Source organism: Medicago sativa, chromosome 4, assembly GCF_051527215.1.
Source record: "Medicago sativa cultivar Bolivia chromosome 4, Bolivia_mono, whole genome shotgun sequence".
NCBI classification, from domain to species: Eukaryota; Viridiplantae; Streptophyta; class Magnoliopsida; order Fabales; family Fabaceae; genus Medicago; species Medicago sativa.
Window position 1 is genome coordinate 8,173,230 of NC_140752.1, and position 131,909 is coordinate 8,305,138.

General features: G+C 33.8%; 10 protein-coding genes, 1 long non-coding RNA gene and 2 pseudogenes across 15 annotated transcripts; 3 read left to right on the plus strand and 10 right to left on the minus strand.

The window, feature by feature from the left end:
- Positions 1 to 1,077: 1,077 nt before the first annotated feature.
- On the minus strand, positions 1,078 to 1,389 carry LOC146925988 (casein kinase 1-like protein HD16 pseudogene; annotated as a pseudogene).
- A 331-nt stretch (positions 1,390 to 1,720) lies between these two features.
- Positions 1,721 to 3,964, plus strand: LOC146925989 (uncharacterized). The gene is made up of 2 exons (XM_085758421.1): positions 1,721 to 1,987; positions 2,189 to 3,964. Exons 1-2 carry the CDS (start codon positions 1,738 to 1,740, stop codon positions 3,199 to 3,201), a joined length of 1,263 nt encoding a protein of 420 aa, XP_085614547.1. The 5' UTR covers positions 1,721 to 1,737; the 3' UTR covers positions 3,202 to 3,964.
- Positions 3,965 to 3,995: 31 nt separating this feature from the next.
- Positions 3,996 to 5,713, minus strand: LOC146925990 (uncharacterized). The gene is made up of 2 exons (XM_085706844.1): positions 4,592 to 5,713; positions 3,996 to 4,390 (listed from the first exon to the last, which is right to left on the minus strand). The coding sequence occupies exons 1-2, from the start codon at positions 5,034 to 5,036 to the stop codon at positions 3,996 to 3,998; spliced, it is 840 nt and encodes a 279-aa protein (XP_085562970.1). The 5' UTR covers positions 5,037 to 5,713.
- A 4,395-nt stretch (positions 5,714 to 10,108) lies between these two features.
- Positions 10,109 to 11,083, minus strand: LOC146925991 (uncharacterized; annotated as a pseudogene).
- A 22,041-nt stretch (positions 11,084 to 33,124) lies between these two features.
- On the plus strand, positions 33,125 to 36,322 carry LOC146925992 (histone-lysine N-methyltransferase, H3 lysine-9 specific SUVH6-like). The gene has a single exon (XM_085758427.1). The coding sequence runs from the start codon at positions 33,312 to 33,314 to the stop codon at positions 36,117 to 36,119; it is 2,808 nt and encodes a 935-aa protein (XP_085614553.1). The 5' UTR covers positions 33,125 to 33,311; the 3' UTR covers positions 36,120 to 36,322.
- A 3,456-nt stretch (positions 36,323 to 39,778) lies between these two features.
- LOC146925993 (uncharacterized) lies at positions 39,779 to 44,221 on the minus strand. Its single transcript, XM_085706845.1, has 2 exons — positions 44,133 to 44,221; positions 39,779 to 40,313 (listed from the first exon to the last, which is right to left on the minus strand). The coding sequence occupies exons 1-2, from the start codon at positions 44,219 to 44,221 to the stop codon at positions 39,779 to 39,781; spliced, it is 624 nt and encodes a 207-aa protein (XP_085562971.1).
- Positions 43,952 to 50,028, plus strand: LOC146925994 (uncharacterized). Of its 2 annotated transcripts, none has more exons than XM_085758422.1 (2): positions 43,952 to 44,243; positions 45,713 to 50,028. In XM_085758422.1, exon 2 carries the CDS (start codon positions 45,777 to 45,779, stop codon positions 49,761 to 49,763), a length of 3,987 nt encoding a protein of 1,328 aa, XP_085614548.1. In that variant the 5' UTR covers positions 43,952 to 44,243; positions 45,713 to 45,776; the 3' UTR covers positions 49,764 to 50,028. The 2 variants fall into 2 exon arrangements, with proteins under 2 accessions (XP_085614548.1, XP_085614549.1); XM_085758423.1 differs by lacking the exon at positions 43,952 to 44,243 and adding an exon at positions 45,046 to 45,220.
- Positions 50,029 to 53,177: 3,149 nt separating this feature from the next.
- LOC146925995 (uncharacterized) lies at positions 53,178 to 54,060 on the minus strand. Its single transcript, XM_085708064.1, has one exon. It carries the CDS (start codon positions 54,026 to 54,028, stop codon positions 53,210 to 53,212), a length of 819 nt encoding a protein of 272 aa, XP_085564190.1. The 5' UTR covers positions 54,029 to 54,060; the 3' UTR covers positions 53,178 to 53,209.
- A 2,793-nt stretch (positions 54,061 to 56,853) lies between these two features.
- On the minus strand, positions 56,854 to 66,778 carry LOC146925996 (uncharacterized). 4 transcript variants are annotated; one of them, XR_015034001.1, is made up of 2 exons: positions 66,037 to 66,778; positions 56,854 to 57,420 (listed from the first exon to the last, which is right to left on the minus strand). XR_015034001.1 is itself a non-coding variant. In XM_085758425.1 (2 exons), exon 2 carries the CDS (start codon positions 64,707 to 64,709, stop codon positions 63,693 to 63,695), a length of 1,017 nt encoding a protein of 338 aa, XP_085614551.1. In that variant the 5' UTR covers positions 64,710 to 64,727; positions 66,037 to 66,778; the 3' UTR covers positions 62,963 to 63,692. The 4 variants fall into 4 exon arrangements, 1 of the variants encoding a protein (XP_085614551.1); XR_015034000.1 differs by having other exon boundaries at positions 56,854 to 57,435; XR_015034002.1 differs by lacking the exon at positions 56,854 to 57,420 and adding an exon at positions 57,450 to 58,781.
- A 9,190-nt stretch (positions 66,779 to 75,968) lies between these two features.
- On the minus strand, positions 75,969 to 76,969 carry LOC146925997 (uncharacterized). The gene has a single exon (XM_085708065.1). The coding sequence runs from the start codon at positions 76,944 to 76,946 to the stop codon at positions 76,101 to 76,103; it is 846 nt and encodes a 281-aa protein (XP_085564191.1). The 5' UTR covers positions 76,947 to 76,969; the 3' UTR covers positions 75,969 to 76,100.
- An 8,992-nt stretch (positions 76,970 to 85,961) lies between these two features.
- LOC146925998 (uncharacterized) lies at positions 85,962 to 87,103 on the minus strand. Its single transcript, XM_085708066.1, has one exon. The coding sequence runs from the start codon at positions 87,012 to 87,014 to the stop codon at positions 86,139 to 86,141; it is 876 nt and encodes a 291-aa protein (XP_085564192.1). The 5' UTR covers positions 87,015 to 87,103; the 3' UTR covers positions 85,962 to 86,138.
- A 13,958-nt stretch (positions 87,104 to 101,061) lies between these two features.
- Positions 101,062 to 101,696, minus strand: LOC146925999 (uncharacterized). The gene is made up of 2 exons (XR_015008101.1): positions 101,614 to 101,696; positions 101,062 to 101,343 (listed from the first exon to the last, which is right to left on the minus strand). It is a non-coding gene; the product is annotated as an uncharacterized LOC146925999 (long non-coding RNA).
- An 18,381-nt stretch (positions 101,697 to 120,077) lies between these two features.
- On the minus strand, positions 120,078 to 121,270 carry LOC146926000 (uncharacterized). The gene has a single exon (XM_085758426.1). It carries the CDS (start codon positions 121,192 to 121,194, stop codon positions 120,307 to 120,309), a length of 888 nt encoding a protein of 295 aa, XP_085614552.1. The 5' UTR covers positions 121,195 to 121,270; the 3' UTR covers positions 120,078 to 120,306.
- Between the last annotated feature and the right edge of the window lie 10,639 nt (positions 121,271 to 131,909).

The following is a 131,909-nucleotide window of genomic DNA, read 5'->3' on the forward strand; positions in this document are numbered from 1 at the left end:
TATGATCGTCACGCATTATACGATGGTTATGTCAATACTTGCTTTTTTGTGAAAGATGTGATTGAAATCAAGTTGGCACCTCTACCAGTCAATGAATTCAATGATGGAGAAGAAGTATTCAAGCTACTTGGACTTTCACTCACAAAGGAACCATTCAAGGATAAAACAAATTCATGTCTACTTCGTCCGGTTCCTAAGCCACCCTGGGAAAATGTTATAGTTGTTGCCGTAAGGATGAAGAAGAAACTCTTGACTCGAGGACGAGTCTCTTCCAACCCGGGGAGAATGATAAAGAATTATGGAGAATGATAGAGAATGATGAAGAATAATATGGAAGACTCTAGAATACTAGAGAATAATGTGGAAGTCTCTAGAAGACTAAAGAATAATATAGAAGTCTCTAGAATATTAGGGAATAATAAGGAAGCTACTAGACACTACTAAATAAGCACTAGGGAAGTCTTAACTTTTCTAGATCATTCTAGTCTTATGTACTAGAGTATCCATATCTCTAGACTTTTCTTTGTTTCTAGATATTTCTAGTTTGTAATGGAGAGTCTACCTAGAGTAGTATAAATAAGGCTCACCACCTAGTGTGTTGGCATCATCAAGCATTGAAGAATTCCAATAATAACAACTTTCTTTGAGAATATTAGAGAGTTTCTCTATTTTCTCTACATTTCCTTTTGTCCCTGAGCCAGATTTTTTTTTTTTTTTTTTTTTTTTTTTTTTTTTTCATTATTTAATGTTCATGTTAAAAATTTATATCAATACATACAAAATCGTAAATTTTTTAAAGCACGGCCAAGAAACATGGCCAAAATAGCCAGCCCCTTTAACATGTTACACTACTCAACAAATAATTTCTCCCATTGAACACGAGCCCTCACACAGCATAGCTCTCTTCTGTTTCTCCTTTATCTTTCTTTTTTATACAATTATGACGCAATTTTAATATGGGAAGACTTTTTCGCTAGTGACTGGGCTTGGGGGTAAAAATAACCCTACCCATTCCAACTTTAATCGTCAAGTCCTCCCATCTTTCCAGAAGGATATACCAAATGTTCACTGCAGAAGCTAGCAAACAGTTCGCCCATAACATATCGAGGCAATATAGAGATTCTTGGACCATTTCTCCTTTACATGGGTGCTAGGGAAAGCAGATGTCCGCAAAGTCTCTTGAGTCTCATCAAGTAATTTGCGTTTTGGTATGCTAAGTATGAAGGCTGCCTGATCATTAGTAGCAGCCATAGAAGTAATCCTGTAATTATTTTCCCATCTTCGATGGATTCCCTCACTTGGATACAAAAAGTCCAGCTCCACAACCTGATCAGAATACCCAGCATTCCTGGACATAACTACGCCCCAACGACTGCCAGCAGTAGTCATGGAGGTAACATGGAACCCTTCTTTCCACTTCTTGTTTATCCATTTGGCACAAACTGTTGACTTCTCTAGAAGACTAAAGAATAATATAGAAGTCTCTAGAATACTAGGGAGTAATAAGGAAGCTACTAGACACTACTAAATAAGCACTAGGGAAGTCTTAACTTTTCTAGATCCTTCTAGGCTTATGTACTAGAGTATCCATATCTCTAAACTTTTCTTTATTTCTAGATATTTCTAGTTTGTTATGGAGAGCCTTCCTAGAGTAGTATAAATAAGGCTCACCACCTAGTGTTTTGTAGTGACTCTTCATTATCTAGAAGCAGCCGCTCGCACAGATGTCAACCTCGGATGAATGATATTAAGGTCGACATTCCAGATTTCGAAGGAGAACTGCAACCAGACGAGTTTGTTGATTGGCTCCAGGTTATTGAACGTGTATTTGAGTACAAGGAGATACCAGAGGAGCACAAGGTAAAGATTGTTGCAGTAAAGCTAAAGAAACATGCTTTAATTTGGTGGGAAAATCTTAAAAGGAGACGTAAGTGTGAAGGAAAAAGCAAGATCATGACGTGGGACAAAATGCGTCGGAAATTAATCCGTAAGTATTTACCTCCTCATTATTATCAAGCCAATTTTACTCAAAAACAATTATCAAAAAATTCTTCATACAAACCTTTTTCCTACACAAAAAATCAAATTGACTCTCCTATACCACTAACCCATCAACCTATATTTAAACCCCATCATAGCACAATAAAAGATAAAATTACCAAGATACCTAAATGTTTCGTGTGTCAAGGGTATGGACACATAGCCTTGGATTGTGTGAATCATAAATTAGTCACCATCGTCAATGGGGAGATAAGCAATATCTTTGAAGAAGAAAAAGAAGACACTCATGAATCGTTTGAAGATGAGACGATGGGAGAACCAATCTACGATGAAGAATATGTTGGTACTGACATTTGTGGAGTGTTTGAAGAAGAGGGAAACATAGATCCAATATATGACATTGAATATGGTTCTGATGACATTCACGAAGTTTTTGAAAAGGAGGATAAGGATGAACGAATATATGATGAAGAATACGTTCTTGGTGAATATGGTGAATCTTTGGAGGTTAAAAGAAGCTTGCAAACAACAACAACCAAAGAAGAACTATGGCTAGGACATGATATCTTCAACACTCATTTCACCCCGCAAGACATGGCTTGTAATGACATCATCAATATCAGAAGAAGTGAAAACGTTCCGTCACACTACATAGCAGAAAAGTTAAAGTCCCAACCGATTGAGCACCAAGATCCATGCAAGCTACAGTGGCTAAACAAGAACAATGAGGATGTGATTAAAATCAAGCTGACACATCTACCACTCAATGAAGTCAATGAAGGAAAAGAGGAATTTAAGCCACTTGAAATTTTAGTCCCAAAGGAACCATTCAAGGAGAAAACAAAGTTATACATGTCTCGTCCAGTTCCTAAGCCACCTTGGGAAGATGTAACTATTGATTTTTCCCTTGGATTACTTTGGTCTCGACAACTGAAAGATTCTAAAATAGCAGTCGAAGAAAAGTTTTCAAGAATGACTCATTTCATCCTCTGTCGGAAGTTTACGAATGTTGTCTTGAGGACGAAGAAGAAGGGCTTGACTCGAGGACGAGTCTTCTCCAACCCGGGGAGAATGATGAAGAATAATATGGAAGACTCTAGAATTCTAGAGAATAATGTGGAAATCTCTAGAAGACTAAAGAATAATATAGAAGTCTCTAGAATACTAGGGAGTAATAAGGAAGCTACTAGACACTACTAAATAAGCACTAGGGAAGTCTTAACTTTTCTAGATCCTTCTAGGCTTATGTACTAGAGTATCCATATCTCTAAACTTTTCTTTATTTCTAGATATTTCTAGTTTGTTATGGAGAGCCTTCCTAGAGTAGTATAAATAAGGCTCACCACCTAGTGTTTTGGCATCATCAAGCATTCAACCATTCAAGTAATATAACTTTCTTTGAGAATATTAGAGAATTTCTCTATTTTCTCTACTTTCCTTTTGTCCCTGAGCCAGATTTGGCATCAGAGCTGGTTACGATACCTAGGAGTTGAGTTTGTGCGAAAAAATCAACGGAAAGTGAGTTTTCAAGTGAGCAAGGAGTTCCTTTGAAAAACTTCACTTTGCGGCCATTTTGTTCGCGAAACTAACACCTTCATTTTGTTCGAGCGAAGAAATCAACGGAAAGTGAGTTTTCAAGTGAGAGCAAGGAGTTGCTTTCTCAAAACTTCACTTTGCGGCCATTTTGTTCGCGAAACTAACACCGTCATTTTGTTTGAGTTTGAGCGAAGAAATCAACGGAAAGTGAGTTTTCAAGGGAGAGCAAGGAGTTGCTTTCGAAAAACTTCACTTTGCGGCCATTTGTTCGCGAAGCTAACACCACAAACAAAACAACCACGCACCGCCACGTTCTTTTCATAAAATTGAAATGGAAGAAATGAGGCGACAAATTCAACTACTACAGGAGACTGTCAAAGTCCAACAAGCCTTATTGGAAGCACACCAAAGAAGATTTGATGATGATAATGGCTCCGGTAGTAGTTGAATTTGTCGCCTCATTTCTTCCATTTCAATTTTATGAAAAGAACGTGGCGGTGCGTGGTTGTTGTTGTTTGCAAGCTTCTTTTAACCTCCAAAGATTCACCATATTCACCAAGAACGTATTCTTCATCATATATTCGTTCATCCTTATCCTCCTTTTCAAAAACTTCGTGAATGTCATCAGAACCATATTCAATGTCATATATTGGATCTATGTTTCCCTCTTCTTCAAACACTCCACAAATGTCAGTACCAACATATTCTTCATCGTAGATTGGTTCTCCCATCGTCTCATCTTCAAACGATTCATGAGTGTCTTCTTTTTCTTCTTCAAAGATATTGCTTATCTCCCCATTGACGATGGTGACTAATTTATGATTCACACAATCCAAGGCTATGTGTCCATACCCTTGACACACGAAACATTTAGGTATCTTGGTAATTTTATCTTTTATTGTGCTATGATGGGGTTTAAATATAGGTTGATGGGTTAGTGGTATAGGAGAGTCAATTTGATTTTTTGTGTAGGAAAAAGGTTTGTATGAAGAATTTTTTGATAATTGTTTTTGAGTAAAATTGGCTTGATAATAATGAGGAGGTAAATACTTACGGATTAATTTCCGACGCATTTTGTCCCACGTCATGATCTTGCTTTTTCCTTCACACTTACGTCTCCTTTTAAGATTTTCCCACCAAATTAAAGCATGTTTCTTTAGCTTTACTGCAACAATCTTTACCTTGTGCTCCTCTGGTATCTCCTTGTACTCAAATACACGTTCAATAACCTGGAGCCAATCAACAAACTCGTCTGGTTGCAGTTCTCCTTCGAAATCTGGAATGTCGATCTTGATATCATTCATCCGAGGTTGACATCTGTGTGAGCGACTGCTTCTAGATAATGAAGAGTCACTACCGGAGATATCATCTTCGAATCTCCTTTGTTGTGCTTCCAAAAGGGCTTGTTGGGCATTGACGGTCTCTTGTAGTTGTTGAATTTGTTGCCTCATTTCTTCCATCTCTTGCAAACTTCTTTCATTTTGTCTTCGAGGTGCCATTTTGATAATGGTGGTTGGTGATCTTTTTTGCTGAAGATTGTGGTCGTGAGTGGCGGTTTTGTTGGCGGTGAAGACTCGTTAACCAAGGATTTTCTTCACTTCCCAAACAAAATGACGGTGTAAGTTTCGCGAACAAAATGGCCGCAAAGTGAAGTTTCACAAAGGCAACTCCTTGCTCAATTGAAAACTCACTTTCCGTTGATTTTTTCGCACAAACTCAACTCCGTGGTATCGTAACCAGCTCTGATACCAAATCTGGCTCAGGGACAAAAGGAAATGTAGAGAAAATAGAGAAACTCTCTAATATTCTCAAAGAAAGTTGTTATTATTGGAATTCTTCAATGCTTGATGATGCCAACACACTAGGTGGTGAGCCTTATTTATACTACTCTAGGTAGACTCTCCATTACAAACTAGAAATATCTAGAAACAAAGAAAAGTCTAGAGATATGGATACTCTAGTACATAAGACTAGAATGATCTAGAAAAGTTAAGACTTCCCTAGTGCTTATTTAGTAGTGTCTAGTAGCTTCCTTATTATTCCCTAATATTCTAGAGACTTCTATATTATTCTTTAGTCTTCTAGAGACTTCCACATTATTCTCTAGTATTCTAGAGTCTTCCATATTATTCTTCATCATTCTCTATCATTCTCCATAATTCTTTATCAAATCACGTCTTTCCTAATTTAATATAATTTAACCAATTATTCTATTTCAAAGTCCTATTTATTTTTTTAATGACACACACCTTGAAAATGTTCTATCTATTCGTCTTTTTGACTCTTTATTTGACTTCCTTTTTTCCTCTATATTTATTTATTTGTTTGAATATTCATATATGAGACATATGAGAATGTTATCTTTATGTGAGAACGACATCAGTAAATGGTAGCCCTCAATATAAAAGGAATGTGAGAGTAAAACATGACTTAAGTGAGTCATGTGTTAGTTCTCACTTCATTCTTTATTCACCAGTGCATTAATACTTCAGTTTCGTCTTCTTTGTGCGTTCAAACCCTACTTCGTTTTCCTGCTTCAACATTTCTTCTTCCCCTCCAATTATTTATCTCAATTAAAAGATAAATCAATCTCTTCATCTCCTGTAGAAGCTAAATTAGTCTCATCATCTTCTCCAATAGATTTAAAACAAAATTCAAGTAAGGATCAATATTTTATATCTGGTACTCTCAAGAATAACAAGTTTAGAGAACAGAATACCAAAAAAAAAAACATTGCGAAACAAATTAAAAAAATTACAGTATGAACAAATAAATAAGGTTACGAAATAACCATGTAGAAAGCAGAACCAGAAGATGGGAATAAGCGTTACCGCATTGGTGCTGGTGCATAAACGAAGGAATATTGGCACACGATTTGCAGATATCTCACTTAAATCATATTTTAATCTCAACTATTCCTTTTAATATGAAGGCTACCCATTTATTCATATTGTCCCTCAATTATATATATATATATATATATATATATATATATATATATATATATATATATATATATATATATATATATAGACACACACACTTCTAAATGACAAACCGATATTCATCACTTTCTTGAGTTGATCAACACAATCACACGTCTTTTGCAGCAATTCCCAATCTTCTTTTTCAAATTATGTATCAAGCACATATAGTTTCTAACATGTTCTACACTTGATCCCATACATCTTGGAAACACGCATTGATGAATGATGAACAAGGCTTTCTTCTCATTTTCTTTGTACGCATTTCACTGTAGCACGAGCACCTATGGTTTCTAACTAGGGGTGGCAATATGATCCACCATATCCATAACCATTAAATCCATCTACTATAAAATTCATCCAATCCATCACAAACAATTTTTTTTAACAGAGTGGATTCAATCTCTTCACTTATTTTAAAATTCCAATGGATCACCATCTCTTCACTTATATCCAAAAAAAAAAAAAAAAACAGGTGGACTAAACGGCTGTCGGAGCTCCGCCCGTTACACTGCTGGGCACTCGCGGGGCCACCGTGCTCCGCCACCAGACTTTCGCCAGTGCTCCATTGTGAATTGCTGGAGAGCCGCCACGGTCAATGCCGGCGCCGACGGTTAACCACCCTCTGCCAACCATCACTTTTATTGTTTTTTAATCAATAATTAATAATATTAAATATTTCTAATTTATTGAATTAATTGGGCTTTGCTTGACAAAAAAATATAGTTGGGCTTTGTAACCATTAAAACATTAATTGGGTTTCTGCAAAAAAAAAAATATTGGGCTAAAACAAGATTTAAATATTGCGCTTCTTACATAAATTTAGTTTAAATTAAATTCATTAAAAAAAATAATACACTTTGATATTTGGATCGTATGGACATTCATCCATTAAAATCTAATAATGGATGGATCAGATGAATTTTATTTTTACAGGATTGGATTGGATGGATCTTTTTTCAAAAAAATTAATCGATTTAAATGGACCAATAGATTTTTTTGATGCATCCATTAGGATCCAAATCCATATTCATCCAATTCATCTATTTTGTCACCCCTATTTCTAACCCGTTCTGCACTAGATTACCTACATCTTGGAAACCAAAGACTACTTTCATTTGCTTACACCTGTTATCATAGTTCTTCCCCAATCAGGAATTGGAAGATTTGCAAGAAAGTTTCCATTTGTGTGTCGCCGTTGATGAATCTTCTGTGATCTTTAACCAAGCTCTTGATGCCAGATGTTAGAGAAAATTCAGTTTTACACATTCAGTGATAATGGCGCAATTCACTTGTGCACATTCACTCACTTGTGTATCTTTTATTAGAGAAGAAGGAGAAGAAAATAGAAAAGAGAGAAAAAGGAAAAAAAACTTGAGAGTTTTTAAGAGAGATCAAAGAGAATTCAATTAACACTTCACATGTTATTTCTCATTCACTGATTTCTAATTATACATCTACAATGAAGCTAACTTGCTTAACAAGCAGAGTAAAAAAAAATACAGTTTAAACTAACTAACAGAATTAGTTACAAAATCTAACTTCCTTTTACTATTTGCACATCAAGTAATCAGAAAGAAGCTTATGATTGGCAAGGAGAGTAGATACATGTGCATTGGCATTAGGTTGAGTGGCGAAAATGTAGGAACAAGAGCTTAAGGTCATTGAACTTGCTTGCTCCTTGGTTAGAGAAAGAATAGAAGAAGTGGCATCAGGCTGAGTTGATTAAGTTTTGTTGATAGATTTCTTTTGGATAGATTTCCAAGTAGAAATTAACCTTGACGAAAGAATTATTTGTCAATTGTATAATTTGGGGATTGAAGGTTTTCCATCTTTTAGTTTAAAATTGGGTTTTGATTTTCCTAAATAGGTTTAGAAGAAGAAACATAAGAATCAACAGCTAAGAAAATGGGATCAGGGAAAAGACAATTTTGTAACCAAACATATTTATTCTTTGCAAAAGATCGTGCATTCTAATATTCATGTTGTGCTTGTAGAAACTGTGACTTGCAGAATGAAAACAAGATAGTGTTTGAACATTAGTGTGAAGAAAATAAGAGAACTGAACCAAGCATTATTCCAATATTAGGTTACAGATATGAAAGTTTTGATTGCAACAACCATTGGGAGCATATGTACAAAAAGGAAAAGAACAAATAATGTGGTAACATAGGAATCCCCTTGCTTTAGGGAAGAAAGATATCATAGGTAATTTTGGAAATTTGAACGATAACACCTTGTGAAAAATAATGTTTGATTTACGGAGAAATTGAATCGTAGGTTCATGAGATGATCAGCGTGTTTATACAAAACTAAAAAAATAGAATCATCGAAGGCTGGTTTCTTGATTGTGCCATACTGCCATCAATAAATCACCATATTATAATGAATAAAATCTAAATCTCATTAATTAAAAACATAGCCAGGGCTGTTTATACAAGACGAGTTTAACAGTTAATCCTTATTGTAAGTCTCATTGAACAAACAAGCTACAAACAAAGGGTAGTTACAAATTAATGTTCATGCCAGTTCTGCCTGAACTTTATAACCATTGGTAAGCTAATTCAATGTTGCACCGATATGCAAGGTTGCACCCAAATCCGTACTTGACTACCTCTGTTTGTCCTAAAATAAAATATATGATTTATCTCTTCAATCTGCTTCACAGAATCAGTTCTTTTAAAACAAGCTTGATAGACCTGTTGTGTGCCCTGCAAATCAGCATCTAATTTGTGCAATTTCGTTTTTGTAGCAGGTTTTAATCGAAATTCTGCATTCAACGAGGAATGTTCAGATCTTTCTTATTCTTCATTATATTCCCTGCAACTAATGCCTCATTTTCACTAGTGAGGAATGTTCAGATCTTTCTTATCAAAATTTCGCAGCTGAAGTATTATTCATGTTGTTAAGATCCAAGAGGAAAACCATGCTACTTCAAACAAAATGATAAGAATCGTTTCAAATATAAATCTAATGTGTTCACGTTTGTTATCGACTTAACTTGAATTTTTTTTGCATATAAGGAATACGATTTAAAGACTAACTTGATGCATAATTAATGAAAATATGGAAAACTATAATTGTGAAATTTAATGAATATTGATGAAAAAACCATAACAAACAATGCTCAAAAGTCAGAAGCCAATAAATCAGTGGAACTTGTGGAAGTTCATATGTAGTGTTCAAAAATGTGGTAACATATTTTGAATTTCATGTTTCCTGCTGGACAAAAAGAATATGGAAAGAGGAGTCATACAACTTTCTTCTATAAGCTTTCAAATGAAACTTTACGTCTCTTATAATACAATATAGCTTACTAATTTGAGCCCCTATTGTTTTAAAGAGCTCTGAGCCATTATGCTTTAAATAATAGACTGAAAGAGAAGCAAAAATCATTCGGTATAAATATATAAAAAGAAAACGTTGCAGCAAATAAAAGAAAAAACTCAATGATGGATAAATAATATCTAACTCAATATTTATGTATGTTTTCTTTGACGGAACAACCAAGCCAAGAAACAAATTCTAATTCAAACTATATCACTATGGAGAGTATCATCAAAATAATCATGATAAAATCTTGAAGCTCAACGACGACATCTTGAAGCTCCACAACAACATCCTGAAGCTCCATGATATCGTGAACAAAAGCATCCTGAGACTAGACCATATCGTGGACGAGAGCATCCTGAAGCTCCACGATATCGTGGACGACAACATCTTGAAGCTCCACAACATCGAGGACCACCAACTTTCACTTTTGCATATCGAGGATAATCAATCACTTTGACCTCTTGAAGAAGGTCACATTTCTTGCAAAGTTTCTTAATTGCGTGGTTACCGATGAAATTACGAGATAAAGCAATCTTGCGGAGTTTGAAAAGCCTTAAGAATTGATCATTACCACCAAGAACTAAGCGACAGGGATAACTTATGTCTGTAACGATGAGTTCTTCGAGTAAGGGGAAACAATCAGCAATGAAAGAGAGATCATTCTTGTGGATCCTCGAAGAAGGAATTCTGTAACAAGTGAGAGATGTCAAATTTGTCATTTTTGTGACAAAGCTCGCAGCCCATTTGCCGGAAACGTGATGGGGTCGAAAATAGAGAGCGATTTGAGGTCAACAGGAAAAGTGGAGATTTGAGTAAGAAGCGCATCAATGTCGCTTCCTTGGAGAGTTGTTTTGAGGGATGTGATGTTAGGGAACCTTTCAAAGAGAGGATGAAGGAAAGGTATTGTTTGATCGGAGATTGTGACAGAGTCGAAGACGGTTGGTGATGGACAGAAACTGTTTTGAGACAACGGAGAGAGACTTCAATGTGTAGCGGAAACCTAAATTGGAGGAGTTAGAAACTAGCGTCCCATCTTTTTCGATATTGCTGTAGTGGCTGTTGTCACCGTCGTTGAAGAATTTGAAGATGTGCTCCCATAACTCCTCCGGTAAATATGAACATGTTGTTGTTGTTGCTGGTGCTATTTTTCGCTTCTTAAGGTTTTTCGCTACTGCTGCTGCCAATTTTGTTCTTTTTCGTTTCCTAGGGTTTTTCACTGCTGCTGCCATTTTTGTTCTTTTTGGATTCTTAAGGTTTTTCGATGATGCTGCCTCTGCCACAAATTTTCTTTTTGTTGTGTTTCGTATTGTTTTTAAAACATTGGATTTGGATGATGCTGCCATCTCCTCCATTATTTTTAAACACGAAGAGAAGAACGAGATGCTACTGTATGTGTTGTTTATGTGTAGGCGGCATTGATGGAATGGTACTTGGAAGGAATAGAGATGACTTGGGTTAACACTTTCTTAAATCTCATTATCATGGGTAATGATTTAGGCCCATTGTGGCCATTTAACCAAAGCAATAAAAAAAAAAAAAAATATGGGGATCTATTGTCCCCGTGAGCATAGCTCAGTTGTTAGGGACATGCATTATTACATGTAGGGGTCGGGGTTCGAACCCCGGACACCCCACTTATTCACCTTGAAAAAGGTGAATTCTAGCCACTAGGCTACTTGACCAAAAAAAAAAAATGGGAATCTATTTTTCCCACCCTATGCTATTCTCGCGCGTCCTATAAAATTTCCGAAAATACCATCTATCCGGATTCTAGAATCCGAACCAGATTGTTAGATATTTTTGGATCCTAAAATCCCAAATTAAACGAACCTTCATTTTCTATGTTGTATTTAATGCCAAAGGTCTCTGCTGTCCGTCATAGAATCCCCGCATAAACTGCAAAAAGTAACAGCAGAGATTCTGCGAACGATCAACAATGACCATGACATCATAAACACTCATAAAAACTAAAAAATATTTGAGAAAAACTTAAGAAAAATGGGAAGTGAAGAACGAATGAAACTATTGAGTCATGCAAAGCTATTTATAGCATGTGCATTAACTTTAGTACTGGATACATTAAAATTTACAACTTAAATTCTTCGAATGAATATCGTATACAACAATTCACGTTCGTACATCTAAAAAATACAACACAATCTATCTGATACATAGAAATACACTCTTAAATCCATATGAACATCCTGCAGCGGGTACGAACGATTCCTTGCTGATTATCCATTCGGCCACAAGCTTGCTAAATCCTGCTAAACCAACCTGCTGATCTGAAACAAATAAGGATTGGGATGAGACATAATGTCTCAGTGAGTTCTACCTAATCCTAGGCTATATGTAACCTCGGGGAAAACCTAAGGTTACCACATGTCTACAATACAACCTGTCGGTTGATTATACGTGTGTGGAGCTTGCTTACCTGGACGGTCGTGCATACTAGATCCGTCATAGGTTCTTCATGTCATAAGTTATAAGTCTTGCCTTGTACTCTACACGTCATGGCGGTCAAGGGAGCCTAAGACCTCTATGTCGAGATACGATAAATGTATCAAGACCTAAACATAAGCTAATCATGACATGTTCCTATACTGGACGATCGGGGAGTTGCTAAGATCGTCGACAGTATATCTTCATAACTTGTTCCATTGCATAAGGTTACTCTTGTCTCAAAACATATCGTAATCATATACATATTCATTCTTTATGTTAGAAGTTAGCGTGTAACAAACAACATTATCTTGGTTCATTTTACAGAGTGTATCGGGTGGAGTGACCCCGAGTACAATCCCTTACTTGACCGATGAAAACCTAGCTAAGGTACATCGGACTCCCTTAGTGCCGTGCAGGCCTACCTTGCAGAACGTTTCCCATCCCCCTGGCGTGAACCTCTTGTATCCCCCTGGCATGGATAGCAAGAGACACGACACCTACATCTTGCTTAAAGTCTTGTTCATACAAGATAACATATACTATTACTTGCTTACTTATTTACCACGGGTCCGTCATCTACCCAATTAGCGGTAATAATGCTTACATGGTCATTCTTGTTCATGTGTGAAGAGATTTTATTTATCAATTCACGGCTTAACATACTTAGGGTTCTTGATAACATTCTAGTTCTCGACGGTCTACGTCGAGGCTCTATGATTCATCCCCATTCTTAGTTTATTGCTACCCGAATAAACATACTCAACTCTCTTGTGCCATTCTTGATGTACATGTTAATATTGTCCATGATTTTTGTTTCAAGAATCGTTTAATGTAATGTGCATTGATTCGATAATGTTTAGGGGTTTTAACTTTGAAAAACATTTTGCTATAAAAGCATCAGACGACATTACAGACCCCCATACGAGCTAACAAGCCAATTAACAAAATGGGAGGTAAGCCCCATTTCGCTAATGGCGAAATTTCTCTGGAAAGATTTCGCTATTAGCGATATATTACACTAATAGCGAATTTCTTCGGGTCTGTAGTGCAGATTTTGCATTTTTGGCCCCAAACTCATCCAATACAATCCTGCATTGCATCATACACATCCAGCAACTTATATAAACATTAGAAATCATCTTGCATGGCAATTTTAACATGTAAACAACGAGTTTGGCATTTGGGTACTAAAATCATATCATACTAAACATAGCCTAAAATCATGTTTTCTTACTAGAATTTCACAAACCCAAAGGTGGTAAACTAATCTAAGAACTCACTTGATGATTAACAGCATTCTTCAAGCTTCAATCCCAACTTTAAACTCTAACCAAGAAACCCTAGCTCCTTGACCTTGATGCATCCATGATCCTTAGCTCATCAAACCAAACCAAGCTTCAATCCATTATCTTAGTTGTTTCTTACTTGTTAAGTTACTAACATTCATGCTTGATTTACCAATTGTATGAACCATGGAAGCTTGAGGGAAGAAGATTGAGGGGAGGGGGCGCCACTCCTAGAGAGAAGGAGGAGAAAATTCCAATCTTGAAACCTAGAGACAGAAACAACATGAGTTTATGAAGATTTTAGCTCCCAACACCTTTATATACCCTCTTGGTGTAGTTACCAAAATTCCCTTCGTCTTATTCGTGTTTATACTGACACTGCTGATTAAACCCGTGCTTAAATGATACTATATCATAATGCATTCCTCATCGTAGTGAATTTCATGAACATTGTTCTCTGGCACACCTTCGACTGATATAACTCCAATACTGACAAGTGGGATGTTACATAAACCATAACTACAGTCAAAGGAAATGTTTTTCATGGTCCAACCAACAAAAAATGCATTAAACACACCACAAACCGTTCAAACCTTGGGTGAAACGCCACGGTCCACCTAGTCTGAGAGGTTTCAGATTATACAATCTGAAACCCTATAAATATTTTCGGATTATACAATTGACATCTTTCGAATGGAAGGTCAATTGGATCAAGTTCACAAGAACCTCTTTGAAATCATGTACATTGTGGCGTTGAAGATAGAGAGCCATTTGAGGTCAACAAGAAAAGTGGAGATTTGAGTAAGAAGCGCATAAATGTCGCTTCCTCGGAGAGTTGTTTTGAGGGATGTGATGGTAGGGAACCATTCAAAGAGACGATGAAGGAAAAGGATTGCTTGATCGGAGATTGTGACAGAGAATCGAAGACGGATGGTGATGGGCAAAAACTGTTTTGAGACGACGGAGAGAGACTTAAATCTGTAGTGGTTGTTGTCACCGTAGTTGAAGAATTTGAAGATGTGCTCCCATAACTCCTCAGGTAAATCTAAACATGTTGTTGTTATTGTTGCTACTTCTGCTATTTTTGTTCTTTTTCGCTTCTTAGGGTTTTTAGCTGCAACTGCTGCCATTTTTGTTCTTTTTTGTTTCCTAGGGTTTTTCGCTGTTGCAACCATTTTCGTTCCTTTTGGTTTCTTAAGGTTTTTCATTGTTGTTGCCTCTGCCATAAATTTTCTTTTTGTTTCAGTTCTAAATGTTTTTGAAACATTGGATTCGGAAGATACTGCCCTCTCTGCCATTATTTTTAAACACGAAGAGAAAAACAAGATGTTGATGTGTGTGTTGATGTGTAGGTGGCGTTGATGTAATCGAACTTGGAAGAGAAATAACTAGGGTTATCACTTTCTCAAAGCAATAAGTAAAATAAAAAAAATATGTCCGCTATTATTCTTTGTCAAACAAAAAAAAAGTCTGCTATTATTCATTTTTTTTAACAAATTAAAATAGAATATAGTAATTACGAAAGAAGTATTCTGAATAGCATAAGGAGTGCAAAAACGGAACACAACAAGGTCAAAAATAATTAGAAGACTCCAACCACAATAAGGGGAAGGAGAAAACTACATGCCAAAACTCAAACAAACTAACATATTAAGCCACTAAGTGTTGAAATCAAAGGCAAAAATGACATTATTTGTCTTCAACCACCAAAAAGAAAGGAGCTTAATTCTTTCCAGGGGCGGTGTCACCATCCGGCGACCCCAGGCACTCGCCCGGGCTCAATCGGTACTTTCTTTATATTTGGTCCAACTCAATAGCCCATTAGCCCACTTAGAAAAGAAATTTTTTGGGGAAACTCTAATACTTTTCACACACGCGCACAACAAAAAGCCAGAAACACAATTTCTTCTTCAGCTCTGCCTCTCTATCGTCTCTTTTCTTCAGCTCTATGTCTCTTTTCTTCTTCAATCTCTCTTGTTATTTGGTTGCTAATCTCTCAATTCTCACTCACTCTAAAGGTAAGTTAATTTCTCATTCGAATTGTACTTTTGTTGACAAAATGACGAACCTCTTTTATTTTGATTTATGACTATTTATATATATTATGTCACATGTGAATTTGCGATAATTTTTTTTGCCCAGAGGCTCTATAAAATTTCTGGCTCCGCCACTGATTCTTTCCAAAAATATGTTGTAGAAAGTCCTCATTTATTATTAAAAATCCTATTATTTGTTTCTTTTCATATGCCCAAACATAAGCAAACCAAATTAAATATAAAGCTGGTCTAAGAGATTTTGGGTTACCATCCATCTACCCAGACCGAATAAGGTGATCCAACATCTAATGTAGATCAGCCACACAAATACCAAACCATTGCTTGATAAGGTGCCAAATCGAACCAAATAGAGGATAAATACAACGACATGATCCACACTCTCCAGCACACTGCACCCAACTACACATAATTGAGAATTTGGTTGAAGAATAATGCCACGTTTAAATAAATTGTCCTTTTTTTTTGAAAGAAAATAAATTGTCCTTTGTTGGGATCCTGTTTCGAAGAAGACACCATGCAAACAATTTAACTTTCTAAGAAACTTTTTTGTGTCACATTAAATATGATAATGTTGAATGAACAGGTCGGTTCACTATAGTCAGCAAATGATAGCCCCATAAGTAGTATAACTTTTAAGAGACGGAAATAAAAAATCCGTCCCAATTTTACGACAAAAACAACAATCCGTCTCAAATTGGGGACAAAATTTCAATTCCGTCCCAAAACAATATAGATTTATTTAATCAAATATTTTTTACAAAATAGTGTCGCAAATTCCGTCCCAATTTAATTATTTTGGGACGGAAAATAATTTCGTCCCGAAATTCCGTCTCAATTTGGTGTTTTTCTTGTAGTATAAATACCATTTCCACAAATCCATCGCGGCGACCTGCAAAACAACATCAAGAAGCAAAGCACAACACTTCCCTATCACATTTCCTTTCTCCCACGCAAACAATATTCGTTGTCAATTCCAAGCCTCTCCCCCTCACCCCAACCAAACACAAATATATCAACAACTGACATCAAAAGATTGTTATTTAACTCAAACGACCTACCAAATTTAACACTGAAACGAATACAACATAACCAAGGATATGTCCAAAAAATATATTGATACCTTGTGGCGGAGCCACATATAACTGTGGGGATGCAGTTGCATCCCCTAGACTTTCAAAATTTGCACATGCTGATCTATATCATGCTGATCTATATTATAGCCCATGTTTCTCTCATCCCATATGAATGATACACGGCCCACTTTTACGACAGCACAATAGTTTTTGGCACAATTCATGTTTTTTTTTTGTCAGGTAGTCTAGTGGTTAGAATTCATCTTTTTCAAGGTTCATGTTTTTTTTTTGTCAGGTAGTCTAGTGGTTAGAATTCATCTTTTTCAAGGTGAATGTTAGAATTCATCTTTTTCAAGGTGAATAAGTGGGGTGTACGGGGTTTGAACCCCGACCCCTGCATATAACAATGCATGTCTCTGCCAACTGAGCTACACTCACGGGGACCAATTCTTTATGTTTTGAATGGAGATAAATGACTTTTATGTCTTGAATGCTGTTTCAAAAATATATCATTTGTAATATTTATTTACAAAATTCAATTAAAAACAAATTATACTCAATTGGCTCTCCCTCCCGTTTTTTTCCATAACCAATTAAAATTGTTTGTACTTCTTAGCGTGAAATTATTCTAAGGAGAACTTAAAAAGTTATTCCCCGAATTACTATGATTTAGTTAAATACAAATTATACTCAATTGGCTCTCCCTCCCGTTTTTTCCGTAACCAATTAAAATTGTTTTTACTTCTTAGCGTGAAATTATTCTAAGGAGAACTTAAAAAGTTATTCCCCGAATTACTATGATTTAGTTATTCCCTCCCATTTGTCTTCTTCTACTTTCGTCTCCAGAAACTATAACTATGATCACTTTGACTAAAAAATGTGATCACTAATTGCTTATTATTTTTTATATCCATCTTCCAAATTCTAACTTTTATATGATAGATATTGAAATTTATAATTTATCAAAAACATGGAAGATATAAAAAAAAGTTAAACGCTTATTGAAAAATTAGTTATTTAATTGTAAAAGAATTTACAAACTTAGTAGTTAAAATAAATGATAAAATTAATAGAAAAAATAACTACGTAAAACTTTGATATCAATTAGCCGCGAGTTGTAATGATACTATTTCCTAGAGACTTCCTTAAGTTATCATCAAACTAATTAGCTACTTCTGAACCAATCCCTCTCCGAACTCCCATCATATCCTTCCACCATGAAGAATTTTGACTCCCATCTTCATTCAACCGACCTCTCACCTCACCGTAACACGCCACCAAAACTTTACTCCCTCCGGTCCTTTTTATAAGAAAAGAAATCAAAAATCATCAAAACCAAGACAATCATTAGTGGTTTTAATTTTTTGAATGGTAGTATTTAATACAAACACTACATTACTTTGATATTTTGAGAATAGTCTTGAGTTTTCAAATTTTATCTTATGGACTTTCACATATCGTTACATAAAAAATTGATTCCGGAAATATAAGCAAATAAATTTCACTACGTGACTTTTATTATTAGGAAATTGCTCTTCTCCCAACAGAAATTGCTCGCGCACACCTGAATTTTTCAAAATGCACCCACGTGACATAAGTCACGCATGTGTTATACTCAGCGCACCATAAGCCACGTTGGAATACAACCTACGTGATTTTTATTATTAGGACATTGCTCTTCCCAATAAAAATTGCTCGCACCCACCCGAACTTCCTAAAATGCTCCCACGTGACTTAAGTCACGCAAGTGTTACTCAGTGTGACTTAAGTCATGTTGGAATACAACCTACATGACTAAAGTCGTGTTCGGTTCTGATTAATTTTCACGGCAATAATTGTATACGTGAGAGAGCCATTCTAATTTTTTTTTTTATTTTCATGAAAAGAAAAAAATAATAATACACTTTGATATTTGAATCGGATGGACATCCGTCGATTAAAATCTAATAATGATAGATCGAATGAATTTTATTTTTAATGAATTGGATTGGATGGATGCTTTTTTTAAAAAAAAAATTAATGGATTTAAATGGACTAATGGATTATTTTGATCCATCCATTATGATCCAAATCCATATTCATCCAATCCATCCATTTTGCCACCCCTATTTCTAACCCATTCATCTTGGAAACCAAACACTACTTTTCATTTGCTTACACCTGTTATCATAGTTCTTCCCCAATCAATAGTTGGAAGATTTGCAAGAAAGTTTCCATTCGTGTGTCGCCATTGATGAATCTTCTGTGAACTTTAACCAAGCTCTGTGAACTTTAACCAAGCTCTTGATGCCAGATGTTAGAGAAAATTCAGTTTTACACATTCAGTGATAATGGTGCAATTCACTTGTACACAATAACTTACTTGTGTATCTATTTTAGAGAAGAAGGGGAAGAAAATAGAAAAGAGATAAAAGGAGAAAAACTTGAGTTTTTGAGAGAGATCAAAGAGAATTCAATTAACACTTCACATGTTATTTCTCATTCACAGATTTCTATTTATACATCATACAATGAAGCTAGCTTGCTTAACAAACTGAGTAAAAAAAACAGTTTAAACTAACTAACTGAAATAGTTACAAAATAACTTCCTTTTACTATTTGCACATCAAGTAATCAGAAAGAAGCTTATGATTGGCAAGGAGAGTAGATACATTTAAAGTGGCATCAGGTTGAGTGGAGAAAATGTAGGAACAAGAGCTTAAGGTCATTGAACTTGCTTGCTCCTTGGTTAGAGAAAGAATAGAAGAAGTGGCATCCTCAGGCTGAGTTGATTAAGCGTTGTTGATAGATTTCTTTAGGTTAGATTTCCAAGTAGAAATTAACCTTATTTGTCATTTGTATAATTTAGGGATTGAAGGTTTCCATCTATTAGTTTAAAATTGGGTTTTGATTTTCCTAGAATAGGTTTAGAAGAAGAAACATAAGAATCAACAGCTAAGACAATGGGATCAGGGAAAAGACCATTTTGTAACTAAACATTTATTCTTTGGAAAAGATCGTGCATTCTAATATTCATGTTGTGCTTGTAGAAATTGCGACTTGCAGAATGAAAACAAGATAGTGTTTGAACATTAGAGTGAACAAAATAAGAGAACTGAACCAAGCATTATTCCAATATTTAGTTACAGATATGAAAGTTTTGATTGCAACAACCATTGGGAGCATATGTACAAAAAGGAAAAGGACAAATAATGTGGTAACATAGAAATCCCCTTGCTTTAGGGAAGAAAGATATAATAGGTAATTTTGGAAATTTGAACAATAATACCTTGTGAAAAATAATGTTTGATTTACGGAGAAATTGAGTCGTAGGTTCATGAGATGATCAGCGTGTTTATACAAAACTGAAAAAAATAGAATCACCATTGGCTGGCTTCTTGATTGTGCCGTACTGCCATCAATAAATCACCATATTATAATGAATAAAAACTAAATCTCATTAATTAAAAAGATAGCCAGGGTTGTTTATATCTTAAAAGAGGGAGTTCAACAGTTAATCCTTATTGTAAGTCTAATTGAACATCAATCTACAAACAGAAAGTTGTTACAAATCGATATCTTAAAAGAGGGAGTTTTGTAATCCTTCATCTCTCAATATTACAAATACAAAACATGAAAGTAGTTACAGTAAGTAGCTAATGGAAAATAGATACCAAAGAAATGTTCATAGATGAATTGGGGAGGGGGGTCTCTAAAGTCAATAACCTGTATTGCAGCTGCAACACACCAAATTAGCTAGCAACAGCAGCAGCATTAGAAGGTATAAGAAGACGAGTGAGTGCAAAGAAATGAAGTGTTGAGTCATGAACAATGACAATTTCACCATGCATGGTTGGAGAAGTTTCTAAATTAATATCAAAACGAACGAAATGGATATTGAAGATTCAACCAAATTAAAAAGTTTTGTTGAGTCTAAAAGACTTTGAATAATTATTGACATTCTAAGCACATAAATGGAGATTTGTGTAACAAACAAAAGTCTAAAGACACAAGGTTGATATTAAAATAAGGTAAGAATTGAACACAAGCTTGATAGACCTGTTGTGTGCCTTGCAAATCAGCATCTAACTTGTGCAAGTTCGTTTTTGTAGCAGGTTATAATCGAAATCCTGCATTCATCACTAGTGAGGAATGTTCAGATCTTTCTTATTCTCCGTTATATTCCCTGCAACTGATACCTCTTTTTCACAAAATGATTTCTATTTTCTACCATCCATTTTCTTATCAAAATCTTCGCAGCTGAAGTATTATTCATTTGGCTAAGATCCAAGACGAAAACTGAGCTACGTCAAACAAAATGCTAAGAATCGTTTAAAATATAAATCTAACGTGTTCGTGTTTGTTACAGACTTAACTTGAATTCCAATTACATATAAGGAGCATGATTTAAAGACTAACTTGAATTCATAAATAAAGTAATTATGGAAAACTAATTGTCAAATTTAATGAATATTGATGAAAAAACCATAACAAACAATGCTCAAAAGTCACAAGCCAATAAATCAATGGAAGTTCATATGGTACCATATTTTGAATTTCATGTTTCCTGCTGGACAAAAAGAATGTGGACAGAGGAGTCATATAACTTTCTTGTATAAGATTTCAAATTAATGAAACTTATAATACAATATAGCTTACTAATTTGAGCCCCTCTTGTTTTAAAGAGCTCTGAACCAGTATACTTTTAATAATAGACTAAAAGAGAAGCAAAAATTGATTCGATAGAAAAAGAAAAATGTGTTTTCAACATGGAAATGAGTCACTTTAGTTCACATGGGAACAGACATACAAAAGAAAACATTGCAGCAAATAAAAGAAAAAACTCAATGTTGGATTAATAATATCTAACTCCATATATATGAATGTTTTCTTTGAGGGAACAACCAAACTGAGAAAAAATTCTAATTCAAACTATATCACTATGGAGAGTATCATCAAAATAATCATGATAAAATCTTGAAGCTCAACGAGGACATATTGAAGCTCCACAATACCATGGATGACAGCATCCTGAAGCTCCGTGATTTTGTGAACGAGAGCATCCTGAGGCTCCACCATATCGTGAACGAGAGCATCCTGAGACTCCACCATATCGTGCATGAGAGCATCCTGAGACTCCTCTATATCGTGAATGAAAGCATCCTGAAACTCCACGATATAGTGGACGACAACAGCTTGAAGCTCCACAACATCGGGGAGCACCACCAATCACTTTTGCATATTGAGGATAATCAATCACTTTGACCTCTTGAAGAAGGTCACAGTTCTTGCAGAGATCATCAGTTGAGTTGTTACCGATGAAATTACGAGATAAAGCAATTTTGCGGAGTTTAAAAAGCCTCAATGATTGATCATTACCATCTGGCACAAAGCTACAAGGATAACCTATGTCCGTAACAATGAGTTCTTCGAGTAAGGGGAAACAATCAGCAATGAAGAAGAGATATTTTTTGTGGATCCTCGACGAATCAATTTTGTAACAAGTGAGAGATGTCAAATTTGTCATCTTTTTTGACAAAGCTAGCAGCCCATCTTCTGGAAACATCGTGGGGTAGAAGATAGAGAGCGATTTGAGGTCAACAGGAAAAGTGGAGATTTGGGTAAGAAGCGCATCAAGGTCACTTCCTCGGAGAGTTGTTTTGAGGGATGTGATGTTAGGGAACCTTTCAAAGAGACGGTGAAGGAAAGGGATTGTTTGATCCGAGATTGTGGCAGAGAATCGAAGACGGTTGGTGATGGACAGAAACTGTTTTGAGACGAGGGAGAGAGACTTCAATCTGTACCGGGAAAGAATAACGGAGGAGTTAGAAACTAGCATCCCATATTTTTCAATATAGCTGTAGTGGCTATTGTCTACGTCGATGAAGAATTTGAAGATGTGCTCCCATAACTCCTCCGGTAAATATGAGCATGTTGTTGTTGCTGCTGTTGCTATTTTTGTTCTTTTTTGCTTCTTAGGGTGTTTCGCTAAAGCTGTTGCCATTTTTGTTCTTTTCCGTTTCCTAGGGTTTTTCGCTGCTGCTGCCGTTTTTGTTCTTTTTGGTTTCTTAAGGTTTTTCGATGATGCTGCCTCTGCCACAAATTTTCTTTTTCTTTCAGTTCTTATTGTTTTTGAAACATTTGATCTGGATGATGCTGCCCTCTCTGCCATTATTTTTAAACACAAAGAGAAGAACAAGATGCTACTGTGTGTGTGGTTTCTTGTAGGCGGCGATAATGGAGTAGAACTTGGAAGAGAGATAAGTAGGTTTATCACTTTCTTAAATCTCATTATTATGCCAAATGATTTAGGCCCATTGTGGCCATTTAACCAAAGTAATAAGAAAAATAAAAAATATGGGGATTTACTTTTACCACCCTATGTTATTCTCACGCGGCCTATAAATTTTTCGAAAATACTCTCTTTCCTGATTCTAAAATCCGAACCAGATTGCTAGGTATTTTTGGATTATAAAATCTGAAATTAAACCAACCTCCATTTTCTGTGTTGTATTTAATGTCCAAGGTCTCTGTTGACCGTCGTATAATACCCACATAAACTGAATAGTAATTGTAGAGATTATGAACGGTCAGCAATGATCATGTCATCATAAAAACTCCTAAAGAACTAAAATGTGTAAGGAAAAGTAAAAAAATATGGGAAGTGAAGAATGAATGAAATTGTTGATGCATGTAAGGCTATTTTTAACATTAAACTAGTCATAAACCGTAACTACAGTCAACGGAAACGTTTTACATGGTACAACCGACCAAAAATGCATTAAACACACCACAAATCGTCCAAATCTTGGGTGAAACGCCACAGTCTACGTAGTCTAAGAGGTTTTAGATTATACAATTTGAAACCCTATATTTTCATAAGAACCTCTTCGGAATCAGATCTGCAACATAATGATGAAAGACAAGGTGTTTCAAGAGGATTATTTTGAGTTAGATCATGCCGCCTTGCCAACTGACATAGGTATATTGCCAAGGTAGCAAGATCTAGCTCATAGTAACCTCTTGGTGTTCATATCTTTCGGAAGATTTTTCAGAATTTTTTGTTCTGTATTACAGGAAATGAACCAAGCACACTTATTTATAGAAGTTTCTGTACGTCATCGACCACAAAAACTTTTTGTACAATATGGACCAACGAAGCATAAAACTAGATCAGTCCTTTAGTACGGTACTAACCAAAGATCGAGAACATGGTTCTCATGTCGTCATTGTTTCCGAGCTTCAAATAGCTAAACCACACAATTGCGGCTGAGTCGGTCAATGGACGTCGATGGTCAACACCATCAACCCTCCCGGTGTCTCTGTGGTTGAGTTGACGATTGATTTGATCTAGTTGATCCTTCAATCCAGAGAGCGTGACATTAGTGCGAATCTTGAACAGATGGGGTGGTTTTCCACTATTGCAGTAAATTGCAGCTAGTTAGCTTGGTCTTCGGATCAATGACGGAAATTTCCATGCTTTTTTTTGTGTGGTTTACCGGTTATGAAAACAAGCAAACTTATTTATAGAAGTTTTTGTGCGTCGTGCACCACAAAACTATCGGTGCAATGTGGACCACAAAAAAAATCCATGTCCATAATATTTTAGGATTGTATAATCCGAAATATCCTTCATCCTACAGAGTAAGAAGTTTCTCTCATTTTCACTCATTTTGATAATTTCTGGATTATAGATTCTGAAACACGTCAGAATTTTGGAAAGTTTGTGTAACTCGGAACATATTTTTTGTAACACCCCATTTTTGCTACGATTATTTATTTATTTATTATGTGTTTAATTGTTTGTTTGTGTGTTTGATTTGGGATGAGTAGATTTTTAGACGGGAATGGTATTTTAGTCATTTTAGAACTAAGGGCATTTTAGTCATTTGATGATTGAGGGTATTTTAGTAATCTTATAATTGAAGTGTATTTTAATAATGTCGTGTGGAGAGTTATTTTTTTATAGTTAGTTGTAACCATGGGAATTATAAAGATAGTGGTGTAATGAGTAATTAGTGGAAGGTGGGATGAAGTAATTTTGTAACAACATTTTAATGAGTGGAGAAAAGTTACTAGGTCCATTAAGGATGAGGGAAACCTAACTCATTTAGTGAGACTATATAAGGATAACTCTAGTAAGAAATTAGGGTTGAGCATTCATTTCACAAACTTCACAAAAGGTGGCGAGAGAGAGAGAGAGCGAGAGAGAGAGAGAGAGAGAGAGAGAGAGAGAGAGATAGAGAGAGAGACGGGAAAGAAAGAAGAAGGAGATTCAAGAAGAGGAAGCAGAGGAGCAAAGCTAGTAGACAAGATAGAAGAGGAGATTGAAGCTCTAGCTTAAGCTTTTAGGAGAATGAGGTAAGAGGGATAGGTTCGATTCTCATAGTAAGCTATAATCACTTTTCTAGTGTTAGTGTCAGGTTTGTTTATGTTAATTTGAGAAATTGATAGTTATTTAAGTTGATTTTCGTGCTCTAAATAAGGTGATAATTTTGGGTATGTAAAAAGTTGTAGAATCATGTTGTTGTTGCATGAAATTCTATGTTTGATTATATTAAGTTGATAACTATGGGTTTTTAGCTTAATTGGATGAAAATCATGATGATGTTGTTGTTGAATGTTGTTGAATTCATAATGTATGTTCTTGATAAGTGATTGGGTATATGAAAATGATAAGTTTAAGTTGTTGTTGTTGCTTAAAGTTGTATTTGGATGAATCAAGTTGTTGTTGTTGTTGGAACTTTGATGATTTAAGTGGAAACTAAGTGAATTGATGTATAAGTTGGATTGTGTTGTTGTGTTAGCTTTCTTTGGGCTTTGATTTGACTCCATTTTTATTTGTAGAACTTGATTTATGGTCAATATACTACACACATAGGTCAAGTTGCATTTTTATGAAACTTTATCATAACTTTTTCAATCAACCATGAAACATCGTCAAAATTAACATTGAGTTTAAGGACGTCTTTAGAGTGAATAAATGAGTATGTAATCAAGAAGTTGTGATATCTAATGGTGTGTATATAATGATGTGAAGATAATGTGTAAATTAAAGATGTGAGTACTTGATTTAGGCATGATGTTAAACACTTGCATTTTATTTTGGGTGCTTTGGGGATGGTGTAGTTAGTTCCTATGTGATCTTGTGATGATAAGAACTTGTTGTTTTGATAAATATAAGTGTTGGAACATCATTTACTTGAATTTGAAATGATTATGTTGATTTTGAGACGAATTTTGACTAGGAATTGAATATGAACATAAGCATGTAGGATTGATAAAGAAGTATAATAGCAAGTAACTTGGTTTTGACAAAAATGTGAAAATAGACGAACTTTGGTGAAACGATGAAATATGACTTTTTAGCTTATAAATGACTTTATGATTATGATAATATGTTGAATTATGATTGAGTTGATGATTAATATGTATGATATATGTTGAATTGTGTGAAAATGAAAAATAGACGAACTTTGGAGAAAAATAGACAGACTTTGACAAATGATGAGATATAACTTGGTAACTTGTAAATGACATTGTATTCATGATGAAATAAGAATGAATCAATGATTAATGGATGTATAATATGTTGGTTATCATGATATGAGTAATTAATTGTCTATTATGCAAATTGTGCTTTATGAAGTGATGTTATTTCTTTGTTATGATAATTGTTGGATGATGGTTTACTATGATGTGAATGTTCATGGTGATTATGACTTATTGATGTATGGATGTAAATACTTGATAATGCAAATGATGAGTTATTGATGAGATAGATTATATAATGATGTAAATTATATAATAATGGGTTGTGAGTTATGCATTGTCGAGCGTTTACTTGAAGTTCATGCATTCATTGAGTATTGTAATCACGAAGATGGGAATCACGATGATGGATGGATTGCCCAGTAATAGTTATCTCTGATATCCAAATGGTACCACATACATGTAGAGTCGTGCTAGAGCATTACATGCATATGAGCTATGTGAAATGTTTCATACTTGATGATGTGGATTATGTGCTTATGTGAATATATGTGGAGATGTGTACATGATTATGTTTATTCTTTGGTGATACTTGTACACTTATGATAATGGTGATGAAATGAAAATGAGAACATAGCTTGGTGATGGTGATATGGTGTAAATCTTATGAACTCAACTTGGTGACTTCTTTGATGATGATGACTTTCTTGTCTATACTATTGATGTTATACTTCTTTATGATAATATTTACTTGAATAAGATTTTGACCTCTTTTTAATAAATGATTGATTTGCACTAAATATTGCTTGTGGGCTTCAAGGGTGTTACATTTTTCAAAGGGTTTTACCAGCTTTAATGGAAGGTAAAACTCTTTAAGCACGTTTTTTGACACACCAAGAGTCGTTACATTCTATGAACCGAAATCTTCACAAATTTCCCCTATAAATACTCTTCAAACCTTATCACCATATGGCAAAACAGTTTTAGGTTTATTTTTAGGTTTTTAATAAATTAGCTTTAGGTGTTTGAATATTTTACGTAATAAACTTGAAGCTTAAGCTTCAACTTTATTCTAAATGTATCGATATATTAATAAAATCAGATTTTGTTTGTATCAGTTTGTCCTTTTCATTTTGTTTATATTTGCATTAACTTTATGGTTTTGTCATTTATATTTATGCCATCAAAATAATATAAACCACAATCTCTTTAAAAATCCGGGCAAAACTTATTTCGGATTATATAATCCGAAAAACCTAACAATTTATTTCGCATTGTATAATCCGAACAAGGTCAAAAATAGGGCGCCATTGTGGCCATTTAACCAAAGCCAAAAATAGGGCGCATAAGAAACTGAGAATGTGGAGAAAGTAATAGCCAAAAATATGTCCTCGATTAATATTTTTTATTATGGGTAATGATCTAGGGCCGCCATTGTGGCCATTTAACCAAAGCAATACGAAAAATAAAAAATATGTCCTTGATTATTCATTTTTTAGCAAAATAAAATAGAATATATTATAAAATAAAATAGTATATGGAGTGCAAAAACGGAACACAACAAGGTCAAAAATAATTACAAGACTCCAACTGTAAGAGCTTTTTTAGCTAGAATTATTTTAATTATTTATTGTATGTGTTTATATGTGCTTATTTGCTTATATGTGTGTATTTAGATTGAGATTTGTGGATTTGTAGCCAAAAAGGGTATTTTAGTCATTTTAAGACAAAGGGTATTTTGGTCTTTTGGTGAGTAAGGATAAAATTAGTAATTTTATTGTGAAGGTTATTTTTTATGCTTTAGTGAGAATAGTTATTTTTACTAAGTTACAAGCGAAATGAGTTCGAGATGGTAATTATTCGATATTTTAGCAAGTTAGTGAGTAGTAAGTTTTTTAGAATTTTTTAGTAAGAGTTTTAGGCCCACTGTGAATATTAGAAACCTAGCCCAATGGAGAGTAGTATATACTAGAACATCGACCCGTGCGACGCACGGGTCCAACCAACGAAGAAAAGCGATGAATCCGTTATATCGTCTAATTGGGTTGTAATTTAATAGTTCCATAAGGAATATGATGTATTACATAATTAGTATTAAGTTGACATTGTTAGAGTATGACATCATTAAAGTACAAATAAGAGACATGAACAATTTATGCAAACACGTTCTTGGATTTACATGGACAATTTACAAAGCAAATTTTTACTACATTAGAATATATAACTATATCTTTGATTTTTATAAACTCTAAATGGGAATGAAGATAGTGGAGGTCAGATGTTTGAGACATGCTAACCTCTAAGGCTTAAGAGAGGTTACACGTTCATTCAACATTATGTTACTTAAAATATAAATGGTTTCAAACATATACATTCAATCATAGTCAGATTTGCTTTACCTTATGACCAACTAACTTACATTAAAAAAGGATAACTAATGATAGAAAAGTATCTTGGCCATTTTCGGATTGAAATTCCATATGGATGCATGTTAAAATCATAAAATAAGTTGAACTTTTTAAAACTTGATCGTATTATTAATGTATCCAAACTGAGTTGAACTTGTTCAAATTTGAGTATTTTAGATCCTCTAAATTTATATGTAGGTGACCTGCTTAAACTATATATTATATGATGTCCGATAATTGTTAACTTGTAGCTTTGCTTCTATCTCAGCCTGTTTGATGTCTTATAACTTTGATTCTATCTCTTAAAATCATAAAATAAGTTGAACTTATTTAAATTTGAGTATTAACGATGTATCCAAACTTTGTTTAACTTATTTAAATATTGTTTACGCTATGTCAGCGCATAATTTTTTTTGTCTTTTATATTTTCTTCTAACACTATCAGATGGAATAATTTGCAAATACACTATATTATACTGAATCAAAATAAAGGTGGACATATAACTTAACGCAAAAAAGACATATTCATTAAATTTTCTGAGGATAAGGAAACATCTTACACGTTACTGCAAACATAAAACAAAAATAAGAGATAAACGTGAGAGGGTGAAGATGATTTCTGTTGAGGGGGTTAAGCTTTAATAATAAGAGATAAACGTGAGCATATGAATGACATTCATTGCGAGACTAAGGGTTAGAAGGTCAAATGTTAGAATTTATTGTGTGGTAAAAGAGTATTTAAAAGATTGATCTTAAAGAAGAAGGTCAAACAATTGCATTTAAATGAGAAATTTTTTGCATTTGATGCGAATGAAATTCATTGCGTGACAAAGGGGTGAGAAGGTCAAATGTTAGAATTTATTGTGTGGTAAAGGAGCATTTAAAAGATTGAGCTTAAAGAAGAATGTCAAACAATTGCATTTAAATGAGGAGAGAATTTTCAGATTTGATATGAATGGTAAAAGTGCATTTAATGAATGGCAAAGGAGTGAGAAGGTCAAATGTGAGAAATCGAAATGCTTTAAGGACATTTAAATGAGAAATTCAAACAATTGAATTTGAAATGAATGGCATTTATTGCATGACAAAGGGGTGAGGAGGTCAAATCTGCGAATTTATTGCGTTGAGATGGGAGGGAAAAAGCTAGGTAAAAATTAGGGTAAGGGATTTCTTGACCAGACAATCTTTAGAAACAAAGATAATTTGACTTGAACCATATTATTTTAATTTGCAATATCGTTTATTTTAAAAAAAAAAATTATTTAATGCATTTCTTTTATTTGAACCGTGTTTATTTTTTTGAAACCAAATTATTGAAAATTTGCAACCATATTATCTTATTTTCCAACCGTGTTCTATTATTGAAATGTTGCAACCATATTATTTTATTTTCCAAACAATTGTGTCCTTAAATGAAATGAATTGTCAAATAACCTGAATTTAAATGAATTTATGGCGTGTATTAAGGGTTTAAATGAAATGAATTGCCAAACAACCTGAATTTAAATGTATTAATGGCGTGTATTAAGGGTGAGGAGGTCAAACCTGGAATTAATGTGTTAGAAATGGGAGGTAAAATGCTAGGTTAATTTTAGGGTTAGGGTTAGCTTGACTTGATAAACTTTAGTAAGTAAGATTTGACTTGAACCATATTGTTTTAATTTGCAATATCGTTTATTTTTAAAAAAAAATTATTTAATGCATTTCTTTTATTTGAACCGTGTTTATTTTTTTGAAACCATATTATTGAAAATTTGCAACCATATTATCTTATTTTCCAACCGTGTTCTATTATTGAAATGTTGCAACCATATTATTTTATTTTCGAAACAACTGTGTCCTTAAATGAAATGAATTGCCAAACAACCTGAATTTAAATGAATTTATGGCGTGTATTAAGGGTTTAAATGAAATGAATTTCCAAACAACCTGAATTTAAATGTATTTATGGCGTGTATTAAGGATCAGGAGGTCAAACCTGGAATTAATGCGTTAGAAATGGGAGGGAAAATGCTAGGTTAATTTTAGGGTTAGGGTTAGCTTGACCTAACAAGCTTTAGTAAGTAAGATACTTAACTCATGAAGAAAAATTAGGGTTAGAAACATTTCATTCTCATAACAAAAGTTAGAGAGGCTAGAGAGAGAAAGTGGGAAGATAGAGAAAAGAATAGAAGAATAAAAGAGGAAGAACTTGGAGAAGAGGAAAGCTAGAGCTAAGGAGCTAGAAGAGGAGAGTGAAGCTGTAGCTAGAAGTTTTTGATGGTTTGAGGTAAGGGGGATAGTTCTATTTCATCAAATAAGCTATGATCTTCTTTTTCTACTTATGGGTCATAAGTGCTTTTGTGTGAATTATGATTTTTATGATTTTTTATGTTGATTTTCGTGCTCCTAATTGATGTGTAATTATGGGTATTTTAAATTTTATGGAATTGATGTGTTTATATGTTCAAGTTCATAGTTGATGTTTGAAATAAGTTGTTTTGGTGATTTTTGCTCAATTAAGTGTAAACCATGAATTTGCAAGTGATTACTCCCTCCGTTCCTTTTTAAGTGTCGTTTTAGAAAATTTCCACGAAAATAGCAAAGTGAATTTTTGCACGTTTTCTTCCTATTATACCCTCTATTTAATCCACCAATATATCTCTATTTTTTGGCACACACTTTATCTTTCCAATAAATTTAATATGTTATATTTTCTCGTAACAAACATTTTTTTTTAAGATCGTAACAAACATTTGTTACTTACTATCTTTTTCTCCAACAATTTTTTTTTTGTTCGCACACTCTCTCTCATAACAAACAATTGTCGATTTTCTAAATATTGTGCCCATCTCTTTAATTAATTTAAGTCAATATCCATTAGTACTCTTGATGAAACTTCTTCTTCATTGTCATCTTGTTTTTGTTCTTGTATCTTGTCAAACGAGTCTTCAACTACTTCTCCCTCTTCACCTTTCATCAACAGTTCCAATGAGTCTTCCACTCTTTATTCTTTTTGAACATTCATGGAGTTTTTATTTGTTTTTCTCTCAAATTGTTCTTTTACTTTGCACTTAAAATTTCTAACAATGAGTATTCATCTTAGTTATAGAATTTTAACTCTTAATAAAATCATTATTATATGTGACAAAATTTTGTTTAAATCTGAAGATAACAAGAAACAAATTTTGTTTTTAAAAAAATAATCTTTGTTTAAAAAAATAAACTTTACTTTTTCAAATATATAGCATTAATTAGTTTTATTAAAAAAAGATAAGAGTAACCAAACAAAGAAAAAGATATAAATAATTAACAAAGAGTATAATTGACAAATTGTACCCTTAAAATACCAAAACGACAGTTAAATAGGAACAAAAAATTCACCCTAAAACGACACTTAAAAAGGAACGGGGGGAGTATTGTTTAGAGTCTGTTTGTTATAGCTTTTTTAAGAGAAAAAAATCACTTTAAGAAAAAATCACTTTTTAAAAAAATCAGACTCTAAAAAAAATCTAAAAACATAAGCTGTTAAGAGAAACTTCTCAAAAAATAGATTTTTGTCAGAGGAAAGAGAAAATATGATTTAAAGTATTGAACTAATTTTGTAACAAAAAATCCCTTTCATATAGTTGTATCCAAACAAACTAGATTATTTGTTTAAAAAAGGTGATCTTTTTTACGGCAAACAAAACGTAAAATAGATTTTGATTTTTCATAAAATCACTATTATTTTAATCCGTAACAAACGGGCCCTCAAATCACTGGAATTAATCACTTTAAGCTGCTACATTTGGATTGAGCTTATAAAAAATAGCTTATCCAAATCAAACATTTATGTTAATTTATAAACTCACACTGACGAAAATTGTATCTTCATAACCTATTTTTTTTCATAAACCACCTTTACAAGCTTATAAATAATATGTAAAAGCTTATTTATTTACGTAAGTTGTTTTGTATAAACTTTAAAATAAGGCAATCCAAACGGACCCTAGTAGCTTCTCAAAAAATATATTTTTTTAGAGGAAAGAGAAAATAAAGGTCATTTTTAGAGGAAAGAGAAAATAAAGGTCGTAAGGGTTCAAACCCCGGACCTTGCATATTTTATGCATTGTCCATACCAACTGAGTTAAGCTCACGAGGACAAACAAACTATATTATTTTAAAAAAATATATAATTTTTAAACTGTAAACAAAAGTAAAATATATTCTAATTTTTGTATAAAATCTCTAAAATCTCTAAAATATAATATCTAAATTATTTAATATCAAAATTACTTTTATTTTAATCTAGATCCCTTTCGTCTCCCTGATAGAATTGAAGCACAGGTGAAGAACTAAATCATCTGCCGCTCAGATTACTGTCGGAGAAACTTACCTTTTCATCATGATCCAGGTATTCCTAATAACTTTAATCTACATCAATTCCTAATAACTTTAATCTACATCAAATCAAACATGTTATAGATCCGATCATAATCATGCTTAACGTTTTATAAGATATTTATTTAGACCTAATTCCAACGTTTTGGTTTGGAAGATGGAAAAGGGAGACTCAACTATTGTTGCATCCGTTTCTGCTGATGGTACGAGTGTTGAGGATAAGAGTGGCAAAGATTCAGGTGAAGCTGATAGTCCCAACGAAGAAAAGTATCCTCAAAATTTTGAGTTGAACGAGGATTTGTTTGTTACAAACACTGTGGAACAAACAAGTGACTGTACTTTGAAGGAGGATCCCATGGTCTTATCTGATCAAGTAGATGGGGATAGTTTGGCTAACGATGAACCTGCAAAAGTGGAATTGGTTGGCATGGAAACTATGGATACGGAATTCGCAACTGAAGACTGTACCTTGAAAAAGGAATATACCATGGTCTCATCTCATCAATTTGATGTGATTATTTTAGAGACTTTCGATGTGGAATTTGCAACTGAAAGCTGTAGTTTGAAGAACGAAGACGATGTGCCTATTTTGGAGACTTTTGACGTGGAATTTGCAACTGAAGGCTGTAGTCTGAAGGACGAAAATGCAGTGATTTCATCTCATCAAATGGATGAGTCTACTTTGGCAAACGATGAACCTGCAAAACTGGCATTGGCGGGTGTGGTAACTTTGGATACGGAATTTGCGACAGAAGGCTCCGTAAAACAAGATTTATCCTATATATCAAAGGCATCGTATCCAGCTGGCGAGGCAGCTATGTCTGCTGACTCAAAATCCTCGTTGTCCAATATCAATATTGGTGGTTCCGGTGCTTGTATGAAGGAGGCTTTAACTAAAAGGTATGCTCCTCGTAAAAAAGTTGCAGTGTTCAGAGATTTTCCAAGTTTATGTGGAGGCAATGCTCCCCGTCTCAGTCAGGATGAGTGCCGAAAGGAGCTTTCTTCTTTGAAAAAAGTTGCTGCCACTGACGTAAAAGAAGCAGAAAATAACAAGAGAAAGTTTGATAACACTGTTCAAGATGATTCTGAAGGGAACACTAAACTTCCTGAAAAACATAATCATCATCATCATGAGGTTAACATAAATTCTAAGGAAGTGGTTAAAGCGGAAAACATGAACACTGTAAAACTTAAAAGTAGTTCCAAGGTCTCATCAGGCAGGAAAGTAGTTCAAGGTTTGATGGCAGTGGTTAAAGAGGAAAACATGAACACTGTAAAACTCAAAAGTAGTTCCAAGGTCTCATCGGGCAGGAAAGTAGGTTTGATGTCTAAATCAGGACGGAACGAAAAGGAAAGAAAGGGAAAGAAAATTGATAATGTCCAGCTGGACAGGTCTAAAACTGCTACCAAGTCGAAAGGTGTACTGAATCATTCTGGGCAGCAGCCGTTGAAAAAGAAAAGAGAAAATTGTAGTTCTGATGACATGGGTCAATTAGTAACGTTAGAGAAGAGTTCTCAAGACCCTAATGAAAATAACAAACACTTTAAAAGTGTCCCAAAATCACATAGTTCGAGCGTAAATGTTTTTCCTCTTGGTCGTAGTAATTTGAGTGGTCATGAGAATGACTCAGTGGCCAGGAATAAAGTGAGGAAAACATTGCGCCTGTTCCATGCTTTTCATAGAAAGATTTTGCAGGAAGCCGAAGCAAAACCAAAGTCAAATATGAAAGAAGTAAAGAGGTTTGATTTACAAGCTGCGAAAAAGCTTAAGGAGGAAGGGAGCTGTGTTAATGAAGGGGAGAATATCTTGGGATCTGTTCCAGGGGTTGAAGTTGGTGATGAATTTCAGTTCAGAATAGAGCTTAATATAATTGGCCTTCATCGCCAGATTCAGGGTGGTATAGATTATGTGAAACAAAAAGACAAGATCCTTGCAACTAGTATTGTTTCTTCGGGGGGCTATGCTGATGACTTAGATAACTCAGATGTTTTGATATATACAGGGCAGGGTGGAAATGTGATGAGCAGTGATAAAGAGCCAGAAGATCAAAAGCTTGAAAGGGGAAATCTTGCTTTGAAGAACAGTAGTGAGGTAAAGAATTCTGTTAGAGTGATACGGGGCTATGAATCAATGGATGGTAAAAGAAAGATATATGTTTATGATGGACTTTATGTAGTTGAGTCATGTTGGCAGGATATAGGGCCACGTGGGAAGCTGGTTTATAAGTTTAGCTTGCGAAGAATCCCGGGTCAACCAGAGCTTGGCTTGAAGGAAGTGAAGAAATTGAAAAAGTTCAAAACAAGAGAAGGTCTATGTGTCGAAGATATTTCCTATGGGAAAGAGAAAATTCCGATATGTGCTGTGAACACCATAGATAACGAGAAACCCCCTACATTTAAATACATAACCGAGATGATATATCCTGAATGTTGCAATCTTATCCCTCCAAAAGGATGTAATTGTACTAATGGATGCTCTGACCATAAGAAATGTTGTTGCGTACTCAAAAATGGAGGGGAGATTCCATTTAATCATAATGGGGATATTGTAGAAGTAAAGCCTCTAGTCTATGAGTGTGGTCCTAAATGCAAGTGCCCTTCAACCTGCCATAATAGAGTTAGCCAACTTGGAATAAATATTCAACTCGAAATTTTTAAAACCAATTCAATGGGATGGGGTGTAAGATCCTTAAATTCCATCCCTTCAGGAAGTTTTATCTGTGAATATATTGGCGAGGTTCTTGAAGAAAAGGAAGCTGAACAAAGAACCGGTAATGATGAGTATCTTTTCGATATCGGAAATAACAAAAACAACAATAATCTTTGTGATGGACTTTCAACCCTTTTTCCAGATTCTGACTCAAGTTCAAGTGAAGTAGTGGAGGATTCTGACTTCACTATCGATGCCGCTCAGTTTGGTAATGTGGGGAGATTTGTTAACCATAGTTGCTCCCCTAATCTTTATGCTCAGAATGTCCTTTATGATCATCAAGACAGCAGGGTTCCTCACATCATGTTATTTGCTGCTGAGAACATTCCTCCCTTGCAAGAGCTGACATACGATTACAATTACACGATAGATACAGTTCGTGATTCCGATGGCAATATCAAAAAGAAGTACTGCTTTTGTGGTTCTGTGGAATGTACTGGTAGGTTGTATTGAGGTTTTACGATGTTAGTTGTTGGAACAGTTTTTCTTACAAGTCTTTCAAACTATAATAGCTCAAAAACTGGAGCTTAATATTCTTGCTTACGTGAAAGCATAAACTAATTTTTAGTTGGAAAGCAAAATATTCTTGCTTACGTGACCTAGTATTTTCATTTTATATGAAGCAAAATTTTGTCAAAATGACAAATATGTTGCCATTTGAATGTGTAAAAGCGATGTTTGTGGTAAATTTTACCATAAACTATTTTATTTTATAATGAAGTTTCAAAAAAATTTCAAAGATTTAAAAAAAAAAATCAGAATAGCATTCATCAATTTCTTTCTACATACGGCTTGCATCAAATGACATGTCAAAATCCTTAGAAAAGAATAAGTTTGGAAATATCAAATTGCAATGGCTATGCAAACTCCTTTGCAAGGCAGCAACCCCGTAAACGCTATGTTCAGTGAAATAAGAGAGCCAAAAGGATAATAGTCCTAAGGTTGATATTAAAATCAGGTAAGAATAGAACATCCCTAAGGTTTAGACCGTCTGAAATATTAACATTTCCTATAGGAATAGGTAGTAAGTATCTTATTCTTATGATAAGAATCAAATCAATTCAATGAATTAATTAAAACATGATCGGTCGCACAAGAATCTATTATCCATGCTTTAGTTGACAGACTACACTACTGATGTTCTTCACTTCCTCGTTAAATTACATAAAGAACTTCATAATAGACTTAGTCTACATAACCTAGGAAAAATACTCGACAAAATTGTCTGATCTTAGCTTCTTAATGTGCTTTCCTGTTTGATTCTTCGTCATGGGCTTCAAATTCAGAAACGCAGCAAAGACTTCCGGCTTTTGCTTTAAAAAGAACACCCATGTCCTTCTGGAAAAATCATCAATAAATATTAGGAAGTATTTGTTTCCATTTAGAGTTGGTATGTTCATAGGACCACAAATATCAGTGTGTATTAGCTTCAATTTTTTCACGAGTCCTCCAGGTCTGTCCAGCAGGAAATGACATCATACTTTGTTTTCCAAACTGAAATGCTTCACAAACAGCATCCAAATCTAAAGTAGAAGGCATATTTTGAACTACTAATTGCTTTGAACTCATGGATTTCAAAGAAAAACAGTTAACATGGCCAAATCATTTATGCCATAATGCAGTAGCGTCATTTGCAGTCACATATGCAACCCATCCTAGACGACTATACTTAGTACCAAACAATTCTTATAAGCATTGCTTCAACCATGAAGTCCCATACCTGCACGGTCTTAGAGTCCCTCTCATTCCAACGTGGACTCAGTTTGCCTAGAAGCTGCCAGGAACCGATCATTGTCATGCCTTGTACACCGGCCACCACTCCCCGTCCTCGTTAGCACCGAGTGTTATAATCTGCAATTCCAATCATCACATTTGATGTGTAGCTTTCATCCAACTCAACAAACATCTCAGCATTCTAAGACTTGTGATTTGTGTATCCACAATCAATCAGCCGTGAATCCATGCTACTGTTCGCTGCATAGCAAGTAGCAACAAATATATGCTTCTCACTGTGTTGCGTGACAACAACTTTTGCCTGCTGCCCCTGCTGCTCTCTTTTTACCTTGCACACTATTTCTTTGTGACCAAATTCATTTCAAAACTTGCATCGTATTCTAGGCTTAAACCCAACAGAATTTTTATGTTGTAATTATGACAGCACACTTCTTAAAACAAAAAAGATAATCCTACTTAAACAAGCAGTCTATCTAATGATGTTATGCACTTCATCATTATATTATATAAAATACTTCATAATAGACTTAGTCTACATAACCTAGGGAGAATACTCAACACCAATAGAAACCAATATATCTCTTGTGGAAGTGTAGAAGCACTATGTCTATAATTTTATGAAAAGATGAATTGAACCACGGTAACAACATTCATGAAATGACACTGACTAGTTTTACAACACAAATTGAAAGGGCAATGCGCACAACAAAATACAAAAGACAGAAAGTCAGTATTACCTCAAACTTAGAAAGACCATTGACAGAGATTTCTGTACAAACTGAGTTGTCTCTGTTGACAATCATGAACATTTGCACCAAAATTTGTAATTGACTACCTCTATTTGTTCTAGAATAAAATACTTGATAAACATGTTGCCCTGCAAATCAGCATCTAACTCTTGCAAATTAGTATTCTGTAGCAGATTGATCAAAATCCTGCATTTGCCACTAGCTATGAAGCACGGATACTTCAAAATAGCTATTGTATCGTATCGGATACACAGATACGCCCCGATAGCTTGTTCAACTCTTTCTTCTTCTGGATTCCCTGCAACTGGTACCACTTTTCAGAATCACCATCTATTTTCCCATTGGATTAGATAAAGGAGTGAAACTCAAGCAAACTGCAATGAATCATTTGACAAAAATAAACTAATCTTCCTCAAATTCATTTAGATGAAAAAGTATACGTCCAACGTGTTCTTGTTTGTTATAGACTTGAACTCTTGCATCAACAAATAATAAATGGTATTATGCTGGCTAATGTCTGATTGTATTGAAAAAGAAGCAAACTTGGCTAGCTGGCTTCATCACCACAATTCATTCACTGTGAATGCATAAAAACCAAAACAAAACGTCGCAACATAGTAAAGAAAAAACAGAAAGTTGGATAAATACGATAATATCAAACTGAATACATATGTTTGCTTTAAATGAACAACAAAATGTGAATCAAATTTTAATTCAACTATAAATCTATTATCATAAATCCCCCTCCTCCATGAAAGACAGTTGATCACTCTGCGTCTTGAAGGTCGCAATTCGTTGAGAGATCGATAATAGATTGGTGATCCACCAAATTACCAAATAAAGAATTCTTGAGGAGTTTGGGAAGTTCCAACAATTGATCATCAAAATCATTGTTCCTTTGTAACCTGGGGATAACGGATGCAGGATTCCGTGAGGGTAAGTTCTTCGAGTAAAGGAAAACAATCAGTGATTATGAAATGATGGTTCTTGTGGAACAATTGAGAGATGTCAATTTTTTCATCTTCTTGGACAGAGCTCGAAATCCATCTTCAGGAATATCGGTGTCACGGTTGGAGAGATGGAACGATTTGATGTCTCATAAATTAGGGAAAGTGGAGATTTCAGCAAGAAGCGCAAAGAGGTCAAATCTTTTGGAGGAGAGAAAGATAGATGTCGAGAGAAGTGAGGTTAGGAAACCTTTGGAAGATGCCATGAAGGAAAGGTAATGTTTTACCACGGATTTTGATAGAGAATCGGAGAAAATTGGCGATAGAGATTAACTATTTGGAGACCACGGAGAGAGATTTGAAAGTGTGGAAAAAAAGAATGCCAACAGAAGTTCTTTCAGGATTCATACAATTTTCATTGATAACCTTTCAAATGATACCTTTACATCTCTTATAATTAAAGGGCTATGAGCCACTGCAATTTTAATATAATAATAGACTAAACAGAATCAAACTTGAGTAGATTCATTACAAATATTCATTCCGTATGAATGCATAAAAATAAGGAATGTGTTTTCAACTTTAGCTACAGAAGGAACTGGAAGTTGGATGAATAATTATGTCTAACTCAATACAGGAACAAACAAAATGTGAATCAAATCCTAATTGAACTATTATTTTATCATAAAACTCCAACTATATCACTATGGTGTATCATCTTCATGAAACTGAAACCCACACTCACAATACTTGTGATATCTTCTTCAAGTGACAATTCTTGGACCTCAATGACTTGGACCTCTTGTATAAGGTTATAGTTCTTGCAGAGACCATTAATGGATTGACGACCCATGAAATTAGAAGATAAAGCAATCTTGTGGAGTTTGGGAAGTGCCAACAATTGATCATCTTCTTTATCATGATACAAAATAAACAGGACATAACCGGTGTCTGTAAGGATGAGTTCTTCAAGTAAAGGGAAACAATCAGCAATGAAGAAGAGATCACTCTTGTCGATCTTTGAGGCAATTTTGTAACAAGTGAGAGATGTCAAATTTTCCATCTTTTTTGACAAAGCTAGAAGCCCATTTGCTGGAACCGTGATGGGGTGGTAGAGAGCGAGCGATTTGAGGTCTACAGGAAGAGTGGAGATTTGGGAAAGATCATTGAGTTCACTTTCTCGAAGAGTGATGTTGAGGGATGTGACGTTAGGGAACCTTTCAAAGAGACGAAGAATGAAAGGGATTGTTTGATCGAAGTTTGTGACCGAGAATCAAAGATGGTTGGTGATTGACAGAAACTTTTTTGAGACGACCTAGAGAGACTTGAAACTGTCACACAGAGAGACAGTGGAGCAGTTAGAAGCTAGCATTCCAAATTCATCAATATTGTTGTAGAAGTTATTGTCGCAGTCGTCATTGAGACATTTGAAGATGCGCTCCCATAATTCCTTTGGTATATAAAAACATGTTGCCACTGCAATTGTTCTTCTTGTTTGTTTTAGAAAATGGTGTTGTTCTTCTATTAAACATATGGTATAACCGCTCCACTGCATGTGACAATCAGTGATAGGTGTCACACTCATACAGAGTCTGCATTTGCAAAACTATCTGTGCATCATTGTACATTGTATGCGAAATATTTATTTTGATGTCATTTACCATGCTTGTATGCTATGCACATTGTATTTGTGTAGTTATATTGTTTTTAGATTGTGACCCTTTACTTTAATCTGTGGATCAGGCTTTGCCCCACATCCAAATAGGGAGTGTTTATTGCGAGAATAGCAAAGGCTTTGGAGGTCTAGCAGTTTGACTGTCAGGCTTGATTCCATTGGTGGGTTCTTGTACCCTGTCATCCCAGTTCAGGGTTAAAGATCAACTAAGATGTTTACTTGTATGGGTGGCAAAATGGATGGATTGGATGAATATGGACTTGGATCTTAATGGATGGATCAAAACAGGTCCATTAGTCCATTAGAATCCACTATTTTTTTTTTGTTAAAAAAAAACCATCTACTCCATCCATTAAGTATTATGTCCATCCAATCCATCCATTATTAGATTTTATTGGATGGGTAATCCATCTGATCCATAAATCAAAGTGTATTATTTTGTTTTAAGATGTGTATTATTTATTAGAGTGTTTTTTCTAGTAAATTCGATCTAAATAAATTGAATATAACCAAGCCCAATACTTTTTTTTTTGGAATAATGTTTTTAAAATAAGCCAAATAATCTAATAATTTAGAAAGATTAAATATTTTTTTTGAAGAAACAGAAATATTAAATATTATTAATTAAATAAATTAAAATAATATGGTGGACAATGGTGGTAGTCAACTGTTCGCCGCCGACGTTGACCACGGTGGACCGACGGCGGCGCACGAAGGCGGCCAGTCGCTTTTTCATTGATCGACGGTGGTCGGCCGGCTGGTCACAATGGTCCACGACGAATCTTCGGTGTTGACCACCACCTATAATAAAATAATATTAAATAATATATTAATAATATATAACCCACTTGGGTTGGTCTGGTGGTATTGGCTTGGGTCTTGGGAGTGTGCTCCTCCGCAAGGTCTCAGGTTCGATTCTCTCCGGTGCCATTAAAGGCTATTTAGCTTATTCAAAAAAAAATATTAATAATATATTTTAATAATATATTAAATAGCTTATTCAAAAAAAAATATTAATAATATATTAAATTAATAATATTTAAATATTAAAAAAATTTAAATATTAAAAAATTAATTTTTTATTAAATTAATTTTTAATTAAATTATTTTTATTTTATCAACTATATATTTATTTAAATTCGATTCTCTCCGGTGCCATTAAAGGCTATTTAGCTTATTCAAAAAAAAATATTAATAATATATTTTAATAATATATTAAAAAGCTTATTCAAAAAAAAATATTAATAATATATTAAATTAATAATATTTAAATATTAAAAAAATTTAAATATTAAAAAATTAATTTTTTATTAAATTAATTTTTAATTAAATTATTTTTATTTTATCAACTATATATTTATTTAAATAAAAAAGATTAAATATTATTTGAAAATATGCATTGGATTTCGTTTTTGTTAAAGAGGTGATCCATTGGATTTTTAAAATAAGGTGGATGGACTCAATACATCCATAATTTTTAATGGATGGATTCAAACCAATTCATTAACAAATTTTTTGTTTGGTGGATAGATTGGATGAATTTTCTTGTGGATGGATTGGATGGATATGGATCCCATGGATCACATTGCCACCGCTATTTACTTGTAGAGTCTTGTGTGTATTTTCTCTACTTTTGTTGGGAATCGATGTAAATGATACTACATGAGAAATTACGAGTCTTGTGTGTATTTTCTCTACTTTTGTTGGGAATCGATGTAAATGATACTACATGAGAAATTACCCATGTCTATTTTATGTAGTGTATGATTTGAAATTGAAAACTCGATACTTATAAATGTTTTATAAAATGTGGCATTTGATTCTAATCGTTATAGTAAAAAATGCTTCGAAATGATTACATACTCTGATTTTAAATTAAAAACGATTGTGAAATCATTTACCACAATGTTTTGAGTTGTTTAAAAAAAAAACACCCTTTGCTTTGAGCATAAGTAACATTCATCCTCAGAGTATGCCTTTAAACTTCAATGTCAATCTATACCATTCATCATATCATCACATCATATACACTTAATTTCTTAATCCTATGCTACCTCCGTCCCTAAATATAAGAGCCTTTTGCAAAAATTATGGAGATTAAGAAAGTTGGTTGTAGTATTAAATTTGTATATAATTACTATTGTTTTTACAATTTTATCCTTATGAGAGAAAGTTAATTTATGTTTTCAACATACTCCCTCCGTCTCACAATATTAGTCGTTTAAAGTTTGTGCACGATTATTAAGGAAATGATTAATTGTGTTGATTTCAATTGTAAAATTAGTAGCATTTACTAAAATATCCTTATTAATTGTAGTTAGTGGAGTAGTTAAGTTGGATGAAATTCAATAAATAAGGGTATAATAGTGGAAAAAAGTAATAAATGCTACATTGATATTGTAAAGTGACAATTATTTTGAGAAAAAGAAAAAATGTTAAAGTGACAATTATTGTGAGACGGAGGGAGTAATATTTATTGTTGATTGAAAAAAAAAAGATGCAAAATAAATAAGGGTATGTTGGTAAAAAAATAATTAATGTACTTGGAAATACAAAAGGGATCTTATAAAAAGGGACAACTTTTTTCTCTCAAAAGAGTCTTATAATTAAGGATGGAGGTAATACTAAATATAAGTCTTTTAACTTTTTATTTATTTGTATCAGAAAGCCAACTCTAAGAAACAAGGTACATAAACTGCACAGTGATTTCAAAAAGTTCAATAATTAAAATGATATATTCACTAGTACAAAAAACACTTATTGACAAGGGATTTTAAATGGGCAGCTATCCACCTTACTTAAAAATGTGGACGGAGGTTATTGACACATGAATTCTAAGTGAGAAGTTATCCACCTGACTTAGAAACCTGAACGATTGAAAAGTTTTTATGTTCAATAGATATTAAGTTGGTTTACCCAATTTAAAAATTAGGTCAAATACTACTTTTGATTTTTTTAGTTTGACAGAATTCACAAGTTAGTCTTTTAAACTTCAAAAGTTTCAAATATGTCATCAAGGACCGACATCAAGGATAACACTGAAATAATTTATCAACTAAAAAAACATATTTAAAACTTTTAAAATTGAAAAAACGTAATTGGAAATTCTGTCAAACTAAAAGGACTAAAAAGATATTTGATCTAAAAATTATTTATAAAAATTAAACTCAATTCAAAGTGAAAAAAAACAAATTCAGCGCCAAACAAAATTTGAGACCCAAATTTTGGTGAAAACTTCTATCCCGCTCAAGTGCCAAAAGCCAAACCCAGATTTCACACCAAATCAGTTTAACCCAAGATTTTACTAACCTGAGTGATTCGAAGTAAATTAACTGGGTTTGGATTCTCTTTGAAAACTCACAGATTTGTATCTGCTGTCGTTGTTTCGATTTCACCACAGTGCTTTTTCTCCAGCGTTGGGATACCCCTTCTCAGCTCCTTTCTTCTCATTGTCGCCGTGAACAAATATCAGGTTCACTCTTTATCCTTCCCTTTACATCCCTTGTTGCCTCTATCTGTTAGATTTATTTGGTGATGAAATTGGATAAATTTTGAATTAAGTTAATAAGCTGTAATAAGCTTTTAATAAGCGACTTAGTAATTGTTAGATTTATTTGGCGATGAAATTGAATAAATTTTGAATTAAGCTAACTTAGTTTCTCAGTGGTTCAAAATAGATCTCTATTAGCATTATTGGAAGTTCAATTCATGTTTGTTGTTGTTGTTACTGATTTATTTAATCTATCTATACCTCCATTAGTTTTTATGTTGTTTAAATTAAAGTAGATCAGAGGTTTAAATTTAAATGATGTGGTAGCTAGAAGCTTTTCACTTTCAAAGATAAATTATTAAAGTAACACTCTGAACTGTTTTAAATATCACAAGACTAGCCAATTAATATCATTTTCATTTCGCTAAGATTATTTATTTAATTATTATGTGTGTTTAATTGCTTGTTGGTGTGGTTGAATTGGAATTAGTGGATTTTTAGACGAGAAGGGTACTTTAGTCATTTTTATGACTAAGGTATTTTAGTCATTTGATGAGTGAAAACATTTTGGTAATTTTAGAATTGAAGGATATTTTAGTAACTTTGGTGTGAATAGTTATTTTAGTGAGATTAATAGTAACATAAGGTAATTATTTTGAGATGGTAATTAATGAGATGTTTTAATGAGTTAAGTGAGTAATAACTTTTTAATTAAGTGGTAAAAGGCATGTGAGTTAAACCAACCCATTAGTGGGAGTATATAAGGATAACACTAGTGGAAATTAGGGTTGAGCTATTCATTTTATACATTCACACATAAAGTGGCTAGAGTGAAAAATAGAGAGAATTGAGAGAAAAGGGAAGATAGAAGAAAATGGAAGAACAAGTGAAAAATGAGTTTTGTGAAGTGATGTTTTGATAAGTTGATTTTCGCGCTCTTTTTCATGTGATAATTTTGGGTATGTGAAAATGTTGAAAATTTATTATTGATGCATGAAATTCATTGTTGATATATGTTAAGTTGTTTGCTTTGAGATCTTAGCTTAACTTGATGAAAATTGTGAAGTTGTTGTTGATTGTTGGTGATTCCATAACCTATGTGATCTAAATGTTATTGGGTATATGTTTATGTTGAGAATCCATGATAATGATTGTGGTAAATGTGATGTTTGGTTAAGTTGTTTTGTTCCGAGAGATTTTGTGAAAATGAGTCAAAAGAGTAGAATTGTGATTTTGATGATTTTGAGTTGATTAATGAAGTTGTTGTATTGAGTAGAAAACCTGTTTTGGGTTGATAAGTTTAGGTGTGGAATTGATTGGGTGGAAGTTGGGTTTTTAAGCTAAAAGTCGTTTTAAGTGCTTTTGTGGAATAAGTGTTTTTAGGAAAATTGAACTTGAGGTGTTTTATTTGATCTTTATTTAGACCTAATTCCAACTTTTTGGTTTGTAAGATGGAAAAGGGGGACTCAACTATTGTTGATCGGCCTAAGTTTAAGCGCTGGAAATTTTCTGCTGATGGTACGTGTTGAGGATAAGAGTGGCAAAGATTCAGGTGAAGCTGATAGTCCCAACGAAGAAACGTATCCTCAAAATTTTGAGTTGAACGAGGATTTGTTGGTTACAAACACTGTTGAACAAAGAAGTGACTGTACTTTGAAGGAGGATCCCATGGTCTTATCTGATCAAGTAGATGGGGATAGTTTGGCTAACGATGAACCTGCAAAAGTGGAATTGGTTGGCATGGAAACTATGGATACGGAATTTGCAACTGAAGACTGTGCCTTGAATAAGGAAGATCCCGTGGTCCCATCTCAACAATTGGATGTGCCTATTTTGGAGACGTTCGATGTGGAATTTGCAACTGAAAGCTTTAGTTTGAAGAACGAAAACGATGTGCCTATTTTGGAGACTTTCGATGTGGAATTTGCATCTGAAGGCTGTAGTTTGAAGAAAGAAAATGCAGTGATTTCATCTCATCAAATGGATGAGTCTAATTTGGTGAAAGATGAACCTGCAAAACTGGAATTGGTGGGTATGGAAACTTTGGATACAGAATTTGCAACTGAAGACTGTACCTTGAATAAGGAAGATCCCGTGGTCCCATCTCAACAATTGGATGTGCCTATTTTGGAGACGTTTGATGTGGAATTTGCAACTGAAAGCTGTAGTTTGAAGAACGAAAACGATGTGCCTATTTTGGAGACTTTCGACGTGGAATTTGAAACTGAAGGCTGTAGTTTGAAGAACGAAAATGCAGTGATTTCATCTCATCAAATGGATGAGTCTAATTTGGCGAAAGATGAATCTACAAAACTGGAATTGGTGGGTATGGAAACTTTGGATACGGAATTTGCAATTGAAGACTGTACCTTGAATAAGGAAGCTATGTCTGACGACTCAAAACCCTCGTTGTCCAATATCAATAATGGTGGTTCCGGTCCTTGTATGAAGGAGGCTTTAACTAAAAGGTATGCTCTTCGTAAAAAAGTTGCAGAGTTCAGAAATTTGGTTAACATAAATTCTAAGGTCTCATCAGGCAGGAAAGTAGTGCAAGGTTTGATGGCTACATCAGAATGGAAAGCAGGAAAGAAAGTTGATTTTTATGCCCAGCTGGACAAGTCTAAAATTGCTACCAAGTCAAAAGGTGTACTGAATCTTTCTGGGCACCAGCCGTTGAAAAAGAAAAGAGAAAATTCTAGTTCTGATGACATGGGTCAATTAGTAACAGTGGAGAAGAGTGGGGAAGATTTAGACCTAATTCCTCAAAATTATGAGTTGAACGAGGATTTGTTTGTTACAAACACTGTTGAACAAACAAGTGACTGTAGTTTGAAGAAGGAAGATCCCATGGTCTTATATGATCAAGTGGATGGGGATAGTTTTGCTAACGATGAACCTGCAGAAGTGCAATTGATTGGCATTAGAACTATGGATACGGAATTTGCAACTGAAGACTGTACCTTCAAAAAGGAAGATCCCATGGTCTCATCTCATCAATTGGATGTGCGTATTTTGGAGACTTTCGATGTGAAATTTTCAACTGAAAGCTGTGGTGTGAAGAACGAAAATGCAGTGATTTCTTCTCATCAAATGGATGAGTCTACTTTGGCAAACGATGAACATGCAAAACTGACATTGGTGGGTATGGAAACTTTGGATACGGAATTTGTCACAGAATGCTTCGTAAAACAAGATTTGTCCTATATATCAAAGGCATTGTATCCAGTTGGCGAGGCAGCTATGTCTGATGACTCAAAATCCTCGTTGTCCAATATCAATATTGGTGGTTCTGGTCCTTTTATGAAGGAGGCTTTAACTGAAAGGTATGCTCTTCGTAAAAAAGTTTCAGAGTTCAGAGATTTTCCACGTTTATGTGAAGGCAATGCTCCCCATCTCAGTCAGGATGAGTGTCGAAGCGAGCTTTCTTCTTTGAAAGAAGTTGCAGTCACTGACGTAAGAGAAGCAGAAAATAACAAGAGAAAGTTTGATAACATTGTTCAAGATGATTCTGCAGGGAACCCTAAACTTCCTGAAAAACATAATTGTCGTCATCATCAGGTTAACATAAATTCTAAGGCAGTGGTTAAAGCGGAAAACATGAACACTGTAAAACTCGAAAGTAGTTCAAAGGTCTCATCAGGAAGGAAAGTAGTGCGAGGTTTGGCATCTATATCAGAATGGAAAGAAATGAAAAGAAAGGGAAAGAAAGTAGATTTTATTGCCCAGCTGGACAGGTCTAAACCTGCTACCAAGTTGAGAGGTGGACTGAATCATTCTGAGAACCAGCCGTTGAAAAAGAAAAGAGAAAATTCTAGTTCTGCTGACATGGGTCAATTAGTAATGTTGGAGAGGAATTCTCTAGACCCTAATGAAAATAACGAACACTTAAAAAGTGTCACAAAATCACCTGGTTCAAGTGTAAATGTTTTTCCTCTTGGTCGTAGCAATTTGAGTGGTCATGAGAATGACTCAGTGGCCAGGAATAAAGTGAGGAAAGCCTTGCAACTGTTCCGAGCTTTTTATAAAAAGATTTTGCAGGAAGCCGAAGCAAAACCAAAGTCAAATGAGAAAGAAATAAAGAGGTTTGATTTACAAGCTGCGAAAAAGCTTAAGGAGGAAGGGATCTATGTTAATGAAGAGGAGAATATCTTAGGATCTGTTCCTGGGGTTGAAGTGGGTGATGAATTTCAATACAGAATAGAGCTTAATATAATTGGCCTTCATCGCGAGATTCAGGGTGGTATAGATTATGTGAACCAAAAAGATAAGATTCTTGCAACTAGTATTGTTGCTTCGGGGGGCTATGCTGACGACTTAGATAACTCAGATGTTTTGATATATACAGGGCAGGGTGGAAATGTGACGAGCAGTGATAAAGAGCCAGAAGATCAGAAGCTTGAACGGGGAAATCTTGCTTTGAAGAACAGTAGGGAGGTAAAGAATTCCGTTAGGGTGATACGGGGCTCTGAATCGATAGATGGAAAAAGCAAGATATATGTTTATGATGGACTTTATGTAGTTGAGTCATGTTGGCAGGATATAGGGCCACATGGGAAGCTGGTTCATAAGTTTCGCTTGCGAAGAATCCCGGGTCAACCCGAGCTTGCCTTGAAGGAAGTGAAGAAATCTAAGTTCAAAACAAGAGAAGGTCTATGTGTCGAAGATATTTCCTACGGGAAAGAGAAAATTCCTATATGTGCTGTGAACACCATAGATAACGAGAAACCCCCTACATTTAAATACATAACTGGGATGATATATCCTGAATGTTGCAATCTTGTCCCTCCAAAAGGATGTAATTGTACTAATGGATGCTCTGACCATAAGAAATGTTCTTGTGTACTCAAAAATGGAGGGGAGATTCCATTTAATCATAATGGGGATATTATAGAAGTAAAGCCTCTAGTGTATGAGTGTGGTCCTAAATGCAAGTGCTCTTCAACCTGCCATAACAGAGTTAGCCAACTTGGCATAAATATTCAACTCGAAATATTTAAAACCAATTCAATGGGATGGGGTGTAAGATCCTTAAATTCCATCCCTTCAGGAAGTTTTATCTGTGAATATATTGGAGAGGTTCTTGAAGAAAAGGAAGCTGAACAAAGAACAGGTAATGATGAGTATCTTTTCGATATCGGAAATAACAAAAACAACAATAATCTTTGGGATGGACTTTCAAACCTTTTTCCAGATTCTGACTCAAGTTCAAGTGAAGTAGTGGAGGATTCTGACTTCACTATCGATGCCGCTCAGTTTGGTAATGTTGGGAGATTTGTTAACCATAGCTGCTCCCCTAATCTTTATGCTCAGGATGTCCTTTATGATCATCAAGACAGCAGGGTTCCTCACATCATGTTATTTGCTGCTGAGAACATTCCTCCCTTGCAAGAGCTGACATACGATTACAATTACATGATAGATACAGTTCGTGATTCTGATGGCAATATCAAAAAGAAGTACTGCTTTTGTGGTTCTGAGGAATGTACTGGTAGGTTGTATTGAGGTTTTGCGATGTTTATTGTTGGAACAAATTTTCTTATACGTCTTGCAAGCTAAAATCTCAAAAACTGGAGAATAATTTAAAGCCATGTTCTTGTCAATAGTTGCTTCTGGATTATCCTGAGTTGGTCAGGATGCTAGGAAAAAGTTGGAAAGAAAAATATTCTTGCGTGACCTACTATTTTCATTTTATATGACGCAAATTTTTTATGTAAGGACAAATATGTTGCCATTTGAATGTGTGAAAACTCATGTTTGAGGTTAATTTTACCATAGCCTATTTTATTTTATAAGAAAGTTTCACAATTTAAAAAAAAATAAAAAATCATAGTAGCATTCATCCATTTCTTTCAACATAGGGCTTGCATCAACTTTGTGAGGTAAATTCTGCAAATCCTTTTCTACTCATGTCATATAGTACTTAGATGCAATCAATAAACATAAAAAATCAGTTTGAAGAGGCGCTAATTAATAACAAAGACCATCATGAATTAACTACAAAAGAGGTGCTAATTAAGGTGCTACTTAAGACATGAAGGCTGGCACATAAATGAATAATTTCTGATTTGGACTTGAACAAAACTAGATTCAGACCCGTTTTCAGAACATTTTTGTCCCTATAATACAAAACATTTCACTTTTTTACGAGGACTAAAAACGAAATTAACTATATTTATAGAGACTAAAAACATATTTAACATAAATTTATTAAATTTTTTTAAATTGTGATATTAAACAAATAAAATATGAGAACGGTGGGTATTGGTGTGATACATACCAAAAATTGCTTGTTAGAAAATGAGTTTTTTTTTAATTGCATGTTTGGTCCTTATATCTATTTTAGGCTTTAAGCCGGTCCCTTATGTTTTAAAAGTTTTAAGTTGGTCCTTTATGTTTTAACAATTTCATGTTGGTTCAAAACGTTACTCATAGTAGAATAAGTCAGTACCTTCCATCAATTGACCGTTTAAAGATTCAGGTTGACAATATGGGTGATGGAATTTAACTTATTTAGAAAATTAGTTTTAAAACATTTTTTTTTATCTTTTTTGTTTTATTAAACTCAATATCATGTCGCGGAAGGGTTGTGGTTGCGCCTAACACAACCTCACAAAACCAGATTTGTGGAGTTGTGTTAGGCCCAACCACGATTTCTAAGATCGTATCAGAGCCTCCTCCAAGATAAGTTGGGTCACCTGCTATCAGGTTTCCGTTATCCGAGCCACCTGCTATTTATGTCCATGCTTTAGATGTCCAATCTTGAGCGTGAGGGGGTGTGTTAAGAGTCCCACATCGGTTAGGAGAGATGACCTGACAATGTGTTTATAAGTGGAAGCAATCTCACCTCACAAGCCGGTTTTATGGGGTTGTGTTAGGCCTAACCACGATTTCTAAGATGACCAAAATCGCTAATGAAAGACACGAAAAATAGAACTGAATCAAAGGAATTGGATGAAAATCAAGAAAAAAAACCGATCCAAAACGACGAAGAAGAAAAACATATCAACATCTAAATCAATCCATAACTTGCTCAATTTTAGCAGAAAGAACACGAATATATGAACAATCCATACTCATCACAACTTATTCCAACATGAGTCACATTTTGGACCAACATATCAAAGGAATTGGATGAAAATCAAGAAAAAAAAAACCGATCCAAAACGACGAAGAAGAAAAACATATCAACATCTAAATCAATCCATAACTTGCTCAATTTTAGCAGAAAGAACACCAATATATGAACAATCCATACTCATCACAACTTATTCCAACGTGAGTCACATTTTGGACCAACATGAAACCATTAAAACGTAAGGGACCAATTTAACTTTTAAAACATAAGAGACCACCTTAAAACCTAGAATAAAAATAAGGGATCAAACATGCAATTAAGCCAACAATATATTAATGACCATCTCTGCATCTCATGAAGACCATTGCAAGTTGATGCACTACTAATCATCGTCAATTTGCACATGAAGTAAACTTAGTCAGTTTACTCACATAAATAAACGGTAATGGTAATGGATTTTGTTGAAATAACAGTGCCACTAAATTAGTTGCAGACAGTAGCTAATTTAAGAAGAATAACACAAATTTCAATTACTAAACCAAATGTTAATATGTGGAAAGAGTAAAGTCAATAAACTATACTACAGCAGCTACACAGAATTTTCGAGCAGTAGCATTAGAAGGTAAAAGAAGATGAGTGCAAAGAAATGAAGCTTTGAGTCATGAACAAGAACTATTTAACCATGCTTGGAGAAGTTTCTAATTTAATATCAAAATGATGAATGGAATAGATATTTGGAGATTCAACCAAAATTAAAAAGCTTTGTTGAATGGTAAACATAAAACCGGTAAAAGACTTTGAATAATTTTTGACATTCTAAGCACATAAAGGCAGATTGTGAGTAAGAAACCAAAGTCTACTAGACACAAGGTTGATATTAACATCAGGTAAGGTTTAGGTCATCTAAAGTAGTAACTTTTCCGGCCAGTACTGCCATCAATTTATTACCATTTGGTAAGCTGATTCAATGTTGTGCACAAATCCTTACTTGAATCTGCTTCACAGAATTAATTCTTTTAGCGCAGTGTGAGGTAAGTGATCAGCTTTTATTCCCCTTTCCCTGCAACTGGTACCTCTTTTTTCACAATGATTTCTACTATCCATTTTCTCATCACAATCGTCGCGGTTAAAGTATTTTCCTTTTGGCTGAGATCCAAGAGGCAAACCGTTCTTCTTTAAACAAGTTTCTATAGTTTGGCGAAGACAAATTTGCCACAACAAAACTCAAACAAAATGCTAAGAATCGTCTAACCAAAATACACCAATCCTCGCCAAATGCATTCGAGTTTGTTTTAAACCTGTTCTCACATTCTGTTTTGCATATAAAGAGCATGATTTAAAGACTAACTTGAATGTTGATGAATATTAATGAAAAAACTATAACAAACAATATTCAAAAGTCATAAGCCAATAAATCAGTGAAATTTTATATGTTTTGTTAAAAAAAATTTGTAAGATTTTTTCCTGCTGGACAATAAAGAATGTGGACAGATGAGTCATACAACTTTTATTTATAAGCTTTCAAATGAAACCTTTATATCTCTTATAATGCTATATAGCTCACAAATCTAAACCCCTCTTGATATAATGTTACAGGACTATGAACCATTATGCTTTAAATACTAGACTAAAGCGAAGCAAAAATTCATTCAGTATGAACAAACAGAAGTAATGTGTTTTCAACAGGGAAATGAGAAACTTCATAATCAAATCGAGAAAGGAGTAAAAGAAATAACTCAAACTTGGATAAATAATATCCAACTCAATACTAATGTCTTCTTTGAAGGAACAACCAAATTGAGAATCAAATTCTAATTCAAACTATATTGCTATGGAGAGTATCATCATAATAATCATGATGACATCTTGAAGCTCACAGTACTAGACGACAACATCTAGATGTTCGCCGCCGCCGGTTATATAGACGACGACCTAAAAGAGGATATAGTGGACGACCACCAATCGCTCTTGTATATCGTGGATAATCAATCAATTTGACCTCTTGAAGATGGTGACAGTTCTTGCAGAAATCTATAATTGAGTGGTGACCGATAAAATTACAAGATAAAGCAATCTTGCGGAGTTTAGGAAGCGCCAAGAATTGAAAATCAATATCTATCATCACCAAATCATTGGTATAAATGGTATCGGTAAGAATGAGTTCTTCGAGTAAAGGGAAACAATCAGCAATGAAGAAGAGATCATTCTTGTGGATATATTTCATTTGATAACAAGTTAGATATGTCAAATTTTTCATCTTTTGAGACAAAGCTTGCAACCCTTCTGTAGGAAGGGTGATAGGATGGTAGAGAGTGAGGGATATGAGGTCTAAAGGGAAAGTGGAGATTTGAGTTAGAAGCTCGCTGAGTTCGCCTCCACGGGCCCTGTTTTGGGAAGAGAGAGTGATGTTGAGTGATGTAACGTTGGGGAACCTATCAAAGAGACGATGAAGGAAAGGGACTGTTTGATCCGAGATTGTGACTGAGGATCGAAAACGGTTGGTGATGGATAGAAACTGTTTTGAGACAACAGATAGAAACCTTAAAATACCGTGGTGACGGTTAAAACCTAGCATCCCATTATCATCAATATTGCTGTAGTGGTTGTAGTCTCCCTCATCGTTGAGGAACTTGACGATGCGCTCCCATAACTCCTCCGGTAAATATGAACATGATGTTGCTGCTGCTGCCATTTTTGTTCTTTTTGGTTTCTTAGGGTTTTTTGCTGCTGCTGCCTCTGCCACCAATTGTCTTTTTGTTAATTTTAAACACGAACAGAATAACAAAGATTCTACTGTGTGTTTTTTATGGAATGGAAGAAAGAATAATTAGGGTTACCACTTTCTTAAGGTGAGCCCTAGGCTGCCTTTGAAAACAAGTGGGTAATTTACCCATGTGACTCTGGACCAATGAAATACAACCACCTGTATTCCACTAACCATTTTATATTTATGATTCATTTTATGGATTTTAACACATACATTTTGTTATTTGCACATTCACCCCATTTACGATTATTGTCGTTTATTATTTTCAACCATCTCATCACTTTCCTCAACACATACAATACAATCACATTCACGGTGGTAATGGCAAGCATCTTCATCCTCAAACTTGGAGTAATCATGAAAAACGACAGTTAGATCTTTGCACTATATATGAAATATTATAATACATTAATCTTCCAAAAATAGTTTCAATAACATTCCCTCAAATTTGGTGTGGGACTGTTGAGAAGAAGAAATATAGAGATGGCATCAAGAACTTTTTTCTCTGGAAAATCCAAAAGTGATTTTTTATGGTCCAAGATAAAATAACCCATTTTTAAATTGTGGTAAAGAACCATCATGTGTGTTTGGCTTGTTCCCGTGTTTTTCTAATACTTGGTTTCAATAGCTACCATGGTATTCTTCTCCAACCATCCACCATCTTAAAAAAAAAAAAATATTATAATTAAAACATCATCAGTAACTACTCAAATTTGCACTCAATTTCTTTTTCACAAAACACCACAACTTAGCCCTTAATCCACTCTAAAGCAGATCCATTCAGACCTAGATATGTCAAATTATAAGCACCACAACATCCCCTATAACTAGGTGTCACAGTGTTTCCATGGCATTATCCTTTCATTCTTGCCGAGGGACACAGCTGACCCACCACACGCTGCCTTCTACATCGTGAACACCCATATCCCTATCCACATTGGCTTCTTTGTATGTGTTCTGACTGCTCAAAACCTCGTCACAACCACCTAATTGCATCTCTCTCTCTCTCCCTCTCTCCCCCTCTCCCTCCCTCCCTCCCTCCCTCTCTCTCTCCCTCTCTCTCCCTCTCTCCCTCCCTCCCTCTCTCTCTCTCTCCCTCTCCCTCTCTCTCTACCCCTCTCTCCCTCTCTCTCCCTCCCTCTCCCTCTCCCTCTCTCTCTCTCTCGTTACTTTTATCTTCATCTACAAAAGCATAATGTTTAAGTGGTTCATCGAGAAATAATTATACTGATTCATTACTTAAATTGAATTATATATATCTCCAGTGATTTTTCACAACATTGTCTCACTTTTCTACCCTTCATCTTTTATAGGATACGTAACTGTGAAGTATTTTATAAGTATTCGTGTGTATATGTGGAGTATCCTATAAGTATCCGACAAAATATATTTTTTAAATTAAAATAATTAATTGTGATACTATAATCGGTGAGTATCGACGAAGTATCGGTATATGATAGGTACGTCTCTATCTATGGAGTATCCGAGCATCATAGGTGTATGTTTAACTTTTCTAATAATAAAAATAAAAAATTGAGAACTTCTATGGTAAACTTGCAAATCGAGGTGTATTTGTACTCTTGTTTCCTAGATCTATAAATTAACGATCATTTCTTGAAGTATATTCTCCTCTTCTTCTTTTTTTTTTTCCTAATTATGATACTTTTATTTTTTTATTTTTACGATTACTTTTTTCTGATTATTGTAGATTAAAAAATTTCGAGGTTTCTGGTTCACCTCCAAGACAAATCATTTTTTCTGTTTGACAGGGGATTGTTCAAGGCTCAAAACTGTTGTTAATGTTTGTTGTTGATACTGCAGGGAGTTGATGGTATGTGATCCATTTATGTTGATGGTCGGTGATGAAAGACTTTTACGTGGGTTTATTATCTTGTTTGTACATGTCATCTCATATAACTATTTTATACGTGAGTATAATATAGGATCATTTCCACAGGGAGTTACGTTTAATCATGAGTATTTTCACAATAATTCATATTAAGAGTTCGGGTATAATTTGTTTGTTTAATTAATTCTAGTTGACAATAAAATAAATATGATAAGAGATAGAGTAATTCCACTTGAGGTCAGAGACATCAACCAAGTGTAATAACTTACCATCTCTAAATCAATTAACAATTAATAAAATAAATATGATAAGAGATAGAGTAATTTCACTTGAGGTCAGAGACATCAACCAAGTGTAATAACTTACCATCTCTAAATCAAATAACAGAATAATAAAATAAATATGAGAAGAGATAGAGTAATTCCGCTTGAGGTCAGAGACATCAACCAAGCGTAACAACTGTAATCTCTCGATCAATTAACAGATTCTAGCTTTATAACCAATATTATCACAATCATTTCTACAACCTCCTTCGTGTCCAAAGTGATATTGTTATTTCCAAGTTATCGTTTAAACATTCGTGTCCTAATCATTTAAAAGATAACATAATCGATCGTGTCATAAAACGATATGTATTTTTATAACCTATAATTTAAACAGTTGTGACCAAATCATTTAAAAGATAACAAAGTCGATCGGATAACTTAATCGACCGTGTCCAGCCTGACTAAATGTCCGAAAGCATTAAGTTCTTGATTAAAAGTGATTATCAAAGATTTACAAACTTGTCAAGAGTGATATAATTTAAGATAGATTGTTATTCTAGTTATAAATTCAAGAGTTTGTGTCCAAATCATCTTGAATCTTATTGAAAATATTATGAACAAGAATAACAACAATATTGAATTATTAAGCTAGAACCTTATGTATTAAAAGATCAAAAGATTACATAATAGCTTGTTTGATTACCTCAATACTACAAGAGTAGATGATAGTTACACATAGACATGTAAACTATGCAAAGGATGAAGGAAAGATGAAGATTCCATGCAAAGATCCTTGATGTCTCAATGAATCTAAGATTGAATCTACTCCTAAACCAATTTCTTTGTGTTTCTCTCAAGAAATATCTCTAACCTCTCTCTTAAAATGTAAACTAGCTTAAGAAAATAAATATGTATGTAATTGTGTTTTTCCTCTTCCAACGTGTGTTTTGTAATGGGTGAAGCATGTCTATTTATAGCCACCTCTTAAGGTCTTTTTCTTCAAGTTGCAATACATATCACTTGTTGCCACCTATGTTACATAAAGATATTTTTCTCCAATCCTTTTTTTTTTCTTTTGTGTTGCCATTGCTTTCTTTGAATGAAGAAGAAAAATTCCATTTGGCTAGCTTCTTTCTATCTTGTTGTTGCCGTGCTCCTTTTCTTCATTATGCTAGCACATTAATTTCTTTTGATTCCTTGGCCTTCAAAACATGTCACTAATAGACAAATAATAATAATAATAATAATAATAATAATAATAATAATAATAATAATAATAATAATAATAATAATAATAATAATAATAATAATAATAATAATAATAAAAATAATAATAATAATAATAATAATAATAATAATAATAATAATAATCTCTTATTTGACTCAATTAATAAATAAAACCACAATCTATTTAAAAAGACTCTAAATGAAATACTAAACTAATAAAATAGTCTAAAAACTTAATTAAAAAGACTCTAAAAATGTGATATGACGGACTGTCATCACAACCCCAAACTTGAATCATTCCTTGTCCTCAAGGAATCTACTTGCAAAATTGACAATCGACAGTAAAATAACAATTACCTAATCAAGCAATAGTACCCAAAAGTTCAACTCCTGACTAGCTAAAGATGAGCTAGTTTGACTTGTTTGCATCCACCATTCACAACTCCACACAATAATTTGATAAGGGTTCACACAGTCGACGTGCATGTCTACATATTACCATACGCTTGAAAAGTTTTTAAACGTCAATTAAAATCAATGTCATTACAAACTTTGAGGTCTTTAAGGGTTATAACGGGGCTTAGGTAAAGATGGGATAATATTTGGATAAGTAGGCTACACAAAATTTGAGTTGGGCACTCCTACGGAAGCATGGATTCGATCCTTCATTCACCCCTTGAAACAACAATTGTAAAGGTACTAGAGATTATTTGTAACTATCGGGACAATCGAGTTTGAAATTACTCAAATTTTTCATTGTTTGTCCCCTTTTTCTTTTCATTCTATTTTTTTTTGATACACCATTTTTGTGTGTATTTTTCATGCTTTGTTCTTATTTCTCTAGTACCACACCCCCAAACTTAGTTGGTTGCAAATTCCAAAAGCAACCCCAAACTTATTGTTCAGCAACACCCTATTTAGCCTAACTCAAATATAACATTTTGGGTTAAATCCTAAAAGTTTCTAGGCTAAATATGTAGTTTGTCACCGAACAAAAAGATCTAAACCTACTGGCTCAATTTGGCTTTCAAAAATTATAATTTCAAATTAAATAAGGGTAGGCTTCAAAGGCTCACAGGACCAAGCAATTTTGCCTCAGTGTGTAAATGACAAAGACCAATCAACAATAAAGAAACAATGCAAGTTCTAGAAATGTAGTTGCACGGAACACTCTATATAAGTAAATTGTAAAATAAAATTTGGCTATGAACCTTACAGTGTTAGATTTCTGGGAGTTGTGACTATCACATATGCCGTACACTTCGCCTTTGAATTTCAAGTCACTGCCTCCTTATGAACTTTTGGAATACCGCTTGACCACACAATTGTTACTAAACTGGAAAAGGTCAATAAACAAGCAAATTCATCAATAATAAACAAGTTTAGATTCAAGTACATAACAGGAGGTACACTGAGTTATCCAATTAAATAACACAACAATTAAAAGTTCAATTGACACAACTGTCAATAAATACGAGTTATTTTACACACTTTTTTTTTTGCTTGTCACCTACAACTACATGCGATAAACATATAAATACTTACAAAACTGGGTGTACCTCTCAGCAAGAGCTTGTTTTACGTCATGAGCTCGACGCATTTATCTTTTTAAAAATCATGGTTCGACTAGTGAAATCGTCGGAAAACACTGATCAATTTCACCACCGTAGTAGGGCTTAAGTCTCTGCCCATTTATCGTCCAGCTGGCTTTTGTAACTGGATCCTCTAATTCAACAGCTCCATATGGTTTCACCTCTTTAACCATGAAAGGTTCGGACCATTTTGACTTTAATTTGCCCGGAAAATGTTTGAGTCTTGAATTGAAAAGCAATACCAATTGTCCCGGCATGAATTGCCTTTGGATGATCTTTTTATCATGGTATTTCTTGAGCCTCTCCTTGTAGATTTTTGAAGATTCATAAGCTTGATTTCTCATCTCTTCAAGCTCATGCATTTGAACTTTCCGTCTTTCACCGGCCTTCTCTTGATCGAAATTTAGGAACTTGAGTGCCCAAAATGCTTTATGTTCAAGCTCGACCGGTAAGTGACAAGATTTACCATAGACCATTTGGAAGGGAGTGAGGCCTATAGGAGATTTGTAAGCAGTCCTATATGCCCACAAAGCGTCATCAAGTTTAGCCGACCAATCCTTCCGAGATGTAGAGACCGTCTTCTCAAGTATTCTTTTGATCTCTCGGTTGGAAACTTCAGCTTGTCCATTTGTTTGCGGATGATAAGGTGATGCCACCTTGTGCTTTACTCCATAATGATCTAAGACTTTGGCAAGTTGTGCGTTGCAAAAGTGTGAACCTCTATCACTAATGAGAACTCTTGGTGTACCAAATCGGGTGAAAATATTCTTTTTAAGAAACTTCACTACCGTTTTGCTATCGGCTTTTGGCGATGCTACGGCTTCCACCCACTTTGATACGTAATCAACAGCTACCAAGATGTATTCATTAGAGAATGATGAAGGAAAAGGGCCAACAAAATCTATGCCCCAACAATCGAACACTTCTACTTCAAGGATGTTTTGTAGAGGCATCTCATTTCTTTTTGACATTGATCCGGTTCTTTGACATTCATCACAATACTTGCAATGTATATTGGCATCTTTAAAAAGTTTTGGCCAATAGAACCCGGATTGAAGTACTTTTGCGGCGGTTCTTTCTCCGTTGAAGTGACCTCCATAGGGTGAGTTGTGACATCGCCATAGGATCTTCTTTGCCTCTTCTTCATCTACACATCTTCGCAAGAGATTGTCTGCTCCAATTTTGAACAAGTATGGCTCATCCCATACATAATGATTAGCATCATGGAGGAACTTCTTACGTTGTTGCCATTCATAATCTTCAGGAATGAACCCAGTTGCTTTGTAGTTCACCATGTCGGCAAACCAAGGTCTTGCATTGATTGCAAGCAACTGTTCATCTGGAAATTCTTCAAGAACTTCAGGTTCATTCTTTGTCACCTCATTGTTTGTCAACCTTGAAAGGTGGTCAGCTACAAGATTCTCAGTGCCTTTCTTATCTTTGATCTCCAAGTCAAACTCTTGCAGCAACAACATCCATCGGATGAGCCGTGGCTTTGAATCGGACTTTGTGAGGAGATACTTGATAGCTGCATGATCAGTATAGACAACAATCTTGGAACCTATAAAGTAAGAACGAAACTTCTCCATTGCATAAACTATTGCAAGTAATTCTTTCTCAGTGGTGGCATAATTAATTTTTGCCTCATTTAAAACCTTACTTGCATAGTGAATAGCATGAAAAATTTTGTTCTTACGTTGACCTAATACTGCACCAACAGCATAATCACTAGCATCACACATTAATTAAAAATTTAAATCCCAATTAGGAGCTATGATTATTGGTGCAGTGGTCAATCTTTCTTTCAAAGTTTCAAATGCACAAAGACATTCATTATCAAAAATAAAAGACTTATCTTTGTTGAGCAAGTTGCTCATAGGCTTTGCTATCTTTGAGAAGTCTTTGATGAATCTTCGGTAAAAACCGGCATGGCCAAGGAAACTCCGAACACCTTTGACATTTACCAGTGGTGGAAGCTTTCCAATTACATCGACCTTTGCTTGGTCTACCTCAATACCCCTAAAAGAAATCTTATGACCAAGGACAATACCCTCGGTAACCATGAAATGACACTTCTCCCAATTGAGTACCAAACTAGTTTCAATACACCGCTTCAGTATGGTGTCCAAGCTCTTCAGACACATATCAAATGATGATCCAAAAACAGAGAAATCATCCATGAACACCTCCATACATTTACCAATTAAATCGGAGAAGATAGATTGAACACACCGTTGAAAAGTTGCAGGTGCATTACACAAACCAAATGGCATTCTTCGATAAGCAAAAATACCAAAAGGACAAGTAAAAGCCGTCTTCTCGTGATCATCAGGGTTCATGGCAATTTGATTGTAACCGGAGTAACCGTCAAGAAAGCAGTAAAAGGATTGACCGGAGAGTTTCTCAAGCATTTGATCCATGAAGGGCAAAGGAAAGTGATCCTTCCTTGTTGCTTGATTAAGTTTTCTATAATCAATACACATCCTCCATCCGGTGACGGTTCTTGTTGGGATTAATTCATTCTTATCATTGGTGATCACCGTCATTCCTCCTTTCTTGGGGACTACATGAATCGGGCTTACCCAAGCACTATCCGAAATTGGATATATCATGCCGGCTTCAAGTAACTTCACAACTTCCTTTCGCACCACTTCTTTCATGTTTGGATTCAAGCGGCGTTGCGGTTGTGCTACCGGTTTGTAGTTTTCTTCCATCATAATCTTGTGCATACAATAAGATGGACTTATTCCTTTCAAGTCAGATAAATTCCATCCTATTGCTTCTTTGTTGGCTTTGAGGATTTCTACCAACTTTGTTTCTTCATCAATGGACAAGGAGCTACTAATAACCACCGGTTTGGTACCATCATTCTCTAGAAAAGCATATTTCAAATTTGATGGTAAAACTTTTAATTCAACCTTGGGGTCATCAGTTTTTGTTTCTTCTTTAGATTCCTCTTTCAACTCTTCAAGTATGGCTTCATGTGCAGGAATCTTTTTCAAGAAATCTAACTCCTTTAAACACTCTTCAATTTCTCTAGTTTCATCTTCATTTATAGTATTGAGTGCGTCCATCAAAACACTCTCAAGAGGTGTTCTTTTGTGAATTTGCTTCCGAGTTGTCAAGATGACTTCTTCGGTTGCATCTATTTTGAAACATTCACCCTTGTCTTTGGAGTGCTTCAAAGCTTCCCGGATGTTGAAAGTAACCTCTTCATCATTTACTTTAACCTTCATGATATTATCATCAAGATCAATCATCATCCGAGCTGTCTGCATGAAATTCCTTCCCATCAAAAGAGGCACATCCTCATCTTCTTCGACATCCATTACCACAAAGTCAGCCGGAAAAACAAATTTGTCCACTTTTACAAGAACATCTTCAGCCATACCTAGTGGTTTTGCAAAGGATTTGTCGGCCAATTGCAACATCATCCTAGTCCGTTTTATACAAAGGTCACCAACTCTTTTGGCAACGGACAAAGGCATGAGATTTATGCTTGATCCAAGATCAAGTAGTGCTTTACCTACATGGTTTGTGCCAATAGCTACCGGTAGAGTAACTCTTCCCGGATCTTGTTCTTTCTTTGGCAACCTTCTTTGAATGATAGCACTACAATTGGCATTGATTTGGATAGTTTCTTCTGCATTGACTTTTCTCTTCTTTGAAAGGATATCTTTCATGAATTTTGCATAGACCGGCATTTGCTCCAAGGCTTCTGAGAATGGTATATCAATTTGTAACTTCTTGAAAAGTTCAAGAAACCTTGCATATTGCCGCTCTTTGTCTTTTTTCGATGGAGCATGTGGGTATGGTAAGCGTTGAGCCACCACTTGCTTCTCAACTTCTTGTTTCTTGCCTTTATCTTTCCCCACATCTTTCTTCTTCCTCTCCATCTCCTCTTGTTCCACTAGTTATCTTTTTTTATTTTTTTCTTTTTCAACTAATTCTTCTTTATTCTTTATATACACTTCATTTTCTATCTCTACTATATCTTCCTCCTCTATAACTTCTTCAACAACCTTCTTTTTCCCTTCAATAACATCACCTAACCCTTCACTTATCACCCTGCCACTCCTCATTGTTATAGCTTTTGATTGCTATGTTTTGGGATTTGGTTGAGTGTTGGCAGTGAATGGTCCTCCTTGTTGATTACCTTGTGCCATTTGTTGAGCCAATTGTCAGACTTGTGTTTCAAGGCCTTTGATCGACGCGTCGGTATTCTTTTGGTTGGCTATTGACAATTGCATGAATTGCTTCAAGGTTTCTTCAGTACTTTGAGAACTTGGTTGTTGTGGGTTATTTTGTTGTGGATTTTGGTATTGGTTATTGAATGGTTGTTGGTATTGATTATATGGTTGTTGGTATTGATTATATTGTGGATTCTGGTAATTGTATGGTGTTCTCCATGATTGATTGTATTGGTTTTGTCTTTGGAAATTGTTACTTGGATATCTTGGTTGAAAATTGCTTGGATTTTGGCCTTGATTTGAGTTCCCGGCTTGTTGACCTTGTGGTTGGTTAGGTCTTTGTTGTTGATTTCCCACATAGTTGACCTCTTCTTCTCCGTAAGAACCAGGTGTTGGACAAAAATCGGTGGGATGATCACCAGTACATAACTCACAAGTGTTAACCTGATGTGTTCCTCCTTCTTGCTAGAGAGATTCAAGAATTTGTTTTGGCATAGCTCTCATCTCCTTTTGCATAACTTCTATTTGTTGAGTGAGAAGCTTATTTTGAGCCAAAACTGCATCATTTGCTTCTAGTTCAAGGATACCGGCTTTCCTTTGTGGAGGATTCCGGTTGTGAGAAGATTTTCTTGTGTTGAGAGCCATTTGGTTGATGATTTTGACAGCATCAGCTGGATTTTTCAAAGCAATAGAACCACCAGCACTAGCATCTAACATTGTCTTGGACATATCTTGCAGCCCTTGACGAAAAAGATATAGTTGCATTTGGCTATCAAAACCATGCTTTGGACAATTCCTTAGCAATGATTTATAGCGCTCCCAAGCTTCACATAGAGACTCACTTTGGCCTTGAGCGAAAGTTGTAATTGATGTTTTAGCTTCAAGATGTCTATCCTCAGGAAAGAATCCTTCTTGAAACGCTTTCTCTAGCTCAGTCCAGTTTTCCATCAAAGAAGTTGGTTGATCAATATACCACTCTTTAGCCTTCCCGATCAAAGAATGAGGAAACAATTGCACGAACATACCTTCTTCCTCATCTTCCTTCATTCCTAGTGTACCGGCGATAACATAGAAGTTAGTTAAATGTTTATATGGATCCTCATGATCCATACCGGTAAACTGGTTATGAGTTATCAGATTTATCAACCCAGACTTCAGCTCAATTGATTTGACTTTTCGATTTCCAAGATTAGCTAACCTCCTCGGATTAACCCACATCGGTAGAGCATCATTATTTTCTCCTTCATTAGCCATGTCTACAACTGGTTCACTCCTCGGAGATGATGGTGCAGAAGAGTGTGAAGAACCACTAAGTGATATAGTATGAACCGAACCGGTAGGAGAAGGAATAAAAAGTAAAGATTCAGGCTGAGCCAGCCCGGCTAACCTCTTAGCTTCCTTTGCTTGTGCTCTAAGTAACTTAGCAGTTCTCTCTATCTCTGGATCAAACTGAAGGTCTTCTTTAGCAACAGTACCTCGCATACACAAAGTTCATAGAGACTATACCAGGTGGTTAGCAAAAAGGAAAAAGAATATGAAAATCTGATTTAAGTTAGTAACTTGTTAGTTTACATCAAAAGGTTCTTAAATTAATGGAAGAAGTGGAATCCATATTTACCAAGCATTAGATGTTGGTAAATATAATGCTTCTCTCTTTAAATGAAGATACTTTTGATGTAATTAATAATAAACTTATTTTATATTACACATAACAATAACATCCTGAAATCAGGTGTTTAGAAAAAGTATAAGTTATATACAAGAAAGAATTTTGTGCAAAATTGCTTAACATGACAAAATTGTTTCATTACTTATGATAAATTCCGTTACTCCCCGGCAACGGCGCCATTTTGATGAAAGACTTTTACGTGGGTTTATTATCTTGTTTGTACATGTCATCTCATATAACTATTTTATACGTGAGTATAATATAGGATCATTTCCACAAGGAGTTTCGTTTAATCATGAGTATTTTCACAATAATTCATATTAAGAGTCCGGGTATAATTTGTTTGTTTAATTAATTCTAGTTGACAATAAAATAAATATGATAAGAGATAGAGTAATTCCACTTGAGGTCAGAGACATCAACCAAGTGTAATAACTTACCATCTCTAAATCAATTAAAAATTAATAAAATAAATATGATAAGAGATAGAGTAATTTCACTTGAGGTCAGAGACATCAACCAAGTGTAATAACTTACCATCTCTAAATCAAATAACAGAATAATAAAATAAATATGAGAAGAGATAGAGTAATTCCGCTTGAGGTCAGAGACATCAACCAAGCGTAACAACTGTAATCTCTCGATCAATTAACAGATTCTAGCTTTATAACCAATATTATCACAATCATTTCTACAACCTCCTTCGTGTCCAAAGTGATATTGTTATTTCCAAGTTATCGTTTAAACATTCGTGTCCTAATCATTTAAAAGATAACATAATCGATCGTGTCATAAAACGATATGTATTTTTATAACCTATCTTTTAAACAGTTGTGACCAAATCATTTAAAAGATAACAAAGTCGATCAGATAACTTAATCGACCGTGTCCAGCCTGACTAAATGTTCGAAAGCATTAAGTTCTTGATTAAAAGTGATTATCAAAGATTTACAAACTTGTCAAGAGTGATATAATTTAAGATAGATTGTTATTCTAGTTATAAATTCAAGAGTTTGTGTCCAAATCATCTTGAATCTTATTGAAAATATTATGAACAAGAATAACAACAATATTGAATTATTAAGCTAAAACCTTATGTATTAAAAGATCAAAAGATTACATAATAGCTTGTTTGATTACCTCAATACTACAAGAGTAGATGATAGTTACACATAGACATGTAAACTATGCAAAGGATGAAGGAAAGATGAAGATTCCATGCAAAGATCCTTGATGTCTCAATGAATCTAAGATTGAATCTACTCCTAAACCAATTGCTTTGTGTTTCTCTCAAGAAATATCTCTAACCTCTCTCTTAAAATTTAAACTAACTTAAGAAAATAAATATGTATGTAATTGTGTTTTTCCTCTTCCAACGTGTGTTTTGTAATGGGTGAAGCATGTCTATTTATAGCCACCTCTTAAGGTCTTTTTCTTCAAGTTGCAATACATATCACTTGTTGCCACCTATGTTACATAAAGATATTTTTCTCCAATCCTTTTTTTTTTCTTTTGTGTTGCCATTGCTTTCTTTGAATGAAGAAGAAAAATTCCATTTGGCTAGCTTCTTTCTATCTTGTTGTTGCCGTGCTCCTTTTCTTCATTATGCTAGCACATTAATTTATTTTGATTCCTTGGCCTTCAAAACATGTCACTAATAGACAAATAATAATAATAATAATAATAATAATAATAATAAAAATAATAATAATAATAATAATAATAATAATAATAATAATAATAATAATAATAATAATAATAATCTCTTATTTGACTCAATTAATAAATAAAACCACAATCTATTTAAAAAGACTCTAAATGAAATACTAAACTAATAAAATAGACTAAAAACTTAATTAAAAAGACTCTAAAAATGTGATATGACGGATGATGAGTCATAGATAGTCTATTTTATTGCTTTATTTAGTTTAGTTTTATTTAAGATTTGATTTTATTTTATTGCATTTTATTTCCTTTTAGAATATTTTACTTTAAATTGTCTTTTATTTTATTTCAGGAAAGAATATATGATGGAAGGTGTCTTGGAGCAAAAGAAAGAGGACTGGAGCAAATACAGTGCAAGAATACCAAGATACGAGACAAAAATATGTCTCTACCAAGTCAGAAGCTTGGCACGGCCCGTGCCAACATGTGGCACGGCCGTGCCACCTCCCAGAAGCCTCTTTTGCTGCTTTTCTTCGAGCCCAAGTTACTCTGTTGTAGTTTTACTGCTTTGCCCTTGTAGTTGCTTAGATTTTAAGTCAATTGTAAAGCTATAAATAGAGTAGCACTCCATCATAAACATTCATCTTTTGTTCTTGGAATAAAAGTTCACTTTTATATTATTGTTTTTTTACTTTATTGCTTTCTCTCTTCTTCCCCCATGTCTACAATGAACGTTAGTGAGTAGACTTCTTTGTCTTGGGATTGTTGGATAAGTCTAATGACGTAATCCGGATCAAGCCAAGCCTTAAACCCTAATTCTATGTTACCTTAATTCCTAATCTAAATTCACCGTTTTAACATGAATTAATTATTATCAAACTGTGGAAGCGAACGCGGAGGGTTTGATAATGGTTAATTCATCATCACAGATATCAATTCATAAAGCGAACGCGGAGCTTTGATATCCGAACAAGTGAATTTAGACAAGGTTTGCGAAACATGAGAATAGTCTAGCAAACCTTGGGACACATAAAGTTTCGATCTTCAAGGGTCCCAAAGGCAATCACCCATGAGAATAGGTGTGGTTGTTGGAGGGATACACTCACTGACTTCGAGAGAAGCTGTGATATGCTAAAGAGAAACTTGTCCTTAGAAATTAAGATTAACCCATAATTATAAGTTTAAGGCTTGCTTGTGAAGGATTCGTTGTTATGATGAACCAATGATCCCAAGGCTCTTTTATTATTATTGTTATTTACCTTCAGCAACTAAACCTCCCTTTTTATAATCTTTCTTCTTTTCTAATCATTCTCTAAAAGTTAATTGAATTCATAACTCCCTAGCGGAACGATAACTCTACTTACTACTATTACTTCGATAGGCCGTGCACTTGCGGTTTGGCCCTATCAACGGACTGTCATCAGTCGGTTCATTTAACAGTTGGTTGAGTTTTATTTGATAACGGTAGTCGGCTGGGTCCTTTTTAATTGGAGGATATGTGTTTTTTCATGTTGACTAGGTATCTGAAGGGATGGTTTGTCAGATAGACATATACAGACAATTCTAATTGTCAAAATTCAAGTTCCTAGTTCGTTCAAAGTTTAACTATGTCATATTCAATGGTCAAATTGATTATATTTGATATCGTTAATATGTTGTGTTCGTTTTAGTCATTGGAGAAGTGTTATTCCTTGTTGACTAGGTTTTTTATGAGATAGTTTTTTTAGATTGACATATACTAAAGATTACGGTCGACAAAATTCGAGTTCCTTGTTCGTTCTTGGTTCAAATAGGGCTCATTAATCGTCCGGATTGATTATATTTGTTATCGTTAGTTGGTTGGGTCCTTTTAGTCGTCAGAAAAGTGTCCTTCCATGTTAACTAAGTTTTGAAGGGACCGTGTGTCGGACATATATTGAAGATTATGATCATCAAAGTTTGAGTTCCTAGTTCATTCCAAGTTTAATTAAGTCATATCAATGGTCGAATTGATTATATTTGATATCGTTAGTCAGTTGGCTCTGTTTTAGTCGTCAGAGAAGTGTCCTTCCATGTTGACTAGATTTCTGAAGGGACAGTTTCTCCGATTGACATACACTGGAGAATTTGATCGTCAAAATTTGAGTTCATAGATCGTTCCTAGTTCAAATAGGTCCCGATAAATGTTTGGATTGATTATATTTGATATAGTTAGTCGGTTAGGACCATTTTAGTTGTCGTGAAGTGCCTTCCAAGTTGACTAGTTTTTTCAAGGGATAGTTTGTCTGATTAACTTATACAAAAGATACTGATCGTAGAAATCCGAGTTTCTGGTTCATTCTTAGTTCAATTAAATCCTATCCAACAATCAAATTTATTATATTTGATATTATTATCCAGTTAGTACTGTTTTAGTCACCGAAAAAGTTTCTTTTCGTGTTGACTAAGTTTCTAAAGAGATATTTTGTCATATTGACTTATATAAGATTCTAATTGTTGAAATTAGAGTTCCTAGTTCTTCTTAATCTAATCAACGATCAAATTGATTTTCTAATTTGAAGAAGAAGAAGCAGGTGAATAAAGTGAAGCCTTCTAGCTTTAACTCAGCCGGAATGAGGACTCGTGCTCAAAAGGATTCCTCCAAAGCTGCCTTGACTGATACAGAATAGTTGCAAAGTATAACGGCGAATATCATCATAGAGAGGGTAGTTTTGTAGCTGTTGTTAGTTTTCTGCACAATGGTGGTCTTTGACACCTCTTTCCATACGACTTTTCCTTTCTTAGGATATATCCGGTTTTTCTTTTCACAGGTTTTATACATTTTGAATCTGATGTATTGGTTCAAGCCTCTCATGTCTTTTATATTTTAGTGCTTTGATCAAAAAATAAAATAAAATTGATTTTCTAATTTTACATATCTGGTTATTTATGTAAGATTGAGTTTTAATTTTCTTTGTTTGTTTTCAAGCTCATGAAAATCTAGGTTTTATGGATTTCCAACAACACCATCCTTTTATTATTTTTTATTTCTGATCTAAAATCATATTTTCTTCCTCAGAAACCAAAAACTCATAACCATTTCACATAACCCAAACAATAATCTAGTTAATTCTGCAGCGAATCCATGATGAATTGATGAATTGGGTTCGTTCCATTCTTTCATTCCCTCTTAAAATTCGTGCATTACTCTTCTTGTTCAATAAATTAAAAAAGAGAAGAGGGAATTAACTTATAGCAAATCTAATAATGGAAAAAACAAGAAGCATCTCTAACTATATATTTAATGGCCGAAGAAGAAAATAAAGGGGGACAGATTTTTCTTCTGGTTCAATGGCTGAAGAAGAAAATCGTGGGGGTCAATATGAAAATAATAAAAAGTATCTCCAATTATGTATTTAATATTTATAAATTTGAGAGGTATTGTAAATTACACTTGTCCGTTTTTAATTGGTGCTACACCATGATGGGCAATTTGCCCATCTCTTTGTCAAGGTAATTTAGAAAAAACCTATTAGTATGGGTGATAATTTAGGCCCATTGTGGCTCTTTCACGAAAGCAATGGTCGATAAAATGAAATTTTCACCCCCCACATCCTCAAGTACCCTCTTCATACCGCTCATTTTTCAACTCTGACAATTTTTTTAAAGAAGTTTGTTATGTATTTTTAAGCACTATGATACAGTGATTATGTATCTCATTAAATTAGGGTCGATTCTGAATTGGCTGAGGACACATTAGTAAATTTGTTGGGCATTAATCTACTGCTATCTACTACTTACTATAAGAAAATTGTACTATAACAAAATTTCATAGTTATCATTCATCATCTTCTAAATTTTATGGCCATAAGCGTTAATTTGCAAAATAAAAAACTAATTTATTAATTTTTTGAAAAGTTAATTTTTTGTATTTATCACTTCCAAACCTAACTAATTATCTATATTTTCGCTAGTTAGTGATAAATATTTGTTTCATATTTGTTTTAGTAAATATATTTGTCCTGTTTATTTTTTTACTAAATTAAAATTAATATATTAGAATTATTTTTGTTTAAAAGATATAAACAGTATTAAATTTAACTAAATGATCGATGAAAAACAGACATTTGTCCTATGTATGAATTGTATGTGCCAAACACGGGACAAGTATTTCTCATCTATAATTATAAAAGAAAATACAGGACAAATTTTTGTCACTAAAAAGCATAAAAAAATGAATAAAATATTTGTCATTGAGAAGTAGAAAATAAACATGTGACAAATAGTCATCACTCATACATAAAAAGCGCAAGACAAGCCATGCATATGAAGAAACATACATAAGTAATTAGTTGAAGTTAGTTTTTTTTTTTTTTAATATCATCAAAATAAGAATGAGAAAAAAACAAAGTTAAAAAATTGAAGTGGAAAAAAGTATAGTTAGTATATTATAATTATTATTACTAATGTTAGACGGGCATTCTGTTCTTGTCTGTCCACTCTTTTATCGTGCAAACACGTATAAATTACGAAAATAGTTTTTATAAAATTTTGATTAAAATTATTTTGATTTTGATTAAAGTTATAGGGATAGATGATATATATTTCACACTTTGATAGTATAACAAATTCTACTTATATTTTTCAATGATATCAAGAATATAACAAATATAATATCTTTCAAAAAAAATATAACAAATAAAATATTAATTCATATTTTTTTGAATGAAATCAACAAAATAACATTGTCATGGTCAAATTTGTATAATGATATAATTAAAATGAGAAAAAAATGTGTCCAAAACAGTTTACTTTCTTTATATATAGTATTTTTTTTATATATAGTATAAATTTAAAATTGATGTATTATAATTATTCTCGTATTTATGTTGACGATATTAAAAAAATTAATTTTATCTAATTCTTTAGTCACAAACACTTCTATTGTGTATGATTTTTATAAAAAAATAATTAAATTAATTGCTTGGTGATAAAAAATTACCCCATTTATAACAACGCATATATTTATGCTGCTGGTTCGTGTTTTCTACCCATCGTTCTTCACCGTTCTACACGTGCGATCCATCATTCTTGCCTTACCCAAGCTAGTACGGCAAAGACTGATATGCCAGATCAAATGGCTCAACAGTTTAATGCTACGATGAAAGAAAAAGAAAAAGTTGCTGAGGAGCCAAGAGTAAAGGCAGTAGAGGTTGAGAAGGATCAAGTTACTGGGAAGCCAAGAGTAAAGGGCGTAGTGGTTGGGAAGGATCCTAGTTCGGTGAGATTTACCGATATGCAAGATCAAGTGGTTCAACGGATGAATGCTATCATTAAATAAAAAGAAATTGCTGAGGAGCCACAACTAAAGGGCGGAGTGTTTATCAACCCGTACATGACTGGGAAGGACCTTAGTACGGCGAGAATGGCTGATAGGCCAGATCAATTGGTTCAACTGTCTAATGCTTTTTTTAAAGAAAAAGAAAAAGTTGCGGAGGAGCGAAAAGTAAAGAGCTTACTGTTTCCCAACCCGGTCAGTACTGGGAATGTGGATGTTGGTACGACGAGAATGATTGATATGACAGATCTATTGGCTCATGATCTCAAGGAAGAAGAAAGAGTTACTAAGGGTCCGTTTGGTTCAAACGGAGGGGAGGGGAGGGGAGGGATTTTAATTGAGGGGAGGGGGAGGAAGGGAAGGGGAGGGATGATATTTTAAATAAACATATGTTTGGTTCAAAAGAGGGAAGGGGAGGGGAGGGAAGGGATTTTAATTACAAATGTGTTTGGTTCACTTGGGAGGGGAGGGATTTTAAAATTAATTTACGATTTTACCCTTAAACTTAATTAAATATATGACAAAAAAGATATTTTCAAAAACATGTGCAATGCTTATTTAAGTTGAGCTACAGCTCTTCGATGCAAATCAAACCATCTATTGATAGCAATTTTCCGATCTTGATTATCCATCTAATTCCATAAGATATTTATAAAATTATTTTCTAGATTATATATAACTCATATACCACATAATAAAATGCAACAACTTATAAAATAAATAAATCAATACAATTAGAATAAAAAAAGTTGCAACTGACTTGAAATGATAAACTAGAATAAGAAGGAAAAAAAACAAACAAGAGATCATTGATCATCATCATGGGATAATGGATTGTAGATAAAACAATTAAAAAGATGATAAAAATAATGGCTTTGTTAAAAAAAAAAACATTAACAAGATTATTTATTATCATCACGTGACAATAACAGCAGAGTGGTAGTTTTGAAAGCATCACTAACATAACAACGGCAAGAAAAACTAATAACGTGAAAAACTAATGGACAAGAAAATGTGACAACGGCAAGAAAATTAATAAGCAAAAATTATTCATCCATCATCTAACAAAAATTAATAAGCAATACTCACATCGTAAAGTTCTGAAACAACGGCAGCGACTGTAAAATAGAAGTAGGGTTGGAAGAGTAGTTACAGGTAAGAAATAACAATGATAGATAACCTAATAATAAAAATTGTGATAAGGATATTCTTGGAATTTTAAAATAATTTGAGGATAATTTTGATAGTGTAATAAAATCTTAAAGAGCTTCCCTCCCCTCCCCACCAAAAAACTCCAATTTGATGGGAAGCAATAAATGAGCATATGAGGGATTTTGCTTCCCTCCCCATCCCTCCCCTCCCCTCCCCTCCTAAAAATTGAACCAAACAAATAAATTTTAAAATATCCTCTCCCCTCCGCTCCCCTCCCCACCGAAAATCTCCAACCAAACGGACCCTAAAAGAAATAAAGTAGAGAGCAAACCTTGCGTGATCACCAACACATTTATTGCTGAGAAGCAAGACGTCGAAAAAGCTACTGAGGAGCAAGTGTAGAGTTTGATCGCTTCTTGTGATTACCAACCCGCTTGTTGAGGAGCAAGGTGTAATGTTGTATTAACACCGTTGTAGTTGAATTAATTTGCATGTTATCCATTTGTCATAATTTAGACTTTCTCAAATATTTTCTTTAGAGCCATATGAAGATTCAATTCTTTTCTTTGCTGTTTTATGAAAATGCAAGCTCATGAGAGTTAATATGCTCATGAGTTTGATCGCTTCTTGTGATTATGAGTATTCAAAAATGTTTCTTTGGTTGGATGGATTGGAGTTGAGATTGAAGCTTAGAGGGTGAAATGGGGAATCAATGACTTCATAATGGATTGTTGTCGATGTAGGATACGTATCGGACACGATTCTTCACCATTTTTGGAGTATCGGGGCTTCAGAGATGTATGTAAGGTAGAGTTGCTGATCAAAATGGATTAATATTACTGTTAAAAGTGATTGTACTTGAACTTTATGAAATTTGAGTAGAATTTCGTAGGGGTGTACATGTGGTATTTGAGTCATAAGTTTTGCTCTATAACCAAGTTTTGAGTGCTTGATGAAAATTTCGAATCTTGACTCAATTCCCTTCGATTTGTGTACAATTTGATATGGTTTCGACTGATAATGAGTTTAGAAATTGTGTTTAAAGTCGAGGATACTCATACTGGAAATTGTAGGGTGGACTTTGCGGGTTTTAATGTACTCATATTGCTTTTATTTCCTGGAGGTTTAGGAGCATTTAAAGGAGCTGTTTTTAAAGATTTGGATTGGGTCTCTAGGAAGCTTAGAATAGAATTAAGCATAAATTCTTCTGAAGCTAAGGTGTTACCGTGAGTCGTTTGGAATGATCAAGAGTGGTTAAGCTATGACAAAAGTGAGCTTATGCAGATTATACGTTGTGGAATCAGTGGGTGCAAGAGGTGCAAGAGTTGAAGCTTTGCATAAGCAGGAGCTGGGTATAAGCCGGTTACATGTTAAGGGACCAAATAATCAATTAAGCCTAAAAAATAACAAGAATAATGATTTGACATTTTCAAAATTTCTGAAACATGCTAGATCCGTTTTCAAAAATTGTAAAAGAAGATGATGAGGAAAGTTGTACCCTATTGTATATAATGCTAAGCAGAACTCAACATAATCATAGGCATGATTCCCTCACATATAGTCCTATAAAATGCTGGATTCCAATGATATTTGTCCAATATAAAGTTGTGCCCTAACTTATTTCCACCTTGTGGCTTCATGACAACCTTTGGAGGTAACTAGAGTACAGCACAGCGCAGGATGCAACATTGCCAATGACAACCTTGTTTTACAGTTGAAAAGGTCAAAGTCAATTAAATAAAAAAACAAACATGGAAAAAAATATATATAATGCTGCTATTATACCATGTTCTATGTGAAATTACCAGCAACGCCGTGTTAATAATCATAAGAAAGCATTTCCAAAACAGAAAACAAACTAAAGAAACATTTAGGTAAAATAAATTCAGTATCTTGCTCTTTCAAGTGGTTATTTCGAATTTTTACCATATGTATACCATATTCTAGGATGAGATTCTTTTAGAATATGTAACTTGATTATGGTTATTATGTTCACAGGGAATGTCCGAATTTGCGAGGGATTGATCGCAAGATAAAGGATATAATGATCATGTCATACAGTAAGATGCAATCAAAAGCATAAATATTAATCAGCATAAGGAGGTGCTAATTAATAGCAAAGATCATCAATAATTTTGAGATGTTACCTGTGTTATTACCTGAATCGCTATTTGAAGAAGGAAGATTATGATTGGCAATGAGAGTAGATACATGTTCAGTGGCATCATATTGAGTGGAGCAATTCCATATCGCAAGAGCTGAAGGTCATTGAACTTGCTTACTCCTTGTTAGAGTAGGAATACAAGTGGCATCAGGTTGAGTTGATCAAGTGTTGTTGATAGATTTCTTGGAACGATATCCGAGTGGAAAACCATATAGAAAGAATTATTTGTCATTTGTATTGGTTTTCTAGCAATGAGTAGACAAATTTAGGGGATTGAAGGTTTGCATAATTTAGTTTAAAATTGAGTTTTGATTTTCCTAGAATAGGTTTAGACCATTTAAGGTTCAGAAGAAGAAACAAAAGAATCAACAGCTAAGACAATGGATCAGGCAAAAGACCATTTTGTAACCAAACATTTAATCTTTGGAAAAGATCGTGCATTCAAAGAATCATATTCGTTGAAAAAATGTGGTAGCATAGGAATCCCCTTGCTTAGGAATGAAAGATATCATAGGTAACTTGGGATATTTGAAGAATATCACCTTAAGATGAGTGCAAAGAAATGAAGTGTTGAGTCATGAAAAATGACAATTTCACCATGCTTGGAGAAGTTTTTAAATTAATATAACTATAAGGCAGATTTTTGAGTAACAAATTAAACTCTACTAGACACAAGGTTGATATTAAAATCAGGTAAAGTCAGAAGCCATGCCAAACAATGTGGACAGAGGAGTCATACAAATTTCATTTATAAGCCAAAATTCATTCAGTATGAATGTACGAAAAGAAGAAATGTGGCAAATGAGCAACTTTATAATCAAATTGAGAAATAAAATAAATAACCAAAACTTGGATAAATAATATCTAACCAAATACATATGTTTTCTTTCTTTGCATGAACAACCAAATTGAGAATCAAATTCTAATTCAAACTATATTATCACGGTGGCGAGGGGGACAAGGTCCACAAATCAAATATCGTGCAGAACAACCACCAACCACTTTGACCTCTTGAAGGTCACAGTTCTTGCAGAGATTCTTCACTGAGTGTTGACCAGCGATAGTATGAGTTAAAGCAATCCTGCGGAGTTTGGGAAGCGCCAAGAATTGATCATCACTATCTATCACACAGTTACTACGACAACCAGTGTCGGTAAGGATGAGTTCTTCGAGTAGAGGAAAACAATCAGCAATGAAGAGGAGATCATTCTTGTTGATAAATCTCAGTTGATAACAAGTGAGAGATGTCAAATTTTTCATCTTCTCGGACAAAACTCGCAACTCATTTTGAGGAACCATGGAGGGGTGGTAGAGAGTGAGCGATTTGAGGTCTAAAGGGGAAGTGGAGATTTGGGTTAGAAGCTCACTGAGGTGGCCTTCTCGGTCCCTGTCTTGGGAAGAGAGAATGATATTGAGTGATGTAATGTTAGGGAACCTTTCAAAGAGACGGTTAAGAAAAGGGATTGTTGCATCGGAGATTGTGACCAAGGATCGAAGACGGTTGGTGATTGATAGAAACTGTTTTGAGACAAGGGAGAGAGACCTGAAACTACCGTTGGTGATGGGCAGATATTGTTTTGAGACGTGGTAGAGAGTTCCTATTCTGCGCTTGATAGGTTTAAAACCTAGATTCCCATCAGGACGAAGAAGGTTGAATGTGTTATTGTCCTCGTCGTTGAGGAATTTGAAGATGTGTTCCCATAAATCCTCTGGTAAATATGAACGTGTTGCAGCCATTGTTTTTGAAACTTTGAATTTGGATGATGTCGCCATTGTTTTGACACAGGATTCTATTGTTGATGTGGTAGGCGGTGCCGATGGAATGGAATTTGGAAGCAAGAATAATTAGGGTTACTATTTTCTTAAATATTAGTTTTACTATTATGGTTAATAATTTAGGCCCATAGTGGCCCTTTAACCAAAGCAAGGCTAAAGGAAATTGCTGTTTTAACTTAAAAACTTGCTTTTACCACCCAAAATATACCTGCCAAGTGCCAATTAAATTAACTATATTGCTCGTTAAATACTCCAACGACAGTTAACGAATATTGTGTTCTGGTCTATTTCAGAACAGCAACCGCAGATAACCATCACAAGTTATTTTATGTTTTGAAAAAGCAAGCCTACAAATTCTTCAATTTCTTCAATTTTTTCAACTTCAAGCAACTCATCAATTACTTAATCCCGTTGCATTTAGTTTTTTTTTTTTTTTTATATGTTAGATTTTTAGGTTAATACTATTTTTGGTCCTATTAATGTTAACGAATTCTAGTGTTGGTTCTTATTTCAAAAAAGTTTTAGATTATATCAATGTCATCTCATATTCTTCGACTTTGGGTCCCATATTTAAACTTGTCAGCGAAATCTGCACAAGTGTCATGCTGATTGTGTAATTCATTTATTTTTTTTCATTTTTTTCTTTACACATTAACCTGACACATGGATTATTCATGAATTAAAATTAAAAAAAATAAACAAAAATTCATTGTGTTTCTCCCTCTTTTCTTCAACCCAAAAATTCAACAAAACATAAAATCATCATCATCTCCTCAATCCACAAATTAAAAACAAATTCAACAACATCTTCGACTCAAACTCATAAACGTAAAAAATATCAATAAAAAAATCAACAACACATGCCCTAAAATACCATAAAAACCCTTTCAACCACAGCATACAATCCCCTTCTTATCATTCCATTGCTAATTAAATCCAAATCCTTAAATCAAAATTTCTAGATAATCACTTTTTTCTCAATCTGGCTAACATGGTAACATCAAAGACACTAATTCCATCAATTAAAAGTTGGTTCTCACTAGGGATGGGAATAGGCCAGGCCGGCCTACAGGGGCCTACAGCCTAGCCTACGACAGGCCAGACCAGGCTTTTTTCTTAAATAGAGAAGGCCTAGGCTTTTTTTAAGGCCAGGCCACAGGCCTCTCAAAAAGCCTCTTAAGCCTATTAGACCGGCCTATTTAAGTAATATGAATAATATTATTTATTATTATATTATATTTTGTACTTTGAATTAAAATATGAATTTTTAAACTTTTTCAATAATTTAAGCTTCATTAGTATACATTAATTTTTTGCATATATAAATGTATTATTATAAACTAGAATAGAAATATGATACAATATATAGTCAAATTTCCTAAAACCTCGTGTTGATTATCAAAAGACAGTTTAATCTAATTGAACTATTAGTTCGCTAGTCCATTTAAACTTATATCACATTGCTTATTTAAAATGTTCATAAGATATAGGCTTTTAAACAGGCTAGCATGCCGCATCAGGCTTTCAGGAAACCAAGCTCAGGCCTAAAAAGTAGGCCTATGACAGGCCGCAGGCCAGGCTTAGGCTTTAAAAAAATATGGCAGGCCAGACTTAGGCCCTGCAAAGCCTAACTCGGCCTAGCTTATTCCCATCCCTAGTTCTCACACTATATGACTTTAAGAACTCAAAACTTCCCTCAAGACCGACATCACAATCGTCGATACTTTTTGTTTCGTTCCCCGATATTTTATCTCCTTCGGATCCACCGTTATTGTTGAAGGTTGCGACACTTCACACGCAATTTCCTTGGTTCACGCACCGAGTGCTATGGATGGGATAGTTATTAAGTTTATGGAGTATTTCAACACTTCCCTCAGCGATACCCACTTCGCCCATGCCAAAAAAGACTCTGATGAGATGTGAGGGAGAAGAGGACGTAAGATCTTGATAGGTTGAAGGTTGAGTACGATGGTGGTGACGACGACAATGGTGGCGGTGATTGATGAGTGAGAGCGTGGTGGTGATTGAATGATTGGGGAGAGATAATGGTGGAGGGAGAGAGATGGGGAAGACGAACAAAGAGAGACATGGAGGGGTGTAGACTGAGAGGGATACGGGTGGTCGACGGAGGTGCGATTAAGAGTGGTGTGGTTATTGCCCGATGGTGGACGAAGATGGTGGTCGGAGGTGAAGATGGAGAAAGATAAAATGTTGATTTTTGTTTTGTAATTAGATTTTTTTTTAATTAATTTTTGAATTTTAAATAATGTCATATGGATTAAAAAGTATTAAAATTACACAACAAACATGCTACATATGCATGCAGATTCTGCTCAAGTAGGCTAGATGAAGGATCTAAAGTGGAGAATCTGATATTATATGGATAAAATCTAAACACTTTTTTTAATAAGGACCAAAATCATATTGCTCAATATATTACAAGGATCAAAGGCCATATTAACCTTAGATTTTTTGTTTAAATTTATAAAATGTTAATGTTTAAGATTTATGTAAATGTTGATTTTTCTTGTAGTAAATGATCATATATATGATTGTTTGTTTGTAATGTGATTGTTGTTTAAACTAGGTTTTACTCCAATGTAGTAGTTTAAAAGTTTGAAATAACAAAATGAATCACTCTTTATTATTTTGCACTCCAATTGTTTGATGAAATTCCTAAATGAGTATTATTTGATTTTTGTTGTGTAGATATGTTTGACAACCCAAAACCACATAGGCGCCGAAAAGGCGAGACGATGAGTTCTAGCTCCTGCAGGGAGAAAGTGGTTGCGAACCCTATCATCAAAAAGGGACGCATTGTTCAAAGTCAGAGCAAGAAGAAAATGACATAACAATTAATATAATAACTTTTGTCATTCAAAAAAGGAAATATCATTTCACAAGTAAACACATAATTTCATTTTTTATAAGAATTATTCTATTTTTACATTTTATCATAAAAAATATTAAATATTAAATATTATGAATAATAAAAAACATCGAATTATTTAACTATTAATTTAAAGATCAGATTTAAAGAATTTTTTAGTGTCTCGTAGAAATTGTCATTTTATACCACTGTAATATAATAGATCACTTGACCAATATATATAGACACACACACACCTCTCAAAAGAATAATGATAGATCAATAAAAGAAAAATACATAAAAATAGAGAGAAGGTAAAAATTAAACTCGGAGAATGCATTTCCAAAACTAACAAAAATAGTGATTTGACATTTACAACATTTCTGAAAAATGCTAACTCCGTTTTCAAAAAATTTAAAAGAAGATGGTGAGGAAAGTATTCTCTTATATTTATTAGTTGAAATGAAAATGAAAACAAGAAATATGAGAAGTAAATACACACTATTGTTTCTAATGCAAAGCAGGTCACAACATAATCAATGGCATGATTCCCTCACAATTCTAGCATTGTCCAATGAAAAAAAATGTTACTATGATACCACCATGTCAAATTACCACCATCCACCATGTTAATAAGAAACCATTTCCGAAACATAAAACAAACTTATGAAACATTGAGGTAAAAGAAATTCACTATATCTTGCTCTTTCTAGTGGTTATTTCAAATTTGTAGCTTATGCAGACCATATTCTAGGATGAGATTTCTTCTAGAATAGATTATAATGTTCACAGGTAAAGTCCAATATTTGTGAGACATTGATCAAGAGATAACAACAAATTGAGCAACTCTAGAGGATATAAAGATCCTGTCATACAGTAAGATGCAATCAAAAGCATAAAAATCAATCAGTTGAAGAAGGTACTAATTAATAGCAAAGATCATCAATAATTTTGAGATGTTACCTGTGTTATTACCCGAATCACTATTCGAAGAAAGAAGCTTATGATCATCAATAAAGGTCATTGAACTTGCTTGCTCCTTGGTTAGAGTAGAAATAGAAGTGGCATCAGGTTGAGTTGATTAAGTGTTTTTGATAGATTTCTTGGATCGATATCCCAAGTGGAAAACGATGAAGAAAATATTATTTGTCGAGTACACAATTTAGGGATTGAAGGTTTCTATGTTTTGGTTTAAAATTGGGTTTTGATTTTCCTAGAATAGGTTTAGAAGAAGAAACACAAGAATGAACAGATAACACAATGGGATCAGGCAAAAGATCATTTTGTAACCAAACATTTATTCTTTGGATAAAAGATCGTGCTTTCAAAGAATCATGTTGTTCTTCTAGATACTGTGACTTTAAAAAAGTGTCGGAACATTAGTGTGAAGAAAATATAGAATAGAACCAAACATTATTCCAATATTTAGTTACAGTTGTGACAGTATTGATTGCAACAACCATTGGGAGCATATTCTAAAATTAAAGGGATTATTTGAATTTTTCTTGAGAGGGGTAAAATATGTGGTAACATAGGAATCCCCTTGCTTTAGGAAAAAAAAGATATCATAGGTAACCTAGGAAATTTGAACAATATCACCTTAAGAAAAACAGTGTTTAAGCTCTTGCTAAACGGAAGATACGTCATAAAATCCATCAGTTGCTACTAATGATTTCTGGAGAAATTGAATGGTAGGCTCAAGAGATGATCAACGTGTTTATACAAGACTTAAAAAAATAGAATCGTCGGAGGCTGGTTTCATGATTGTTCCATCAAGAAATCCAAATACTATAATGAATAAAAACGAAATCTCATTAATTTAAAAGATAGCCAGGACTGTTTATACATGATGAGTTTAACAGTTAATCCTTGTTGAAATGCTGATTGAACAAGTAAACTACAAACAGAAAGTAGTTACAAGTATCTTAGAAGAGGGAGTTTTGTAATCCTTATTGTAATCCTTCGTCTCTCAAGATTACAAATACAAAAGATGAAAGTAGCTAATGGAAAAAAAGATAACACAATTTCAATTACTAAACCACATGTTAATATCTTCACAGACAATTTTGTTCTCTAAAGCCAATAAACGATATTGCAGCCGCAAGACAGAATTTTCTAGCAGCAGCAGCATTAGAAGGTAAAAGAAGACGAGTGCAAAGACATGAAGTGTTAAGTCATGAACAATGACTATTTCACCATGCTTGGAGAAGTTTTAATTTCATATCAAAATGAATGAATGGAATAGATATTTGGAGATTCAACCAAATTAAAAAGATTTGTTGAATGGTAATAAACATAAAACTGGTAAAAGACTTAGAATAATTATTAACATTCTAAGCACATAAAGGCAGATTTCAAGTAACAAACGAGTGCTACTAGACACAAGGTTGATATTAAAATCAGGTAAGAATAGAACATAAGTTTTAGATCATCTAAAGTAGTAACTTTTCCCTCCAGAACTGCCATCGATATTTTTACCATTTGGTAAGCTAATTCAATGTTGCACCGAAATGAAAAGATGCACCCAAATCCGTACTTGAATACCTCTGTTTAACCCTTCAATTTACTTCACAGAATCAGTTCTTTTAACACAAGCTTGATAGACCTGTTGTGTGCCCTGCAAATCACCATCTAATTTGTGCAAATTAGTTTTTGCAGCAGTTTTTAATCGAAATCCTGCATTCATCACTTGTGAAGCATGTTCAGCTCTTATTCTCCATTCCCTGCAACTAGTACCTCTTATTCGCAATGATTTCTATAGTTTGTCTTTGACAAATTTACCACAATAAAACTCAAACAAAATGCTAAGAATCGTTTAAAATTAAATTTAACAAAAATAAACCAATCCTTGTCAAATGCATTCATGATTTATTTTTCCTGCTGGACAGTAAAGAATGTGGACAGAAGAGTCATACAACTTTCATTTATAAATGAAACCTTTACAGAAATCTGAACCCCTCTTGTCTTAAAGTTAAAGGACTATGAGCCATTATGCTTTTAATAAAAGACTAAAGCGAAGCAAAAATTCATTCAGTATGAATGTACAAAAGGAAGAAATGTGTTTTCAAAAGGGAAATAAGCAACTTTATAGTCAAATTGAGAAATAAAATAAATAACTCAAACTTGGATAGATAATATCTAACACAATACATATGATTTCTTTGCACGAGCAACCAAATTGAGAATCAAATTCTAATTCAAGCTATATTAGAGTGGAGAGTATCATCATAATAACTATGATGACATCTTGAAGCTCACAGTAGTGGACGGCGACATCTTGAAGCTCACTGATATTGTAGACTTGGATAGATACTACCACAATAAGCATATCGTGCAACGCAACCACCAACCACTTTGATCTCTTGAAGGTTACAGTTCTTGTAGAGATTCTTAATTGAGTGCTCACCAACGATATTATGAGTTAAAGCAATCCTGCGGAGTTTGGGAAGTGCCAAGAATTGATCATCACTATCTATCGCACAATTATGGGGACAACCTGAGTCGGTAAAGATGAGTTCTTCAAGTAAAGGGAAACAATCAGCAATCAAGAAGAGATCATTCTTGTTGATAAAGCTCATTTGATAACAAGTGAGAGATGTTAAATTTTTTAAGGGTAGTTTTCGTAGTTTGAATTTTTTGCATGTTAGGCGTGAAGCCAATAAGCTGCTCATTATTTAGCTAAATATGCTATAAGATCCTGACATACAGTAATATGCAATCAAAAGCATAAAAATTAATCAGTTGAAGGAGGTACTAGTTATCATCAATTATTTTGAGATGTTACCTGTGTTATTACTCGAATCACTAATTGAAGAAAGAAGCTTATGATTGGCAATGAGAGTGGATACTGTGTATTGGCATCAGGTTGAGTTGAGCAATTACAGGAACGAGAGGTCATTGAACTTGCTTGCTCCTTGGTTAAAGTAGTAATAGAAGAAGTAGCGTCAGGTTGAGTTGATTAAGTATTGTTGATAGATTCGATATCCCAAGTGGAAAACGATGAAGAAAAAATTATTTGTCAATTGTGTCCATTCTCTTGTAACGATTACACAATTTAGGGATTGAAGGTTTCTATCTTTTGGTTTAAAATTGGGTTTTGATTTTCCTAGAATAGGTTTAGAAGAAGAAAAAGAATGAACAGCTAAGACCATTTTGTAACCAAACATTTATTCTTTGGAAAAGATCATGCTTTCAAAGAATCATGTTGTAACCAAACATTATCCAATATTTAGTTACAGTTTTGTAAGTATTGATTACAACAACCATTGGGAGCATATGTACAAGAGCGATAGATCAAAAATTAAAGGGATCATTTGAATTTTTCTTGAGAGGGGTAAAATATGTGGTACCATAGGAATCCCTTTGCTTTAGGAAAGAAAGATATCACAGGTAACTAGGGAAATTTGAACATCACCACCTTGTGAAACACAATGTTTGAGCTTTTGCTAAACGGAAGATACGTCATCAATCTATCAGATGCTACTAATGATTCTGGAGAAATTGAATGCAAGGTTCAAGAGGTGATCAACATGTTTATACAAGACTGATTAATATAACCATCCGAGGCCGGTTTCAGGATTGTGCTATCAAGAAATCCACATATTATAATGAATAAAATCAAAATCTCATTAAATTAGAAGATAGCCAGGGCTATTTATACAAGATGAGTTTAATACTTAATCCTTATTGAAAGACTAATTGAACAAGCAAACTACAAACTTAGAAGAGGGAGTTTTGTAATCCTTATTGTAACCCTTCGTCTCTCAAGATTAAAAATGCAAAATATGAAAGTAGGTAATCCAAAGAAGATAACACAAAATTTCAATTACGAAACCACATGTTAATATCTTCACAGAGTAGACCTAAATTGGGGGGTAAGACAATTTTGTTCTCTAAAGTCAATAAACTATATTGCGCCCGAATCCTTGCTTGAATAACTCTATTTGTTCTACAAGAAAGTATATGACTTATACATTCAATCTGCCGCTACAGAATCTGGTCTTTTAACACAAGCTTGATAGACTATCCAAATCAGCATGTAACTAGTGAGGCATGTTCTAAACTCTCCATTGCCTGCAACTAGTACCGCTTTTTTACAATGATTTCTACCATCCATTTTCTTATCACAATCTTCGCAGCTGAAGTATTACTTTTTTGCTAAGAGCCAAGAGGTGAACCGTGCTTCTTAAAATAAGTTTCTAGAGTTTGGCTAATTTAGCCACAACAAAACTCAATGAAAATGGACTATTTCGATCACCTAGCTTGGAAGGTAAAAGAAGAATAGAAGATGAGTGCAAAGACATGAACTGTTGAGTCATGAACAAGGACTATTTCACCTTGCTTGGAAAAGTTACTAATTTAATATCAAAAGGAATGAAAAGTTTCCCAATTAAAAAGTTTTGTTGAATGGTAAACTATTTGGAGTAACAAACCAAAATCTAATAGTTGTGTTAATATGAACAGTTGCACCCCATCCTTACTTGAATGCCTCTATTTGTTCTACAAGAAATATGACTTATACCTTCAATCTGCCTAACAGAATCAGTTATTTTAACACAAGCTTGATAGACGTGATGTGTGTGCTGAAAATCAGAATCATACTTTTGCAAATTCATTTTTTGTAGCAGGTTAATCGAAATCCTACATCCATCACTAGTAAGGCATGTTCAATTTTTCTATAGTTTGGCTAAGACAAATTTACCACAACAAAACTCAAACAAAATGCTAAGAATTGTTTAACCAAAATAAACCAATCCTCGTCAAATGCATTCATGTTTGTTATAAACTTGAACTAGAATTCCTTTTTTTGAGGAATTGAACTAGAATTCTGTATAGCATATAAGGAGCGTGATTTAAAGACGAACTTGAATGCATAATAAATGGAATTATGAAAACTAAATTTGTGAAAGTTGATGAATATTGATGAAAAAACCATAACAAACAATATTCAAAAATCAGAAGCCAACAAATTGGTGAAAGTTTACATGTATTATTAAACAAATGTTGCGAGATCTGTTAGAATTTATTTAATTTTTTCCTGCTGGACAATAAGGAATGTGGACAAATAAAAGACTAATGCAGTATGAATGTACAAAAAGAAGAAATGTGTTTTCAACAGGCAAATCAGCAACTTTATAGTAAAATTGAGAAATAAAATAAATAACTCAAACTTGGATAAATATTATCTAACCCAATACATATGATTTATTTGCACGAACAACCAAATTGAGAGTCAAATTCTAATTCAAACTATATTACTGGGGAGAGTATCATCATAATAACTATGATGACATCTTGAAGCTTATTGATATTATAGAAGGTCACAATTCTTGAATCCCACCACCATACACATATCGTGCAACACGACCATCAACCACTTTGACCTCTTGAAGAAGGCCACAGTTCTTGCAGAGATTCTCAATTGAGTGCTTACCAACAATATTACGACTTAAAGCAATCCTTCGGAGTTTGGGAAGCGCCAAGAATTGATCATCACTATCTATAGCACAATTATGGGGATAGCCAGTGTCGGTAACAATGAGTTCTTCGAGTAAAGGGAAACAATCAGCAATCAAAAAGAAATCATTCTTGTTGATAAATCTCATTTGATAACAAGTGAGAGATGTTAAATTTTTCATCTTCTTGGACAAAGCTTGCAACTCATTTTCAGGAATCCTGACGGGGTTGTAGAGAGTGAGTGATTCGAGGTCTACAGGGGAGGTGGAGATTTGGGCTAGAAACTCGCCGAGGTCAGCTTCTCGGGCCCCCGCATAGGAAGAGAGAGTGATATTGAGTGACGTAACGTTAGGAAACCTTTCAAAGAGACGGTTCAGGAAAGGGATTGTTGCCTCGGAGATTTTGACCAAGAATCGAAGACGGTTGGTGATGGACAAAAACTGTTTTGAAACGAGGGAGAGAGACCTGAAATTACTGTTGGTGCTGGGCAGATCTTGTTTTGAGGTGTGGTAGAGATACTTTATTCTGCGAGGGCGATTGGTAAAACCTAGATTCCCATCAGGACGAAGAAGGTTGAAGGTGTTGTTCTCCTCGTCGTTGAGTAATTTGAAGATGTGTTGCCATAAATCCTCTGGTAAATTTGAATGTGTTGCTTTTGTTGCTGTTGACATTTTTGTTCTTTTTCGTTTCGTAGGGTTTTCCTCTGCTGCTGCTATTTTCTCTGCTTCATCTGCCGCCATTGTTTTTGAACCTCGAAGAGAATGAAGAACAAGATGAAATGGAACTTTTTGTCAAAAAAAAATGGAATGGAACTTGGAAGAAACAATAATTAGAGTTACTACTTTCTTAAATCTTATTAGTATGGGTAATAATTTAGGCCATAGTGGCCCCTTTAACCAAAGCAAGGGTAAATAAAATGTAAAATTCTCACCCCCACACCCCTCTCGTGTCCACTTAAATTCTAAAATATATATATATGTATATATATATATATATATATATATATATATATATATATATCCAAATATTTTTAGGATTAATTAATCTGTATGTCCTTGAATTATTTAGGAGTTTTTAAGTATGTCGTTAAACTAAAAAAAAGTTGAATTTAAGTCCTCAAACTCTTTTTTTTTAATTAGGTCCTTCCGTTAACTTGAAGTTAGTCAATAATTAATCAATGTTGACATCGACCATGACATGTCAACCAAATCAAACACATGTTTACTTAGGGTCCGTTTCGTTGGAGAATTAGAAAGGGAGGAGAGAGGAGGGATTTTAACGGAAGGGAGGGGAGGGGAGATAGTTTAATTAAAAATGTGTTTGGTTCGCAAGGGGAGGGGAGAGATTTTAAAATTATTTTACTATTTTACCCTTAAACTTAATTAAATAAAGATCATAAAGTAATGAGATAATAACAATGTAATTGATAACAATACGATGTAGACGGGATACCTTTTTTTACGTCCACGACTGAAAAATACTTTATTTTATTAAAAAAATTTATCCACTGCGAAACGGGGATGAGACGGGATACCCGAATGTCAGAGATGCGGATGTGATTCAATTTCTCATCCCCATTGGATATGAGTAGGCTAACGGGTAAATATTTTGAAGTAGGCTATGGGGGAGGGGAAGGTAAAATATGTCCCCACCCCGCCCCATTGTCATTCCTACCTACAGCAACGTCGACCTATAAACTCCCCTTGACTTGCGTTCTATTCTCTTCCCATGCAAGACGACTATGACTACCACACCTTGAACAAACGTCTTGAATTTAAATTACCAGTTTTCTTTTGAATTACCATCACTGTGAATAATAAGATTAATAGTTATATGGTCAGAGCCCTTAAAAATTCTGCTAAGCCACCCCATAAATCAAATAGCTATATGTTAGTAGAAATCAAAGTACATTTAATAATAGTTCCCTCCTTCAGAATAAATATTTATACAAAAAGTATTAACAAATATTAACATAGTAAAGGAGGTTTACAAAGAGTATTTTACATGTTTATATATAAATTAATTAAAATTAAATAAATTTATGGAACAAAGCCTTCAATTGTGAAATAACCGGCACTGAGAAGTGATGCCACTGGCACTTTTTTCCTTCATGAGTAGTTAGCTTCTTTTTTTTAGTTTTTCTCTCTTTCTGTTAATCTTTGTAACCAAAAAATAACCAGCACCGAGAGACCAAATTTATTATTTCAAAAGAACACAGTTGTACTTGCATAGGTGCCGCCCTAGGGTATAGAGGTGATTGTAGGTTGTGGTCGTTCCAGCTGCTGCGGTGCTTTGGTTTATTTTTCTAGAATTTTAGGATTTAGTAAATAGTAATCGAAAAAATATAATGAGGTAGAAATTAAATAAGTAAAATTTATTTGACATGTCATCCAACTTCGGAAAAAGATATTTGTAGGTGTTTGCCCAAATCGACTATAGGTGATCTCTAAGATGACCAATTCCGTCACATGTTGACAAGACATTTGCAAAGGCGAGAAGATACTATATTAAGTGATAGCCGTCATAAGTCTCTTACTCAAAATATAGTACCTATGAAACGAGTCATTCTCAAGAATTTTATCAAACGTACGAGGTGCAAAGCTAAAGCAAATTAAGTAATTTAAAAACCAAGAAAACAAGCATAACAATGAAATGAAAAAGCCATCTAGGAAGACATTGAATCTCAAACCCGACATAGATGGAGAATCCCATACATAGTGTCGCCATGGTGGCTTTCTAGGAGGGCACTCAGTTGGCATTTCAATGATTGAGATGACATCCTTAACACCGAGATACATAGGCGGTGGATGTGGTGGTGGATGATCCGACGGAGGAAGGCTTGACGAAGGTGCAAAGGAAATGCAAGAGCACAAAGAGGGGAAACACCAACCGGCGGTCGTGAAGTAGTTCAGGGGGAATTAACTGACGCTGAAATCCATTTGGGAGTGAAGGCGATGGGGGCAACAAGCTATTTGGGGGTGAACGAGATTTCGGGCTAAAGGTGTATTCATGGAGATGATTTGGGAGTTACAGCGATTTGGGGTTGAAATCATATTGAGAGTGAAGGTACTGAGACGGCATGGTGAAGGTGATTGGGTGGCAGGAAAAACTGATTGGGTAACACGACTGAAACGGATGAAGAGGACGCTAAACACCATAACTTCCTAAAACCCTAGCAAAGGGTGGGAGCAGTTCAAGGATCAATTACTTAAGAGAGAAAAGACAATCTAAGTTTATCGTCTTATTTCCTTGTTTTAGGAAATAATGATCATAGGTAACTTGGGCAAATTGAAAAAATAATCACCTTCTGAAAACAGTGTTTGGATTCTTGCCAAACGAAAGACATGTTATCAATCCATCGGATGCTGCTAAAATGATATTTGGAGAAGTTGAATGGTAAAATCCATAAAATCAACGTCAAGCAGCGTTCCTAAGCTGAAAAATTAGAGTCTTCAGAGGCTGACTTATTGATTGTGTCGTCAAAAAATCCACAAATTTTAATGAATACAACAACCAAGCTTCTATCATAGACAACTTTAACAGTTAATCCTTATTGTAATCCTTGGTCTCTATGGACTACAAATTCAAAAGATGATTTTTTTTTTTTGAAGAAGAAGAAGAATTCAAAAGATGACATTAGTTACAGAAAGTAGCTAATTGAAAGAAGATAACACATAATTTCAATTACTAAACCACATGCTAATAGTTCTAGTGAAGTCAATAAACTGTACTGCACAGCAGCAGCAACGTATTTTCTAGCAGCGTCATTAGGAGGTAAGAGAAGATGAGTGCAAAGAAATGAAGTGTTGAGTAATGAACAAGAACAATTTAACACCATGCTTGGAGAAGTTTCTAATTTAATATCAAGGTCAATGGAATAGATATTTTTTTTTTCCGAAAGGAGAAATATATATTTGTTGAAACCAAATTAAAAAGCTTTGTTAAATGGTAGCCATCAAACATGTAAAAGACTTTGAATAATTATTGACATACTAAGCACATAAAGGCAGATTTTGAGTAACAAACCAAAGTCTAATAGATACAAGGTTGATATTCAAATCAGGTAAGAATATAACATCCATAAGGTTTTGATCATCGGAAGTAGTTCTTCCTGGCAGTTCGTTCTTCCAGCAATTTATAACTATTTGATGATAAGCTAATTCAATGTTGTGCTAATGTAGCAGTTGCATCCAAATCCATACTTGACTATCTCTAATAATCTGCTTCACAGAATCAGTTCTTTTAACACAAGCTTGATAGACTTGTTTTGTGCCCTGCAAATCAGAATCTTATTTGTGCAAATTAATTTTTTTAGCAGATTAATCGAAAACCTGCATTCGTCACTAGAGAGGCATGTTTAGCTCTTTCGTATTCTCCATTCCCTGCAACTGGCACCTCTTTTTCAAAATGATTACTACTATCCATTTTCTCAACACAATCGTCGCAGCTAAAGTATTTTCCCTTTAGCTAAGATCCAAGAGGAAAACCGTGCTTATTAATACAAGTTTATATAGTTTGGCCAATTTTACCACAACAAAACTCAAACAAAATGCAAAGAATCGTTTAACAAAAATAAATCAATCTTCGTCAAATGCATTCAGATGAAGTCCAATAAGGAGCACTATTTAATATTTACAGACTAACTTGAATGCATAATAAATGGAATTATGAAAACTATAATTGTTAAAGTTGATGAATATTGATGAAAAAACCATGACAAACAACATTCAAAAGTCAGAAGCCAATAAATCAGTGAAAGGTTATATGTATTATTAAACAAATGTTGCGAGATTTGTTAGAATTATTTTTTCCTGCCGGACAATAAAGAATGTGGAAAGAGGAGTCATAAACCTTTAATTTATAAGCTTTCAAATGAAAGCTTTACATCTCTTATAATACAATATACCTCACAAATCTGAACCCCTCTTGTTTTAAATTTAAAGGACTAAAGCGAAGTAAAAATTCGTTCAGTATGAATGTACAAAAAGAAGAAATGTGTTTTCAACAGGGAAATGAGCAACTTTAGTTTACATGGGGAAATACAAAACAACTTATTGCAGCAAATGGATAAATAATATCTAACTCAATATATATGTTTTCTTTCCATGAACAACCAAACTTAGAAACAAATTCTAATTTAAACTAAATCACTATCGAGAGTATCATCATAGTAATCATGATAAAATCTTAATGCTCACAGTACTGGACGACATCTTGAAGCTCGACGATATTATAGACGACGACATACTGGAGCTATACAATATCGTGGACGACGACCAATCTTTGGCGCATATCGTCGAGGATAACCAATCACTTCGACCTCTTGAAGAAGGTTACAACCCTTGCACAGATCTTTAATTGAGCGGTGACCGATGATATTATGAGATAAAGCAATCTTGCGGAGTTTGGGAAGTGCCAACAACTTATCATCACCATCTCTCACAAAATGACGTGGATAACCGGTGTCTGTAATGATGAGTTTTTCGAGTAAGGGGAAACAATCAGCGATGAAGAAGAGATCATTCTTGTGGAACCTCGAAGCATGAATTCTGTAACAAGTGAGAGATGTCAAATTTTTCATCTTTTTAGACAAATCTTGTAACCCATTTGCAGGAAATGTGATGGGGTGGTAGAGAGTAAGCGATTTGATGTCTAAAGGGAAATTGGAAATTTGGATAAGAAGTGCTTCAAGGTAACTTTCTCTGGAGGAGAGATTGATGCCAATTGATGTGATGTTGGGGAACCTTTGAAAGAGACGAGGAAGGAAAGGGATTTTTTTATCCGAGATTATGACAGAGATTCGAAGACGGTTAGTGATGGACAAAAACTGTTTTGAGACGACCGAGAGAGACTTGAAACTGTTTTTCCCAGGTCTGAGGATGTCCTTGTCATGGTTGAGGAATTTAAAAATGCGCTCCCATAACTCCTCTGGTAAATATGAACATGTTGATGTTGCTGCTGCCATTTTTGTTCTTTTTCGTTTCTTAAGGTTTTTCGCGGCTGCTGCCATTTTTGTTCTTTTTCGTTTCTTAAGGTTTTTCGCCGCTGCTGCTGCCATTTTTGTTCTTTTTCGTTTCCTAGAGTATTTCACTGCTGCTGCTGCCTCTGCCGGAAATTTTCTTTTTGTTTTTGAAACGTTTGATTTGTATGATGCTGCCCCTGTCACCATTATTTTTAAACACGGAGAGAAGAACACTATGCTACTGTGTGTTGTTGTTGATGTTGTAGGCGGTGCTGAAGGAATGGAACTTCAAAGAAAGAATAATTAGGGTTCCGACTTTCTTAAATCTATGTTATGGGTAATATTTAGGCACGTTACTAAAGAAAACGGTTTTTTTTTATACAAATAAAGCAAACGGTAGATTGTACCAAAAAAAAAAAAAAGCAAACGGCAGATATAATGTGGAATTATCTCCCCAGACACCGACACCTAAGACAAGATCTTCTCCATTTATGTATTTCTCCATTTCTGCATAAATTTTTGAAAAATAGTAAAAAAAAAAATTAATGATGGTGGGACTCACTGAATGGTAGGACCCACATCCTTTTTTTTGACACTCTCCGTTTTATTTTAATAAATGAAGCGGATCCTTACTCCACACACCTCTCTCATGCCCACTTAAATTTCCAAAAATAACCCTATCTATATTTTAGAATTCGTAAAGTTTTTTTTTTTTTGTTCAAGTTTTAGAACTTGGACACATCTTATATATCATTCGAGCACTTCTTTCTTTTAAACCATTTTATTTTTATTTTCTAAAAAAAAACGTGTATCTTCTGCATGCAACTGTAGAAACCAATCATTTAAACTGGATAGGAATGCAATGGGTGATAAAGTTCTCCCTCAAGAGATTTAATATTGTTGAATGGAAATTTCACATTCCACGTGGAGAAAAACGTTTATAAATGTTACTGCTTGTCGGCACGCTAGTTCACTTGCTAGCATTTTGTTATCAACATGTCTTGCCTTAAGGTCAACCGAAGAGGAAGGACACAAATTCGTCAGAAAAAAGAGTTGAATACACATTTTAAATAATTAAAGAAGACCATATATTTGATTGTCTACTTAAAATAAGCATATTCCACTACTAGATTGTAATAAAATTCCTCCAACACGTCATGGCTAAACGCACTGTCTTCTTAAGTTAGTCGATTGGGTAATGGCAAATATAGCCATTGATGTCGATCCTTTCCTGGATATATTGAATTATATAAGAAAACATCATTTAGTTTTTATCCTATGAATAACAAACGTAATTAAGCAAGAAAAGATTGAAAAAAGACAAGTTATTATTAGTATTCAAGGATAAAAACTTGGGGAAGAAATAAAGATTACTGCCCCAAAGAAAATGTTGATTTTAATTATGTATACTAGTTTAGAGACCCGGCGTTGCCCGGGTTAGATATAAGTGTGTGCACGAATACACGTGTAAGTATATTAGATTGAATTTATTTAAATTTACAATCATAATAATATCTTAAAAATAAATATAAATGATGAGATGAATGACCAATGCAAGAATAAAAAGTGTAACAAAAACAATAATGAATTAGTCAGTAGTAAGAGTTTTGGGTCCCTTTAAACATGTGGTCATGAGTTTGTTTCGTGACCCATGCATATGAGAGAAAAAAATTGATTGAAAGGGAAGAAAGTAGTTGATATATATATATATATATATATATATATATATATATATATATATATATATATGTATGTATGAGAAATAATAAAATTGGTGTTTGGCAAACCTGAAGAAGGAAGGTCATGAGTTTGTTTCGTGACCCATGCATATGAGAGAAAAAAATCGATTGAAAGGGAAGAAAGTAGTTGAAATATATATATATATATATATATATATATATATATATATATATCAATAAAAATTTCTGTTACATAAAATATATACTATTGATTGATTGATTGATACTATTGATTTGTAGTTTGTTGAGATATTTCTGTTACATAAAATATTATAAATTCAATAAAAATTTAAAGAAAATATTGAGTGCATGAGATCAAAAGTTTGTTGAGATATTTATGTTAAATAAAATATTAATTTTTAAAAATAGAAAAAATAATAAAAATATTGAGAATGAATGTGGAAGTGACACGTGGCATAAAAAACCTTACTTTATATACATACTATTGATTTAGTATACAAATTGAAAGAAAAAAGACAAAGACAAATAAAGAAAATAAAGAAATATAAATGTATATGAAGTGAAATGGAGTTTATTGAAAAATATTTTGGGGAAGAAATAAGGAAATGAGAGATCAATCCTGAGCTTACCAACTTGGGAAATGTTAACCCTACCCAGGACCGGACCTTGGGGAGTGCAAGAAGCGCTACCGAACTGAGCCTCTAAATTTTATGGGCCTCGAAAAAAATTATAATACCCACCCCCATTGAAAGAATCACAACAATTATTTCTTTTTCGCATAAACCATTCATTTTCCCCTTTCCTACGACGTAGGAGTGACATTCCAAACGACACCGTTAGGTAAATTTCACCTCTCTTTCACTTAATTTTATTTTGTTTTGTTTCGTGTGTAAAAGTTCTTCTGATTCTGATTTTTTAATGAAGCTTAGCTACACAAAAAGAATTGCGTTTGATTTTACTGGGGCCTATTTTAAAAATAGAACCGAGCCTCCTATTTCATAGGAACGGCCCTGACCCTACCTAAGACGGAAGGACAACGTATCTGAAGGGAAATCATGATATAAAATGTGACGGATAATTAAAATTTATTTCCGTTTCTACCTTAAAAAAAGACTATTTCCATTCTTTTTATCAATATGAATTTGTCATGGATTGATGATATGAATGTTACCTCTTAAAATGCAGAAACTTTATTGTTGAAACTCTTTCAATCACAAGAAAAGCAAAATATAGCGATGCCTCTACTCGTCCACACAAACAAACCGGTGTTAACCAAGTTAATCAAAGCATCTTAGCGACTAGGGTTTATAGTTAAGGCTTGTAAAAGTGGTAGTCAACTTCTGCACCTTTGTGAGTTCTATTTGTAGATTCACTCACTATATCTTATGGTGTATTGCATTCCACTTAAACGCATTGTGTCCTACTGTGCACTGTGTTACATAATTTAAATAATAAGTCCTACTTACTTATTTAATTACGAATAAGTCCCACTTATTAATTTAAATAATAAGTCCTACTTACTTATTTAATTACGAATAAGTCCCACTTATTAATTTATAAATAAGTCTTATTTATTTATTTATTTTGTCTCATACATCTATCTTTTGTGCGTGACCCAGTAGGTTCTCGTAATATTGGTAAATATATTAAATTATAAATTTAATATTATAAACAACGATAGACATCAAGCAATTCGTTGTTGCCACCCAAGTGATGTGAATGTCATGTGATTTGACAAAATCGTTCTATGATAATGACGATGTGTATAATTATCCCTTTTCTCTTGTATCTTATATTGAACGCAAGGCATAAATTGTGTCACCCTTATATAGTTTAATATTTATTTTTCTTGATTCTGGAATATACTAAGTAATGAATAAGTTCAATATCTCATTGACTTAGTTCGGTATGATCATGCATTTTTACTATCATATTCTATGAAGAAGTCTAAATATATTTTTCCTATTATGCAGGAGGAGAAAATCTTATGTAGATCATTCATGTCCTTCAACATGATTCTTCAAGTACTTAGTAACCTACTTTATAGTTATCATGTTACATACAACGTTTGAATGACAATAAAGCACTTGAGTTAACATCTAAGGATATCCTATAGAATAACTTAGGACACCTTCATAACATACTATGTATTATTCTCATGGTGGTTCAATATTATATATATATATATATATATATATATATATATATATATATATATATAGAGAGAGAGAGAGAGAGAGAGAGAGAGAGAGAGAGAGAGAGTTAAGATCCATTGACACCAAATCTCAACCATTTATATTTTAAAAATCAAAGGCTAATATTAAGTTACCAAGGTTCTATTTTGTGAGCATCCACTCGTCATCCTTATTTCTGCACTTCGTCCCCTTCAAAAAATATCTCACATTAATCAAAACCTAATCATACAATTATTTTTGTAAAATCTAAGAATTCGATCACAATTAGAGGATGTCATCGATTCTAGGGGTGTTTTGGATTTCTTTGATGCCGTCCATTTAGAGAATTTGGCCAAGTTTGAATAATCAAAATACTCCAAAACAATACTATTATCGTTGGAAATTGATTGGACATGTTAGTTGTTAAATCATTACAAGCAATTTCATATCTGTATGCAAGACATGAGGGTATATAAATCAATTTTGTGGTTTTGGTAAAATACAAGATCCTTTAAATTAAATTGAATTGGTAGACAATTATCAATGTACAGATGAACTTCTGTTGGGGTAACATGTATCGAGCAGAAAAACAAAAATTACGTGACTCATTATTAAAAGCCTTTAGATTAAAATAATCAATGGATGGATCCTGACTCATATATATATATATATATATATATATATATATATATATATATATATATATATATATATAGGGTTATGATAGAAGACACCTTTTGTGAAGGTGTCTTTTATCAAGTTACTCTATGAGCATTTGTTAAAAGACACCAACTACTTTTTATGAAGGTGTCTTTTATCAAAGTTATAACTAAAAAAGTGAAAATCACACCTTGAGGTGTGACTTGATAAAAGACACCACACTACTTTTTATGAAGGTGGCTTGTAACATAACCCATATATATATATATATATATATATATATATATATATATATATATATATATATATATATAGATTTTGCTAGAAGACACATTTAATGAAGGTGTCTTTTAGCAAGTTATTCTATGAGCATTTGTTAAAAGACACCAACTAATTTTTATGAAGGTGTCTTTTAGCAAAGTTATAACTAAAAAGTGAAAATCACACCTTGAGGTGTGGGTTGCTAAAAGACACCTTCATGGGTGGCTTCTAGCAAAACCCTATATATATATATATATATATATATATATATATATATATATATATATATATATATATATATATATATAAATCCTAATACTTATACTTATGTATAGACTTGGTATCTCATATCCATGATCATGAGATTTGGTCATCTATCTAGAATCTACATATAATACTCTCTATGCTTTATTACTATCCCAATTTATATTAAAGCTTTACTATGGATACTTTATGAATAGTGTTCTATAGGTTAATGTAATCTCACAATAAGTCACATTTAATGGTCTATCTATCTATTCTAGTGAGTTTATTAATCTTATAAAAAAAAAATACAATAAAGAATGCCTCATGTTTTTTAATCATAAAATTCATGATACATAGCATAAATTTAACATAATATCATTATATTATTGGTGTTTAGGACTTACACCAAGCTTATCTTTGACGACCAAGGTACTGCTCAACTTTAGAAAGAAATACACATGAATCACATCGGAGAAGATAACTTATGCACAATGATTGGTTTTCATAGATATGAAGGAAATGAATGAATACGTGTTCATGGTTTTGTGACATAAGAGAGTTATGAATGAAAGGCAACCGGAGCACTATATTACAAGAGAGATTCTGGTGGTTGAACGAGAGAGAGAGAGAGAGGATCAAGGGTTCATGTTGAGCAATAAAAAGATGAGATGGCGAGACCTGAGGCAAAGAAAGAAGGAAATCCATGGAGAAAATAAAGAAACACTCTTACGTTGGGTACGTGGTCACAACTTGACATAAGAAAGTTTTCTTAAGTTAGTTAGTCAGCCTCAAGACTTATGAAATTTAATTTAATTATGTTTTTTAATTTTTTTTTATCAATGTTAAGTCGCGTAAAATGGGAACCAACTTAAGAAAATTCAAAATAATTTCAAAATGTTTATCAACATCAATGATTTGGATGCTTCTTGACTTAGACCAAAGTTGTTCCAATATTTTCTTTAAAATAAAATTGTGTAGTCAATCTTATTTCTAAGTAATTTCACAATCACAATGCATTTTCATGATTTTTCAAGTCTAGATCTGTAATACCCAAGGCTGACGAGGGCGGGGAGTGGTCGTCGGTGCACAAGACACGACAATGAGCGGCTCCAAACAGCTTCAAGACGAACCGAATCACACTGTAATGCGAGGGATCCCGAGACTGTGCAGGTATGGGACTGCATGGTTGAAGGAATGCTTATAAGAATTATTTGGTACTACATATATCAACAAGATGCATCTTCTTTTTGGTAGCCCATTCTATAAGAACTTCACAGTTAAGCGTGCTTGACTTGGATTAGTCTTTGGATGGCTGATCTACCATGAAGTTTCCCGGTAAGCGTGCGAGTGAGGACAAAACACGCTTAAAAGACTCGTGTTGGTTTGTAGGGTCAGTCCGCAATCCTAAAAGCAGTATGTGATGTTACAAGATCTTTCGGCATCATTCAAGATAACGAAAGGATGACAATATAGTATCTACTCCAGAATTAATTTTGGGATTTTGTTGGTCTTGATCTTTTTCTTCATCATTGGAAACAAAATCCTCGTATGAATCTTGAATCTCTTCTTACAACCATTTAAGCATGACTTATCTCTCTTTCATATCTTTGATTTGTCCTCAATTAAAGGATCCAAAGAAGGGTTTGTTTTTCCATGGCAAATTCACAACAGAGAGGAAAGAAAGAAGGTTTACAGTAATGAACTTGGGAAAGAGGAAAAGAAAAGGTCCATGAGACTTGAGCATTGGAGGAAAGAATAATGACAAACTTTTGAGCATTTTATTTGAATGAAATGTAGTCGTGTTTTCGTAAAAAATTCCATTAATCTGTTTTAGTTTAAAATAAAAAGAATAACTTTTGTGGACTCAAATATTTGATGATCGTCATCGAAGATGAAGTAGACACTTGTGTTTTGATGGAATAACCTGGTGATTCGTTTTTGTACATTGTATGCTACTTGTAATATTGTCATAAAAAAGTGAGGTGTTGCTCATGAAATTTTAATACTCTATTATGGATACATGTATTGTGATTAGGCAATCAAATAATATAAATTTCTAAAAATATTTAAAATAATTTAAATCAATCGGGACACATTTTTGTTAACTACATGACTTTTGTATACAACTTTATATATATATATATATATATATATATATATATATATATATAGATATATATATATATATATACATATATATATATATATACATATATATATATATATATATATATATATATATATATATATATATATATATATATAGACACACACACAGTGGCGGAGCCAGGAAATTTATGGAGCCCGGGTAAAAAATTTGTCGCAAGTGATTTTTATTATTTATAACCCTGTAATATACGTAAAGTCCAGAAAAGCAACCAAGAGATTGAATTTTTTCATGATTTCTTAGAGGCGAGTTAAGAACGTTAAAATATGGCTTTACACAGAAAAAATTATAAATTTTCGACAAACGACAAATTAATTATGAATTTTTAAAGTGTCAAAAACTCAAAAAACAAAACAACGGAAATCTCGACCTATAAATCGAATTTTGAGCTCATTATTTGCAGAGACATCTATAAAAATACATAAAAATTTGAAGTCGTTTAAATTTATTTTGATTTTTCAACCAAAACGTGCAAAATTGAAATTATGTTCCGCGTAAGCGTATACTCACAAGTCAAGTTTAGTTCCCTAATTTTGTAGGCATGACTAGAACATGATAAGAACCTTCACAATGAAATTTTGTAGTTTTTAAACGAGATACAAATTAATTATAAATTGTTTAAGAAATTCATAATTATGAGGAAATAAAAATTCATAATTAATTTATCCCTGGTCGACGAAATTTAATTTTTTATGTAAAGCTATATTTTAACATGCTAAACATTTATGAAAAAAAATAGAGAAAAAATTCAATCTGTAGATCACATTTTTAGACTACGCGTATATTATAAGGTGGTCAATAATAAGAAGAAATTTAAGTTACAATGCTAGAATATATGTTTTGTATTTTACAGGGTCATTTTTCAGACATAATGTATATTATAGGGTCAATTTGAACAATTAACCTGTTAAAATAAGAGAGATGAACCCGTCAATAGTGTGTTAAATAAAATTAGGAGGTAAATGTCTTTTCCGAACCTATTGTGTGTGAGAATATTCAGATTTTGTCCAAATTTTTCTTTTTGTAAGTGTGTTAATGGACTTTTGGGTTGGGTCTAATGTGCAAAAATTATCGATCGAGCCCGAGCGACCGCCCGGAGTCGCCGGGCGGTGAAACCGCCCCTATATTTATATATATATATAATAGGTTGCTAACTTACTTCCACCTAACCAGCATCGTTGTCATACAAATATAATAACTGCTAGTATGCTAATTGTGTCTCTCTCTTTTTCGATTCATCAACAGAAGACACTTCAGTGAAATCCACAATAATTGTTGATCCAAATTATAGAAGAGCTTTTATCTTATGCATGAGCCAGGTATCACACGGTGAGGTGGTTCTAAAGTAGACACGTTGAATGTACATACAACTGGATAATTGTACATACACATATAGCTTGTAGGTGCAGTTTAGCATACATGTGTGGATAATTAGAGATTGAATATATTTGAAAATTTTGTTTGAATGTGTTAATTTCCTATCAGTAAAAATGATAATATTGAGTAGGGAATTTGATTGAAATTTAAAATTGATACCATTGAAATACTTTGGCAATAAATTGAAGAAAAAAAATATTAAAAAAAAAGAATCCATATAAATTTTATTTTGAATAGTACTTTTTGATAATTAACCATGCGCATAGCTTTTATGGATCAACACAAAATTATTACAAATTGTAAGCTCCAAAGCTAAGTTCAACTGCATATTTTATCTATTTTGATTGCAATGATACAATAGAACTCATTAGGATAAACAACAACAACCATTTATCATGATGTTTCCTATACATTGTCCGCCTTTCTGAAATCCTTTGGCACGACAATCCTTATCGCAAGTTGCAGTGCAAGGAATTGTACAATTTTTTCTAGACGGAGGATCAGCCGAACTTGTAATGAATCCTGAATCAATCCAAAGATAAAAATATTATGTATGTGATATTTCTTCCCTTTTAAAAAAATATTTCAATCAAATATTTGGACTCATGCATTTACTAAACAACCTAGTATGTTTCTCATAAACGAATTTTTATTAATCTTGGTATCTTGATTTAAAAAGTTCCCCAAAAAATAAATACAACTTCATAAAAGAGTAGTTGAGTACTCAAACCGATTCAATGAATCGATTTTAAAAATTATAATTCAAAATGAAAAACTGAATTTTGTCCTTACCTGAACCAAAGATCAAAACAATGCATAAAACACCATAAAGATAAGACTGATTTGTTTCAAAGGCCATTTTATAAGATTTAAACTTATATTTGATTTCTTGTAAATATTTAGGCTAACATGTCATTATATAGACATTGAAAATGTGTGAACATTATAAAATAAATTTATTTTTAGAAATACCATTAAATCTCATTTGACTGTCATTCATTACATAGACATTGAAAATGTATTAACATTATAAAATAAATTTGTTTTTAGAAATACCATTAAATCTCATTTGACTGTTAGACATTTAATATATATTTTAGAAACCGGTAATGGTACAAGAGTTCAGACCTCAAGAATACCAAAATACCATTTTTTTTATTTTCTAACATAAAAAGTATTATCTCTTAATCTCTCTTGAGCACAATTTTGTCTTATCATGTATGGTACCGTTATATCTTATATTATTCTATCAAGTAATTATTATTTTACGAATCAAATGCACCATTGATGTTACAAAATAAAACTCTTACCACTACAATAACAGAAGTGGAAGTACATGTAAATATAAATCCTAATCGAAATTTAAAATAGTTTAGCAATAAAAATTTATCGATGTATTCATACATACATCTTTAATTGATAAACTTAAAATCTATAATGAATATATTTCATATAAATTTATATCTAAAGATAAATTTTGTAAATTCATATGAAAGCTAATATTTATTATGTAAAAAAATATACATTTTGGGCTTTATAAATTTAAATAGTTTTAAGTAGGTTTAAATAGAATGTTTAATTCTAATAATTATCAGTATATTGAAACGTTATATTTATATTTTTAAATTAAAATTTATAAAAGTAAAAAAAAATCAAGGTGAGCACAATGGTATCCTTGTAGTTTGATTGGATATGTACCCCTCATCCAATCATTCAATTTCATTTTCATATTAAGTTATTCATATGAGTCTTATATGGTGGAACTGTCGGGGTTTAGGTAGCCCGAGCACAGTTTCCAATTTAAAGTACCTAGTCCGAACCTATAAACCGGATACAATAATTCCTTCTAAAACAATGACAACATCTAATAAAATTGAAGAATTGAAATATATGTTGGCTTTTGATTACTGTTTATCTGTTGATCGTGTTGGTAGAGGAGGTGGTTTGGCTTGTTTATGGAATATGAATTTTAATTGTACTATTACGAGTTTCTCCCCAAATCACATCGATTTGGAGGTTAATGACTATTTGAGGGGCAGATGGAGGCTTACTTGATGTTATGGTATGCCAAAAGGAGGAAGGAGAAGAGAGTTTTGGAATTTACTTCAATTATCCAATCTTTCCCAACATTCTTGGTGTATTGTTGGAGATTTTAATGATATTTTATCAGCTGATGAAAAGAATCGAAGGTCTGATCGTCAACCTTGGCTTATTCAAGGATTCCGACAAGCTGCTTTGGATGGTGGACTTGCCGATATTCATATGGATGGATATGCCTTCACTTGGTTTAAAAGTCTGGGAACCGATCGAGCTGTGGAAGAAAAATTGGATAAAGATATGGAAAATGATAGTTGGTTTGATAAATTTCATAATGCAAAGCTTGAATGTCTTACTACCACATCATCCGATCATTCCCCACTTGGTTAGATTGTGCTCCGCAGCCCGCTCCTAGTTGTGGACAACATCATTTTTGTTTTGAGAATGCATGGCTTGTTGAACCCGAGTTTGGACCTTTTGTTTCTCAAAGATGGCAGGGATATGGTGAATGTCCTCCTGTGACTAAACTCAAACAATGTGTTGTGGATCTTTATAAATGGAGCATGAATGTTAACCAAAACACTAGACAAGATATCCCAAGACTCAACGTAAGCTTGAAGTTGTCCGTTTGAATGTGGATGCCTCTAATGTGAATTATTTCAACATATTACAGCATAGATTGGGCAAATTGTTAATCAAAGATGATGAATTTTGGAAACAGCGTGCTAAGATATTTTGGTACCATGATGGGGACCTTAATACAAAGTTTTTTCAAGCGGCAGTCACCACCAGAAGAAATTTGAATAGAATTGATCATCTTAAAGATGAGAATGGTTTGGAATGTCGATTTAAAGAAGGTCTTAAGCATATTGCACGTGATTATTTCATGCATCTTTTTCAAAAATCACAGAGTTCTTGTGCAAGTGTTATTAACTTGGTTCCATCTTCAATCACCGAGGATGATAATGATATGTTGACCGCGGCTTTCAATTTATAGGAGTTCAAACATGCAGCTTTCTTCATGCAAGCAGATAAATGTCCAAGGTCGGATGGATTTAACCCAGGTTTCTATCAACACTTTTGGGACACTTGTGGTGATGAAGTTTATCAGGCAGGCTGTCAATGGATAACAGGTGGTGCTTTCCAGCCACATGTCAATTCTTTGAATATTTCACTTATACCAAAAGGTGATTCTCAAACTTCAATGAAGGATGGGCGGTCTATTGCTCTCTATAATATTGTGTATAAAATTGTAGCCAAGGTGCTTTCTAATAGGCTCAAACAGGTGCTCGATAAGTGTATTTCTATTAATCAATCAGTTTTTGTTCCAGGAAGATCCATCTTGGATAATGCAATGGTTGCCATTGAAATTGTACACTATAAGAAGGCAAAGTCTAAAGAAAAGAATGGATATGATGCCCTTAAGTTTGATATTAGTAAAGCTTATGATAGATTAGATTGGGATTTCCTTTAAGATATCATGATTCAAATGGGTTTCTCCTCCAGATGGGTTAGCTACATTACGCTTTGTGTTGAAACGGTTTACTACTCGGTCTTGGTTAATGGAGCAACAGTGGGTCCTATTGTGCTTGGGGCGTGGCGTTTGTCAGGGTGATCCCCTCTCACCTTATTTGTTCATCATCTAAGTTGAAGGTTTTTCCTCCCTTATTCGTGAACTTGAACGTCATAATGATATTAGAGGTACTATGATATGCACAGATGCACCATTATTTCTCACCTTCTCTTTACAGACGATTGTTTTCTTTTCTTTAGAGCTTGTGAATGTGAGGTTGTTGAAGTAGCAATAAATGTCACAAGGAAGGGGGGGTTTGAATTGTGACCCTTTAAAATTATTCCTGAAACTTTAATTTAGGTTATAGATACTCAAGAGAATTCTTGGTCAGTATTAGTTTAGGCAAATAAATAATTAATTGATGTATAAAGGACCAGAACGTTCTGGAGAGAGATAATATAAGTAGAATAATAATATGATATTTGATCTTAAGTTATAAGGTTAAATTAGCAAGGACCAGAATGTTCTGGAGAGATATAAAGGTAGAATAATAAAACAATATAATAGACTGAATTTAAACTTGAGTTAAATATTAAGCAATTGTTTTATCTTGGACCAGAATGTTCTGGAAGCAGTGTAATTAATCAATTAAGTATAGTTTAAGTTAGGACCAGAGAACTCTGGATTAATATGGTTGAGATTAATTAGGACCAGAATGTTCTGGAGATAAATATTAAAGCTTTGTGATCGTGTGTGTATATTGTGTAAAAGTAAGAGAGAGTAGAGAGAAAGAAGAATAACACAGGAGAGTTATCCTGGTTCACCAAACCCGGCTACTTCCAGTCCCCACACTTCGTGTGAGATTGTCCACTATAGTATACAGTTGGTAGAAACTTCTAACCAACACTATAAGGTCTTGATCACACCAGATCAGTCCGTAATCCCTGTATTATCAACCTCAGCAGGCTTCTACAATTCTTTGCTTTCGCACAAGAAAGGTTGGAACTCTTCCTATCTCAAACTATTAAGCCCAATAGACTTGAGATCTAGTTATCTCTTTGTAAGGTGATTGTTTGGATCGAATGTCTCAAACAAAAGATATGTAGGATGTTGTTTGGAACTTTATATGTCAAACAAACTATCCTTGTACAAATTTAGAACAATATTCTCAATGAGAAATAAAGATGAATGTCGAAAGTAATGATGAAGAGATTGATAGCTTTTTGCTTTGAGAGAGATAATTGCTTTGTATTTCAAACTCTCTTGCTTTTCTCCTTCAATGACCTCTTCTATTTATAGAGCTGGAATCCCTTGGAAAGTAAGCTGTCAAAGAGCTGTTGTGCTTCCATTTTGAATTCGAATTTTGGCTCCAAAGAAACTTGGGGAGAAAGCATGTAGAGAATGTTTCTTCACTTTTGCCCAGAACGTTCTCTCAGTTCCAGCCAATCTTGAACGAAATTGTAGAGCACGTGCTTGCTAGTTGGTGATGAGCTGTGATCAAGCCTTTTGAAACTTGTTGCCCACTTGATGACTTTTGTTGATGTCACTTGATGATGTCATGTATCTTGTTGATAAAGATTGATCCTTTGGATATTTCTTTTCCTTAAAATTCCTTAATGGATCGAAATACACACATGAGGGCCCAAAGATGATTTTATTCCTTTTGCTTTTAACACATGTGCAAGAAAGACATATTTAATTTCTTTTGTTCTTTTGTCCCTTAATGCATTATCAAAGAGCCTTGATTCCTTTCTTCTTTAAGTGAGACAAAAAGAATATTTGCTAGAGTCTTGATCTTTAATTATGCATATCTTGACAAACACCCCAAAAAGCTCATATTTGTTTATGTCCATGTTTAATAAAGATTTTTGTTATCCCTTGTGAGGCCAGAACGTTCTCTTGCTTTTACCAAACATTCTCATGAAACATTTCTCACAAAATTCATTAGTAGATAACAATATAAATAAAATTAAATATGTTTGTTATCTTTAAAACATCAATAAAGGATTTTGCTTTCAACAATCATTTGTTTCTAAATAAGAAATAAAAGCATAATATGCATATATTATAAACCAAACAAGCAGCAGCATAAAAATAGCATCGTAGCAGCATATCAATAGTAATCTAGCATATTACAGACCAAAATATAACAGAGTTTTAAATGCATAGAAGTCATATAAAATAAAAACATAAAGTTGCAGAAGCAACAATAGCAGCAGCAGTCCAAAATATAGCCAGTTTTGCTTTTCAATTCTTCAATCTTCCCCTTTTCTTTCTCCCCCTTTGTTTCATCAAAAAGGAGAATGAGCCACCAAGCTTGCTAAGGCGTAGGTGAGGAGTCATCAGAGGAGGAAGAAGCAGCAGGCACAGGCATAGTAAAGAGTGGTGGTGGAAAAGGATGCGCAACTGGTGGAGGAACATTGTACCTCATGCTTAAGACATTCGTTTTCCAATCCCTTTGAATCTGATTCTCAATGTTGTTGTAGACTTTATAGCTGAGAATGGCTTGTTGTCCTTCAAACAACCTAGGCAAATCTTTCCTTATTTTACTAATATCCTTCTCAAGCTTAGACCTTTTAGGACGCCTTTGATCTTTTGGATCATTGGTTGTGTCAGGTTGAGAAGTGTTTCCACATGTATGAGTGGGCATAGAGGGCAGAGTAGGAGTAGTGGATTGCAAAGTGCTGAAGGAGTGTAAAGGCACAGAAGTGTTTAGAGCAGAGTTAAAGAACTTGCTCACAGAATTGTCATTGAACAAAGCAGGATAACTATCATGTGGAGAAGACATATGAAGATAGGTTGATTGAGACACATTTGTGAATGGCTGAGGAGTTGTGTTTTGAAACCCACGAAGAACCTCAGTTGCTTGAGCAGCAGAGAATGATGAGGATTGATTCTTAAAATTTGCTAAGAGTTCTAAATGCTCATCAGCAACAGGAGAGGGCTGCAGAGAACGTTCTGGAATTAGAGGAGAACGTTCTGGTGTGACTTCTTTTGTGGGAATGAAAGGAGGAGTTTCCTCACAGTCATCTTCTTCCATTTCATTTTTGAATGGAAGGTCAGTTGGATCAAATTTCATGTGACTAATGTTCTTAGGGGTGAATTTTGAGTTTTCAAAGACAAAATCTTCATTTTCTAGATCAACTCCTTTATCCTTAAAGATTCTGGTAAGCATCATTCCATAAGGCAAACAATATTTCTTGTTGTCTTTTGCAGCAGCAGCCATCATGTGATGGATGATCACATAAGGAAGACACAATGGTTTTTCAAAAAACATATGATAAATGATCATAAGATCATTTTTTGTGACATGACCATGATTACCACTCCTAGGGATTAAACTATGCTGACTTAACAGATTAAACATTTTGGGAACCTTTTGAAGGTTAGATGCGATAAGACCAGAAGAATTAGGTAAGAACACACCCTTATAAACCTGTTCTAGATCAACTCCTAATTTTTTATCCCAAGAGTCACCATAAACACAATTTCCAGAAACAGGAATATTAAATAATTTTCCTATGTCTTCAGGGGTAAGAGAGATTTCAACCCCTTTCACAGTGGATACAATGAGACTTTTTTCAGGATGTGTTTCAGACATAAAATAAAAAGCTTGAACAACTTTAGGATAATACCTATCTTGGATTTGAAGGAAAGATGTCCATCCAAGCAGATCAGTGATGGCTTTCAGAAAGATTTCTTCTTTCTCCAAAGCTGGAAAATCCACATATCTTCCATTTGCAATTGGTCTAGTGCTCCATTTGTCATGAAAATCCTCTTCGAATTCTGGTTCAATCAATGGAATGAACTTTGATTTTGAAATAGAGAGATTTGTTGATCTCTTTCTCTTAGGTTTAGGAGCTTCTTGAGGCGCTTTTGCATGACCAGAATCAGCTTTCCCTTTTCCTTTATCCTTCTTTGGAGGAGGTGGTTTGGGAGCAACCTTAGGGATAGGAATTTTCTTCGATTCTTCCCTAGTGTTTGAAGCCACATTTTGCGACTTTTCAGGAGATTTTGGAGGTGATGGAGCCTCGTGGGAGACATCAACAGAAGGTTCTGTTGGAACAGTTTCTTTAGGGTTAAATTCATCTTCCGAGTCAGGAATTTCGTGAACAGTGGTATCCACACTTTGAGTTTTCCTGATTCCAACCCCAGCCCTAATCCTATTTGACCTTCGAACAGCAACAGATTGAGAAGACTTGGTCTTTTTTGGTTTTGATTGAGAGAAGGATTTGAGGTGAGGGGCGGTTTGAGTGATGGTTGGTGGAACAGCTTGAAATAATGGTTTAGAAATAATGTTTAGAGGTATGATATTGAGAGTTTCATCATCAGAAGGGTTTGATGGTTGTTGGGTCAGAGAAGGAGACAGAGATGTCTCTGATGGCGGCGGTGAGAGTGGTGGAGAGTTTGAAGATGGTGGTGGTTTGTTTAGGTCCGGTGGAGAAGGTGGAGGAGGAGGAGAAGGTGATCGAGGAGAAGGTGGTGGTGTTACAGCCTTTTTCGCTTTGCCTTTAGTTCTGGCCATGGTGTAGATCTGAGATTTTTTTTTTGGAGAAGATGAAGGGTTTGTTTTATAGAAGAAAGAAGAGAGGGTTTCTTCTTTTCTGATGAAATGGAAAGAGGGAAGACGTACAAGAAGAGAGAAAAGGAGCAAAAACCAGCTTTTATTTGATCGATGGTGGTTTTTTCTAAAAAAAGCTAGTTTCCATAAAGTGTATATGCATTAAATGTGATAAAAATGGCATCTTTTTTTGATTTTGAATATCTTTACCATTTTTATTCAGACATAAACATATAGTTAGAAAGCAAATATAATATTTTGATTTCACTTTTCTTCTAAAAAGAAAACGTGAAGGCCAAAGGAGAGAGAACGTTCTCTGGAATGTTCTGGGCCAATATTTTATGGTTTTTTAATAATATGTAATTTTTCTTTAATAAAATTAAAACGATCTTCAACTAATGGTTTTGTAAAAATATCAGCCAGTTGATTTTCTGTGTCAACAAAGATTAATTCAATTTCCTTTTTGTTAACATGATCCCTAATAAAATGATGTTTTATTTCAATGTGTTTTGATCTTGAATGCTGAATAGGATTTTTAGATAAATTTATTGCACTCGTATTATCACAAAATATGGGAATGTTTTCATACCTGATTGAGAAATCTTCTAATTGATTTCTTACCCATAATACTTGAGAGCAACAATTAGCTGCTGACACGTATTCAGCTTCAGTGGTTGATAAGGCAATAGTGTTTTGCTTTCTACACGACCAGCTGATTAGTGCTTTCCCGAGAAACTGGCAGGTGCCACTTGTGCTTTTTCTTTCTATTTTGTCTCCAGCGTAGTCAGCATCACAATAAGCTGTCAAATCAAAACAAGACCCTTTGCTATACCAAAGGCCAAGATCAGTAGTTCTTACTATATATCTAAAAATTCGTTTGACTGCAGTTAAATGCGATTCTCTTGGAGAAGTTTGAAAACGTGCACATAAACCTACTGCAAACACAATATCTGGTCTACTGGTAGTTAAGTACAAAAGGGAACCAATCATTCCCCTATATTCTTTTTCAGAAATATTTTTTCCTTTCTCGTCTTTATCTAGACTAGAAGATGGATGCATGGGAGTAGCCATAATTTTGGCTTCACTCATTTTATATTTTTTGATAAGATCTTTAATATATTTTTCTTGGCAAATAAATATTCCTTTTATTTCTTGTTTAATTTGTAACCCAAGAAAAAATCTTAATTCTCCCATCATACTCATTTCAAATTCACTTTGCATGAGTCCAGAGAATTCTTCACACATTTTTTCATTTGTAGATCCAAAAATAATGTCATCTACATAAATCTGAACAATTAAAAAATCTGATTTATCATTTTTTCTAAAAAGTGTTGTGTCAATTTTTCCTCTAGAAAAATCCGTTTAAAAAGGCACTTTTAACATCCATTTGAAAGAGTTTAATGTTTTTATGAGATGCATATGCAAGAAGAATACGTATTGCTTCTAACCTGGCTACAGGAGCAAATGTTTCATCATAGTCAATACCTTCTTGTTGATTATAACCTTGTGCAACTAGTCTGGCTTTATTTCTGACGACCTTTCCTTCTTCATCTAATTTGTTTCTGAAATCCCATCTTGTTCCTATTATAGAATGATTTTGAGGTTTTGAGACAAGATTCCATACCTGGTTTCTCTCAAATTGAGAGAGTTCTTCTTCCATGGCTTTTACCCATGATTCTTCACACATAGCTTCATGTATATTTTTTGGTTCAATATGTGAGATCATAGCCATGTTGTTGTCATTATCTTTGAATGATAATCTCGTCCTGATTCCATCAAATGTATTTCCAATGATTTGTTCTGGAGGATGATCACCAACAATCTTCCAACTTTTTGGAGGAGTTTGAGATGAAGATGTTTGATCTGAATCGCTTATAATTTCTTGATTTTTTATAATTTCCTCATCATCTTCTTTGTTAGTAACTAAATCATCAAACTCATCAAACACAACATGCATGCTTATTTCCATGGTTTGTTTTATTAAGTTATAAATTTTGTAACCTTTGGAATTAGTTGCATATCTTAAAAATATTCCTTTATCTGATTTTGAATCAAATTTTCCTAAGTTTTCTTTATCATTTAAAATATAACAAAAACATCCAAAAATATGAAAATAAGAAATGTTTGGTTTTCTGTTTTTCCAGAGTTCATAAGGGGTTCTGTTGAGAATTTTTCTAATTGAAACTCTATTTATAATATAGCAAGATGTGTTAATGGCTTCAGCCCAAAAATATTTTTCAACATTTGATTCATTAATCATTGTTCTTGCCATTTCTTGTAAAGTTCGATTTTTTCTTTCAACAACTCCATTTTGTTGAGGAGTTCTTGCACACGAAAAGTTGTGTGAAATTCCCTTTTTATCAAAAAATGTTTTGAATGATAGGTTTTCAAATTCACCTCCATGATCACTTCTTACGGAGATAATGTTTGATTCCTTTTCGTTTTGAACAAGATTACAAAAATTTTCAAACGCTTCAAAGGCTTCATCTTTGTGTTTTAAAAACAAAACCCATGTGTATCTGGAAAAGTCATCGACTATAACAAAACCATATTGTTTTCCAGCAAGACTTGCGGTTCTAACAGGTCCAAATAAATCTATGTGAAGGAGCTCAAGAGGTTTTTTAGTGGAAACAATGTTATTTGATTTAAAACTGCTTTTGACTTGTTTTCCTTGAACGCATGCTTCACATATTTTATCTTTATCAAAATTGATTTTTGGAAGACCTCTTACCAAGTCTAGTTGTGAAATTTTTGAAATAGTTTTCATGCTAACATGTCCAGCTCTTTTATGCCAAATCCATTTATCTTTGTCAATGGACATAAAGCAAGTTTCAGCTGGAATGTCATCTAAGTATAAAACATAAAGATTTTTCTTACGAGAGCCAGTGAAGAAAATTTTTCCTGTAGAAACTTGTTTGACTTCACATATGTTGGGTTTAAAGATTACTTCAAAACCACTGTCGCATAATTGACTTATGCTTAGTAGGTTATGTTTTAATCCTTCAACATATTGAACATCTTCTATTTTAGCAGAGTCATTTTTACCAATAATACCTTTACCTTTGATTTGACCTTTGTCATTGTTACCAAAGGTTACTGCTCCTCCTTCCCTTTTTATGAAGGAAATAAAGCAGTGCTTGTCACCTGTCATGTGTCTAGAGCAGCCACTGTCTAAATACCATGGCTTTCTCCTTGCACTTTGTGATGATTCCTGCATTTTGAGTTAGTGGTGTCTTAGGTACCCCAGATTATGTGGGTCCTTGATTGTTAGTTTTCAATAGCTCAAGATCTTTCTTCTTGAGAAAACAGTTTATTTCTAAATGCCCATTTCTTTTACAATATATGCATTTTATGAGAGAACGTTCTCTGATTTGAGGAGAATGTTCTGTTTTTAGGGAAGAGTTTTCTGCTATTCTTTTTCTATGAAAACACATAGATTCATTGTGTCCATCTCTTTTGCAAAATGAGCATTTTAATCTTTCTTTCTTAGGGATAAGAGTGTTTTCGTAGATTTGATGTTTAGAGCTATCAAAACCTAATCCAGTATTATTACCCATTTCTATTTGAGAACCTATAATTCTTTGAAATGTTTCGGTTGACCTTATAAAAATGGTGAGGTCATTTCTTAGACTTTTGATCTCATTTTTAAGTAAAGTATTCTCATCTTTAGATTTCAAAGAGGATTGAGTTTTGCTAAGATCTTTTAATTTTTCAGCTGCTTGAAAATATGAGTCTTGCAAACTTTGAATAATTTTCTTTTGATCATTGTTGAGAGTTTGAAGTTTCTCTTTTTCTTCTTTAGAGTCTTTGACTTCTTTTTGTAGAGAATAGCATTTATTAGTTAAAAAATTTGAGTCAGATAAAAGATTATCTATTGTGTTTTCTAGTTCTTTATTTAAAGAAGGTTTGTCAAAAAGAATTACCTCTTCATTATCTGAGTTTGCCATTAGGCATATATTTGCTTCTTCTCCTTCTTCTGCTTGTGGTTCGTCAAGATCGTCCCATGTCATTAATGCAGTTCTTTTGTAAGGAGTCTTCTTTTTGTTTTGTGGACATTCATTTTTGTAGTGACCTTGCTTGTTGCATCCATAGCAGGTTACTTGGCTTTTGTCAACTTCTTTTTTCGAGTTGTCTCTTCTGTTCGGAAAGTATCTTTTTATCTGATCTCTTCTTTTTATCATTCTTTGAATTTTCTTTGTGATGAGTGCTAGTTCAGTCTCTGCCTCTTCTTGAATGATTTCTTCTTCTTCTGTTTCTTCAGTTTCTTCGGTTTGTGCAGGTTTTTCATCTGGATTATCTTGAGTGGTTTGGGATGCTTTGAGGGCAATCATTTTTCCCTTTTTCACTGGTTTATCTTCTTGGAGTAGAACTTCATGAGCTCTAAGTGTTCCAATGAGATCTTCTAAAGCCAATGAATTTAAATCTTTGGCTTGAGTGATTGCTGTAACCATAGGTCTCCATGTGTTTGGGAGACATCTTAATATTTTTCTAATTCTGTCATGAGGGGAATATATCTTTCCCAATGACCTTAACTCATTCACTATAGAAGTGAATCGTGAATACATTTCATCGATGTTTTCTTCTTCACTCATTTCGAAAATTTCGAATTTTCGTACGCCAATATCTATCCTTGTTTCTTTAACATGGCTAGTTCCTTCATGATGAATTTTTAATGTATCCCAAATTTCTTTTGCCGTAGTGCATTCATAGATTCTTTCACTTTCTTCCATGGTTAGTGAACATTGTAAAAAGAGTTGAGCTTTAGAGTTTAAGAGTACCTTCTTTTTATCTGTGTCTGTCCATGATGCCTCGGGTTTAATAGTCACTACTGCTGTGACTGCATCAGTGGTTTGTGGTACAAAGTTACCTTCAGTGATAACTTTCCACATATCTACATCTTGAGATTTTAGGAATAATTCCATCTTTCCTTTCCAGAAGTAATAATTCTTTCCATTGAACAATGGTGGTTTTGTGCATGAAAGTCCTTCTGGTATGTAAGACATTGCTTCTTCCTGAATCTTTTCCTCTAGCACGTGTTAAATGCTTTTACTTCTTTAGAGACTGAGCTCTGATGCCAATTGAAGTAGCAATAAATGTCACAAGGAAGGGGGGGTTTGAATTGTGACCCTTTAAAATTATTCCTGAAACTTTAATTTAGGTTATAGATACTCAAGAGAATTCTTGGTCAGTATTAGTTTAGGCAAATAAATAATTAATTGATGTATAAAGGACCAGAACGTTCTGGAGAGAGATAATATAAGTAGAATAATAATATGATATTTGATCTTAAGTTATAAGGTTAAATTAGCAAGGACCAGAATGTTCTGGAGAGATATAAAGGTAGAATAATAAAACATTATAATAGACTGAATTTAAACTTGAGTTAAATATTAAGCAATTGTTTTATCTTGGACCAGAATGTTCTGGAAGCAGTGTAATTAATCAATTAAGTATAGTTTAAGTTAGGACCAGAGAACTCTGGATTAATATGGTTGAGATTAATTAGGACCAGAATGTTCTGGAGATAAATATTAAAGCTTTGTGATCGTGTGTGTATATTGTGTAAAAGTAAGAGAGAGTAGAGAGAAAGAAGAATAACACAGGAGAGTTATCCTGGTTCACCAAACCCGGCTACTTCCAGTCCCCACACTTCGTGTGAGATTGTCCACTATAGTATACAGTTGGTAGAAACTTCTAACCAACACTATAAGGTCTTGATCACACCAGATCAGTCCGTAATCCCTGTATTATCAACCTCAGCAGGCTTCTACAATTCTTTGCTTTCGCACAAGAAAGGTTGGAACTCTTCCTATCTCAAACTATTAAGCCCAATAGACTTGAGATCTAGTTATCTCTTTGTAAGGTGATTGTTTGGATCGAATGTCTCAAACAAAAGATATGTAGGATGTTGTTTGGAACTTTATATGTCAAACAAACTATCCTTGTACAAATTTAGAACAATATTCTCAATGAGAAATAAAGATGAATGTCGAAAGTAATGATGAAGAGATTGATAGCTTTTTGCTTTGAGAGAGATAATTGCTTTGTATTTCAAACTCTCTTGCTTTTCTCCTTCAATGACCTCTTCTATTTATAGAGCTGGAATCCCTTGGAAAGTAAGCTGTCAAAGAGCTGTTGTGCTTCCATTTTGAATTCGAATTTTGGCTCCAAAGAAACTTGGGGAGAAAGCATGTAGAGAATGTTTCTTCACTTTTGCCCAGAACGTTCTCTCAGTTCCAGCCAATCTTGAACGAAATTGTAGAGCACGTGCTTGCTAGTTGGTGATGAGCTGAGATCAAGCCTTTTGAAACTTGTTGCCCACTTGATGACTTTTGTTGATGTCACTTGATGATGTCATGTATCTTGTTGATAAAGATTGATCCTTTGGATATTTCTTTTCCTTAAAATTCTTTAATGGATCGAAATGCACACATGAGGGCCCAAAGATGATTTTATTCCTTTTGCTTTTAACACATGTGCAAGAAAGACATATTTAATTTCTTTTGTTCTTTTGTCCCTTAATGCATTATCAAAGAGGTGGCATTTAGTATGCACGCTACACAAATTTGTGTATGATAACCATAGAATCTTATGAATCAATAACAGCCATTGATATATATTAAATCTATTTGGATGGCTAGGATCTTTGATTGGCAACCTACAACTCCCCTTTTGTTTTGTACACGAAAAACGAGGTCAGACCCTACCAAAGCATGTTTTTAATGATCGTAATTTAAAACAATTATTAATTAGTTTTTATAAAATTGGCTGAAAAATTAAAACAAAAGGAAAAAAAAAAAAGCGTTCGTGTTGCAACCCTTTTTCCATTTTCACTTTTCAGATTCGTCACTGTTAGTCCCTCATTGCTGCCATAGCTCTTCCCTCTTTCTCTCACTGGCAGTCGCCGCCATCACTCCACTCCGTCCCGGCATCTGTTGAACCCAAATTCCACCTTCAAACTACCGGAAACCACTTATGGAGCATCTATGGCAAATAAACGTTAGATCCCGACCCTGACACGACCTTATTAGACTTTTGACCCATTTGCTTCAGGAACGGAGGTGAAGATGGTTAACTCAGTCATCAAAATCTTCTCCGGTGGTGGGTGAGTCGGATTCGGGTTTGGATTCGAGTTCCAACCAGAGGGTGGTGGCTGGGGGTTTCAAGTAATTTTAATTTCTGATGAACTTAAATTTTTTAATTGGAATCAAAATGTGATGAGTTTAAACTTCATGGAACAAATAAGGTGCTAGGTTTACAAAGAAATATTAACTATAATTTAAAAAATATTAATTTTAATTAATAAATATTAATTATAAATACTGTGTTAGAAGATAAATATCCAGAAAAAAAATTAGAGAGGGATGAGTTATACTAAATGAGAAAGAATTAGTGTTGGATGATGTCTTGGGCTGCCGAGGGTTTGTTTAAACGGTGGTATATTCTAAATATGGAGGTGTGTGTAAAATAGTCTTTCATTAATTCCAATTAAAATATGTTTCCTTTTTTATTTTTTATTTTTTTCTAGCAGGTAGACAACCGACAGGTGGCTTCAAAAGATGAATTTGTGCATGATACACAAATTTGTGCAGTGTGCATGTTAAATGCCACCTATCAAAGAGCCTTGATTCCTTTCTTCTTTAAGTGAGACAAAAAGAATATTTGCTAGAGTCTTGATCTTTAATTATGCATATCTTGACAAACACCCCAAAAAGCTCATATTTGTTTATGTCCATGTTTAATAAAGATTTTTGTTATCCCTTGTGAGGCCAGAACGTTCTCTTGCTTTTACCAAACATTCTCATGAAACATTTCTCACAAAATTCATTAGTAGATAACAATATAAATAAAATTAAATATGTTTGTTATCTTTAAAACATCAATAAAGGATTTTGCTTTCAACAGTTGTTTGTATGAAAAATATTTTAGCTACCTATGAAGAGGCTTCGGGGCAAGCCATTAATCTCCAGAAGTCAGAATTATTTTGCAGTCGCAATACTCCTGATGATCTAAAGAACCTCATTGCTATTACTCTCGGTGTTCGTCAAGTTTTAGGCACCGTTAAATATCTTGAGCTGCCATCTATTATTGGTCGTAGTAAACATGCAAATTCTAAATTTATTAAGGATCATATTTGGAATAAAATCAACTCTTGGAGCAGTGGATGTCTCTCGCAAGCTGTAAGGGAGGTTCTAATTTAATCTGTTTTGCAATCCATTCCTTCCTATATGATGAGTGTTTTTCTTCTTCCAGGATCCCTCATTAATGAAATAGAAAAAAATGTTAAACTCCTTCTGGTGGGGTCATAATTCAGCGAATTCTCGAGGTTTGCACTGGCTAGCTTGGCCCAAGTTCTCCTTTTCTCAAATGTGTTTTCAATTTAGAGGGTAAAATAAACAATTTCAAAAATCAACTACTGATATCCCAACACACTAACCAGGTTGGAATCAAAACAAAATGGAGAGACAAAAAGGGTTCAAGTAACGCATGAAGAAGTTTAAAGGCTTTCATTTCCAAGAGTTTGGCGATATGCAAAGCCCTGTAAAATGCTTGACAAAGAGAGCCTTTTGCAAACAAAGGATATCTACGAAGGAGAAGAAAAACAAAGAAAAATAAAATTCACTTTCAACTGCAGATCATAGGGCATGGCGCTAGACAAATAACATCATGGTGGCTCCCATTTTTTACAGCTGCTTATTCTTTCGACTGAAGTTGGGTAGTCATTAGTTTATTTTCTGAAGAATCGAACATTATCATGCACAAAATTGATATCGGGAAGAATCGAACAATATGAGACCTTGAGGAGAAGCAAACCCCAAGAACCCATGCCAACACCACAAAACCAACCCAAGTGGGTTGTTGTGTAGTCATTATTATTATGAGAAACTGAATTATTCTTGCCAACATTTTAACAGAAATATCATATTTGACCTCATAGCATACATTGATATGGTACTATACATTATTGTTGAAAATTTTGATAATGAAACAATGACAGGCTATCAGAAATAAATGCACTTAAAAATGCGGAGAATTATTGTGTCCTTGTCAAGAGTAGTCTCTGAAATCATTGGATTTAGAAGAAAAAAAATGTCTTCGAAATTTTAAAGCCTTGGTAATTTTTTTCGGGACACTGCCATGCCATCTATTAGCAAACATTTCAAATTAGGCCCTAAAGTTGAAAACTTATAATTCAAATTAGTTTCAAAAGGACTCATTCACCATGAAATTGTTTGATTCAACGATATGATAAGTTGACTCATAATGGTTGACAGAAATTACAAACATAATCATACCATCAGCTCATAACCATTTGGAAAGCTAAATGTAGTATGTATCTTATGATAAGAATCAAACCAATTCAATATCATGTGTGAATATGAGAAAATGCATGATTTATACCTTTAAATGTAGCTTGATTGACCTGACGTGCGCCCTGTAAATCACTACCTAACTTGTTCAAACAGTTTCTGCAGCAGGTTTATCATAATCCTACATTCATCACTAGTGAGGCACGTTTAACAGTTTCTTCTTCCCCGTTTCTTGCAACTGATACCTCCTTTTCAGAATGACTGCTACTATTCATTCTCTCATCAAATTTTTTGCAGATTATTTTGCATTTTACATTTGTGTTACTAGTGTGGTCAATTCTATCACGGTAAAATTTAAACAAAATTCTAAGAATTATTTAAACTAATCTTCATCAAATGTCCTCATGTATAGTTAAATGCTTTTTTAAATCCAAGGAGTACGATTTGAAGACTCTGCATCATGTCTACATTTTATGCTCTTCAAGCACAAATGCATAATAAATGGTATAATGTCGTTGCCTAATGTCTGGCTGCATCCGCATATTGAAAAATGTAATTTTGCAGGTTATTGAGTATTGATGAAGAAAGCATAACAAACATTACTCAGAGTCTCAGAAGTCAAGTAATCAGTGGACTTGGGTCATATAATGTTATAAAATCTTGTTGCAAAAATTGTTTGATCCTTATTATCCTTCGGGAAAGTTTCATTCATAAACTTTCCTTATTACATCTATTATTATACTGTTTTTTTTTTAGGGGATCTATTATTATACTGTTATATATCATATAATGTAGCTCACAAATCTGAACCATGATTTGTTGGACTAATTATTTAATTAATCAATTATTATACTTTCATTGATAATCATTACAAAATAATCTTAATTTAAATTATGGTCTACTGTGTTGAGCACTAACTAATTGATGAATATGTGTGATTCGGCTATTGTTTCTAAATGAACCGTGATAGGTTAGCCCATTTAGTTAAGCCCAATGAGAGGTCACTTCCCTATGCCATTTATCTATTTATATCACCATGCTTGGAGAAGTTTCTAATTTCATATTAAAATGAATGAAATAGATATTTGAAATAGATAAAACTGGTAAAAGACTTTGAATAATTATTAACATTCTAAGCACATACAGGCAGATTGAATAACAAACGGACATCCATAAGTTTTAGACCATCTGAAGTAGTAAACTTTCATGCCAGTTCTGCCAACACTATATAAAAATCCGGTCAGCTAATTCAATGTTGTGCTAATGTGAATAGTTTCACCCGAATCCTTACTTGAATAACACTATTTGTTCTACAAGAAAATATATAACTTATACCTTCAATCTGCGTCACAGAATAAGTTCTTTTAACACAAGCTTGATAGACCTGTTGAGTGCCCTGCAAATCAGCATCCAATTTGTGCAAAATAGATTTTGTAGCAGGTTTTAATCGCAATCCTGCATTCATCAATAGTGAGGCATGTTCAGCTCTTATTCTCCATTCCCTGCAACTGGGACCTCTTTTTCACAACGATTTCTATAGTTTGTCTGACAAATTTACCACAACAAAATGCTAAGAATCGTTTAAGTTTAATAAAATAAACCAATCCTCGTTTAACCAAAATAAACCAATCCTCGTCAAATGCATTAATGTTTATAATAAACTTGAACTTGAATTATGTATAGCTTATAAGGAGCACGATTTATTTTTCCTTCTGGACAATAAAGAATGTGGACAGCGAGTCATACAACTTTCATTTATAAGCTTTCAAACGAAAGCTTTACATCTCTTATAATACAATATACCTCACAAATCTGAACCCCTCTTGTTTTAAAGTTAAAGGACTAAAGCGAAGTAAAAATTCATTCGGTATGAATGTACGAAAAGAAGAAATGTGTTTTCAACGGGAAATAAGCAACTTTATAATCAAATTGAGAAATAAAATAAATAACACAAACTTGGATAGATAATATCTAACCCAATACATATTACTGTAGTGAGTATCATCATATTGACTATGATGGCATCTTGAAGCTGACGGTAGTGGACAGCAGCATCTTGAAGCTCATTGATATTGTAGAGGAGGACAAGGACCACCAAACGCATATCGTGCAACACAACCACCAACCACTTTGACCTCTTGAAGAAGGTCACAGTTCTTGCAGAGATTCTTAGTTGAGTGCCCACAGACGTTATTGTGAGTTAAAGCAATCCTGCGGAGTTTGGGAAGCGCCAAGAATTGATCATCACTATCTATCGCACAATTATGGGGACAACCAGTGTCGGTAAGGATGAGTTCTTCGAGGGAAGGGAAACAATCAGCAATGATGTTGAGATCATTCTTGTTGATAAATCTCATTTGATAACAAGTGAGAGAGGTCAAATTTTTCATCTTCTTGGACAAAGCTCTGAACTCATTTTCAGGAACTCTGTCAGGGTGGTAGAGAGTGAGCGATTTGAGGTCTAAAGGGGAAGTGGAGATTTTGGCTAGAAACTCGCCGAGGTCGGCTACACGGCCAGACCATGCATCGGGAGAGAGAGTGATATTGAGTGATGTAATATTAGGGAACCTTTCAAAGAGACGGTTAAGGAAAGGGATTGTTGCCTCGGAAATTTTGACCAAGAATCGAAGACGGTTGGTGATGGACAGAAACTGTTTTGAAACGAGGGAGAGAGACCTGAAACTACTGTTGGTGATGGGCAGATCTTGTTTTGAGACGTGGTAGAGAGTCCTTATTCTGCGGAGGCGATCGGTAAAACCTAGATTCCCATCAGGACGAAGAAGGTTGAAGGTGTTGTTGTCCTCGTCGTTGAGGAATTTGAAGATATGTTCCCATAAATCCTCTGGTAAATTTGAACGTGTTTCTTCTGCTGCTGTTGCCGTTTTTGTTCTTTTTCGTTTCTTAGGGTTTTTCTCTGCTGCTGCTATTTTCTCTGCTTCCTCTGCCGCCATTGTTTTTGAACCACAAAGAGAAGGAAGAACAAGATGGAATGGAACTTGTAAGAAACAATAATTAGGGTTGCTACTTTCTTAAATCTTTTTTTTTTTTTGTTACAATTAATCTTATTAGTATTGGTAATAATTTAGGCCATAGTGGCCCTTTAACCAAAGCAAGGCCCCACACCCCTCTCGTGTCCTCTTAAATTAAAAAAAAATTAAAAAATGTATCCAAATATTTTTTAGGCTTAATTAATCCGTAGATCCTTCCGTTAACTTGAAGTTAGTTGATAATTAATCAATGTTGACATGGATCATGACCTGTCAACCTAATTATACACATGTTTATTTAATTTCCACCTCATTATATCATTTTAATTATTTGGATGAAAAATATTTTCGCTACCAATGAAGAGGCTTCGGGGCGAGCCATTAATCTCCAGAAGTCGAAATTATTCTGCAGTTGCAATACTCCTGATGATCTAAAGAACCTCATTGCTACTACTCTCGGTGTTCGTCAAGTTTTAGGTGCCGAGAAATATCTTGAGCTGCCATCTATGATCGGTCGTAGTAAACATGCAACTTTTATATTTATCAAGGATCGTATTTGGAATAAAATGAACTCCTGGAGCAGTAGATGTCTCTCACATGGAAGGGAGGTTCTAATTAAATTTGTTTTGCAATCTATTCCTTCCTATGTGGTTAGTGTTTTTCTACATCCAAGATCCCTCATTAATGAAATAGAAAAAATGTTAAACTCCTTCTGATGGGGCCATAATTCAGCGAATTCTCGAGGTTTGTTTGCACCCACTATCTTGGGAACGTCTTCAGTTCCTAAGGTATTTGCAGGTATGGGTTTTAAGGGCCTTAAGGCATTCAATATGGCTATGGTTGGTAAGTTGGCTTGAAAGTTGGTTTCTACTCCATAATCTCTAATCACTCGTTTAGTGAAAGCTAAATATTTTCCTCTGTGATTATTTTGGAGCTAGTATAAGCCATAATCTTAATTATGTTAGGCGTAGTATATGAAGTGTGAAAGATGTTATATGCTATGCTATATGCACGAAAATTACCCTAAAATCAGCGGTGCTTTATAAATAATTCAATTCTTAAGCCCGACCCAGGTTCTCCTCTTCTCAAATGTGTTTTCAATTTACTGGGTAAAATAAACAATTTCAAAAATCAACTACTGATATCCCAATCCTAAAATCACTTGGAGAGAGAGCGGTGATGTTATCAGCCAGCATTCCATTTTCATCAATATCATTGTACTGGATATGGTCGTCGCCGTCGTTGACGAATGAGAAGATACGCTTCCATAACTCCTCTGGTAAATATGAAGATGCGGCCATTCTTTAATTTGTCGTTCTGGAACATTAGACTTGGATGTTGATGATGCTGCTTGCGGCACCAGTGACGGATCCAGGATTTTTGGATAGTGGGGGCACCATATATGAAAATTTGTAGCATTAATAATTGTCCTCTATAATTTTTCATCTCATAGAGACTTTGAATGATTTTATCATTTTCAATGTCAATAAAAATATCTTTCACTGTAAAAATAACTAAACAATCATTTAACTGGTCATCTTATATTCGATTTCGCATCCGATTCTTGATAATATTCATATTATCAATAAAAAATTTGATATATATAAGTGTGGGCCAAGAGAAAAATAATTTGTGATAAGTGTGGACAATGTGCTCAAAATATCAACTATTGATATGTTATATACTACTAAAAAAAAATTCTAAAAATTTTGTGTGGCCACAAACCCACACACTTGACAACATGTATCCGTCCCTGTGCGGCACCATTGTTGAAACTCAGCGATGCAAATATGCTATACTATGCAATATGCACGAAATTTCTACCCTAAAACCAATGATACTTTATAAAAAAAAAAAAAAAAAATATATATATATATATATATATATAACCTGCTCATGCGTTGTTATAGTTTGTTATATGTGTTATATATTTAATTCAAAAAGATAACTATAATTTGTTACAACATGAATCTGAAAAATATTTATACATAAAATTTTAATCAAAATCAAAATATTATAAAAATCTTAAATGACTGGCACCATCGTACATGTCTGTTCAGTCTTTTTACCGTGATAACGTGTGTATGTTTTATCATATTTGTTTATATAATTTTGATTGCAATTTTTAAATTTTTAAATATTAATGGAAATTATTCGTACATTGATTTATCTACGAATTAACGTTATTCGTACATTGATTTATCTACGAATTAACGTCAAAGCATATAACGAAATTATTTATCAGCTCGGCGTATTTTTGTTTGTCTGTATATAAAATAAAATAAAATAAAAATCATTTTCTTATTTTTTGAATAAGTGATCATTTTCATATTGATTATACTTATATAAAATAAAAATAAAATAATGATCATTTTCTTTTTTTTTTGAAGGAATGACGATCATTTTATTATTGATTATATTTATAGCGACATATACTTGATCTAGTTTGTTACATTTTTTTAAGAATAAAGGAAAAAATTGGGCATATGCTCATATCGTGTTTGTTACACTATATTCTGTGTGGTAACAAAAAAAAATATTATATTTGTTACATTTTTTTTTAATATTTAAATTCACTCTCATCCATAATCTTCTTTAAATCAGAAGGACAAAGATCGGACATATACAATTTGTTACATTTTGTTTTAATATTTGAATTTACCCTTATCTATTTGTTATATGTGTTATTTGCATTGAAAGTTGAGGGTAATTTTGGAAGGAGAAAAAGTCAGCCCAAAATAGTGTTTTCTTTGTATATAGTATAGAAGTATAGATATAGATATATAGTATAGATTTATATGCATTATCTAAACATTATTTATATAAAGAAAATACATGATTTTGGTCTGCCTTAATCACTCCCAATTATAACCTTGAATAAATTTTCTTATAAGAATTATATTACTAGTGTCATTCAAAAAGATTAAAAGTTATCTAATAATTGTTGTATTTTTGTTATCATTGAATAAGATAGGTATAGTTTTTTTTGTGTGTCCGGGGTTCGAACCCCAGACCTTTGCATATATTATGCATAAGATAGGTATAATTTGTTACAACATGAAAGTGCAAAATAGTTTGCTTAAGGGTATAATTGGAAGAAGAAAAAAACAGCGCAAAACAGCCTATGTTTATGAACACTATCAATCTAGTAATAACAAAATTTTATTAAAAAAAATAATCAAATTTGAACCTTCAAAACTTAGTAGAACCAAATCAGGAAAGAACATAACATCCTAAAGGTTTAGAGCATCTGGTAACATTGCCATCACTATTACAATGGCGTCAAAGTATACTATCCATACTAGACTACCTCTACTTGTTCTACAAGAAAATACATGATTTCTACCTTCAATCTGCTTCACAGAACCAGTTCTGATAATAGTAGCTTGGTTGACCTGATGTGTGCCCTACAAATAACCATCTAACTTGTACAAATAGTTTTCTGCAGCAGGTGTATCATAATCCTGCATTCATGATAACTAATGAGGCACGTTTAGCTCTGTCTTTTTCCCCGTTCCTTGCAAGTGATACATCATCTTCATAATGATTTCTACTATCCATTTTCTCCTCACAATCTTCGCAGCAGAACTGTTTTCCCTTTGGCTTAGATCCGTCAGGGAAACCATGCTTCTTAAAACAAGTTTCTAGTGTGGCCAATTCTACCACAGTAAAACAAAATGCAAAGAATTATTTAAAAAAAATAAACTAATCTTCATCATGTACTCTTAGAGTAAGTCCAATTAAAGTATACATCATATGTGCTCATGTATGTATACATCCTTAATGCTTTTTTACATCCAAGGAGAAGGATTTAAAGATTCTGCATGATTTCTACTTCTTATGGGCTTCAAGCTTAAATGCAAAATAGTGTATTATGCTGCTGGCTGAATCCTCATATAGAAAAATGAAATTGTCCAAGTTATTGAATGTTGACGAAGAAAACATAACAAACAAAACTCGGAAGTCTGAAGCCAAGGAATCAGCGGAATTAGGTTTACAAAATCTTGTCGCAAAAATTGTTAGGTTTTGTTTTCCTTATTATCCTGCTGGACAAAAACAATGTGCACAAAAGTTCTTTCAGGACTGATAGACTTTCCTTATCACACTCTTATACTAAAGAAAAACAAACTTGGCTTCATTAAAAAATAATCCGTATTAATACATGGAAACTCATGGCAACCTCTGATTCATTGAGCAACTTTAGTTAACATTGCAGTAAAGAAAAGAAAAAATCTTAGTTGTATAAGTATCTAACTCAATAAATCAATACATATATTTGCAAGAACAAACCATCATTAGAAGAAAATATAATTAAATATGCCTTTGTTCAGAAGTGAAACCCAAAAGTCAAGTTGAGAACCAGATTCTCATTCTTATGTCAAAAAGAATACAATATGCCAAGTGCTTAAACATGTAGTTGTCAGGTATAAACAGATGAAACAAGTGAACCACCAAATCGAACATTGAATTATTACCGGCGGTTATTTTAGTCCTTAAAATTTATAAATAAACAAAAAATATCCAAATTAAAAGATGTCAGTCATTTTCGTCAATTCATCATCTTTTGTTCCGTTAGAGTGTATGAGCTTCCGGTTGTCACGTTAACTACCTCCGTAACACTCTGACGGAATGAGTTGACAGAATTATAAAAATGACTACATTTACAATGTAAGATACAACTATAATGTCTGTTCTGACTCCTGTGAGCCTGATCTAACTCACTTAAACTTAATCCTATGTCACTATGCAATATATATCATTGTCAACAAAGTTATTCGTCTCCTCTATGAAATCCAATCAATCGTCACGACCTCTTCTATCAACGAAGTTTCCATATAAACAAATCAGGGCCGTCCCTGAGAATTCGGAGGCTCGGCTCAGGGAATGAAAAGAGGCCAGTGATAAAATCAAAACGTATTTTTTTTAAAAGAGCAATAGATAATATAAAACGAGTTTAGGCGAATACCTTCAAAAAGAGTCTTCATTCGCACCAAAACGAGACTTCCTACGTGTATTTACTGAAGCAAATTCATCAATCAACTCTTCGTATTGTATATTTGGTGAGGTTAGACATGTAAGATTATTAAGAGATCAATTTGGTGATAATTATCTAGAGTAGATAATGTGGCAAAACTAATGCTTCTAGAGTAGAAAAACTATGAACTTCCTAATGGACAAGTTATCATAATTGGGGCTGAGAGGTTCCGTTGCCTAGAAGTCCTTTTCCAGCCATCTATGATTGGAATGGAAGTTGCTGGAATGGAGATATTAAGGGGGCCTAAAAAGCAATACTATTTTTTATTGGAGATACTATTACTAGTGGGTATAAAAAAAATTGAGGCCCATCCTTGAGGGAGGCCCAGCTCGTTTGAGCTGTTTGCACCCCCTCAGGGACGCCCCTGAAACAAATACTGCCGATTTTGGGAAGTACCAAGAATCATCATCATAATCATCATCATCAGCTAGCACGAAATCAATGCTACTAGAAATAGTGAAATAACAATGGGGGCTGAATTCTTCCATCAGGGTGAGTTCTTCGAATATAGGAAAACAATCAGCAATGAAGAATAAATCATTCTTGCGTATACAAGTAATCTTAGAACAATTGAGAGTCGGGGAATTCTTCAACAACGAAGTTAACATATAAACAAATACGACGGATTTTGGGAAGTGTCAAGAATCGATCATCATCTATCACAAAATCAATGCTACTAGAAATAGTGAAAGAAGAACAGAGGGATCTGCGTTCTTCCATTAGGCTGAGTTCTTCGAGTAAAGGGAACCAATCAGCAATGAAGAATAAATCATTCTGGCTGATATAGGTAATTTCGGAACAACTAAGACACGTCAAATTTTTCTTATTTTCAGATAAAGCTTGCAACCCATTTACAGGAATGACGTCACGGTTGGAGAGATAGAGTGATTTGATGTTTATATGTAAAGTGGAGATTAGGGTAAGAAGAGTGTCAAGGTCAGTGTATCGGGATAAGTGTGTGAGGTCGAGTGATGTGATGTTAGGGAACCTTTGGAAGAAGTGAGGAAGGGAAAGGATGATTTCACGGGAGATTGTGACTGAGAATCGGAGACCATTGGTGATGGAGAGAAACTGTTTCGAGACCATGGAGAGAGATTTTAAAGTATCATCGTCGTCGTCGACGTTGAGGAATTTGAAGATGCGGTCCCACCGTGATCTTCAAATAGGGACATGTTGCCACCGTGATCGTTCTTCTTGTTCGTTTCTTAGGGTTGTTGGGTATAATGGATTTGGATGATATTGCCGCCATTGTAACAGTGTCTCTCGATTCGTTATATTCAGTCAGAAACAAATAGACACAACTGATACGTATGGGTGGAAATAGGTTATATATGTTTTGGCATAAGATGCTCTGTCTTGCCAATAATTATTTCCCACAAAGAATGGAACTCTAGTTCTAATTGGCCTAAGATTATACTCCATATAAATTATTATTATTTTAGGGAAAAAGGGAAATGTTAACCAGTGCCCCGGACACTGGTTAAGGAATCAAATGTAGAAAGTATTACATTGGAACTTGTGCAGTCAACTCCTCAAAAGCATAAAAAGTGTTACTTTTACTTTAAAATTTCCATTTTTAGGTTCCTTAACCAGTGCCCCGGGGGCACTGGTTAACAAGACCCATAAAGTAATTGATACAGCTCCCTCCGTCCCGCAATAGATGACCCAGTTGAAAATGTGCAATTTTGACCTAACTTACTTTGACCATATTTTTCTACTAATATACAAAGATAAATAATATCATATAAGATGTCTTAGATTCGTCTCGATGAGTATTTTCAAAATATCAAATTTTCAAAAAAATTTCTAATATAATACTCAAGATATTTAAGCTCAAAATTATGCATTGATATGCGTAATAGGGTTAACTGTGTCATGTATTATGGGACGGAGGGAGTATCGTATAAGCTAGTGAGCTTTTTAACACAAAAATAGCAAAGTGTATTTTTGCACACTTTTTCCTATAATACCCTCATTTTAATAAACTAATAATTTCATATTGTTTTGCACACACTTTATCTTTCTAATAAATTTAATATGTAACAAACAATTGTTCCAACAAATTCCTATTTTTTTTCGCGCTTTATCTTTCTCTCGTAACAAACAATTTTTCAATTTTCTAAATATTGTGCATATCTCTTGAAATTTTTAACAAGTACTCTATTACTCATGTTTTTTTTTTGAACAAATCAAAATGAAATATATGCTCAAAAGCGAAGTGATTCACCTCGCACAAGGTGTGCTAAAAGTGATGAATCACCCAATGTCAGGTACAAAACACAAGCAAAGAAGATGCTACCATCAACAAAAAAAAGTAAATAATTACATGACACCTATACAAAGAAGTGAGTATCTCCACCAATCATGAAAACCAAACGATAAAGGAATCACATTCGAAGAAAGCCATAAAAAAGAGTTCAGCTTCACTCTTTCAACAATACTGAAAGGATCTATAACCGCATTTTTGAATACACAGTTGTTTCTCTCCTTCCAAATTGCCCAAATACTAGCAAGCCAGATAACCTTAAGATAATATTGAGAAAGACGCGGTAAACCTGCCATATGAGGATTTTAACTATTACTCATGTTAAAATATCATCATAGGTAACAAAATTTTGTTTAAATTTAAGGATAACAAGAAACAAATTTTGTTTTAAAACAAAACAAACAAACTTTGTTTAAAAAAAACAAACTTTGGTTTTCCAAATATATAGCATCACTTAGTTTTATTGAAAAATATAAGAATAGTTGACAAAGGCTATAATTGACAAATCATACCATTAAAATACCAAAACGACAGTTAAATAGGAATGAAAAATTCACCCTAAAAAGACACTTAAAAAGGAACGGAGGGAGTATATTACTCCCTCCGTTCCTTTTTAAGTGTCGTTTTAGAAAATTAACACGAAAATAGCAAAGTGTATTTTTGTACATTTTCTTCCTATTATACCCTCAATTTAATCTACCAATACATTCCTATTTTTTGGCACACATTTTATCTTTCTAATAAATTTAATATGTGATATTTTTCTCGTAACAAACATTTGTTTTTTTGCAAAGATCGTAACAAACATTTGTTAGTTACTCTCTTTTTCTCCAACAAATTCTTTTTTTTTTTTTTTGCACACTCTCTTTCTCATAACTAACAATTGTCAATTTTCTAAATATTGTGCACGTCTCTTTAATTAATTTAAGTCAATATAAAAATTATTCCAACTTCATATTAATCAAAAGCTAATAAAAAATTAACTTCCCTCCAACTTCTTTAATCAAAATTCTTAAGAATTATTCATCTTATTTATAGAATTTTAACTCTTCATAAAATCATTATTATATGTAACAAAATTTTATTTAAATTTGAAGATAACAAAGAACAAATTTTATTTTAAAAAAATAAACAAACTTTGTTTAAAAAAACAAACTTTAGTTTTTCAAATATATAGCATTAATTAGTTTTATTGAAAAAGATAAGAGTAACCAAACAAAGGAAAAGATACGAGTAATTGACAAAGGGTATAATTGAAAAATCGTACCCTTAAAATACCAAAACGACAGTTAAATAGGAACGAAAAATTCACCCTGAAACGACACTTAAAAAGGAACGGAGGGAGTACTAGTGTCATTCAAAAAAGATCAAAAGTTATCTAATATTAGTTTTTTTTTTTTGTTGTCCAGGTTCGAACCCCATACCTTGCATATATTATTGATAATATATTATTGATAGTCCTGGTTCGAACCCCATACCTTGCATATATTATTGATAATATATTATTGATAAGATAGTTATAGTTTTTTTTTTGTGGTGGCCGAGGTTCGAACCTCAGACCTTGCATATTTTATGCACTGTCCATACCAACAGAGCTATGCTCACGAGGACATAGTTTGTTACAACATGAAAGTGCAAACTAGTTTGCGTAAGGGAATAATTGAAAGAAGAAAAAAAAAAACAGCGCAAAACAGCCTATGTTTATGAACACTATCAATCTAGTAATAACAAAATTTCATTAAAAAAAAAAATAATCAAATTTGAACCTTCAAAACTTAGTAGAACCAAATCAGGAAAGAACAAAACATCCTTAAGGTTTAGAGCATCTGGTAACATTGCCATCACTATTACATTTGGTAAGCTACCAGGAAAAGGTAGTATACTAGTATGTATCTTATGATAAGAATCAAACCAATTCAATCATGTGTGAATATGACCAGTTCTACAAGAAAACAGGTCCACACTTGACTAACTCTACTTGTTCTACAAGAAAACACATGACTTCTACCTTCAATCTGCTTCACAAAACCAGTTCTCCTAACAGTAGCTTGGTTGACCTGACGTGCTCCCCGGAAGTCACCATCTGACCTGCAGCAGGTCCATCATAATCCTGCATTCATCACTAATGAGGCACGTTTAGCTCTTTCTTCTTCCCCTTTCCTTGCAACTAGTATCTCTTCTTCAGAATGATCTCTACTATCCATTTTCTCATCACAATCTTCGCAGCTGATGTATTTTTCCTTTGGCTTAGATCGAGAAATGAAACCGTGCTTCTTAAGACAAGTTTCTATAGTGTGGCACATTCTACCACAGTAAAACTCAAACAAAATGCTAAGAATTATTTAAACAAAATAAACTAATCTTCATCAAGTGCACTTAGACTAAGTCCAATTAAAGTATACATCGTATGTGCTCATGTATGTATACATCCTTAATGCTTTTTTACATCCAAGGAGAACGATTTAAAGATTCTGCATCATTTCTACTTCTTATGTGCTTCAAGCTTAAATGCTTAATAAAGTGTATTATGCTGCTGGCTGAATCCTCATATTGAAAAATGTAATTGTTCAAGTTATTGAATGTTGATGAAAAAATCAGCGGAATTAGTTTTACAAAATCTTGTCGCAAAAATTGTTTGGTTTTGTTTTCCTTATTATCCTGCTGGACAAAAACAATGTGTACAAAAGTTCTTTCAGGACTGATAGACTTTCCTTATTACACTCTTATACTAAAGAAAAACAAACTTGGCTTCATTAAAAAATAATCAGTATCAATACATGGAAACTCTTGGCAACCTTTGATTCATTGAGCAACTTTAGTTAAGATTGCAGTAAAGAAAAGAAAAAATCTTAGTTGTATAAGTATCTAACTCAATAAATCAATACATATATTTGCAAGAACAAACCATCATTAGAAGAAAATTAAATATGCCTTTGTTCAGAAGTGAAACCCAAAAGTAAAGTTGAGAACCAAATTCTCATTCTTATGTCTAAAAGAATACAAAATGCCAAGTGCTTAAACATGTAGTTGTCAAGTATAAACAAAGGAAACAAGTGAACCACCAAATCGATCATCGAAATCATAAACAGCGGTTATTTTAGTCCCTGAAATTTATTGAAAGACAAAGATATACTTCAAACTAAAAGACGGCAGTCATTTTCATCATTTCATCAACTTGTTCTGTTAGAGTGTGTATGACTTGTCAGTTGTAACAATAACTACCTCCATTTTACTACGACGGAATGAGTTTACAAAATGATAAAAATGACTAACATTTACAATTGTAGATACTAGTTTGGTAATGCGCAACTACCATGTCTACTCTGATTCTTGTAAGCCCTGATCTAACTCACTTAAACTTAATCCTATATCACTATG

What these genes read in the sequence shown, in the direction of transcription:
- LOC146925989 (XM_085758421.1), top strand. Translation starts at nt 1,738, where the DNA reads ATGAATGATATTAAGGTCGACATTCCAGATTTCGAAGGAGAACTGCAA. An exon ending in AATGCGTCGGAAATTAATCC is followed by an intron (nt 1,988 to 2,188) that starts GTAAGTATTTAC and finishes TCGTGTGTCAAG; the next exon opens with GGTATGGACACATAGCCTTG.
- LOC146925990 (XM_085706844.1), bottom strand. Translation starts at nt 5,036, where the DNA reads ATGGCACCTCGAAGACAAAATGAAAGAAGTTTGCAAGAGATGGAAGAA. An exon ending in AATGCGTCGGAAATTAATCC is followed by an intron (nt 4,391 to 4,591) that starts GTAAGTATTTAC and finishes TCGTGTGTCAAG; the next exon opens with GGTATGGACACATAGCCTTG.
- LOC146925992 (XM_085758427.1), top strand. Translation starts at nt 33,312, where the DNA reads ATGGTCTTATCTGATCAAGTAGATGGGGATAGTTTGGCTAACGATGAA.
- LOC146925993 (XM_085706845.1), bottom strand. Translation starts at nt 44,221, where the DNA reads ATGAGAAGAAAGGAGCTGAGAAGGGGTATCCCAACGCTGGAGAAAAAG. An exon ending in ACGACAGCAGATACAAATCT is followed by an intron (nt 40,314 to 44,132) that starts GTGAGTTTTCAA and finishes TCTCTTTGAAAG; the next exon opens with GTTCCCTAACGTCACATCCC.
- LOC146925994 (XM_085758422.1), top strand. Translation starts at nt 45,777, where the DNA reads ATGGTACGTGTTGAGGATAAGAGTGGCAAAGATTCAGGTGAAGCTGAT.
- LOC146925995 (XM_085708064.1), bottom strand. Translation starts at nt 54,028, where the DNA reads ATGGCAGCAGCAGCAACATCATGTTCATATTTACCGGAGGAGTTATGG.
- LOC146925996 (XM_085758425.1), bottom strand. Translation starts at nt 64,709, where the DNA reads ATGCGAGGTACTGTTGCTAAAGAAGACCTTCAGTTTGATCCAGAGATA.
- LOC146925997 (XM_085708065.1), bottom strand. Translation starts at nt 76,946, where the DNA reads ATGGCGACATCATCCAAATTCAAAGTTTCAAAAACAATGGCTGCAACA.
- LOC146925998 (XM_085708066.1), bottom strand. Translation starts at nt 87,014, where the DNA reads ATGGCGGCAGATGAAGCAGAGAAAATAGCAGCAGCAGAGGAAAACCCT.
- LOC146926000 (XM_085758426.1), bottom strand. Translation starts at nt 121,194, where the DNA reads ATGGCGGCAGAGGAAGCAGAGAAAATAGCAGCAGCAGAGAAAAACCCT.